Source organism: Heterodontus francisci, chromosome 27, assembly GCF_036365525.1.
Source record: "Heterodontus francisci isolate sHetFra1 chromosome 27, sHetFra1.hap1, whole genome shotgun sequence".
Lineage (NCBI taxonomy): Eukaryota > Metazoa > Chordata > Chondrichthyes > Heterodontiformes > Heterodontidae > Heterodontus > Heterodontus francisci.
The window spans coordinates 56,634,479-56,778,657 of record NC_090397.1 but is presented as its reverse complement, the minus strand read 5'-3'; the positions used below and the strand labels follow the sequence as shown (position 1 = coordinate 56,778,657).

Below are 144,179 nucleotides of genomic sequence, written 5' to 3'. Positions count from 1 at the left end.
TCACACTTTTGTGGATGGGTCTGGGCAAACCCACCAAAGTATCAGTGTCACTGGAAACAGAAAGCACAAGAACATCTTAAATCAACGAGCACGCAACACTTAAAAGATTGGTGAAGTTTGTTAAACAGGCAGATATTCATTCACCAAAATGAGGAAGCCAATGACATTCTCCGATACACAACTGTTTTATTGTCAATTCACAGTTCGGTCCAAATATCCATTCCCACTCTTCCCTTCTAGACTAACTCCCTGTCCAGAGGTAGCTCCCAGACTGGGGAAAAACCCAGCCCTTAAATGCAAGTTGCAATGAGCATCACCTGCTCTCTATTAACATGAATGAAGTCCTGTTTCATTAAAGGGACCAGCATTTTCAACATAGACAAAGTTGACTGCATTTGCTCTAAATATACAGAATATTTGAAAGCGAGTTACATACAGGGCAACAAAATTGAGAGTAGGATATATGCAGGGTAAAATCACCATTACATTAATTTACAACAGGCCATTTGGCCCATCACACACATGCTAGCTCTTTAGCTGGAACTCTCTAATCTCACGTCCTCGTCATTTCTCTCTACCTGTTAATTGTTTCTGGTCCAATAAAATCCAATTTTTGATTATGTTTTAAGATTTGAAGAAAGACTTTCTACTAACTTGCTCCTCCATTCTTTTCTGACTAATCCTCAGTTTGTGCCACTCGGCAATCGATTTTCAAACCAGTGTAAACAATCTCTTGGTCTACCCTTTCAAAACTTTGCTAAGTTTTGAAAACCTCTGTTTGATCCTCTTTAAACGTTTCTGTTCCAGTTTTAAAAAATGCCCAATTTCTCAAGCATTTCTTCATAACTATAACCTCTCATTTCCTGGTATCATTCTAACGAATCTTCACCATACCTTTTCAATGGTTCTAATATCTTCCCCATCATAGAGTCTCCTGAACCCAATACACCAACTATGGTCTGACCCAGGTCTTGTACAAATTTAATAGCACTGCCTCACTTTTGTTTTCAGCAGGCCTTTATATAAAACACAAACCCGGTTGCTATTTTTAATGTTTTTTTCTGCCTGCACTTTGTGTACTTCTGCCACTGATCTCTGTATTCTCTACCCATTTTACAATCCTATCACTTATGGTATACTCACGTTCTCCCAATCTTACAATCTCCCTAAGTTGATATCAGCATCATTCCTCTTGTACACATGTCCAAATCATTACATCAATAGAAAACGAAAGAGGAGTTACACAGGGTGATGGGCAGCGAGGAGAGAGTTACACAGGGTGACGGGCAGTAAGGAGAGAGTTACACAGGGTGACGGGCAGTAAGGAGAGAGTTACACAGGGTGAACGTCAGCGCGGAGGAGTTACACTCGGAGACAGGCTGCGGGAACACCCTCGCAAACATTTTATATTTTATTGTAATTGGCCCAGTATCATTGCTGAGTGACAAGACAAAACTTTAGCAGTATATACAGACAACAAAGATACACACAGGAGATATACACAGGTATACATATAATAGACACATGCACAGGTAACATTGCTTTCCCACTCACTTTCCCAGTGTGAATCCGATGAACTTGCATCTGCTGACTTCCAGAAAATCTTCAATGTCCTTCTCTCTGCGGAAGTGAGTAGAACAGAACTGAGAATCATGTTCGCATCGGAGGCAAAAAAGCTTTAAGTTGAGAATGTGCAGCATATCATTCCAATGGAAGCAAATCAAACATTTATAAAGAGCCACGTCATCGAGATACTTCACCATGTGTGTACGTTGAGGGGCTGTGGGTAATCACTGAATGGAGATCGAATGGAATCTTCTGTGGATATGTGCACTTGGTGGAGCGGGGGAGGGTCACTGAACAGAGATCAAGTGGGGATGCGAGTGAAGGGAAGGATGTTGATCAGATAATCACCAGGAATGCCGTGGTGCTCAGCTAGCTCCATGATCTGTGGTGACCGGGAGCAAGTTGATCTGCCCTTTTTGCTGTAGGTCACATAACTCCAGGGAACTACCAATCAGTGAGGTGAGGGATGAGGGGTGGGGTGAGGGATGAGGGGTGGGGTGAGGGATGAGGGGTGGGGTGAGGGATGAGGGGTGGGGTGAGGGATGAGGGGTGGGGTGAGGGATGAGGGGTGGGGTGAGGGATGGGGGTAAAGTCGCATGCCTTTCACAGGAAGTTACACAATCAGACGAAAAAAAAGTTAAAAATACAATGGGCTGGATTTTATGGAGTCGGTAGGGTCCCGCGCAGGGCCCAAAAGGCGAGGGGAACCCAACTTGGCCCTTTGGAGACCAGCCCGCGCCCCCCCATCCCTCGCTCTATTTAACAGTGCTCAGGCATCGGCGTTCCCGTCCCTATAATGAATCACATTAAGGAATTTAAAATCGCATGGTGATGGAAGGCGACGGGCACGTCACCCGCCACCTTCCGTCGCTATTTTATGGGGTTCCCCCCCCTCCTTCATCACCCACCCGGTGTCCCAGGGGCCCCAATAATTCAGCCCATATGTTTGACAGATGTCAATAAGTAACGCTGATTTACACAGACCTGACTTTAGTGGCCCAGGGCAGGCACCGGGGGAAGTACACTCTTTCTGAAGCCAGTTGAGTGGAAGGCAGGGCCTGGATCAGTGCCTCCCTCTCCAGTGGATCCACTTCTCCCTCAATCCCACTGTCACCATCATCTGCCTCGTCATCCTCCTCCCGAGACTCGTCCCTCTCACAGTAGATATCCAGACTGTCCTGCTTCATGAGAACCTGCCAGTGACACCAGATAGTTAACACATCCCAACTGTTTGCCAGCGCATCTCCCTGCACCCCCCCCCAACCCATAGCCTGTCCGTCAGCTCATCACCCCTTGGTTTTCTTTCAAAACTGAGATTGATAGATTTTTGTTGGGTTATGCATTAAGGGATAAGACACCGAGGCAGGTAGATGGAGTTAAGATACAGAGCAGCCATGATCTAATGGGCATAGCTGGCTTGATGGGCTCAATGGCCTTCTCCTGGTTCCCATGAATCACAGAGGGGGATGAGCAGCTCTGAAGATGGATCTTACCCTCCTGCCCCTGCGGCCTCGCTTCTGCTGCTGCTCCAGGATGTCCATGGCCGATGCTGGGGGAGAGGTGGCTCGCAGGGTTCGTGTCACCTGGATACTGTCCTCCAACAGAGCAGGGAGGCCCAGCTTCACTCGATTTTCCACTTTCAGCTCCTGGAGTTTCTCAAACCCTCCAAAACAAAACTGGCGACAAAGGAAGGTGTTTAATCAAATGACCTCATCCACCCAATAACACCAAGTATAACCTGAGCACTGAGGGAGTGGAGGGTCAATGTAACATTACACATTTATAATTAGTGATCACAAAACAGGGAAGCATGTCAAGACCTTGGTTAAAGTGCAGGGGAGATTTACTAGAATGATACCAAAGATAAGTGGCTTCAGTTATGTGGAGAGACTAGAGAAGCTGGGATTGTTTTCTTCAAAGCAGTGAAGGTTAAAGGGAGACTTGATAGAGGTGTTCAAAATAATCATGGGATTTGATTAAATAAATAAGGAGAAATTACTTCCACTGGCAGGAGGGTCAGCAATCAGATTTAAGATAATTGGCAAAAGGCACCAGTGAGGCGATGAGGAGGAATGTATTTTAGGGACCAAGTTATGATGATCTGGAATGTACTACTTGAAAGGGTGCTGGAAGCAGATTCAAAGGGAAATGGATAAATACTTGAAAAAGAAAAATCTGCAGGGCTCTGGGGAAAGGAGTAAGGGAATGGGACTAATTGGATAGCTACCAGAAAGCTGGCACAGGGATGATGGGCTGAATGGACTCCTTCTGTGCAATATAAAGTACAGAAAAAAAAACTTTTTTTCTATTCATATTATGCCGATCCAAGCGGCTGGCTCATTCATCTACATCTCTCATGAATGTTACTCCGAAAAGACACATTAATACTTAGAACTTGAATCATCAATACACTTGTCCTTAATGCGCACAAACTTTATCAAAAAATAAAGCACAATTCACCTTTAGCCATTTCTTCGCACCCAGAAGAACTCCTTTTGCCCATCCTATGTAACCAGTGACCGACGTCTGGACTGGTCACTGCAGATAGAATAGGACTTGACTTCGAGCCTTATCTGGTCAGTTTTACTGCCTATAGTGGAGTAACACCAAGGTCTGTGACACCCATCTTCAGGGTACCAGTCCAATATGGGGCTCTCTGATAAAAAATCATCATAATGTGGGTTTGGGGCAGGTGGGGGAGAGGGGTGGTAGACATCATCACTGGATCCATTCCATTTAAGAGTAGTACAATAACATGGACCCATCGGGAATTTAAGAAACTCTTATGATGAACATAGGAGTTTGTGGATACACTTTTGGTTCAATTCATAGGAATTGTGATTATTGGGCCCATTGGATTGTACTGGAAATGTTTGATGGCACCACAATGGCACTCAGACTGGCATCAAGCAGGACAGCGAAGCTTCCTCACAGGAAGGGAGGGATGAGAAGCAGCTCCCAGCTCAACAGCAGTGGGCTAATGCCCGTTCAGTCAGGTTGGGTACATGTGTCAGTGCGAGGTATATCAGCGTAAGACAATCTGCACTCTCCATGTGCAGGAAAAAGTCTCAAAGTGCTTTACACTCAGGGGAAACAATCGCGGAGAGAAAGCAGAGGGGGGTTAGATTTGTGGGGAAGGGGAAGCCACAGAAGGAGAGGGTTTCTGAAAGCAGAGGGGGAATGGCATGGAAATAGGGAGGAAGTTCTAGAGGGCAGGAACAGGGCAGCCACTAACTGATGGAGTGAAAGGTCAATGAGTGACCCAGTGCAGATGGTGCATGTGGACTCAGATAGGGTAGGGAGAGGCCTTGTGGTGATTTAAAGGAGCACTACCACTTCACATGTCTGTGATTCTGGACTCGAGACCCCAGTCTGTGCTGTCAGTCAACCTCGGCAGGGTTGGCGGCAGTGATGGACATTTGGCCTCAGTTCCTCTGCAAGGGTGAGAGAAGGTTCCCGTGCCTGATGGCTACCCTGCTGGAAGATGCCTGCAAATAGACCTCAGGCAAGAGCAAGACCAGGGCCGGACTTTGTTGCGATGCTCTCCACAGCCAAATAGCTATCTGAACCAATGAATTGAGGACAGCTACTTGGCTGAGATACCAGAGTGCTGATGTACCAGTGGCACCGTATCCCAGCGAGGAGCAACACCTACAGGAGTGGGGGAGGGGGATGGGGTGGCTGTTGGTGTGGGGGGTGGGGGGGGGGCGGGGGTGACAGTATGGGAACACCACCACACCCAAGTTTTCCCAAGTCACACATCAGCCTGAATTGGACATATAAACAGTCATTCCTTCACTGTCGCTGGGTCAAAATCCTGGAACTCCCTCTCTATCAGCACCATAGGAGCACCTTCACCATACGGACCGCAGCAGTTCAAAGTGGCTCACCACCTTCTCAAGGGCAATTAGGGATGATCAATAAATGCCAGCCTTGCCAGCAAAGCCCAGATCCTGAGAATAAACCAAAGTAAAACATAGAGGGAGTTTAAAAATAAGCACACGAGACCTACCAGAATCGTTTTCCAAAGGAGCAGCAACACCTTCTTAACAGGGCAATGTGGAGTGTATCCACTGCAGTATTTATTAACAAGAGAGAAGAGGAGAACAGCAAAGGGCTCACCATTATACACTGGGGAACCTAAGGAACGAGATGCAATTCATCAACACAAGGATTAACTGAGAAACAATCTGGATCAGTCCAGACTAAACAGTTATAGGTTCAGGAGGAATCCTTTCAGCACCAGGAGGAAGCTATTCAGCTACTTGGGCCCACAATTAGGTCATGGTTGATCAACACCTCAACTCCATTTACCATACCAATTACAAAGACCATGTGAACTATCTGAGAAACAGTCCAGGTCAGCCTGGGCTAAACCCATTCCAATTACAAACTCCAATCACATAACAACTGCAACAATAGCTCCGTGTTATCTGGAGTGGCACAAGACAGTTGGGGGTAGGGTGGAATATTTCAGAAAGAGAGAGGAGGAAATTCACACCTGATCCATCCTGATATTTGGTTCTATCCCATGTGATTGCCCAATGACAATAGAAAGACACCCTCACATGCTTTTACAAACCAGTGGCCTCAGTTTGGAGTAGGCAGCTGTACAGGTTGTAGAAATGGCCTGGGGTGGGATAGGTTTGAGGGAGATATCAACTCACCACCCTGAGACACTTGCTGGAAGAGTGGAGCACAGGAGTGAAGTCAGCCAGCAAGCACTCTGCAGTCGAATAGCTTGCCAATACACACTAAGTTCTGAATCATGCTGAGGTACAGCTCTGAGTCTGCCAGTCAAGCTCCAGCATCCCAAAATGGGCAATCTTGATGTGCGAGCCCAGACAGAGAGCAGCAGTAGACTATTCAACCACAGGGTGCATTGGAGCTAAGCCACATCTCCACCCTAACTTGATGCTCAGCAGAGGCTACTGCACAGCGAGCAGGTGATTGGCTGATTTTATCTGCCCCTAACCTGGGGAGCCCAAAACTAACCATATTTTAGTTTTAGTTTTTTTTTTAAAGTCAACTGGGGGCATTTAACAGTGCACAGAAACACACTTAAAGCTACACTGGAGCATTTACATAGAAGATACAGCACAGAAACAGGCCCTTCAGCCCAACTGGCCCTGCTGGTGTTCTCCCACCCCTCTTCATCTCACCCTATCAGCATATCCATCCATTCCTTTCACCCTCCAACGTACCAAGCTTCTCCTTAAAAGTGTCTGTGTTATTCGCCTCGACTGCTTCATGTGGTAGTAAGTTCCACATTCTAACCACTCTGAGTAAAGAAGTTTCTCCTGAATTTCTTATTAGATTTATTGGTGACCATCTTATATTTTTGGGCCCTAGTTTTGGTCTCACTGTGCCCTGGTTATGTCTTCCCAAATTCTGTATATGAATTTCTGGGTCATTACCTCAGAGAATACAACTTGCATCAGATATAAAATCCAGGACATTACTTGCTTTACAACTGATGGAACTGGACGAGATTCCTGCAATGATCACCTTGCATTTATTTTTAAACAGTTAACATAGTTTCCCATCTCGCTCTCTCTTTTTCTCCCCCAACAACCCCCAGCCCCGCAAAAAAACAAACCTCAGCTTACACAACACTTGTGGTCACACTAAAAAGACAAGGAGCAAAAACTGGAAATCTGAAATTTAAAAAAAATGTTGGCAGCAGAGATCCAGTCAGTCAGCACCTGTGTGGAGTGAAAGGGCAAACTATTAACATTTTGGATGCAGGCCCCTTCATCAGAATGCACAAGGGTTCAGATGAAGGGTCTACACCCAGATCATCAATAACCCACCCTTCCCCTCAATACTGACTGACCTCTTGCTATTTGCCGCAGTCTGTTTTTAGGTCTTGGGGGACATGTGCATAAAATTCATTGCTACTGTGCCCGCATGCAATCTTCTGCACAACTGATGTTTTTGAATGTTAACAGACAGAAAACAGGAAGTAATTTTCAGGCTGACAAGCAGTGGAGTGTCACAAGGATCCGTGCTTGGGCCTCAGCTATTTACAACCTCTATCAATGACTTAGATGAGGGGACAAAGTATTCTAAGTTTGCTGACAATATAAAGCTAGGTGGGAAAGTAAGCCATGAGGAGGAAGCAAAGAGGCTGCAAAGGGATATAGTGTGGGCATAAGGGAGGCAGATGGAGTATAATGTGGGGAAGTGTGAAATTATCCACTTTGGTAGGAAGAATGGAAAACAGAATTTATTTTTAAAAAGGTGAAAGACTGGTAAATGTTGGGATTCAGAGGGATTTGGGGATCCTTGTACATGAATCACAAAGTTCACCTGCTGGTACAGCAAGCAATTAGGAAGGCAAATGTTATGTCAGCCTTTATTACAAGGGGCTTGGTTAGTCTTGCTGCAATTACATAGGGCTTTGGTGAGACCACACCTGGAGGACTGCATTCAATTTTGGGCTCCAACTTCAGGAAGAATACACTTGCCTTAGAACAGGTGCAACGAAGGTTCACTAGATTGATTCCTGGGATGAGAGGGCTGTCCTATGAGGAGAGATTGAGTAGAATGGAGTTTAGAAGAATGAGAGGTGATCTCGTGGAAGCATATAAACATATTAGGGGGCTTAACAGGGTAAATGCTGAGAGGCTGTTTCCCCTGGCTGCTGAGTCTAGAATTAGGAGTCATAGTCTCAGGATAAGGGATTAGCTATTTAGGACTGAGGTAAGTAGGTATTTCTTCATTCAGGGCTGTGAATCTTTGGAATTCTCTACCCAAGGGCTGTGGCTTCTCAGTCATTGAGTATATTCAAGACGGAGATCTATATATTCTTGGGCACTAAGGGAATCAAAGGATATGGGGATAGGGTGGTAAAGTGGAGCCATGATCTTATTGAATTGCAGAGCATGCTGAAGGGATCATGTGACCTACTCCTGCTCCTATTTCTTATGTTATGAATAATCTTGCACTGAGCTTCTGCTGATGGTTCAGGAGGGTAGACACACTAAATGGTGAGCCAGTTCATTGCTTTCAACGGGATGCTGCTAGTGTTGGTTTGTCTATTAGTTCATAGAACCTTACAGCCCATAATGAGGCCATTCAGCTCATCATGCCTGTGCCAGCTCTTTACAACATTACAATAGTGACTACACTTCAAAAGCACTTCATTGGCCGGAAGTCACTCTGGGACATCCTGAGGTCATGAAAGGTGCTATATAAATGCAAGTTTTTCTGTCTCTATAAAAAAAAAAGCCAAAAGCTTTATAGTGGAATGAAAGTCAGGTTAGTTGATCAATTCCCACCAGGAGGGAAGGGACCATACTCACTTAATTCAGTCCGGAATCCGTCTCTCGCCGAACTCCACTCTGGTTTGTCATCCTCCACCTCCCTGCGCATGATCTCCACCATCAGGTACATAATATTGAGCAGCACCCTGGAATATCAGCCATGCCCGAGAGTCAAGATTGGCATCACATAAACACCAAATAGTGGAACGCTAACTGAGACTCTCTGGGATGGCAGGGGAAAAAAGCTCATCTCAGTGGGCAGTGCGAAAATGTAGAGTTAAAGCCCTCCCTTACTTTAATTTAAAGGGACACATCAATTAGTATGCAAGTACAGCAGCCAGACCACATCAACCAGAGCATGAAGTTTGACCACAGTCAGTTAGCTGGAATGCCACTAAAATTGGCCTCAGTGAACTGCCATCATCGAGAAAGAAGGAAAAGAAATGGAGTCAACAAACTACTCCCTCCCCACCCTGTGCTTGATTGCTGGAAACTGGGCATGTGCAGATGGATTAGGCTCGACTGGGTCAAATAGTCTGGCAACACTCATTGTCCACGGGCACACATGAAGGAAGTGGATTTGGGCAAAGTACCAGTGTGGCTGACAACACAGTGTGAGCCAATGTTTCCAAGAAAGGAAACGGACTGAAGACCAAGAACATATGCAGGTAACAGCTGGAACATGCGTCAGACATATTTTCTGATAAATGCTACCTCTTCTCGTTCAGGCACCCATGTCAATCCCCTTACCTCAGCTCAGTGCTATCTGCTAGAGAGATGGCTGGTTTTCTCAGGGAGCTGCTGCACGCCTGGGTGTTGCTGTGTATAAACAGAATTATATTTACATCCAACTGCATGCTTCCATTAACAAGGTGACGGTCATAAACTCTATAGTATGTACAATACAACTAATTCCCTCAGAGATTACCCTGTTGGCTCAGTTTGGCATGAAACACAGCAGTACAGATCAAAGGTCCCAGGTGCAAATTCGGGTCTGTTACCTGATCTCAACTGGCAATAGTTCACAAAGAAACAGCCAAATGAGGGAGGCCATTCGGCCTATCTAACACATCCCTCTATGATTCTCCCTACCAGAGAATCTAACTTCATGAATGAATCTGAAGTTTATGCTCTCACTGCTCTATCCAGAGACCACTCCAGGAACAGGTCACCTCTTTGCCTGAAGAAGTACTTCCTAACACCAACCCTGAATTGGCCTTTCACCAACTTGTTTCCACATCCCCATAACTTATATTCCTGGTTTAATTTGAAGCTATGCTCTTTTTTTAAAAAGACTCCTCCTGATCATCTCTTTTTAAAGCTGAAAACTTTTCCAACATTTCCTCACGACTCAATTCTCAGACACTAGGGATGAGCTTCATGCCCTTTCTCTGAACTGCTTCCAGGCCTTGGGTATTTCCCTTGTGCCTTAGTGACTAGAATTAAACACCTTGTTCAAGGTCTGGCCTAAGCAGAGAACTAAGAGCTTCAATCGTAAACCTCCACTGATCTGGCTCAACATCTGATTTCCTTTGTTAATGGCTGCTCTGCAATGACTAGGCATGGTCACTGTTGAGTCTACTATCACTCCTAGATCTTTTTTCCAGTCACTGCCATAACCTAGTTAGTAACCTTCATTATGTCCCTAAATTTCTGTTCCATTTAGAAGACCTTGCACTAGTTTGAATTTCCTCCATCTTGGTTCTACACACTTGTAAATGCTGCCGGGGTCTGTCTATAATTCCTTAGTTATTTTACCAAACTCTCCTACCCATATTGGTTTAATCTGTGAACTTGTGTTCTGAATTTCTAAATCAAGACCATTCATGTAGATCAGAAACAGCGGAGGCCCCAGCATCAATATACAGTCATTATATCTCCTCAGCCCAACATCACTTCCCTAACTGGTACTTGCTTTGCAATCTTTCATTCAATTCCTTATTCACCTCCAACTTTTACCTCATTGCTTTCTGGAATCTAGGTATACTATATCATTGGGTTTTTCAACATCCACTTAGGATGTCACTTCCTTAAACAACATCTTACAGCTTGAGTCAGCGCCGGCTACCATTAGCTAGATCGGGGGTTTACAACCTGCAGTTCCATTAAGGACTCATGTGCGGTTCGTGACCTTGATCCATCAAACCCATTTTGATGGTAATTAAATGGCTTGTTTCAATTTTTTAAACTTTAACATTGTACTTGTGAGAAAGTCAATTCAACTTTTTTAATAAAAATCTTTAAAATGTTATTGAAATGTGTCTCTTTCTTGTTTTTCATTATTAGTGGCATTTACATACAGCATTGCAGGCTCTTAAGATATTGCATTTTAGACTAATTTTTTAAAAAAATGCCTCTTCTTGTTAATAAGGTTGCCGACCCGAGCTAGACTATTTCCATACAGGGGCTCAACTTGGTTCCAAATGCTCAGTTCGATTACCTTGCCAGTTACTGATGAAAGACTAATGGGTCTGCAATTAGTTTAGAATTTTACTTAAAAATAGGTACCATATTGCCTTGTTTCGAATCCAGTAGCAACACCAGCTGGCACCCCACCACTGCCACCCCAGCTGTATTCAGTGACTCCATCACATTGATGTCACGACTTTGCAGAGTCCATCTCTAGGCTCATGTCTCCCTTCAGGGATATACAATCACCATCTGCGGAGTTACTGCTCGACAGCCTTTGAAACAAGGGACAAGGACAATGCACAGCAGAAGTTTCATCATCTAAACTCCCAATTATCTGCCAACCTACTGACCAATCAGAATATTTGTAGAATAAATACTTGCGCAAGTCATTTCATTGAACAGCATCTTTTATTTATAATTTCCTCGTGTATCAACTACCTCACATTCCTTTCTGTTGCTTATACTGCACTTGTTTTCATTTCTGTGTCTGGCATACTGATGTATGTTTATAATACAAGATTCACATTTGAAAAGATGCTAGTTCCCAATTGTCCACCCTAGGTGTGGGTAGTCCTCTCCATAACAATGGAGACCAGCCATTCCACTGTCAAGCACCTGTCCCAGCCTATGGTTTTACTGGACCCCAACCAACACCCCGACAACCCAAACCCCGCAGTAGCTTCCACTGGGCTCGCAAGCCTATATCTACCTCACGCTGAAAAATAATCCGCAGACAGATCATTACCGCCAACTGGTAGGTACCCTCCTTCACTCACTCGATCTCCATATTGAGGAGCTCCACCAACACCCCAAATGTGCCCATCTCATAGAGAAGGAAGACGTTGTACCGAGCCCAATGTACCACTTCGGTTTCTGTGTAACAGTCATCAAACACACCTGCAGGGAGCATCGAAACCAAGAGGTCAGGTGCAGGAGGAAGAAGGAAAAGATGTTCTATTTTAGTTGGGGTTGGTGGGGGAGGGGGGGGGGGGGGGTGGGAAAAGAGCGCAATGTCCCCTCCGATTATTTTTCATGTGTGGCTTGCCCATTACAACGTGTGGTTCCTTTAATGTTTTTTGCACGGTACCTAAAACGGGACAACTTGTGAGCGGCCTATGCAGTGCCTTCTGGATTGCTGTGTGCAGCTTATAGGGAACACTGGAAGAGGGTGTGGTTTTCTGTTCAGGAATGGAAGTTATGCCAGTGCTATAGGAATGGAATGGTCTGCAGTTCTGCTACCTAGGCTCAGTGACAACTGCTTTCACGTCACTGGCAAACCAGGTGTAAAGTTTCTGCTGCCACAAATTTTATGCTATACCAAGTGGTCTGTCTGTATTAGATTGGTAATTTATGGCACCCTGTCAGTCATACATTTTATGGTTCCAACTGCCCATTAGCAATCGGGTTGTGCCTGTTCCAAACTGGTTAATTCTATCAGATCTCCACTGGCACGGCATATGTTGAGACAATGATGATGGATTTGAAAGAGTGTTGGCTGCTTGGGAGAGAGGTGCACATCTCCACTGGAAGAATTTTATAAAGAAATTTGTAAGAGATCTCCCCAGAGACAATTAAGTAAGTGTCTGTTGATCATCTCCTAGAAAATGGAGTTTGCCTCCTCACTGCAGGCAGATAAATAGATAGCACATAAATAAACAAATCTCCATTATATATAAGGGAGATATTCCTTATCTTTATTGACCACCTAAATAGCAGCTTGGTTCAGTTCATACCACTCTTGTCTTGAAGTCAGAAGGCTGCGTGTTCGTAACCTATGCCAGGGTGTCAGTGCATAATCTAGGTTGACACTCCAATGCAGTACTGATGGAGGACTTCAGTGTTAGAGGTGCAGCTACCTAGCAATGAACAACAATGAGATAAACGACTAAAATGCAGGCCAGGACACTTGGGGAGAACTCCCTACTTTGTGACTTGTGCCATGGGATCTTCATACACTAAGCAGAAGCACCAGAACAGGAAAAGGTTGTACCTGACAGTGCAGGACTGGCATGTCGGAGTGTGGGCTTGTATGTGGGTGGTTGGGGGCAGGGGGGTGGTGGTGGTGGGGAGGGAAAGAAAAGAGGGAGATCAGGGAAAAACTTTGCAGAACCTGCCCTGAGGTAGATTCCACAACAGCATACTGTACATGACTGGTGGACAAAATTGTCTACTTGTTAGTGGTATGTAAATGATATGAAAGTTGGGGTGCTAGACATCCTTGTGGGGAGTTAAGGCTCCGTGCCTGTGTTTTACATGAGTTAGCTTTGGTTGTATCTATGCTGCTAGTTTAATTTTTCCACTAGACTTCCATAACAGAACAGAAAAGAAAGGAGTTATACTGTCACTGCTAATTACCTTGGGCCAGGTAAAGAATGGCTCTGGCAAACTTAAGTCTCTTCCCTCTGTTTATCACCTCCAATCCATCCATCAGCCTCATTAAATAGGATTTATGTTCATTCTCTTCCAGCTCGACCCATTTCTTGCCCTTCCCTGCGAGAGACAAAAGGGTATTAAATTACACTGAGCCCAACATTCACATCCCTCACCCCTCTAAACATCCAAAGGGTTGAACAAACCGCTCTGGGTCTCCATAGGTTCTCAGACCCAATTCACTCTATTCCCAAGGGGAACAACGTGACCCCTAATCTGCAGGAACTTGAGACAGACTACAAAAAAAAATAAAAAGACTGATGGGGGAGAAACTCTTCCTGTTTGAACGTATTACGCCCCTCCCCAAAAATATCACAGGTGGTTGTTATTTGGCCCATCGTTGTCTGTGCTGGCTCTTTGAAAGAGCTGTCCAACTACTCCCATTCCCCTTTGCTTTTCCTCTAGCTATGCAAATTTTTACCCTTCATATATTTATCCAATTCCCCCTCAAAAGTTATTACTGAATCTGCTTCAACCACTCTTTCAGGTAGTACATTCCAGATCACAAGAAGTCACTATGTAAAACATTTCACACCTCACCTCATCTCCAGCTCTTTTGTCAATCAACTTAAACCTCAACTTGAATGTCCTTTGCTACCAATCCTTTTGCCACTGGAAACAATTTCTCATTATCTACTCGACCAAAACCCTGCATGACATTGTGCACATCTCTTTAATCTTCCCTTAATCTGCTCTTCTCTTTGAAGGACAACCCTAGCTTCTCCAGTCTCTCCACATCACTGGGTACCATTCTAGCGATCATCGTTCATCATTAAAAGGTATTTACATATAACTCTATCTCTAGGGCCGGGCTTCTCCCCTCCAATTCTGAGATATCAGATTCCATCAAAATCCTGCTCAAACTCAAGATTTAATCTAGTGGATGAACTGTGGGTTTTTTGAGGACCCTTGCTGCTGCCTTTTGCAAACTCCCACTACCATGAATCGCGAAATCCTCTTCAAAGCAATCCCTGTTAGCAGCAAACTCGGGCTCTTCCGTGTAGCTGTACAGCTCTGCAGAAAGAGAAAAGGAAAGATCGTTCAACATTATGCAGCAGGACAGAGTCTCCTCCTTGTTGTCTGCCTCTCAGTGATGGCAGGGGATCTATCTAAAACTGGAATCTTACGTGAGGTTTGCTAATTTATACTTTGGGTTTAGCAGAATCCTACTTTAGGGAGGTTTCTGTATTAGCTTCTCAAACATGTTGTTAAATATGATTTCATTTCTTTCAATTAATTTTCAACATTTATTTTTCAAGTTTACCTCATGTTCATTTGTTTTTCAGTTGTTTCAGACCCTAGTGTTTGTCAGCTCACTATGGCCCTCCCCACTATATCCAGCTTTCTTCCAATCCTAATCATCCATTCTTCTCCACCTTACCGTAATAGTCCTCCCCTCATCTTCTTTCTTCCTGTGTGGTCTCTCTCCTCCACAGACTTTTTTTAAACCACAACCCCAAGCTCAAGTCTCACCAGAATAGGCCCATGGCATTTCTCTGTTTTGATCATCCACGATGCCCACCCACCACTGTTGTCCTGCCTCTCCCAGCAAACACTTGCCTGGGATCCATTGCGAGAAGCAACTTCACTAACCTCTGCCTTGTTCCTTTCTCAACTCTATTCTCCTCTCAGATTTACCCCTTTCAGCACAGGGCTACTACAAATTGTCCACCCGCTTGCAAATGAGTCGCCTTTCATTCACGGCCACATTGGTCACCTGGCCCTGGCTGAACCTGTGATAACACATGGCAGCTACCACGTGCCCCACCACAAGGGGGCATGGCTTTCATCCGCAGGCTCCACCTTGACCTTTCCTTTTGCTCCTCTAGCAATTCACTCTTTACCTCACCCCTTCCCCTCAAATCTAGGACTTTGCTAATGACTTCTTCACTTAAATTTCTTCCCTTGCTCAAACTTTGCACCAAGCAATACCTCGTCCTCAGTGGTTGTAACCTACACCTAACTTCCTCCTGCCCCCCTCATACAACCTCTCCACTTTACTGACTTTATTCAGCCTCATCCTGCATAACCAGTCCTCCCATTCATAACCATTCCCTCAACCCTACCCTTTGTAAGGCATATTGGTGTCTCCAACCAGCCACAGAAACGTTAATACAAATACCACCATGCAAATTTGAGAATTTCAATTCAGTTTAAAAAAAAATTGGGAAATTAAAAAATAATTTCTGTAAAAGTGACCATGAGGCTGTAAGATTGCTGTAAAAACCCAACTAGTTTATTAATGTCTTTTAGGAAGGAAACTCACCATCCTTACCCAGTGGTCTACATGTGACTCCAGTCTCACACCAACAAGTGACCAAGCAAACCATTCAGTTGCATCAAATTTCCAAAGAGATACAGCAGTTGAAGGAAAAGGAACCTTCCATGGGCAATAAATGCCAGCCTTGCCACTGACACCCACATCCTTAGAATCAATAGGTAACCCCTCCCCCACACTCCTCCAATCCACAGCCAGATAGAATCTGATGTCAGTCTATGGAATTCATGCGGCTTGTTGCTTAGCTGCCTCTGCCCTCAGTCCACATCCAGCTCCAAACTCGCACCATTCTATAGATATTCCCCCAGCTCCTGCACCTTGCACTCCCTTGACTACTTCCCTCTGCCCCCCAGCTCCTGAACACTCAACTGGCCCTCATTAGCCTAATGCTTGCGACTTCATCAACTCCTCTGGCACTGCGGCACTCTTACAAACTACCAGAATCACTCTGCTCCTTAAAAGGTCTGTAGTTGTCCTCTGCAATGACTGCCCCATCTTAAAGCTAGCCTTCTTAAGGTTCTGAAAAGTATCTTCACTCAACAACACACCCATCTTTCCTTCTTCAAATCCCTTCAATCCAGTTTCTATCCCTCTGATGACACAAAGTGACTGACAACATTGAGAGTGACCATGACTGTGGTGTGCTGTTCCCCCTTAACGTCTTGAGGCTTTTAACATGTTCCACATGCATGGCTCTGGCCTCATAGGCTTCCATTCTAACCTTGCCAATGCAGCCCGCACAACTTTTACGATGGCTTCTCCTCCCACACCTGTACGGTCACCTGTGGTTTGTTGCAAGGTTCTGCCCTTGGCCCCCTCCTATTTCCCAGACATGTGTGGCTCCTCAGTAATATTACCCACAGGCAGGGAGGCAGCCTCCATATGTATGCCAACAAACCTCTCCATCACCATGGGAGTGCTGCACCGTCAGAAGTGCTGTCTTTCAGAGGAGACATTTAACTGAGCCTCTGTCCACTTCTCAAGCAAGAATAAAAGATTTCTACTATTCTGGTGCCCTGAGCTCTGGAATTCCCTCCTAAACCTCTCACCTCTCCTTTAAGATGCTATTTACAACCTCTCTCTTTGACCAAACTTTTGGTCACCTGTCCTAATATTTCCACATATAGCTTAGTGTCAAATAATTGCTCCTGTGAAGCAGCTTGGGACAATTACTATATTAAAGGTGCTATATAAATGCAAGTTTATCTGGTCCTATTGTTGTTTGTGGGATCTTGCTGTGTGCAGATTGGCTGCCACATTTCCTGCATTATAACAGTAACTTCAAAAGTACTTCATTGACTAAAATGCTTTAGGACATCCTAAGGCATGAAAGATGCTTTTTAAATGCAATTTCTTCTTTTCTTACACAGATGCAAGTTATTGATTCTTTTTATCAAGTACGTTCATTGTCGCCAACTACATCCACCTATATCAGCAACTTCTCCAAGAGATACAGGACTCGCTACAGCTGCTGAGACAAAGGTTTATCAAAAAAAAAAAATTACATGTTCGCTGATTCAAAAAACAGGACTGTAATAAACGGAGTAATTCAGGCACAATACACCTTACCTGAAAGTTCCGCAACAATGCTGTCTGAATCTTCATATTCAAACTCTAGGTTAGGAAAATCCAGTGAACCCTAAAAATTGGCAAAGGAGGTTTCTGTTGGTTTCAACTCTATTGTCATCACCACCTTATGTCATGAAAGTATTGTAACCATAAGCAATGCCTTTACTGCAACTATAATTCAAGGAGTAAAATCCTGGTAAATTTAAACTTGCTCAAGCAGAGGTTAATTGCTGCCCACTTCCGCGATAAGGACTTAAAGTGGGAACCATGCGGCCCATCAATCCATTTGTGCCACCCGTTTGGGATTTGCACAGGAGGAATCCTTGTAATATACCAGCGGCCTGATCGTGTGTGATCCACTCTACCTAGTCCATGTCATTTCCAAAGGAAGGTTCCCAAATATTGCTTCCTGGACCCCAAGTAGGCAAGTCAAGGATTACTACAGACTTTATCTAACTTTATGTCCCACATAACAGAGCTTAAATTGCTTCTCCTGCTTAGCAATATTGGGTCAATTGAAATTGAGGAGTTGGCAGAAATCATCACCCAAGGTGGCGCGTCGGCTCGACTGTACTTGAGCAAGTACCAGTCCAGAGACTGGCAGTACCATAGAGGATAAGCTGGATCAATAGATTTTTGTTGGATAAGGGCATTAAGGAATATGGAACAAAGGCGGATAAACAGAGTTGAGGTACATATCACTCATGATCTAACTGAATGGCAAGAGAGACTCGGACTGAGTGACCTCCTCCTCTTTCTACATTATTTAAACCATGACATGCACACACAGTACACTGAGGCACTGGTGCAATTTATGGAATTACAATGAGAGTTTGGAAACAAACATGATGCAATCTTTCTTTTCTTCATGAAGTCAGTTTCCTTCTATATTCGACAACCATGCCACAATCTTCACATGAACCACATGGAGATCCTTGTTGCCCACTCCCCACATCGGGACCCTTAAAGGGACAAATGAGAAGTGACACTAATGTGACTGCCACAAACACAAACTTTTGCTCACCATCAGCGTCCTCTGCAGGAAACAAACCACAGTAATTCATCCTGAGATCATTCACTTTAACACAGCCAAATAGGCAATATACAATCATTCCATGAAATGGTGGGCAATTGCAGGCTGGCGCACAAAGGAGAGATGCCAACTGAAAACAAAGTGGATCAAAGGGAGACAAGTTCAGGCGAGACCCCTTCCCTCAACTAAATCTTCATCTTTCCCTTGTACTATGATGATTACTGAGAACAAGCAACATCTTCCCAAAGGTCAGCTGACTATCAAGTATTGAATAGGAACAGAGAGGGGTAAAATGGAAAGTGAGTAGATGAGAGAGCAGGAGAGGGGAAAATAAAGCGACAGGGTATGAAAGAATGGTGAGGTGAGATAACTATTGGGATGAAAGAGAGAGAGTTCGGGGTGGGGGCGGGAACAAGAGATCAAGAGTCAACAGGAGAGTGAGACACATAAGGGGGATGAAAGAGAGATAGAAGGGGGGAGCGAATGTGAGATGAGGGCTGACAGAAGGTGCATGAGATAATAAAGGCATACAAGAGGGAGGGATAAAGAGATATAGGGATGACAAACACAAAGAGGGAATGAAAGAGAGAGAGAGTTAGGGAGGGATATATTCCCCAGATAGGATACAATCCAGATTTCACGTCACATTAATTAGCTGGCTTGGTTTCAGCCCTATGAGCAGGTTAAACGTCTTTTACAATGACACCGTATATTTTAAATGAGGCTCTGTCAGTAGACAATCTTGAAAAGTTGGCCGAACCTGCTTTTGTTGTTTAAAACAGAAAGCTTTGGACTTCTTACACAATTTTTCTTGAGAAAGTTGTATGGATCCATGTTGACCTGTCACGTCTATTTCCATCGCCTTGTGCCACTGTTGCTGTTGTGGTGGAGCTGCTCCCGGTCACCAGTCACAGACCAGGGGCAGCTGCTCCCATCGGTTGACTGACATTGACATTACCCCCACCCAGGTTATTATTAGCCTTTCACCTGTTGATGTCACTCTGCCGGCCAAACCCGAGGTTGACACTCACCTCCGACTCCCTGCGCTGGTTTCGGAAGAGCTCCTTCGCCCGGGATGCCGAGCTACCACCACCTACACTCACCGCTTCCATCCTCACTCGGATACTAAACTCTGTTACATTCTGTAACCAAGTGCGAGCGTTCGGAACCCCGCCCATTCACTCCTCATTGGACAACTGATTTGGAGGCGGGAGCTAGAAGCTGACTCGGCCTATAATTGGATGGGTGGGACGCCAATCGGTTCCTTTGCGAGGTGCTGGGACAAACACCTTTGGGATCAGAGAATAGTTACAGCACAGGCCCGCAATCTTTTTGTTTTAAACTGACGAGCCTTTTTTTCCAAGAAAAATTGCCCAAAATAAAAACTATTGGGAGCCGCAGGACGAAAATTCGATGTTTCGAAACATAGCAAGTTAGCAAGTCTCTCTGGTAGAATGCATAATTGACATGTACAGTAAATCAAATATGTAATAAAAACAAGAAATGCTGGAAATACTCAGTAGGTCTGGCAGCATCTGTGGAGAGAGAAGCAGAGTTAATGTTTCAGGTCAGTGACCCTTCAAAGGTTCAGATTTCCAGCATCTGCAGTACTTTGCTTCTAAATAAAATACGTGTTGAATTTAAGTATCACTAGAAAAAATTGAAATTAAAATAGACCTCACTCTGAATTATCACTTTTTGACTTTTTAAACTTATAATTTTCAGTAAAGTCATCCCTAAAACAAATTAAGACAATTTTTTTCAGCTATGGATTCTCGTGATAAAACAGCTTCAATAGCACATTCAGAATAATTTATCAGCTATATTGGAAACAATAATGGTTGCAAACATAAAACCTGTTCCTCAAATCAAAGGCATTATCTATAAACATTATCCATAGCTATACCACTCAAACAGGTTTATTTAGAGAATGTTTTTTGTTTTAATAATCATTTGAAACTGTATAGCGTAATCAACCTTTTATCCCCACAATAAAAACAAGGCTCGTACTTTTCTTCATTTTGTTTAGGCATTTTTCATGTTAATGCGATCCAATTGGGAAAGGTTGGGAGCCGCAAATGAGATGTTAGAATTACAGCATAGAAGGAGGCCATTTGGCCAGTCACGTCTGTGCTAGCTCTCTGCAAGAGCAACTCAGCTAATTCCACTAAAATAAAAGCAAAATACTGCAGATGCTGGAAATCTGAAATAAAAACAAGAAATGCTGGAACCACTCAGCAGGTCTGGCAGCATCTGTGAAAAGAGAAGCAGAGTTAACGTTTCAGGTCAGTGTTCCGAAGAAGGGTCACTGACCCGAAACGTTAACTCTGCTTCTCTTTCCACAGATGCTGCCAGACCTGCTGAGTGGTTCCAGCATTTCTTGTTTTTATTTCAGCTAATTCCACTCCTTGGTCCCTTCCCCATAGCCCTGCAAATTATTTCCCCTTCAGGTGATTATCCAATTCCCTTTGAAAGCCACCATTGAATCTGCCTCCACTTCTCTGTCAGGCAGTGCAATCCAGATCGTAACGACTCATTGCGTAAAAAAGCTTTTCCTCATGGTGCCGTTCGTTCTTTTGCCCATCGCCTGAAATTGGTGACCTCTGGTTCTCAACCCTTTTGTCAATGGGAACAGTTTCTCTCTTTCTGCTCTATTGAGATATCTTATGATTTTAGGACGATAGTGAACAGAACTGGAAAATCAATGTAATAAAAGCAAAATACTGCAGATGCTGGAAATCTAAAATAAAAACAAAGTGCTGGACATACCCAGCAGGTCAGGCAACATCTGTGGAGAGAGAGCAGAGTTAACTTTTCAGGTCTGTGACCTATCATCAGAACATTGTGTTTGATTCTTTTTGCTGTCGCTGATGTGGGGTATAAATTTAACCGGACTGATCTTCCAATCAAAGCACGTTGTTTTCCCAACATTAGGAGTTTTACCAACAATTTGAGGCTGGGAGGCATTGTTGAATATTCATATAAAGAAAGCCACATTTCTTGGTTTTTGCAGTGTAGCAGCAAGCTATTCAACCACAAAAGGCATCATAGCTAAGCTCAACCCTGCTTTCACCTGATGTTCACAGCTGCACAAAAAGAAAATACTGCAGGGCTGGAAATCTGAAAATGAAAAGTTAAAAAAATGCTGGAAATACTCAGGTCAGGCAGCATCTGTGGAGAAACAGGAATCAGGATTTCAGGGCTAATGCATTGTGGACAGGTTAGTCGATCAGGTAAGACCCTTAGGTATCACGAATGCTCTGTACAGCCATTTAACTTCAGAAATCTGGGGGTGCTGAAGACAACTGTGCATAGAGTATGATGCAAATCAGCTAATTCAACACACAGACTGGCGCTCAAACTTGATACTTTGCTCATCTGTATTACTGGGCTACTCATCAGAAAAAGCTGGAGAGAGTGGAAAGCACAGAATGTGGAGGAAGCAGAGAATGAAGGATGTGGACTGGAGTGGGTAGAGAATGAAAGATGCAGAGAGTGAAGCATAAAGTGGAGCATATGGAGAGTTGTCACAATCTTAAAGTTGTAATTGGTGCACATACCTGTGTGTCACCGACCCTTAACATCTTTTCTAATTGTACAGCGCCTAGTTCATGGTAGCCTTTGAACAAATGAAATTTTACTGCAAAAGGTCTCCTGATGTGAGTGAAGTATCATAAATATTCCACCATGCCTAGAGCTGAGTTACAACTGCCTACCTTCCAAAGTTAGTCTCAACCATATACCCTCCCAAGAAGCAGTCACATAAAGGCAACCTCCCAGTAAAATGTTTTATGATAATCCGCACAGCATGCCTGATTGTAAAAGAGCTGGTTAGTTTGTTTTCCTACAGATCAGAGGTCTGCGTGTGGTAAATCTTCAGTTATCCTGATGCGGATAGTTCCACTGCACACCTGTCAACTTTTTTAAAACAAGTTTTTCTTCAAATTTATAACAAGTTTTTGTTCAAAACCGGTCCCCAATGTCTTTGGCAACCACCAGAATTATTAATTTGGATGATGCATTAAAGCAAATCTGCCCTCTCAGGTGGATGCAAAAGATCCCATTGGCACTACTGTGTAGAAAAACAGGGAAGTTCTCCCAGGTGTCCTGGCCCATAGTAATTCCTCAACCAATATCACTCAAAACAGATTATCTGGTCAATATCACACTGGTGTTTGTGGCAGCTTGCTGTGCACAAATGGATCTACTACAGTGAATACACTTCAAGAGTACTTCATTGGCTGTAAAGCGCTTTGTGATGTCCAAGAGGTCATGAAATATGCTATATAAATGCAAGTATTTTTAAATATTATTTGCGTACCAAGGTGCAAAGCCATTCACAGTGGCAGATGTCTGTGTTCAATATCTTGGCTGGTTGTCCAAACATCAGGTCTGGCACCATCAGACGGCACCACAAATACGAATATATTTATGGGGAGGTGAGACAGAGGCCTGCTACCCGACCTGGACCCGACGACGTGTCAGGTTCGGGTTGGGTCGGGCCCATCTTCAGGGTAAGACATTCGGGCACGGGTCTGGTCAGGTCAGGTCCAAGTCAAGTCGGGCCGGGCTGGGCCGGACACACACGGTAAGTGCTCCGCTGATAAGTATTGAAATTTTAAAAAACCTATCTGAGCTGGGAATCCGGGATGAATTAGAATTAGAATATTACAGCGCAGTACAGGCCCTTCGGCCCTCGATGTTGCGCCGACCTGTGAAACCATCTGACCTACACTATTCCATTTTCATCCATATGTCTATCCAATGACCACTTAAATGCCCTTAAAGTTGGCAAGTCTACTACTGTTGCAGGCAGGGCGTTCCACACCCCTACTACTCTGAGTAAAGAAACTACCTCTGACATCTGTCCTATATCTATCACCCCTCAACTTAAAGCTATGTCCCCTCGTGTTTGCCATCACCATCCGAGGAAAAAGACTCTCACTATCCACCCTATCTAACCCTCTGATTATCTTATATGTCTCTATTAAGTCACCTCTGCTCCTTCTCTCCAACGAAAACAACCTCAAGTCCCTCAGCCTTTCCTCGTAAGACCTTCCCTCCATACCAGGCAACATCCTAGTAAATCTCCTCTGCACCCTTTCCAAAGCTTCCACATCCTTCCTATAATGCGGTGACCAGAACTGCACGCAATACTCCAGGTGCGGTCTCACCAGAGTTTTGTACAGCTGCAGCATGACCTCGTGGCTCCGAAACTCGATCCCCCTACTAATAAAAGCTAACACACCATATGCCTTCTTAACAGCCCTATTAACTTGGGTAGCAACTTTCAGGGATTTATGTACCTGGACACCAAGATCTCTCTGTTCATCTACACTACCAAGAATCTTCCCATTAGCCCAGTACTCTGCATTCCTGTTACTCCTTCCAAAGTGAATCACCTCACACTTTTCCACATTAAACTCCATTTGCCATCTCTCAGCCCAGCTCTGCAGCCTATCTATGTCCCTCTGTACCCTACAACATCCTTCGGCACTATCCACAACTCCACCGACCTTAGTGTCATCCGCAAATTTACTAACCCACCCTTCTACACCCTCTTCCAGGTCATTTATAAAAATGACAAACAGCAGTGGCCCCAAAACAGATCCTTGCGGTACACCACTAGAAACTAAACTCCAGGATGAACATTTGCCATCAACCACCACCCTCTGTCTTCTTTCAGCTAGCCAATTTCTGATCCAAAGCTCTAAATCACCTTCAACCCCATACTTCCGTATTTTCTGCAATAGCCTACCGTGGGGAACCTTATCAAACGCCTTACTGAAATCCATATACACCACATCCACTGCTTTACCCTCATCCACCTGTTTGGTCACCTTCTCGAAAAACTCAATAAGGTTTGTGAGGCACGACCTACCCTTCACAAAACCGTGCTGACTATCGCTAATGAACTTATTCTTTTCAAGATGATTATAAATCCTATCTCTTATAACCTTTTCCAATATTTTACCCACAACCGAAGTAAGGCTCACAGGTCTATAATTAGCAGGGCTGTCTCTACTCCCCTTCTTGAACAAGGGGACAACATTTGCTATCCTCCAGTCTTCCGGCACTATTCCTGTCGACAATGACGACATAAAGATCAAGGACAAAGGCTCTGCAATCTCCTCCCTAGCTTCCCAGAGAATCCTAGGATAAATCCCATCTGGCCCAGGGGACTTATCTATTTTCACACTTTCCAAAATTGCTAACACCTCCTCCTTGTGAACCTCAATCCCATCTAGCCTAGTAGTCTGAATCTCAGTATTCTCCTCGACAACATTTTCTTTCTCTACTGTAAATACTGACGAAAAATATTCATTTAACACTTCCCCTATCTCCTCTGATTCCACACACAACTTCCCACTACTATCCTTGATTGGCCCTAATTTAACTCTCGTCATTCTTTTATTCCTGATATACCTATAGAAAGCCTTAGGGTTTTCCCTGATCCTATCCGCCAATGACTTCTCGTGTCCTCTCCTTGCTCTTCTTAGCTCTCCCTTTAGATCCTTCCTGGCTAGCTTGTAACTCTCAAGCGCCCTAACTGAGCCTTCACGTCTCATCCTAACATAAGCCTTCTTCTTCCTCTTGACAAGCGCTTCAACTTCTTTAGTAAACCACGGCTCCCTCACTCGACAACTTCCTCCCTGCCTGACAGGTACATACTTATCAAGGACACGCAGTAGCTGCTCCTTGAATAAGCTCCACATTTCGATTGTTCCCATCCCCTGCAGTTTCCTTCCCCATCTTATGCATCCTAAATCTTGCCTAATCGCATCATAATTTCCTTTCCCCCAGCTATAATTCTTGCCCTGCGGTATATACCTGTCCCTGCCCATCGCTAAGGTAAACCTAACCGAATTGTGATCACTATCACCAAAGTGCTCACCTACATCTAAATCTAACACCTGGCCGGGTTCATTACCTAGTACCAAATCCAATGTGGCATCGCCCCTGGTTGGCCTGTCTACATACTGTGTCAGAAAACCCTCCTGCACACACTGGACAAAAACTGACCCATCTAAAGTACTCGAACTATTGTATTTCCAGTCAATATTTGGAAAGTTAAAGTCCCCCATAACAACTACCCTGTTACTCTCGCCCCTGTCGAGAATCATCTTCGCTATCCTTTCCTCTACATCTCTGGAACTATTCGGAGGTCTATAGAAGACTCCCAACAGGGTGACCTCTCCTCTCCTGTTTCTAACCTCGGCCCATACTACCTCAGTAGACGAGTCCTCAAACGTCCTTTCTGTCGCCGTAATACTCTCCTTGATTAACAATGCCACACCCCCCCCGCTTTTACCATCTTGAAACTGAGTCTGCGCTGTGAGCGAGTGACATCATGATGACATCATCACGCATGCACCACAGCTTCGTGGAGATTCCGAGTCCAAAAGTGAGTAAAGGGATGGTCAGGTCGGGCTTGGGGCAAAATCGGAGGGACTCGGGCCAGGTCAGGCTCGGGTCCATGGTTGTTCGGTCAGGTTCTTTTTTCCTGACCTGAGCAGGCCTCTAAAGTGAGCCTCATGAATACAGCCATTGCCAAGTCATAGTCATACAGCACAGAAACAGGCCCTTCAGCTCATCCTGTCTGTGCCGGCCATCAAGCACCTACCTATTCTAATCCCATTTTCTAGCATTTGGCCCATAGCCTTGTATGCTATGGAGTTTCAAGTGCTCCTCTAAATACTTCTTAAATGCCTCTACCACCTCTTCAGGCGGTGCGTTCCAGACTCGAACCACCCTCTGGGTGAAATTTTTTTTCCTCAAAACCCCTCCAAACCTCCTGCCTCTTACCTTAAATCTATGCCCCCTGGTTATTGACCCCTCCGCTAAGGGAAAAAGTTTCTTCCTATCTAATCTATCAATGCCCCTCATAATTTTGTACACCTCAATCTCTGCTCCAAGGAAAACAACCCGAGCTTTTTCAGTCTCTCTTCATAGAGGAAACGCTCCAGCCCAGGCAACATCCTGGTGAATCTCCTCTGCACCCTCTCCAGTGCAATCACATCCTTCCTATAGTGTGGTGCCCCAGAACTGTACACAGCACTCCAGCTGTGGCCTAACAGCTCCATCATAACCTCCCTGCTTTTATATTCTATGCCTCAGCTAATAAAGGCAAGTATCCCATATGCCTTCCTAACCACCTTATCTACCTGTGCTGCTGCCTTCAGTGATCTATGGACAAGTACATCAAGGTCCCTCTGAGCTTCTGTACTTCCTAGGGTCCTACCATCCATTGTATATTCCCTTGCCTTGTTAGTCCTTATGTAGTCCTCTGTGAACGGTTTGTGATCTTGTCCTGATTCCAGCGCTGCCTAGTAGACATGCTGCGCTAGCTCACTCAGCATGGTGCTTCACCAAGAATCTTCTGGCACCATCTGGCTTCGTTCAGGTACTGCTAAGCACCAAAGGCTCTGCGACCCCTTTTCCCCCACCCGAGGCTGAACCTCAGTTATGGAATAAGCAGGCTGTCACTCATTTATCAATCCGTTTTCCCACTCAAAATACTGGGGCAGCGTCGACAATCTCTTTCAAATTCCTGGGGTCGAAGTCCCTAGGGTTTCTACTCCTGGACTACACCTCCCACTGTTAACAGTGTCCATTAACTTTGATTTGTGAGCTTAAGGCCCCCTAAAAACTATGCTGTTTGAATCACACAATCAAAAAAACTCCTATTGAATCCTTCTGCTTTCATTAGCTACAATTATACAATGAGCTGTAGCTTTTTACTAGAAGAACATCTCCCAGCCAATCTCCACAATTTGAATCAGCCAATTAGATCCTCTACTGAATTGATAGGCCAATGTTATTTTAAGTAAAAAATGTTTAAAGTTCTTGAAAGGGTTAATAAAAGACTAAGCACTTTGGGGCTGTTATTGTATTCTTAGTCCTGGGCCTCTACATCTAGAAATCAGGTGCGTCATGAGTTAACTTGTCATCTCCTGTTTCTACTTGACAGGGGTCAAAGGTAAAGATGTCACAACCTGATGGTTACTCTGAATTGGAAATTTGTGCAAGTCAGCAGTGTATACACATGGTCAGGCATTGTCAAGGAGGTAGGTTTTGAGGTAGCCTTTGGAAAGGAGAGGAGCAAAGCAGAGGGATTTAAGATCATGCAAGAATGTGGGCCAAAACGGCTAAAGACTTTGCAATGAAGGTGGAGTGGATAGGGTTGCAAAGGTAGCAGAGTTTGAACAGTAAAGGACATTCGCATTTCGGGTTGGATCATGTTGCAGACTTGGGGAGTGGCAAAGGCATCGAAAGGACAGAGATTTTGAAATAAATGCCTGGTGGGGGGAGAAATGAGGCCCCAATGAAGGTTGGTGAGGACAGAGTGAAAGGGAAGTGGGACATAATGTGGGATAGGGTGTACACACACGAGTTTTGGACATAAAAGCCAAGTGAAAATATTGGAAAGATTCAGCCTTTTGATGTCTGGTTTATATTTAAGAAATTTCCATGCCCTGTACTCAAAATCGGCTGCTAATCGTAGCTCACGAACTGAAACCTTATTGGAGTTTTAAGTCTTTAATTTACATCTCATCATCAGATTTGCTCTTGAAGCATTTAGAAAGCCTCAGGTCATTGCAGGGGATGGAGAAAGGTACCTCCTGCACTGCAAAGGCACAACCCCTGGTGGGCTGGCTAGAGATTGTACCCTGAAGGAGGTGTCAGTGAGCTGGTCTATCTCACTCTCCGAATGTGGACACAAGGAGGGATGAAGAGGAGGAAAAAGAATTGAAATAAGGTTGGAAATCAAAATATGGCTCACTGGAAAATGAATGAGATGCAAGAAAGAAAAAACCCATAGAAAACACTTTGAATTTATCAACACTTTATTTGGGTTTATGATTACAGATTCATTATTGCTCATCTACTACAATACTTGACCATTAATACAGTACTTAAAATAGTTACCTCAATTTTGAAACTCAGTATGTGCAGATAAACAGGTGATTTTGTTTTCTTTTAGAGGTTGATTTTTCTGCTCTCCTAAGCAGGTTGCTGGTGTCCTTTTTTCCTCAAACTTTTATTTGTTACATATGATGATAATAATTACATTCACTGCCACCCCTTCTCCATAATCAAAACAATTAAAAATCATAAACCAATAAAACAGGCTGGGATTCACATACAAGTATCAGTTTTGAAAAAAAAGATATGAAGCAGCTTGCAGAAACGCATAGAGTCAAGATGTTTGTTGGAGTCCTAAAATAGGTGTGGTCAAATGTTTAAAATAAAACAGCACTTGCTTAACATATATATTTCTGACAAATAATTAGACTGGTAGCCATCGATAGGGCAAGTGATTTGTCACAGTACAAAAAAGAAAAATGTAAAACGGGCAGAGGAATGATGTACTATATATAGCTCAGAGAGCTGGCACAGATGCAATGGGCTGAATAGCCTCCCTTTTGTGCTGTAAACATCTATGCTTCTAACCAGTGACAAATCCTGCAACATTTCTCCATTTACTGCCTGGACAGGAGATTTGCTGCAGTACAACTTGCATGAAAGTCCCAAAATCAATGAAAATGTCGGGCTGGCAGAGGGCAAATCACGAGTCTTAGCCATCAGCTAACAGTTTGTAACAGCTAGTACCATTTGAAGCTTCTGGGGATGGTGGGAGAGATGGAATAATAAATTAAATCAAAAACACATTGGCATCAAACACCAAAGACTATCTTTCATGGTGTTGCACGATATAAACAGACTGATAGGCAAACAAATGCAGGTTCTATTTTTAAAACAGCTGATAATTCAGCCCTTCCATTTAAGAACTGCTGCGCCAAAATGCATCTTTATTCCACTTGCATGTTGAGTCCAGTCACAGAATGAACATACAGCTCACTCTGTTTTATTAAAGAAATAAAGATGGGCGAAGGGTCTGCAGATCACCCATGCAACATCCGGTGACCCAGTCAATCCCACAGACTGTTCTGGGGTTCACAAGCTCCACCAACTCAAATCTAATGCCCCAGCTGAGGGCAGATCATGTTTGCAATAGGCGAACAGTGCCAGGGACTTGTGTCAAGAACAGCAGCACTGTAAAGAAGGAATTTTAAGTGCTATGCTACCCGACTAGTCAGACAAAACCTAGTCTGGTGGAGCCGATTTGTAGAAAAGATTCAAAAACAAAACATAAGTGACAAGTTTTAATTTTTGAGTTCTCCAGGCTCAGGCTTTGTTTTAAAATAAAACCTTTGAGGAATTCCATAATGATATTCTAAATCTGAAATATTTAACCATTTCTTTGCCTTTTACTCAACAAAATACAAATAAAAGACCAAAAAAGACTGGAATATGTGCACCTTAAAACTTTTAAAACAGCTGACGGTTTGATACTTTGTTTTCATTGCTAGGACGTTACTAATTAATTATTTTAAAACACTATAGCAATAGAAGAGAAAAAATATCATGAAGCAGAAACACTTTTTTCATCTTCCAGTGCAGTAAAAACCGTCTGCTGGGATTATACACATTCTATTTAAATAAATAAATGACCATATACCTAGACTACTTCAAGGCCAGCTCTAAATCAGAGGTTTTAATCCTGTACAGTAGTGATGAAAGGCTCTTGTTTGTTTCTCTTATTGTTTTGCATTTAATACCTAAGACAAAGAACAAAGTAAACAATGCATCAGCAATGCTTCATCAGTTACTATCTTTAATGCAATGTAGAAGAGAGGAATCAGCTCTACACAAAGTTCTTCATCCCACATTTAGGAATGATTGATTCCTTGAAGACCTTCTGGAGTTACAGATTGAATCTTTACTCATTTTTCCTCCTTTCATTTTCTCTAGTGACTTTTCCCTATACACACATGCAGTGTTGATGCTAGATTGCATTTCAGAGCACGTCGTCAGACGGTCCAGAAGTAGCTTTTTTCTGCACCAAATGCAAGCTATTTATGCCCTGGAGGTGCTTGCTGGGGTACAGCTGGAGATGCACTCTGTAAAAGATCCATGCTGTATCTGACTAGGAAGTGCTTTATAGTGTAGAGGGAATTTTAATCTCAATCTAAACTATGCTATCTATCTGGCCAAAGTGTTTGATGCTGGCTCAGGTGCAAAAATATTCCACTTCAAACCTCAATAATGAAAAAATGTCACAAACCAATTGTGAAGCCATTGTGGATATGATTTGTAATCAGAAAATGAATATGATCATCTCAAAACTGGGAACTCCATTAGGTCTGAAACGCAACTGCTTTTTTCTCTTCCAGATGTGTGCATTTTTAGCTTCTCTCAAGGATTTTATAAACAACGTGTTTCAGCCGCAGTTCTATTGAGAAGGTCCAGATAATCCCCTGCCCTGCCATTAAATTCACATCATCCACCCATCAACAGCCGAACTTATCATACCCCAAATATTGTAGTTTTAACATGCTTTTTGGCCTCTTACCGATAATAGTTTGGCTTGAAAGGCCCATTCTTGTTCAAACCCAAGTATTTTGCCTGTTCGTCCGACAGTTCTGTGAGATGTGCATCGAATGTGGGGAGGTGAAGACTTGCTACATATTCATCTGAAAAATGAGTTAACAGTACATTCAGCAGCAGCAATCCCATAAAACAAATATAATGGAACTTTTTGAAAAATAACTTTTTAAAACCAAAATAAGTTTGAAAAGTTTTAATAACTTTTAGACTGACAGTAGCTCAGTAACAGTTTAGTCCTTCACTGCCACTTGACCTGCAGGAATCAAAAACTGAATGCTTCTGATGGGCCTGTGGAAAAACACGGGTCACAAATCATCAGAGGGCAAGCTGCTGATATTGACAGTTCCCGTCTCTAGTGTGTGTGCGGGTGCCCTGTCGTGGGCGTATGTGTGTGTTGCTCTCTCTGGTGTGCCCTGTGTGTACATCTCTCTCCGCGCGTGTCTGTGTGTCCCCTTGTCCGTGCCCGTCTCCATCTGCGTGTGTGCGTGCGCTTGTTTTACAAGTGGGATCAAGCAGTTTCCAAATAAGGATAAATAAAGTAAAAGAATTACCTCAGTCTGTTCTTGTACAGCCTTGGTCCAAACATGGACAAAAGAGCTGAATTCAAGAGGTGAGGTGAGTGTGCCTACCCTTGACATTGAGTGTGGCATCAAGGATCCTTGGCAAAATTGAAGTCAATGGGAATTGGGGGAAAACTCACCACTGGTTGGAGTCATAACTAGCGCAAAGGAAAACGATCGTGGTGTTGGAGGCCAATCAACTCAGCCCCAGGAAACTGCTGCAGGAGTTCTTCAGGGTAGTGTCGTAGACCAGACCATCTTCAGCTGTTTCATCAATGACTTTCTCTCCAAAATAAGGTTAGAAGTGGGGATGCTCACCGATGATTGCAAATTGTTCAGTCCCATTCACAACTCCTCAGATACTGAAGCAGTCTGTGCCTGCATTCCGCAAGACCTGGACAATATTTAGGCTTGGGCTAATAAGGGGCAAGTAACATTCATGCTGCACAAGTGCCAGGCAATGACCATCTCCAACAAGAGAGAATCTAATCATCTCTCCTTAAATTTCAACAGTATTGCCATCGCTGAATCCCCCACCAACATCATCCTGGGGGTTACTATTGAACACAGACATGGCTGGAACAGCCATATAAATACTATGGCTACAAGAGCAGATCACAGGCTGGGAATTCTATGGCAAGTAGCTCACCCCTTAACTCTTCAAAGCCTGTCCACCATTTACTAGGCACATGTTAGGAGTATGATGGAATACTCTCCACTTGCCTGGATGGGTGCAGCTCCAACGACACTCAAGAAGCTCGACACCATCCAGGACGAAGCTCGCTTGATCGGCACCCCATCCACTATCTTAAATATTCACTCCCTCCATCACTGGCACAGTGGCAGCAGTGTGTACCATCCACAAGATGCAATGCAGCAACCTGCCAAGCTTTCTTCGACGGGATCTTCAAAACCTGCAGCCTCTACCACCTTGGGAGACAAGGGAAGCAGATGCATGGGAACACCACCACCTGCAGGTTCCGCTCCAAGCCACAGACCATCCTGACTTGGAACTATATCGCCGTTCCTTCACTGTTGCTGGGTCAAAACCCTGGAACTCCCTCCCTAACAGCACTGCGGGGATACCTACACCACATGGACTGCAGCGGTTCAAGGCGACAGTTCACCACTTTCTTGAGGGCAATTAGGGATGGGCAATAAATACTGGCCTTGCCAGCGAAGTTCACATTTCAAGGACGAATAAAGAAACAAACTGGTGTGCAGGCCCTTCCCCCCCCGCCCCCCACCAGCTGGGGCGCAAAATATGGAGAACTAAAAAGGATTTTTTTTTCCCCTTGCGGCCAATGCATGAGAACACACTATGTAGAAATTTCACAAATAACTTATTTCTTGTTTGTATGGAGTTCTCTTTTTCCTGATTCTCTTTCACCAGTTTATTTTAAATAACAAGTCATTCAATGCTGTGGATTTTTTGGATTCAATCCCTAGATCTGCTGTGCCTGGTCACCTTAAGAGCACGGAGTGCAGCAAACATGCCTGCACACATTCTGGAACTTACCCATCTTCTTAGGCAGCAAATAGACATCTTGCTTGTACCGTCCCTCTGGGGCATTGTACAGCTCTATCATTGCCAGTGCCTGAGGACAAAGGAAATGTTAATTCGTAGAGTTTGTACAAACAAACAGCGAAAATACAGGTACAACAAAAATGATGGTGCCAAAATGATCTGATCTCAACCTGAGTATTGAGAGTTCAAAAGTTAAAAGCTTGGAAGAAAAGAATCTGATTGGCATTAAACTGGGGCAGACGCTTTCATTCAACTGCCAATTAACAACCAGAAGAATTAAAGCCTTGTGGCTTCTAGCAGCTATTCCTGATACAGAACTATAGTCCTTCCTTGTATAGTCTGGGCAGAGGACTTTTAATTATTTCGTCCTTAGCACAACACACATGGGTATCAGTTACACTCAGGAAGCCCTTAACTCACATACGATGACTGCAATAACCTGCGTCTGAAGAAAATTCTCTCTTCTTCTCTTTCTCTTTGGCCTCCTTATCTCGAGAGACAATGGGTAAGCGCCTGAGGTGGTCAGTGGTGTGGAGCAGCGCCTGGAGTGGCTATAGAGGCCAATTCTAGAGTGACAGGCTCTTCCACAGGTGCTGCAGAAGGATTTGTTTGTCGGGGCTGTTACACAGCTGGCTCTCCCCTTGCGCTCCTGTCTTTTTTCCTGCCAACTGCTAAGTCTCTTCGACTCGCCACACTTTAGCCCCGCCTTTATGGCTGCCCGCCAGTTCTGGTGATCGCTGGCAACTGGCTCCCACGACTTGTGATCAATGTCACAGGACTTCATGTCGCGTTTGTAGACGTCTTTAAAGCGGCCACATGGACGGCCGGTGGGTCTGATACCAGTGGCGAGCTCGCTGTACAATGTGTCTTTGGGGATCCTGCCATCTTCCATGCGGCTCACATGGCCAAGCCAGCTCAAGCGCCGCTGACTCAGTAGTGTGTATAAGCTGGGGATGTTGGCTGCCTCAAGGACTTCTGTGTTGGAGATACATTCCTGCCACCTGATGCCAAGTATTCTCCGGAGGCAGCAAAAGATGGAATGAATTGAGACGTCGCTCTTGGCTGACATACGTTGTCCAGGCCTCGCTGCCATAGAGCAAGGTACTGAGGACACAGGCTTGATACACTCGGACTTTTGTATTTAGCCAGTATTAATCAATATTCCCCCCACCACCACCCCCCCAACTCCAATTAACAGCCCAGAACACAAGCTCTACATAAAATACTACAAATTTTATTAATGTCTTCCTCCTCCATCTACGACTGAAAATGCCAACTTGGTTCGGGTACAGTTGCCAGCCGTCCTCTTAAGGCTTCAACTGAGTAACTGCTCTTCACATGTGAGCACCAATGGCAAGAACGGATAAGATGTTTGACGGTGGAAGTGATTATAAGTAAGTCACAATTGTGTGCAATTTTCTGTAGAGGTTTACGAAAAGATTATCAGTAGTGAAAACTCTTGCTGAGATTCCTTCTCTCTAGCTCAAGGAGATCGAAGCCAATTATAGTATCTCCACCGCGATTCTAGCTGAGATCCCAGCTAAGAACTGACTGGCAATAGAACATATGCTTAATACCACAATGGACAGTGCATCTACTAAATATGCCATTGGCACAACTGCTATTTTGTGCCATGTTAGCACAATAAGGTCTGGCATCCAGGTACAATGTGTAGACACAGCATGCATCAAGCATCATACTGTGAATAGCGCAGAAATCAACAAGCGCATGGGAAAGGCTTCCACTGCTATGTCCAGACTGGCCAAGAGAGTGTGGGAAAATGACGCACTGACACGGAACACAAAAGTCCGAGTGTATCAAGCCTGTGTCCTCAGTACCTTGCTCTATGGCACATATCTCGGAGGGTTGTGGGGCTGGAGGCAATTAGAGAGATAGGGAGGGGTGAGGCCATGGAGGGATTGGAAAACAAGGATGAGAATTTTAAGATCAAGACATTGCTTAACTGGGAGCTAATGTAGGTCAGTGAGCACAGGGGTGATGGGTGAACGGGACTTGGTGCGAGTTAAGACATGGGCAGCAGAGTTTTGGATGCCCTCAAAGTTTACGGAAGGTAGAAATATGGGAGATAAGTCAGGAGGGTGTTTGAATTGTCAAACCTAGAGGTAACAAAGGCATGAACGAGAGTTTCAGCAGCAGACGAGCTGAGGCGGGGCGAAGTCAGGTGACGTTATTGAGCTAGAAATAGGCAGTCTTAGTGATGGCGCGATTATGTGGTCGGAAGATCATCTCAGGGTCAAATATGACACCAAGGTTGTGAACAGTCCGTTTTAAGTCTCAGGGTCGATAACTAGGGAATGGAGTTTGGAACATGGACCAAATACAATGGCTTTAGTCTTCCTAATGTTTAACTGGAGGAAATTTCTGCTCATCCATACTGGTTGTTGGATAAGAAACCTGATAATTTAGAAACAGTGGAGGAATCGAGAGAGGTGGTGATAAGGTAGAGCTGGATGTCGTCAGCATACCTGTGAAAACTAACGCTGTGCTTTCGGATGATGCCACCGAGGGGCAGCACGCAGACTAGGAAAAGCAGGGGGCCAAGGATAGTTCCTTCGGAGACACTGGAGGTAATGGTGTGAGAGCAGGAAGAGAAGCCATTGCAAGGGATGCGCTGGATACAATCAGTTAGTAAGAATGGAAACAGGCGAGGGCAGTCCCACCTAGCTGGACGACAGTGGTGTGGTGTTGGAGGAGGATGGTGTGGTCAAACGTGTAAAAGGCTGCAGACAGGTCGAGAAGGACGAGGAAGGAAAGTTTACCTTTGTCACAATCACATAGGATGTCATTTGTGACTCGAGAGCAGGAGGTGGGTTTCACGGATGAATTTGAAGAGGTCATGATGGGAGATAGGGAGAAACAAGAGAAAGACACAAGTTCAGGGCTAGGGCAGTGGGGGGAGCTTTAGAGCAAGTTTGGCCCAGTGGGCTAGTGGAAGGGAAGCAAGTGTCAGAGACAGCTGCTGGATAGTTTCAATCTTAGTAACAAAGAAGTCCATGTGCTCCCCATACTTATTTTTGGAGGTTAGGGTGGAGGAGACAGGGGAAAGGGGTTTAAGAAGACAGTTTGCAGTACAGAAAAGAAGCTGGAGCTTATCTATGTATTCCAGGATGAACCTGGAATACTGAGTAGTTTCAACAGACGAGAGCAGGACCTGATGGCGCTTTATGTGGTCCAGCCAGATCAGACAGTGATGGCTAAACCAGTTGTCCACAATATCCATTTAAGTCTACAGCCCTTGGACTTAAGGGACCGGAGATGAGGGTCATACCGGGGGAACAGCCAGGGTGAGAAAGAGTAATGGCTTTATTGGGGACTAGGCCATCCAAGGTAGAGGTGAGGGTGTGTTTGAGAAAATCAGTGGCTACAAATGTCATGGCGAATGTAGGGCCAAAAGCTAGAAAGTTGGTATTTTTAAAGTTCAGCCGTAAGTGAATTGGGGGATAGTTTTTTTCCAGAGGCGGATATAGAATGAGGTAGGGTTGGGACATGGAAGGGGAATGTGGATGGAGAGTGATACAAGGAAGTGGTCAGAGATGGCCTAATCTGTGATTGATATGATGGGACTAGCAAGACCATGTGAGATGGCAAGGTCAAGGGGATGGCCATGAATATAGATTGGGGAGCTTAAAGACATTATGCAACATTTACTTCAAAAAACAACCAGTTTCAAAAATATCAATTTGAGAGTTTAGCATTTTAAAATTTATAATAAGATAAATGACTCTTGAATCAGTGTAGGAATTAATATATTTGCTAAAGGTGTTCAGTGCACCCGTGTCACAGTACACACCTCCATTCCATTGTTAACAATTCAGTGCTGTAAAACACAAGCAGGATTTCCTGCCACCCCTTACCTGTGTGGTAGCAGTAATCGACAACACAAAGGTAGGGACTGTGGAACAACTCAAGTTAAGCAGTCGTCCCTAGATTTAAAAAAAAGTAGGGCAACGGGTTACTCAGCTGCAAATATTCTAGCCTGAAATAAGATTGAGCATAGGATACATCTCAGGAGCCAAGGTTCAATCTCACAGTGAGATTACTCCTATTAATTTCTCAGTTTTCATAAACAGATCATATTGCCTAAAAGCACAATTTTGGATTATGATAGGTACAGATGAAGGAAACTATTCTGCCCGCCCATGCTATCCATCTTGGAAAAATGTAGAGTTCCCCATGACTTCCCTATTAGTCACCTTTTGAGGAGGACTTGGAGGAGTGATTTCCTTGCCTCTCACCCCCCAAGCATCATCATCAATACTTGGAATCATGATGCAGTATCACATTAAAGCAAAAAGTAAGTTAATGATTCAGATTCCAACCTTTAATAAAAATAAATTTATTTTCTCTATTGCAAACTATCTTCTTAAACTCCTCACCTCTGCCTCATCCACCCTCACCTCCAACAATGTGCGAGGAGCTCATGGCCTTCTTTATCGCTAAGATTGAGACCATCCAATCAGCTGCCTCTGTTGCTTCATTCCCTTCCACTATTTCCCCAGGCCAAATTTCCTCTAGTTTCTCTCCTATCTCCCCTCATGCTATCTCTCAGCTCAACTTGTCCTTGAGACCCACCTCCTGCTCCCCAGACCCTATTCCCACTAAACTACTGACCACACAACTTCCCTTTCTGGTCCCCATGTTAACTGATAATGTTAACAGTTCTTTCTCTTCAGGTACTGTCCCTCTCTCCTTTAAATCTGCTGTCATCACCCTTTTCTTCAAAAAAACAACCCTTGACCCCACCATTCTTGTAAACCACCACCCCATCACCAACCTACTTTTCCTCTCCGAAGTCACTCAACATGTTGTCGCCTCCCAAATCATATGAACAGAAGAATTAGGCACAGAAGTAGCCCATTCGGCCCCTTTAGCCTGCTCCGCCATTCAATAAGATCATGGCTGATCTGTTTGTGTCTCAAATTCCACACTCCCATCTACCCCCGATAACCTTTGATTCCCTTGCCTAACAAGAATCTATCAACATAATAATAAAAGCAAAATACTGCGCATGCTGTAAATCTGAAACAAAAACAAGAAATGCTGGATTCACTCAGCAGGTCTGGCAGCATCTGTGGAAAGAGAAGCAGAGTTAACGTTTCGGGTCAGTGACCCTTCTTCGGAACTGACAAATATTAGAAAAGTCACAGATTATAAACAAGTGAGGTGGGGGTTGGGCAAGAGATAACAAAGGAGAAGGTGCAGATTGGACCAAGCCACATAACTGACCAAAAGGTCACGGAGCCGTGACCTTTTGGTCAGCTATGTGGCCTGGTCCAATCTGCACCTTCTCCTTTGTTATCTCTTGCCCAACCCCCACCTCACTTGTTTATAATCTGTGACTTTTTTAATATTTGTCAGTTCCGAAGAAGGGTCACTGACCCGAAACGTTAACTCTGCTTCTCTTTCCACAGATGCTGCCAGACCTGCTGAGTGAATCCAAGAATCTATCAACCTCCACCTTAAAATTATTTAATGACCCCGCCTCCACCACCTTCTGAAGCAGAGAGTTCCAAAGTCGCACAACCTCAAAGAAAAAATTTCTGCTCACCTCTGTCCTAAAAGGGTGACCCCTAATTTTAAAACAGTGCCCCCTAGTTCTGGACTTCCCCACAAGAGGAAACAGCCTTTCCACATCCACCTCGTCAAGACCGTTCAGGATCTTGTATACTTCAATCAAGTCTCCCCTCACTCTTCTAAACTCCAGTGAAAACAAGCCCAGTCTGTCCAACCTTTCCTCGTAAGACAACTCGCTCATTCCAGGTATCAATCGAGTAAACCTCCTCTGAATCGCCTCCAATGCATTCACATCCTTCCTTAAATAAAGAGACCTGCACTGGAGTGCTGACTTGGGTTGCATTAGAGTGCTACAGTGGAAGTTTGGTAACTGAGGAAGTTCGGTAAGGAGGGAGCGAGGAGCTCCTTTCATTTCCTACCTGTCCTCAGAGTGAGGGGAGCCAAGAGTTTCCAAAGAACACAGCTGACTGGGAGAAGACTCGGAGGGCGGAGTTCCGGACCGGTAAGCATAAAAAAAACTTAACTCCGGTAAAAAAGCTGAGTGACATCACAGGAAAGCTGTGATCTGATTGGCTGGTAGGGAATTTTTTTTTAAACTGAATTTGAAAATAAAACATTGATAAAAATTGATTAAAACCCTAATTAACTAATTAATAAATAGAGTAACTAAACCAGAGGGAGGAGATTACTGTATTTAGTTAGCATTTAATATTTATAGTAGGAATCTAGCACTAGGGACCATATAGTTAATTATAACAATTTAGTAAGGATTTAATAAGTATTTATTTATTTTAAATTAATTTATTAATTAGTGCTAGAAATGTCAGTTCGAGGGGTGAAGTGCTTCACCTGTGAGATGTGGGAGGTCCATGACGCTTCCAGCAATCCGGACGACTACATCTGCAGGGAGTGTACCCAGTTGCAGCTCCTCACAGACCGCATGGATCGGTTGGAGCGGCAACTGGATGCACTGAGGAGCATGCGGGTGGCAGAATGCGTCATAGACAGGAGTTTTAGAGAAGTGGTTACACCCAAGGTGCAGGCAGATAGATGGGTGACCGCTAGAAGGGGCAGGCAGTCAGTGCAGGAATCCAATGTGGCTATCCCCCTCTCTAACAAGTATACCGTTTTGGATACTGTTGGGGGGGATGGCCTATCAGGGGAAAACAGCAGCAGCAGCCAGAGCAGTGGCACCATGGCTGGCATTGTTCAGCAGGGAGGGACAAAGCACAGAAGAGCAATAGTTATAGGGGACTCTATAATCAGGGGCACAGATAGGCACTTCTGTGGACGTGAAAGAGACTCCAGGATGGTATGTTGCTTCCCTGGTGCCAGGGACAAGGATGTCTCTGAACGGACAGGGGGCATTCTGAAGGGGGAGGGTGAACAGCCAGAGGTTGTGCTACACATTGGTACCAATGACATAGGCAGGAAGAGTGACGAAATCCTGCAGGGGGAGTTTAGGGAGTTAGGTAGAAAGTTAAAAGACAGGACCTCTAGGGTTGTAATCTCAGGATTACTCCCTGTGCCATGTGCCAGTGAGGCTAGAAATAGGAAGATAGTGCAGCTAAAAACGTGGCTGAACAGTTGGTGTAGAAGGGAGGGTTTCAGATATCTGGACCATTGGGATCTCTTCAGGGACAGATGGGACCTGTACAAGAAGGACGGGTTGCATCTAAACTGGATGGCACAAATATCCTGGCTGCGAGGTTTGCTAGCGTCACTCGGGAGGGTTTAAACTGCTGTGGCAGGGGGGTGGGAACCAGAGCAGTAGGACAGCAAGTGAAATAAATGAGGGGGAACTATTAAATAAGGCCAGTAAGACTAAGAGGAAGAGCAGGCAGGGAGATGTTGCAGAGCACAGCGGGACTGGTGGTCTGAAGTGCATTTGTTTCAATGCGAGAAGTATAACAGGTAAGGCAGATGAACTTAGAGCTTGGATTAATACTTGGAACTATGATGTTGTTGCTATTAGAGACTTGGTTGAGGAAAGGACAGGATTGGCAGCTAAATGTTCCAGGATTTAGAAGCTTCAGGCGGGATAGAGGGGGATGTAAAAGGGGTGGGGGAGTTGCATTACTGGTTAAGGAGAATATCATAGCTGTACTGCGGGAGGACACCTCGGAGGGGTCGAGGCAATATGGGTGGAGCTCAGGAATAGGAAGGGTGCATGTTGGGTGTTTACTACAGGCCTCCCAACAGCCAGCGGGAGGTAGAGGAGCAGATATGTAGACAGATTTTGGAAAGATGTAAAGGTAACAGGGTTGTAGTGGTGGGTGATTTTAACTTCCCCTATATAGACTCACTTAGTGCTAGGGGCTTGGATGGGGCAGAATTTGTCAGGAGCATCCAGGAGGGCTTCTTGAAACAATATGTAGATAGTCCAACCAGGGATGGGGCCGTACTGGACCTGGTATTGGGGAATGAGCCCCGACAGGTGGTCGAAGTTTCAGTAGGGGAGCATTTCGGGAACAGTGACCATAATTCCATAAGTTTTAAGGTACTTGTGGATAAGGATAAGAGTAGTCCTCGGGTGAAGGTGCTAAATTGGGGGAAGGCGAATTATACCAATATTAGGCAGGAACTGAAGAATTTAGATTGGGGGCGGCTGTTTGAGGGTAAATCAACATCTGACATGTGGGAGTCTTTCAAACGTCAGTTGATTAGAATCCAGGGCCAGCATGTTCCAGTGAGGAAGAAGGATAAGTTTGGCAAGTTTCGGGAACCTTGGATAACGTGGGATATTGTGAGCCTAGTCAAAAAGAAAAAGGAAGCATTCGTAAGGGCTGGAAGGTTAGGAACAGACGAATCCCTTGAGGAATATAAAGACAGTAGGAAGGAACTTAAGCAAGGAGTCAGGAGGGCTAAAAGGGGTCATGAAAAGTCAGTGGCAAACAGGATTAAGGAAAATCCCAGGGCTTTTTATACGTATATAAAGAGCAAGAGGGTAACTAGGGAAAAGGTTGGCCCACTCAAGGACAGAGAAGGGAATCTATGTGTGGAGCCAGAGGAAATGGGCGAGGTACTAAATGAGTACTTTGCATCAGTATTCACCAAAGAGAAGGACTTGGTGGATGATGAGCCTAGGGAAGGGAGTGTAGATAGTCTCAGTCATCTCATTATCAAAAAGGAGGTGGTGTTGGGTGTCTTGCAAAGCATTAAAGTAGTTAAGTCCCCAGGGCCTGATGGGATCTACCCCAGAATACTGAGGGAGGCAAGGGAAGAAATTGCTGGGGCCTTGACAGAAATCTTTGTATCCTCATTGGCTACAGGTGAGGTCCCAGAGGACTGGAGAATAGCCAATGTTGTTCCTTTGTTTAAGAAGGGTAGCAAGGATAATCCAGGAAATTATAGGCCAGTGAGCCTTACGTCAGTGGTAGGGAAATTATTCGAGAGGATTCTTCGGGACAGGATTTACTCCCATTTGGAAACGAACAAACTTATTAGCGAGAGGCAGCATGGTTTTGTGAAGGGGAGGTCGTGTCTCACTAATTTAATTGAGTTTTTTGAGGAAGTGACAAAGATGATTGATGAAGGAAGGGCAGTGAAGCCTTTGACAAGGTCCCTCATGGCAGATTGGCACAAAAGGTGAAGTCACACGGGATCAGAGGTGAGCTGGCAAGATGGATACAAAACTGGCTCGGTCATAGAAGACAGAGGGTAGCAGTGGAAGGGTGCTTTTCTGAATGGAGGGATGTGACTAGTGGTGTTCCGCAGGGATCAGTGCTGGGACCTTTGCTCTTTGTAGTATATATAAATGATTTGGAGGAAAAAGTAGCTGGTCCGATTAGTAAGTTTGCAGACGACACAAAGGTTGGTGGAGTTGCGGTTAGTTATGAGGATTATCAGTGGATACAGCAGGATATAGATCGGTTGGAGACTTGGGTGGAGAAATGGCAGATGGAGTTTAATCCGGACAAATGTGAGGTAATGCATTTTGGAAGGTATAATGCAGGTGGGAAGTATACAGTAAATGGCAGAACCCTTAGGAATATTGACAGGCAGAGAGATCTGGGCGTACAGGACCACAGGTCACTGAAAGTGGCAATGCAGGTGGATAAGGTAGTCAAGAAGGCGTACGGCATGCTTGCCTTCATCGGTCGGGGCACAGAGTATAAAAATTGGCAAGTCATGCTGCAGCTGTACAGAACTTTAGTTAGGCCACACTTAGAATATTGCATGCAATTCTGGTCGCCACACTACCAGAAGGGCGTGGAGGCTTTGGAGAGGGTACAGAAGAGGTTTACCAGGATGTAGCCTGGTCTGGAGGGCATTAACTATGAGGAGAGGTTGGATAAACTGGGATTGTTTTCACTGGAACGACGAAGGTGGAGGGGCGACATGATAGAGGTTTACAAAGTTATGAGCGGCATGGACAAAGTGGATAGTCAGAAGCTTTTTCCCAGTTTGGAAGAGTCAGTTACTTGGGGACATAGGTTTAAGGTGAGACAGGCAAAGTTTAGAAAGGATGTGCGAGGAAAGTTCTTTACACAGAGGGTGGTGAGTGCCTGGAACTTGCTGCCGGGGGAGGTGGTGGAAGCAGGTACAATAGTGACGTTTAAGAGGCATCTTGACAAATACATGAATAGGATGGGAATAGAGGGATACGGTCCCCGGAAGTGCAGAAGGTTTTAGTTTAGACAGGCATCAAGATTGGTGCAGCCTTGGAGGGCCGAATGGCCTGTTCCTGTGCTGTACTGTTCTTTGTTCTTTGATCAAAACGGCTTTAGTTTTCACATGTACACGGACAACACCCACTCTACCTCACTACCACCTCTCTTAACTCCTCCACTGTTGCTAAATTATCAGACAGCTTGTCTGGCATCCAGTACTAGATGAGCAGAAATTTTCTTCAATCAAAGACTGGGAAGACCAGAGCCATTGTCTTCAATCCCCACTGGGAACTCTGGCTCCATCTGTCTCCCTGGGAACTGTCGGAGGCTAAACCAGATTGTTTGCAATCTTGGTGTAATATTTGACCCTGGGATAAGCTACTGATTCGGGATAGGAGGAGGCGAGGCCATGGAGAGACTTGAAAATAAGGAGGATAATTTTACATTTGATGCGTTGCTTGACTGGGAGCCAGTGTAGGTCAGCGAGAACAGAGGTTCTGGGTGAATGGAACTTGGCATGAGTAAGGAAACAGGCAGCAGAGTTTTGGATGACTTCAAGTTTACCGAGGGTAGAATATGGGAGGCCAGCCCGGAATGCTTTCGAATTGTCAAGGCTAGAGGTAACAAAGGCATGGGTGTGGATTTCAGCAGCAGATAAGTGGAGGCAGGGGAGGAGGCAGGCAGTGTTATGGAGGTGGAAATAGGCAGCCTTCGTGATGGCTTGGATATGTGGTCAGTAGCTCTGCTGCCTGTTGCCTTACTCATGCCAAGTCCCATTCACCCATAACCCCTGTTCTCACTGACCTACACTGGCTCCCAGTCAAGCAATGCATCAATTTTAAAATTCTCCTCCTTGTTTTCAAGTCCCTCCATGGCCTCGCCTCTTCCTATCTCGAATCTCCTCCAGCATCACAACCCTCTGAGATCTGTGTTTTTCTCATTCTGGCCTCTTGAGCTTCCCTGATTTTAAATGCTCCACCATTGATGGCTGTGCCTGCAGCTGCATAGGCTCTAAGCTGTGGAATTCCCTCCCTAAACTTCTCTGCCTCTCTACTACTTTCTTCTATAAAATGCTGCTTAAAACCTACCTCTTTAACCAAGAATTTTGTCTCTGCCTATGTGGCTTGATGTCCAATTTTGCTTCATAACGCTCCTGTTGAAGCGTCTTGAGACATTTTTTTACATTAAAAAGTGCTTTACAAATACAAGTTGTTATAGCCGTCAGAGAGTTGACACAGAAAAATAGTTGAACAGGTTTTTACAAATTATACAAACAAGCGGTAAACTGAACAGATTGTTAAAGACACAATTACCTCAGCTAGCAACACAATCCTTTTCCCATCTGGCCAAATGACGTGATCCACTTGTGACCTAACACGCTCCCATGTGAGCTCTGGAGTTCGAAGGCTCACCTGAAAGGAGAGGGGGAAAATAATGGAATTACTGAGGCAGCAATATATAGCAGCTCTTCTCACTGAAAATGTTTGTCTGTGGGGAAGTTACATCCAAACTAAATAGCCATTTGTTATGCCAGAAGGATGTTGGTATCCATAAAACTATTCACAGATGGAGTCAGGAGCACCACTGACTGGAGGGTGGGAGAATAGTTGTGGAAAAATAATAAGCATAGAGGAGGAATGTGCTCCGCAACTTACATGTTTGGGAATATTTTGGTTGGATTTATACCCAGCACAAAGGAAGATGGTTGTGGTTGTTGGAGGTCAATCATCTCAGTCCCAGGACAATGCTGCAAGAATTCCTCACGGTAGTGTCCTAGGCCCAACCATCTTCAGCTGCTTCATCAATGACCTTCCCTCCATCATAAGGTCAGAAGTGGGGATGTTCGCTGATGATTGCACGATGTTCAGCACCATTCGTGACTCCTCAGATACTGAAGCAGCCCATGTCCATATGCAGTAAGACCTGGACAACATCCAGGCTTGGGCTGATAAGTGGCAAGTAACATTTGTGCCACACAAGTGCCAGGCAATGACCATCTCAAACAAGAGAGAATCTAACCATCTCCCCTTGACGTTCAATGGCATTACCATAGCTGAATTTCCCTACTATCAACATTCTGGGGGTCACCATTGACCAGAAACTGAACTGCAGCAGCCACATAAATGCTGGGCTACAACAGCAGGTCTGAGGCTGGGAATTCTGCAGTGAGGAACTCACGTCCTGTCTCCCCAATCCTGTCCACCATCTACAAGGCATAAGTCAGGAGTACGATGGAATACTCTCCACTTGCCTGGATGGGTTCAGTTCCAGCAACATTCAAGAAGCTCGACACCATCTTGGACAAAGCAGCCCATTTGATTGGCAGCTCATCCACTACCTTCAACATTCACTGCCTCCACCAGCAACGCACAATGGCAACAGTGTGTACTATCTACAAGATGCACTACAGCAACTCACCAAAGTTCTTCGACAGCACCTTCCAAACCCACAGTCTCTACCACCTAGAAGGACAAGGGCAGCAGATGCATGGGAACACCACCACTTGCAAACTCCCCTCCAAGCCACACACCATCCTAATTTGGAACTATATTGCCGTTCTTTCATTGTTGCTGGGTCAAAATCCTGGAACTCCCTTCCTAGCAGCACTGTTTATATACTTACACTCAGAGGACTGCAGCAGTTCAAGAAGGCAGCTCACCACCAGCTTCTCAAGGGCAATTAGGGATGGGCAATAAATGCTGGCCTAACCAGCGATGCCAACATCCCCCAAACAAATAAAAAAAAGTTGTTATTTTACACTCAATGTGCATCACATAGATCTCAATATTGAAATGATTTTGTTCAGTTATTTCACACCCAGTTACATTCCAAACTGATCCTAATGTTGGAAAATTGTATGTTGAGTTACACTACACCTAGTTACATACCACATCAATCTCAGTATTGGAATGTCCCATGTTGCAGACAATACAACCATTCTTCATGCGATCCAGGTGTTCTCTGGTCACGACATTTTTGTTACCTAAAGACGAGGTAGATGCCTAGCATTAAAACTCACAAGACAGTTGCTTTATCAAGATATAGATATGTAATTGCAAATGCTTTACATTGGATGTTGAACTGAATGGTCAGAAGTCCTGAATGACTCAAAGTAGTGAGGTCTAACACAGATTGTCCTTGGGCACCTTCTGGTTATTTCAGCAGTGGAATAGGGAACAGTATCGGTAAAGCTTTGTCAAACTCTCTTTGTTTCACATTGAAGCACAGACCTATGAAATTTACTACAAATGAATTAAAATTAGATTTTCACAAATAAATATTAAGTGCTTTTTCTGAATAAACCTTAAAATTTTCTAATCCTTAACTATCTAATCCTAATGAGGATTAAAGCATTTAAAAAAAGAAATCAATCAAGCAAAAGTAGACTTTAATCAGTGGTCAACTGTAATTCCAACTTGAACTTCTGCTTGCTATATTGAATCTGTATCAACTTTAAACAAATGTGATTATTCATCCTTTACCTGTGCAAGTAATGACAACGTCCACCTGTCTAATGACTTCATTCAATTTGACAAGTCTGAATCCATCCATACTGCAAAGGAAAGGTAGAACTGCATCAATGTATGCAAAGGTTATGTCACATTGGTAAAGACAGAGTTCAGAAACAAGTCTGCCTGATTTGGTGTTTCTGCTCTTAAACATTGCCACAGTCAGTCTATTTTGAGGATGATAGAGTAGGGGGACACTATTTGCCAAACAATGAGCTGCAACTAGGGAAATGATGCATCGAAGGTCACAGGAGTGGCACACAGCAAGTAGAGCAGAGGAGAATAAGCTGTGAGCTAGATGAGTTTTTTTTTGTAGTGGGCGCAAGAGTTGCAGGTCTACTAATCTGCACCTGAACTATTTCTCTCAGTAGCTGGTGTTAGGAGGGGCACAAAAGAAGCCCAGACATTTTCACATGTCAATTTCCCCACCATGTTATTGTTGAACGTTCAACTGAAGTGCTTGCAGATGATATGGATTATACTAGCTGCTATATGGAAAATTGAGGCATACAATACAGTGCATGGGTACAGGCAAACGACGTCAGCTGATGCCACAGCTTACTACTTCTCTTCTGATGGTGATAACTCATACTAAGATATGATTCCACAGACACTTCACAGGCTAAAGTGTTGGTAGGCTATTCGACAATGGGGAACATCACAGCTGTATGATTCCATCCTCAATTAACAGCAAGGATTATTAGTCAGCATTTGGGACTTAGACTCCCAAACTGCTCACACTCTAGGCTTAACCACAAAGAATGATCACTTGGGTGATACACCAGAGGGATCATATCTCAGCAGCGTGAACACACTTGTGAAAGGAGACAGCTTACATTTCTATACATAGTGCTTTAAAGGGCGGAGGGAAACAGTAGATGCTGATTAGGAGGGTAAACAGATATCCAGCCTTCTTGGCTAAATTTTAAGAGCTTTTAAAGAGGTTTTTAAAGCAGGGAAGGTGACAAGGTGAAGGGATTTAAGGATGAAGTTCAGGAGGACAGGGTGTAGTGGCAAAAGACTGGCAACCAATGGTAAGGAGGGAACAAAGAGAAACCCGGTATTTGGTGGGGAAATAGGGATGGAGATTACTGCTGAAATACATGGAAGAATTTCAAACTGAAGATGAGATGCTTGAAGTCACTTCACTGGGAGACAGGGAATCCCTGCAGCTCAGCACGAACCAAGGGTGATGTGGGTGAGGACCCGAGCTGCAGCATCCTGAATCAATTAAATGTCTCGTATCATTCTGTTCAACTTCCATGGACCTCATCTTGAAAATTTGGAGTCCCTGGAATCTTTTATAAAATCTAAGAGAACTCCCCAAAGGACAATGCTAACCTAGTCCCTTCATAATCGCATCAAACTGATGAAAAACTGGAATGAAGAATTAGGCCAGTCTTCTATGTAAAAATGAAACATACAAATAAGTTTAAAATACAGTCGTGAAAAAAAGTGCGAATGATACATTTTGGTCGCAAGAACAAGGAGAGGTATTATAAAATAAAGGATACAATTCTAAAGGGGATGCAGGAGCAGGGGGATAAGGGGTATATGTGGACAAATCTTTGAAGGTGGCAGGGCAGGTTGAGAAAGTGTTTAATAAGGCATATGGGATCCAGAGCTTTATAAATAGAAGCATAGAGTACAAAAGCAAGGAAGTGATGAAGAACATTTATGAAGACTGGTTCAGCCTCAACTAGAATATTGTGTCCAATTATGGGCACCAGACTTTAGAAAGGATGTGAAGGCATACAGAGGGCATAGAAAGATTTGAGAATGGTTCCAGGGATGAGGGACTGCTGTTCTGTGGATTGATTGGAGAAGCTGGGGATGTTCTCCTTAAAAAGGCGGCTGAGAGGAAATTTGATAGAGGTGTTCAAAATCATGAGGGGTATGGACAGAATAGATAGAAAGAAATTGTTCCCACTAGCTGAAGGGTCAAGAACCAAAGGACACCGATTTAAGGTGAATAGCAAAAGAACCAAAGGCGACATGAGGAAAACCCTTTTTTATGCAGAAAGTGGTTAGGATCTGGAATGCACTGCCTGAGTGTGGTGGGGACAGATTCAATCATGGTTTTTAAAAGGGAATTGGTTAAGTATCTGAATAGAAAATACTTGCAGGGCTACCGGGAAAAGGCAGGGGAGTGGGACCAGCTGAGTCGTTCTTGCAGAGAGCTGGCACGGACACAATGGGCCAAATGGCCTCCTTCTGTGCTGCAACCATTCTATGATATCCTATAAGATTTAATTATCAAAAATTACTGCCTATTCGTATCCAGCAGAGAGTCAAAGAGTGTCAATTAATGTTATATTCGGGCTTATCACAACTGTAAACTAGTCAATCGTTTGTAATTAAACACTAGGACAAATTCTCCTCAAACTGCCATCCCTTCCAACAAGAACACAATCGTCTCTCATCATGTTACCAATAAAGATACTATTTGCAGTGAATGCTATTTAAGTCCTTGGTGTCAAGTTAACACTAGCTGCTATCTATATTACAGACATCCACACATATGGACTAAAGGTGACTTCACCATGACAGAATGCATTGTGCATGAAGAAATTAATGCAGTCATGAGTAAGCATATTAAACTGGATAATGTTGTATGTTCCATAACCAGTCTATAAGTTTTAAATTTCTGCAAGTCCCTGTATCTCCATTAACAAATATGTACAAACATACTCAGCATTCTAATTTTAGGTCCTTACCAGGCTTGCAGAGCACAAATTGGATCAATCTCTGTGACGTACACTATGGACCCCATTGCCTTTAAAGCAGCACAACAGCCCTTTCCAACCTGAAAAGCAACACAAGTTTGTATGGCCAATGATTTGGTCAGAATAAACATAGCCATCAATACAGCATAATTTCCAAATGAAAATTACCGTAGGTTGTCCTTGCTGATTAAGCTACATGTTGCAACCATTTTGATGGTTTCTAGATTGACACAAAGGAAAACTCCATGCTGAAAGGCCAACATTGGTAGCTTTATTTATACTGTTTGTAAACAGATCCATTATGATGCTAAATTGGATCATTAAAAGGCCATATAGTTCACCCTTTGAACCAGAAATAAGATCTTAATTTTCATCTATTCTCAAATATCAAATTCACATCCCTCTACACCCAGCGAAATAGGAACCAAACTTCACACCGTTACTACAGCTGCAGTGGAAGAATCCAGGTTTGAGTGGATGGACTTAATGTTTTTGGAGATTTTCTGAAAAGCCAGTATTTTCTCTTTCATCATAAAACACAAAAGTAACAGGACATCATTTGTTTTGCAGCTTTTACCTTACGAGACCAAATGCTGCATCCCAGGGGTCTATTCACATTAGTGGACAGCTTCATGGTTTGTTCTTTAACTATCACTTAAGTGGATTCTGTTTCTCCAAATGCTTCTGGCAGGGCACTCCATGTCCTAACAATCTCGCTTTTTGTTCTTAAATTTATGCTTTCTAGTTAACAACTCAACGACTAATGAAAATAGCTTATCCTGCATTATATTTTGAGCACCTTTATCAGAACTCCTATTTTGTACTGAAAACAGCTTAGTTTCTCCAGCACCTCCTTGTAACTAAAGCCTTGCAAGCCTGGTATCATCTTTGTGAAGCTCTTCTGAATCCTGTCCATGGTCCAGATATCCTTCCTAAAGTAAGGTGCCCTAACTGGACACAATATTCTAACTGTTGTCTAAACCAATGATGTGTTAGGTTTAGTATTACCTCTATTTATGTATTCTATACCCCTATTTATAAAATGCAAGATCACATTTGCTTTATTCACAGCTGTAACAACTTGTCCTCCCACTTAAAGAACTATACTTTTAAAAATGACCACTTAACTTTCACTTACATTATATCCTCTTGACCGCTTTGTGTTACTATCTGTACAATACACCTGTCTCTACATTATCCTGTGCTGCAGCCTGTACCACACCCCAGTATCTACATTATTCTATGTTGCAGCCTTGAAACATGCTCCCCTAATTCTACATCTAAAATGTCAATTCCTCTGTTCTCAGCACAGATGCTGCCTGACCTGCTGAATGTTTCCAGCACTTTTGGAATTCTAGTATTAGCAGTAATTTGCTTGTGTCCCCACATTTTCTGCTCCTCCTCTCCTTTTAAAGTTTTACTATTTAGTGTATATTTGCTCTCCATATTCTCCCTCCTTAAATGTATATCACCTCATATTTCTCTGCATCTGAGATCTTTCTACTTAATCTACTAACCAGTCTGTGTCCTACTGAAGTTGTTTACGGTCAGCTTCACAGTTAACCATGATCTCCACTTTTGTGTCATTTGCATATTTTGATATCAAGCCCCAAATGCAAATCCAGAATACTTGAATATTGGGTGGGTGGCAAGAGAAGGGGAATAAACAAAAACTGAAGCATCCATCTGGGCTCAGATGTGTCATCCAGATATTGTGGTTTCTGATTTAAACATCACCGGACACACTTTAAGTACACTGTTGGGCTGAATTGCAAGTAAGCAAGAATGCATCCCATTTTTGCAAAATACCATCTTAGCCCATTTTTCTTTCTGTTGGCAGTGTATATTTTTAACAGTCTATTTAAGAACTAAAGAAAGAAAAAACAACAAAACAGACAAATATCAAGATGCAATTCAAAACATCATTTTAGATGTTGATCATACTGAAAAATAAAACCAAATTTACTGTTCAATTTGTTTGCATCGGTCACATTTTCTCCAACTTGCAGGAGTTAAAATGTCTTTGGTAAAAGAACGCTATGGGCTGTTGAAAATTATCTGGGGAGCACTGGTTGATGCCAACACCCCATCATTCTGAAGTACAAACACCGTCAAGCGCACTGAATCTTTGTGGCTGCTTTCTTTTCTGAACTTGCACATAAAATCAAATGTTGATGATTGCATCAGAACTCCTGATGTTTTAATGTGGGAAGTGATTATAAAATGGTGTTCACGACTCACTGATGTTCAATTATGGTTGAGAAGCAGACTTCGCTGTGGTCTGCCAATGAACGTTAGCTAATGAATCAACTAAAAGAACACTGATGGGAAACACAACACTGACATGACAGCACAAGCTATCGGCTGCAGGTTTGAGGCTGAGAGGCAACTCTGGTTAAGAGGCTCACATGGACAACTCAGGGGGTCTCAATAGTTTAGTACAGCAGGGTGGAGACTAATTCAAGAACCCTAACCCTCTCACCCAAAAAAAGGAATATTTACCTCTCCATATCCACAGACGACAATTTGTTTTCCTCCAAACATCACATCTGTCGTCCTCTTGAGGCTTTTGTTAAAGATGTGAAATTCATACAATTAGCTCTCAAAATAACATAACACACTCAACAGAAATGTATTATCACTGTTCACTGTTACGACAATCATCCATGTTTCTTAAAGGCAAATCAATTAAGAAACACACAATTAAGTTCTTGAATAAAGACTTTTTAAGAACATGTGTCTCTGAATATTTTTTTCGCCCCCACGTCAGTGGAAAGTGATCTGACCCTCAAGCCTCTGCTGCTCCAAAATGGACAACTACTTCATATTTTTGCTCTCTTCCAGCAAAAAATACTCTGCAGCTCCCTCCAGAGCACACCATATGGTGGCAAGGGTGCAGCAGGTAAGAGTTAGGGGAGCAGAGAGGTATCACATCTCTCCCACTTGGTTCCTCTTCCAAAACTTTTGTTGAACCCAACGAATATACAGTAGTGCTCATCTGCCTGGTAGAGAGTTAAGATTGGTCAGAGAGACCAGAGATGGAGAAACACGTACAATGCGCATGCTCAGGGAAATGTCATCATCTCTGGAAATAAATAGAAAACTCAACATTAATGGTGCACCTCACACCATCAGTATATGCCAGGGTCAAAGGAAGGATTTAGTAAGCTCTCTATAAACCAAAAACATTTCTAACTTTATCCATTCAATGGGTAAAAAGTCAAAAGAAGCCATCTGCTTATAAACTGCAGGGTTCAGACTTTCTAAGGAAAGGTCAATTGCTCATTGAAGTAGTAACTTTTCACAACTTCAATTTTACTGGCATTCTTATTCATCTCCCCTTGCTCCCTCCTACTCCATAGATTTTTCTCGATAAAAAGACAAAAGGTCAGAGACTGTCCCAGACCATCAGGATATCCACCAGCGCAGCCAGATGCAGCTCTCCCAAAAGCACCACCTGGGCTCCACTTGGTATCTTCCCGCACAAGTACAGCAGAGAACAGAGAGGCACAAACAAGCTTCGTACCACTTTGTGAGGCCCAATGGTTAGTTTCCAATATCCTTATTTTTGATCAGGGTGAGGACTTGAGAGCACACATTAAAATCTCTAGATGTACACATTGCCATTTACTGGATTATTATTTCACTATCAAACGGATTTAACTAACATTTCTGTTTATCTTAATATAAAGCTGGTCTGAGGTCAGTAGACTTTGATTACATACCCATCCAATATCGACTCTCTACAGCAATAGAGATTATCAAACTTCTGCTTGGTTACAGAGTCATTTACATTCATGGCTGGAACACAGAGCTTACCAGCTTTAGACAACTGGTAAAGTCTAGAAAAATGAAGAAAAGGTAAAAATCAGAAACCTGAAGCTCCAAAATTGATTCCTAATACAACTGAGTCGGATAGTTCAGGCTGGTTGCTGAAGAAACCAAATGGAAAACTTTTAAAAAATTATCATGTTTCTGCTTTGTTCTGGTCTATAACATGAGACTGGAAGTTCTTCCAGAAATTGCCTCTCATCACTCCGACTTTGATCGAAGGTGCAGCAATGCTGCCCAATTCAGTTGTCTGCCACAGTCTTCCACAATATTAGCATTCCAGCTTGGACAAGGATTTATGGGAAATTTTTAATTCAACATCTGGATATCTCGCTCAATTGTAAGACCAGAAAACTGCAAGAGAGATACAATGGAACCAGCTAACACAACCAAGACAGAAAAGTGAATCAGGTAGTACAATGAAACCCAATAAAAAACTGGAGACTTGAGACATGAGTGTTGTGTCCTGAAGGACCTTCCACCCAAACATGAAAGCAGAAACTTTAATTTTAGCCCGAATGAATCAGGTTGAGACTCTTACATATTATCAATCCCCACTTATTTGGCAATTCTGCAAGAGTCTCTTTGCATTGAGAAGGTATATCGTGCCTCACTATCACCCCAATTACATTCTGGAATTTGTACTCAAGGCTGATACAAAATTCAGCTAATCAAAACTAATGAAAAATGTACTTTGAAACTTTTAATTGGTTAATTTCCATATGATGCCAGAAAAAACAACTTAACATAAGAACGTGGGAAAAGTTATAACAATAAGTTTAATTTTTTAAATTATTTTTCCCCTCGTCTTGCCAACATTCACCCTTCCCTTCTTTATCTGAGGTACTGACTAAGTGATGGTATCACAGGCTCCAGTTTCCCTCTGGCATTATGTCCAATCAGCCATTCTCCAACGTTTGAGCCCGGACAGTAAGCGATGGCAAACTTTATACCACAGCAGGTAGCACGAGGCCTAAACTGACGTCCAGTTCCAGCAGGGGTTATTGAGTAGTGATCAGGCGAGGAAACCCTGGCTGACCTTTCAATTCCTCACCAACGGTAGCGCCCCTACCACTGTTCTGTCCAAAATCAGCTAACTCAGCACGGACAATGAGATCCGTGCACCAATAACTGGTTGCTTCCTGGGAGGTTTGGCTCAGATACTCTCTGGATGAGTCACCTGGACAGCATTCAAAAGAACAAAGAACATTCCCTTGCATCATCATCCATTGAGAGACCTGGCAAAAAACTTCTTTGAGCCATTTGTCAATTTCACTCCACCAATGTGATGCCTTTCATTTATATTGAAAAAGTAATCATGTCATTGCATGACGATCAATAGATTGGTAGATTGGATTTTTCACCTGCCACTTTGCAACCTGACAATTGTTGGAATACGGCTGAGTAAACCATCTTGCAAAGGAGACTGGAAGCAAGCTCTGGAAGACAGACTGTTTGTACTGTTTGAAGATGCATTAATATCCAAAACATGCAGATACTTAATAAATTTAAAATGCAAATATTGCTCCCCCAGTGGACTAGGGGGCGAACTCTGAAAGGGACTTTGTAAAGTTGTATCATACAAGACATTCAGGAGAATTCATTGACAAACTTAGGGTTACAGATGTGGTTGTGCACACATTAGGAATTACCTTTTGTTTCAGAGGTGGGATAACTTGTTGGCAGTCCTAGGGCACAGCTGAATCAGGGGAATATCAAGTGGCCTGTATGCCTGCAAGGCAGGGTCACTGGTCTTTGTGGGGTAGCGGGAGGTGATTGTTTAGTTGTGGTCCTACCTTGGGTAGTGGTCTGGGTGTGTCCGAAAACTACCAGGAGCATCACATACACCAAAGTCCGAGCCACTTCACCCACATTTGTTGTGGGAAAGGGCTGAGCTTCTCGACAGCAAGGAAGTAAAAGTTAATAATTAATATGCTAGCAAACATGGTTTATTTGTGTTGGGGGGGGGGGGGGGGGTTGGTGGGGAGGGGGGTGGGGGTGGGGTAAGGGCCGTGGTGGTTGCGAGGCAGGGTGTTTGCAGCAACTGAGTAACTCAGAAAGGGGTGGTATTGACCCGTAAAGCTTGGACTTTAAAACCTTGTAGTTTGTAGGAAGAAGGAATGATCCATAACTAGCTAGAGAAGGAGATGGCACGATAAGTCTCAATTTATTTATTTTTATTTATTTATTTAGAGATACAGCACTGAAACAGGCCCTTCGGCCCACCGAGTCTGTGCCGACCATCAACCACCCACAATCCTACACTAATTCCATATTCCTACCACATCCCCACCTGTCCCTATATTTCCCTACCACCTACCTATACTAGGGGAAATTTATAATGGCCAATTTACCTATCAACGTGCAAGTCTTTGGCATGTGGGAGGATACCGGAGCACCCGGAGGAAACCCACGCAGACACAGGGAGAACTTGCAAACTCCACACAGGCAGTACCCAGCATTGAACCCGGGTCGCTGGAGCTGTGAGGCTGCGGTGCTAACCACTGTGCTGCAGTGAGGATTCAGCGAGGAGTAACAGCATGTAGAATGACACATTTCAATGTTCAGAGGAACAAGTGAACTATAGTAGCATCAATAAAACATGCAGAAGGAATGCTGGCTTTAAGCAGTTTGTATATCAGAGTAATACTCACCTGTGAACACCAGTCACACTTTCTTCCACTATGCCCTTTATCTTCTTGAACATATTAGGATACTTCTTGTAAATCCAGTGAGTGAGATCCCCACCATCATCTAGGATCTGTAACAAAACACAAATTAGCAATGCTGCCAATTTTGATAATCAGCACAATTTGTTGTAGTACCAGACCAGAGCACAATGGCACAGGTCTTCAGGAAAATCGCTGCAGATCTGGCCCAAAGCTTTAAAAGTCAAGCCTAAGAAGAAACGCACAGAAGAGGCAGTAGCCATTCCCCACCTCCTGAACACATTCATTGCACAGGCTTGTACAACCCATCCGTATGGACTGTACACAGTCTGTGTAATCTCCTCAGGGGAAATTCTACAAAGATGCTCCAGACACCATCTATATCTTTCCAAAAATAGATAAAAGGAGAGCAGTATCTACTCTGCCAGTATTATCCGCTTGCAGATACAAGACCAAAGGTTTAGTTTGCCGTTTTATAGCCTTAGCTACTTCTGCTACCACCTTTAAGGGCCCATGTATCGGTACACCAAGGTCCTTCTGTTCCTCTAAAATCTTGCTGTTTAAGGAATATTGCTGCCAGTATTCTTACTTTCCTACATTAAATTGAATCTACCGTCCCATTGTGCTAACTCTTCTATATTCTTTGCATTTTTCAGTCCTTATGAAAATTTGTCATTCCTTTCCTGCAATTTCCAATCCAACTCAATTGTGTTTATAGTAAATAAAAGCACCCTGAACACAGTGGATTTTGGCAATTTTAGTATTTTTATATCAGCAAGTTTCTTCTAGATTGCCTGAAATGAGTAGTTGAAAACTGTGGTCAGTGTGCAAGATAGGTTGGTAGACAGGCACTGGAATCTTCAGTCATGTCCACTGTGTAAATTATTCATCAAACACAATGAGTTTCAAACCCAAAAGGAAATATATTTAATTTTTAAACTGAAATCAACAACAATACACAAAAACAGAGCAAACAAAGTCCAACTGCGCTGCTGTTGAAAAGCACATATGAGCGAGCCATTATTTTTAATTTATACATGAAAACTGATCAAGCTTTGAAAGATTACATTACAGAGTAGTTCTTCATTTATCAACATTCAAGGTGGGTAAGGAGCAACAACCCGTCTTTACCATATTAGGCTGCCATCCTTCCACATTCACACAGCGATCAATGCACCACCAGAAATCATCTTCTGATTCTCCCTTCCAAGCAAAGACTGGATAACCTGCCACAGGGAAATAAGAAACAGATCATTTCAGTTACTGGATGGAAGAGCTATCCCAAATACCCTTTTGGGTTACACTTATTCAATTCTCTATATTGTGGCAGGGGCCACACATTAATAAGAACATTTACCAACAAATTTTCCTTGGAGGACCAATATCTATAGAGAACAATGGATGCCTAGGAGTGAGTTACAGGCTGGAATCTAATTGAGGAGTTTGGATGACATATATAGAAAATAATATCCAGGAACAAGCCAAAGTTCGGAATGTAACTGAAGGATACAATGTTTTGAAGCATACTCAAGAATGGTTACTCGGCACTGATCTTAGATGGACTCAGATGACATTATGAACTCAGAAGTGAAGCTCAAATGGTTTGTAATCAACATCTAAAACCCACGATTATAGCGGTGTTATATGTCCCATATTCAAGTTATTTTGGGGATTCTTAACATGGGAACTTTTGTTCTACTCAGACCTTTCTTCCTCAGAAGCAGTAACCATAACATAATGAACAGTTGGGGCTCAGAGTTCATAATGTCCTCACGGAAGGGTTAAAGAAATCTCAGTTCAATTACTGCAATTAATAATCTGCACAACTGGATCATTAGAAAACAATTGGTATACAAAGAAATGGCAAATGTAAAGTGATAAATGGCTTGAATGAGAATGGTAAATAGGTCTCCAAATTACTATATGTCTAAATTATGTGCAACAAACACCCCTATGTATAACGTCCAGGATAGTGACTTACAGAAGAAATGATCTTCAGGTGTTCAATCACAACACAGGTATTCTTTGAAAACTTGCATCTTACACTACTGGCAATGAGACAAACTCAGACTGGAAGATCCCACACAAATATTAAGGAAAAGTGTTGAAAAAAAATTCACCATCACGTAGTTTCATTCAAAAAAAACATGACGCCCCTCAGGACATCAATATGAATGCAAGTTCAGGACTTGAATGAACAAACTGCTTGAGTTTAGATTGCAGGGTTAGTGTCATTATCTGTACTCCAGATTCCATTACGGCAGTAGCTAAGAGTTATTCCTCAGACTTCATGTGGTGTAGATTGAGGTACACATTTATCAGCTATATTTGTCATTTACGTCAAAACAATTTACCAGGCAACAGAGCATCTGACAAGGAAGGCTACTTGAAACACCATGGTAAAAATACAGGCTGCAACATAAAACTTGCCACACAACTGTCATGGTAGCTAGTCACATCCAATCACTCAGTGTAGACGACGGTCAAGTGATCTGTAGGATAGGGCTCCCTCCCAATGTTTATAGTATCTGTTGGGTATTGCATCTCCAGCAGGTAAGCTTGATTCCAGAGTTTACACTGATCCTAGGTCAGCCTTGTAGCCAACAGCTCCCAATTAATAGAAAAACTGGCTCTCTACCCTGAAACTAGAATCTGTGCAGAGTCTGTGAGGTGTTCAAGGCTTTTAAAATTACCAAAATAATTTGTTATAGGGCATAACAATTAGAAAACAGCATGGACCAGCTGTAGTAGGGTCAGTGTAGGCTGGAAGTTTAGGCCAAAAATGTCTGACGTTATTCAATATAGAGAAATGCAAAGTCACAAAGCTGGGGAAATGAAGCAGTGCAAGAACGACAAACAGGGATAGTCTGCAGGATAGGACACAAGAGGATCTGGAGCTTTAGTGAAAAACACCCCTCAGCTTGCATGGCAGAGCACTAACACCACCCCCACCCACCTGCCCAGGAAGTGACAATTAGTGTGTACAAAGCATTGGTCTGTCCTTCCCTTGAAACATGTGTATGGGCTCTGGATATTACCCCACAGACGGACATCTTGGCAAGCTAATTTTCACTCATCCTACAAGTACATTCAGCAACCACATCTGTCTCACTCCAGATTGGGACCCAAGTACAATGGCTGGGGGAGCGATAGGTAGATGGTAGGGCTCAGGGCAATCAAATTTTCATCTCTCTGTTGCATCAGATGCTGCTCAGTGGTGTTCTAGCAAAATCACTACCTCGAAAGATTTAAGATTATGCACAAAACACCTCAGATTAAATATTGTTCAATATTATTTGCAGATTAAATATATTCCACCACTATCACAGAAATATACTCAGTACCTGACCAACTTAAATGCAGCAGATTTCTTTTGCGCCTCTTAAGTTTGAAAGTGGATTCACTGAAGAATATTTTTTGAACTAATACATGAGTGCACCACTGAAAGCCTCCTGATGTGAAGTGAGCCTTTCAGTTACAGCACCTTTTTTGGTCATCAGGCAACAAGACCATATTAATATATAGCACCAACATGCATTTAAGTAGCACCTTTAATACAGAAAACACCACAAGGCACTTCAAAACGCAGGAACAGAAGGTGAGTAGTGGAAAGTCACGAGATAAGCAAAAGAGAGATTTTGAGGCTTAAAGGTGGGAGAAAAGTACAGAACAAGGCCAAGACAGTTGAAGGTTCTGCTACGGATCTGAAAGCCGTTTTTTGGCTAGGTTTTTTTTTTGACAGCCTTATATTCAACTTAACCAGAAAATTACACCTCAGTACAGTGGCTTTTGACTCTGCCAAGATGTCCAAAAATGCTGCCTGCTTAGTGCAGTGCACTCTTACTTTATCCACAGCCAGCCCTGGCTCAATGTTGAAAGGAACAACACTGAATGTCATTACTTCAGTGTGATTTTTGAGTGCTGATATGCTCTGCAACTGGGCATTGGAACAATAATCTTTGTAACTGGTCTGATGTTTAGGAAGCTCAATAGAAAAATAAAACAAAACAAGATATTTTGGAAAAGCTCAAATCAAATTGGCAATTGGATTTTTTTTTTTAAATGGATTTATTTTGGTGCTAACATTTTCTGTGAAGTTTTATTTTTAAATATATAAATGGGAGGAAGTAATGGCCCATAATTTGCTGTCAAAATAACACCAAGTCCCATTAGCCTCATCATCATTTGTGTGCAAATGCTACAGTAACTTCAGGCATGGGCAGATGCCAGATTTAATGTGGAAATTCAAAAGTTACTGTCCGAGATGCACCATTCTGCTGTTAGCTTTGCAAAAATGGCATCTCGCTTTCTGGATCACCACTGAAATGAATTGAGTGTTGCCGTGCTTGCTTGTGTTAGGAAAGTGTTTTGTTAAATATATTTTTTGAGGATTCATTCTTAGAAAGATTGAAGAAATGTTAAACTTTGGGGTTTTCAAAGAGGGTCATGTAAAGGCTCCTTGACTTTGAAAAACAGGCCCTGGAAATTTTTTTTTTTTTAAAAAGGGGCAGAGAGAGGTCTTGTGTGGAAAACAAGCCTTTCCAGGAAACCACCTGATTTCCAGCTCAGTAAACGACAAAGAACTTTGGACACCGGGAGAAGTTGTTTACAAAATGACAGGTCAAGATTGATGGAGGTCAAAAAGTTGACCTTCTGTTGGTTTTGCTTTTGAATTGTTTTGAGTTAGGGTTGAACGATATAAAGGGAGATATCTTCCAAGGAGAGAAGACCACAATCCAGCTCAGCCTTCCAGCAACTCTCTAAAAGACCGTGAAGTCCATGATGTCAACTCATTTCGTCTCCTGTCTTTAAAGAATAGCCTACTAAATTAATTCTCAACGCTGCCTGTAAAGAACTGTTCTAAAAGATCCCAGTGACCTGTCTACGTGTACTCGGAGGCCAGACTGTATGCCAGTTTTGGAACACAACACATCTCATCTGCTGTTTCTTCAAGAATGAGCAAGTATTCAGCCCAAGTTTTTTTGTCTGTAATAGAGCTCTAAAAACAAAAATCCCTTTATTTTTCCGGTTAACTGGTGTATGTGTGCGTATGCGCGAGGGGCTAAGGTAAAAAGGGAACTTTAATATTTCAATCTGTGTGTTTATGCTTTACTTCATTACTGGTTAAGACTTGCTTTATAACAAACTGATAACTTTGTTGTTTATTAAAGAAACCTGGTTGGTGTGTTTTATTCTGGGATAAAAATAGAGTCTATGATGGACTGTATCAGTAAGCCGGAAAAAAATGAAATATATGTTGTGACCCGTGTAGAAGTGGAACTAAAATAAACAGTGAACTCCTCCTGCCTCGGTCGTAACACATAGTAGATCTGAACTAAACTTGCCATCGAAAATTAAATCTGGTCTGAAATGGCATAAGGAGTCTGATTTGGAGGCATTTAAAGTCTGTGCATTTTTAATTAAGTTGAATTAGCTCTCAGATTCTTTTAAGGATGTGCTAATTGTTAATTACTGCCTGTAAATCACTCCGTTACTGAAAATCAACTATTACAAATGTGGTGTCTCTTTCAGTTTTTAATTGTTGTTGGATATTTTAAAAATGTTACATTTAAAACTTTAAAGTTTTTCCTTTATGGCTCTTTTCTCTCTCACTTAATCCAATCTTTCCTTCCTTTTAACTTTATTTCTCTTTCTGTACCGGATTTGGTATTCTAACTTCAGCCACTTTAAATTACAATTCTTTTTCAGTCCACGTGCTGTTTATTTTGCAATCCTTCAATCTGAATTCATAAGGAGATACACATTTGATTGTATTGTTCACTCAAGTACCCGGTGCCAAATTCCATAGTTGTAAGTTTTTCAGTTTGCATTTCCAGCACTTGTGGCACAAAATATCGTCAAAATTTAACTAATGGTCGCTGGTGTTAGATTCACTCCCACAACAAATTATGGTCCATTGTGTACCATTCCTAAACTTCACCAATATTTCACTGGCAACATACAACCTATAATTAAAAAGGGTACATTATGTATCTACAGAACATCAGAACAACTGAGAAGGGATCAGTCATATACGGACTGTAGTTTACTCTCAGAACGGAGAAATATTGTATGACAGAGAGGAAAAGGAGAAAACACAAAAGGTAGTGAAAAAGACATTGAACAGAATGGGAAAAATTATTTAGTTACGCTGTACTGTGATTTTAACAATTTCTTCCTTACCGTTCTCAGCCAAAGCAGCAGCCACTTCATTCTGAGTGGAATAAATGTTGCAGGCAGCCCATCTGCATTGTGCTCCAAGGGCAGCAAGTGTCTCCATCAGTACCTGCAGCATCAGAAATTTAACAAGGTCGAGAGATCACAAAAAAGGGAGGGAACACCAGACATGTTTTCACTGAGTAGTTACATGTGAACAAAGAAGTAAACCTTAGGGTTCAGCATTTGTATAACCACATATTTTAAAGTTTACAATTCCTTCCTCCCCCAAATTACCCCACATAACTGCACAATCTGCCTCTGTGAAGCATCCTTCAGCACCTCACTTTACCCAGGAGAAAACTCATTTACAAGCATTTCAGTCTTGTTTAACAGATTGGAGTAAAGACAATTCAGCCATCTCATTAGCCCGGCTCAGTGATTTTTCAGTGTACTAACTGAAAATCTGCACACAATGTTAGATTTACCGTCCACTAGGTTGCTGGATAGAAAAAGTAACCCAGATAAATCACAGCAGTTTAAGGAAAAGCACCACAGTTTGTATTAGCGGCTCGTTGTACAAGAACTGTGATTACACTAATCATACTAGCTAATTATACTGGTAAATCATTTTAAATGACAAAGATCAAGTTACTGGTGAAACTATAATTTTACCAGTAAAATACAAATAACCACTAGAGATACCAGTAAAATAGGCTCACACAAGATCCCAATTCCTATCTAGTGATTCCTGCTGGAATGAAATGTGTGTGTGAACGTCCAGGACAGAGTCTGGCTTGGCTGTCTCATCCCTGCAGGTGTCTAGGGTCAAACATGAAGAATAGCCACTTGGGTGAGCTTACAAAGGGCCACTGAAACCCCACCGTCTCACCCCAGCATGTTAGAAATACACTCAGCATAAATTATCAGCTTGAGAAAATGATAAGATAAAGAAAAGAGTCACAGAGTTGGTGACAGTTTAAGAGCATAAGCTAGTCTATTATTGAGGACAATCATACAGTGATTAACTAATTTTATACAATCTGCTGTAATAATGAGAGGCTATGCAAGTACCACTAACCCAAATGCAGGAAAACAGGAAAAAATATGATCCTCTATGAAATAAATGGAATTGTGGATGTACCAGATAATGCAATGTCTGCTGGTGGTGCTGTTTCTCATAGCTCAGCAGTGCCACCTGCAGGAACATGTATGATACTGCTGTTTGCTACACAGCCATTGAAATTAACAAAGTGGAATAGCTGCAAGTGTAAAACACCAAACTATAAAACTGACGTTTTGAAGATGAAAGCAATCTGATTAAAAACACATGGCTTCATAGATATCACATGGCACACCTTCACAGCGTGGGGTAAATGGCGCAACATTCATTTTATCAAGTTAAGGTGCTTTGGGTGAATGCAATACTACAGATGGCACATGAACCTGGTGATGAACAAAGTATTGGCAATTGTTTAATGTGCTGCTAGTTCTTGCCTTCCCTTCATCTCCCTATTTCTGGCTCTAGACGCACAGATTTCAGTATAGGAAAGATTTAATAGTTAAAGGAGCAAAAATAAAGTTTTATAACTAAGTATGAGGAAAATTAGATTTAAAAGTGCTGAGAGATAATCTACAATCACGATGGAAAAGGGCATCAGTATGGAGGAAGGATTGTTCTTTTCTCTACTAGTACACTGCATCACGAGATGAGGTACAGAAGATGGTTGAAGCTCTATGGACAATGCCCTTCAATTCTAACCTCAGAAGAACATCCTCTGTTGCACTAGTGTTCCGCAGGGATCAGTGCTAGGACCTTTGCTATCTGTAGTATATATAAATGATTTGGTGGAAAATGTAGCTGGTCTGATTAGTAAGTTTGCGGATGACACAAAGGTTGGTGGAGTTGCGGATAGTGATGAGGATTGTCAGAGGATACAGCAGGATATAGATCGGTTGGAGACTTGGGCGAAGAAATGGCAGATGGAGTTTAATCCTGACAAATGTGAGGTAATGCATTTTGGAAGATCTAATACAGGTGGGAAGTATACAGTAAATGGCAGAACCCTTAGGAGTATTGACAGGCAGAGAGATCTGGGCGTACAGGTCCACAGGTCACTGAAAGTGGCAACGCAGGTGGATAAGGTAGTCAAGAAGGCATACGGCATGCTTGCCTTCATCGGTCGGGGCATAGAGTATAAAAATTGGCAAGTCATGCTGCAGCTGTACAGAACTTTAGTTAGGCCACACTTAGAATATTGCGTGCAATTCTGGTCGCCACACTACCAGAAGGACGTGGAAGCTTTGCAGAGGGTACAGAAGAGGTTTACCAGGTTGTTGCCTGGTCTGGAGGGCATTAGCTATGAGGAGAGGTTGGATAAACTGGGATTGTTTTCACTGGAACGACAGAGGTGGAGGGGCGACATGATAGAGGTTTACAAAGTTATGAGTGGCATGGACAGAGTGGATAGTCAGAAGCTTTTTCCCAGTGCGGAAGAGTCAGTTACTAGGGGACATAGGTTTAAGGTGCGAGGGGCAAAGTTTAGAGGGGATGTGCGAGGCAAGTTCTTTACACAGAGGGTGGTGAGTGCCTGGAACTTGCTGCCGGGGGAGGTGGCGGAAGCAGGTACGATAGCGACGTTTAAGAGGCATCTTGACAAATACGTGAATAGGATGGGAATAGAGGGATACGGTCCCCAGAAGTGCAGAAGGTTTTAGTTTAGACAGGCATCAAGATTGGTGCAGGCTTGGAGGGCCGAATGGCCTGTTCCTGTGCTGTACTGTTCATTGTTCTTTAGTGTTATTTTCCACTTGCATCTAGGAGTTGGGTGCAGAAAACAAAAACTCATTTCACACAGTAACCTACAGAAAGAACTTTAATTTCATCAGGCTGGGCTGGATTGTAACAGGGTTCTGGAAAGCGTGCTAATTAAGCAACTCACCATGTACCCCCTTGATTTTAATAATTAGAAATTTAAGTTTGGACACTCACCGCAGTCTGGGCTGTAATGTGAGTGCAGCCGACTATCTTGGCTCCAGCCAATGGCTTTTCTCCCTGGGCTCGTTTCCGTAGAGCCATGAGTGCTGGCATCTCTGCACCAAAACAACAGTAAGCACAGAATGAGCAATGAAGACCTTTATTGCAGCAGATGGCTGCTTGGTTAACATTATGACTTTACTGTGGGAACTCCAAGTTGCTCTGTTTTAATCTACAGCTGACAACAAAATGAAACACTAATGAAAATAACATTTAAAAATGTTAAAGGTAGAAAACATTCGGATTTTTAACATCCTACTGGATAGCACCAACCATGGAGAGAGCATCACACAATACTGAGAAAACCACATCACATTCTCTTCTGCCATAACTGAACAAAAGGGAACATTTTCTATATCTAGCAAGAATCATGTATGCAGGTTTCCAGTTTCAAGTTAAAATTACCTAATCCTAACATATGGAAAGGATGAGCAGGAAAAGACTGGCTGGTCTATCAAGCTTGCCTCACACTCCTGTTGCCTGGAGCATCATGGCTAGACTGTTCTTACCCTGAGAAGGCATTTAATGTCCAGGGAGAAGCAAAAGGGAAAAAAAAGGGAGAAAAAATCCAGGGTCAATAAGGGACAATACCTTTCAAAAATTCGTCTCCAATACCCCCATGCAATTGAACCCAGTCCAGGAGATCACACTGACCATGTGTATGTTATCTGTTAATCCACTTACCTTCTACACGATGTGATCTCTGCCCCAGTTAAGAACCAGTCGAGCTCCCTCTTGAAGGCATAGAGAGTCAGCACCCACCGCACCAGTCAGCAATGCATTCCAGAGGCTCACTACTCTCTGGGAAAAGAAGAACCATCTAACATCCAGTCTATTCCTACTTTTGCTTAATTTAAATGCATGTCCCCTGCTCCTCCTCAATCTGTTAAATTTGAGTAATCAATCTATCAATAGGCACACAATCCAGTCCTTTCATTATTTTATATACTTGAATACGATACCTAATACTTTGCTCCATTGCAGTCCCAGGCTTCTGTTTCAGCTAACATCCTGCCAGTTGTTGCTTGCCTCAGTTTGGAAGACTGCTGACAAGCAGTGAACCCCAATAAACAGCTTCATGCAGTGGTTAGTATGGTTTGGCCAGCAGTTCATTCCATAGTAATCAATGTATGGCAAGGGACATGTTTCAGGTGACAGTCACTCATTACACAGAGAATACTATCTGTGGGCCATGCTACTTCCAAACAACAGCATTCATTATCTTGTTTAAGTCAGAACTCCTGATGGCCACAAAGCAAGATTTTTTTTTTTAAATTGAATCCTCTGGTGAAAACATTTACATGTATATTTTATGAAGCTGTTGTACCTTTTGATTGCATGGTGCTTTGTACGAGGAGTGTGTTGATACAACTAGGTTTCTTGGCAAACCCTGTTGAGCAGACTGAACCAAAGGGCTGTGGCAATCTTTTTGGTCTTAGTTTCTGGGATTAGTTGGGTCTGGGATGAAGAGGGATGATAGTACTTGCTGGTTGGGGTCATTGGTCTTCATGGCAAATGGTGGGTCACTGTACTGGGAAGGGCAGAGCAGTTTATGCTTACTGGGCTTCCAGGAATGGGTCCCAGACTACTTAGTATTTCTCAGTTTTCAGGTCGAGACTGGAAATTACTTGTTCTGGTTAGGGTAGAATAATAACTGGCTCTTACATAGAAACAGGCCAACTTATCTGTGCTGGTATCTATGCTCCACGTGAACCTCTAAACAGAGAGCACAAGTACATAATTAGTGAGCCTCATTTTAAAAAGTATCCACAGCCTTGCCCCATGTCTTTGCAAATTTCTCCAGTCTTGCACCCACTACCACACTATTTGGTCCTCTGACTCTGGCCCCTTCCTTCACCCCAGTATTAGCAGCACAGTCTTCAGATGCCTCAGTCCAATACACTGGAACACCTTCTATAAATTTCTACACCTCTCCACTTCTCTTGCCTCCTTTTTAAACCATCTCAAAAACCTATCCTTCCAACTAAACTTGGAGTCACCCTTCCTAATCCCACCCTCCATGGTTCAGCTCGTTTTTTTCCTATCTCTATTTGTGAAAAACCTTGAGACATTGAAGGTTCTAATATAAATTCAAGACTTTGCTATACTTGTGTCTTATTCACATTGTAGTCTTGCAGTCATTAGATGGCTCAGTGAATGGGATGAATACATGTTAATGAAGCCACCAGTTTAACCACAGCCCTTAAGTCCCTACTTAACAAAAAAAAAGCAAGCTTCCTATCTCAGTCAGGTCAATAGAGGAAAAGCTCTTCATTAGACACAACAGAAGCTAGTAGGAAGACTTCAGGTAGCCTGCTTATTGCAGGGAACCCTTGCTTGTCAATGATGGTCAGTATGTTTTGGCATGAACCCACTGTTCTTTCAAGAAACCAGTTCAGAGTGCTGCAAAATAGATAAAACACATCAGAATTGATGACTCTATAGAATCATCTCTCACCTTGTTCTGCAATTTCAATCTCCCTTCGCCCAAAGTCTGCCTGCTTGATGTTCTTGATGCAAAAGTCACTGCTGGCCTTCGAATTTTTCTGCTGCTTGTCACGTGGTGATGTTTCATCATCTGAGCTATCTGTGTAGGATGCCGCTAGGGGCAAATGAGAAACAGTGAACAATCAATGCAACAGACAAATATTAACACTTTCATCTAACACCTGCCCTATTTAATGTTAAGCTGGGTATGCAGACAGGTAGGCCATGAACCCCTCCACAACTTTATCAACGAGGCTGTTCAGAAACATTACAAAAAAACTAAATTCTAAGAACACTTTGAATGGTACAAACTGTGTGAGCAGTTAGTCCTGATTAGGCAATGGTGCATGGACAGACTGCATGTTTGAGTGTCCACTATTTTGACCTTCTGGTTAATAACACTGACTCACATCCGAGACCCTGTCAATTAATGTGGGCACAGGTCATGAAGTGTTGTGTTGAGCACCGACTGATTTGCAAATATATTTGAATCAGTTGGTAATTCATGACGCCGACTTCTTAAAATCCCTCACAGCACTTCAAATTTAATACAATTTTACAAATGAATAATCTTTAGCCAAAGCTCAAGTTACATTTTTGTTGAAAGAAGTAAACTGGCTAAAGTTTAGGTGAAAGATTAAAGGGAATGTGCACTCTTAGCAGTATCTCTCAGTCACCTTTCGTTACCGTATTTTGGGAGGACTAACGAGACAAGGGAATATACAATGGATGGTAGGACCCTAGAAAGTACAGAGGGTCAGAAGGACCTTGCTGTACATGTCCACAGATCACTGAAGGCAGCAGCACAGGTAGATAAGGTGGTTAGGAAGGCATATGGGATACTTGAAATAAAAACAAGAAATGCTGGAAATACTCAGCAGGTCTGGCAGCATTTGTGGAGAGAGAAGCAGAGTTAACGTTTCAGATCAGCGACCCTTCTTCAGAACTGAAGAACAGTTCTGAAGAAGGGCCACTGACCTGAAACGTTAACTCTGCTTCTATCTCCACAGAGGCTGCAGACCTGCTGAATATTTCCAGCATTTCTTGTTTTTTATTTCAGATTTCCAGCATCTGCAGTATTTTGCTTTTATTATATGGGATACTTGCCTTTATTAGCCAATGGCATAGAATATAAGAGCAGGAAGGTTATGATGGAGCTGTATAAAACGCTAGTTAGGCCACAGCTGGAGTACTGTGTACAGTTCTGGGCACCACACTACAGGAAGGATGTGATTGCACTGGAGAGCGTGCAGAGGAGATTCACCAGGACGTTGCCTGGGCTGGCGCATTTCAGCTATGAAGAGACTCTGAAAAGGCTAGGGTTGTTTTCCTTAGAGCAGAGAAGGCTGAAGGGAGACCTGATTGAGGCATACAAAATTATGAGGGGCATTGATAGATTAGATAGGAAGAAACTTTTTCCCTTAGCGGAAGGGTCAATAACCAGGGGGCATAGATTTAAGATAAGGGAGGTTTAGAGGGGTTTTGAGGAAAGATTTTTTCACCCAGAGCGTGGTTGGTATCTGGAATGCACTGCCTGAAGAGGTGGTAGAGGCAGGAACCATCACAACATTTAAGAAGTATTTAGATGAGCACTTGAAACGCCATAGCCTACAAGGCTACAGGCCAAGTGCTGGAAAATGGGATCAGAATAGGTAGGTGCTTGATGGCCGGCACAGACACGAAGGGCCGAAGGGCCTGTTTCTGTGCTGTATAACTCTATGACTCTATAACAGAAACCTCATATGCTGGCTTTATACTCGGAGTCAGAAAGGTCTCTGTGGGCATGCAAGGCTCATCCTCCAATATAAAGATCTACAGAGAGCTTACAGGTGTGATTGGTTCCCCACATCCATTATAGAACTGGCTCCCTTATCCAGACAGAAGTATCGAGGGCCCAGAATGCCTTTAGACTCTGGAACCTTTTTTTTTAAAAAAAGGATGGAATGCAACAGGGAGACTGACATCTGCACTCCAACAGTGTAGAAGCACCTATAGTCAGATTAGGTTGTGTTATTAGCAGTACTGCAAATAATGCCAGGTGCTTAAGTTGTGTCTTGAAACATACAGGGCCAATTCCACACAATTTACAAAGCCCCAAACACCAATAAAGATCATAAATGTTTCAGAACCTGTAATTTCAAAACCATCACTGGATGGTGTGTTGTGCTGCGTTTAAAGGTGCTTATTTTTTTTGTACATTTATTACCCATCCCTAATTGCCCTAAGGTGGTGGCCCTTCTCCTTGAATTGCTGCAGTTACACCATTCTGACTTGGAACTATATTGCCATTCCTTCATTGTCGCTGGGTCAAAATTCTGGAACTACCTCTCTCAACAGCACTGTGGATGTACCTACACCACAGGGACTGCAGCAGTTCAAGAAGGTGGCTCACCACCAGCATCTCGAGGGCAATTGGGGATGGGCAACAAATGCTGGCCTTGCCAGCAACGTTCATATCCCACGAATGATTTTCTTTTTAAAAAGTCCTTGTGGTGACATTACTCTCATGATGATGCTAGGTAGGGAATTCCAGGATATTGATCAAGCAGCGATGAAGGCACAGCAAAATGACCAAGTTAAAATGGTGCTTGGCTTGGAAGGGAACTTAGAGGTGATGGTGTTCCTACAACATTGCTGCTCTTATCCTTCTCTATGGTGGAGATGTGTTGTCCAAGTAACCTTGATGTGTACATCATGCATACTACAGCCACAGTGGTGGATATTGAGTCTAGTGGCAGGGACACTGATCAAAAAACTGCTTGTATCCAGGATAGAGGCAAGTATCCCATTAAAGTGCTGTAGATAGCCTCGTAGACAGTAAAGAATTTTTAAGGTGTCAGGAGTTGTGCCACTCATTGCTGAATATGCAGTCTCTGCTCTGTTCCTGTAGCCATGGTGTTGATATAGCTGGTGCAGTTAAGCATCTGTTCAATGGTGAACCCCAAGATGTTGATGGTGAGGAACTCAGCATTGGTGTTGCCACTGGAGGTCAAGGGGAGGTTTGAAATGGTCATTAACTGGCACTTATGTGGCACAACTGTTACTTGCCATTTGTCAGCCCAAACCTGGATATCATCCAGGTTCTGCTGACACTTCAATGGGGTGCTTCATTTTCAGAGAAATCTCAGAATGGAATTTAATCCTGAGAAATGTGAGGTGATGCATTTTGCGAGCACTAACAAGGCAAGGGAACATACAATGGATGGTAGGACCCCAGGAAGTACAGAGGGTCAGAGGGACCTTGCTGTACTTGTCCATAGATCACTGAAGGTAGATAAGGTGGTTAGGAAGGCATATGGGATACTTGCCTTTATTAGTCAAGGCCTAGAATATAAGAGCAGGGAGGTTATGACGGAGCTGTATAAAATGCTAGTTAGGCCACAGCTGAAGTACTGTGTACAGTTCTGGGCACCACACTATAGGAAGGATGTGATTGCACTGGAGAGGGTGCGGAGAAGATTCACCAGGATGTTGCCTGGGCTGGAGCATTTCAGCTATGAAGAGAGACTGGATAGGCTAGGGTTGTTTTCCTTAGAGCAGAGAAGGCTGAGGGGAGACCTGATTGAGGTATACACAATTATGAGGGGCATTGATAGGAAGAAATTTTTTCCCTTAGCGGAGGGGTCAATAACCAGGGGGCATAGATTTAAGGTAAAGGACAGGAGGTTTAGAGGGGAGTTGAGGAAAAAAAATTTCACCCAGAGAGTGGTTGGAATCTGGAACATACTGCCTGAAGGGGTGATAGAGGCAGGAACCCTCACAACATTTAAGTAGTATTTAGATAAGCACTTGAAATGCCATAGCATACAAGGCTACAGGCCAAGTGCTGGAAAATGGGATTAGGATAGGTGTTTGATGGCCGGCACAGACATGATGGGCCGAAGGACCTGTTTCTGTGCTGTATAACTCTATGACTCTGATTGTGAATAGAACAGAACATTGGAATTGTTCGCAAACAGTCCCAATCTTGCCATACTGATGGGGGAAAGTTCATTGATGCAGCAGCTGAAGATGGTTGGACTGGGACATTTCCCTAAAGAATTCCAGCAGTGATCTCTTGGCCTCCAACAACCACAACTATCTTCTTTTATGTCAAGGACAACTCCTGTGCCCCGAAGAGTTTTCTCTTTGGCTGCCATTGACGTCAGTATTTCCAGGGCTCCATATTTGGTCAAATGTTGCCTGGATTTCATTCCAATCATGAAGTTCTGTAGTTACATTATTAGTATCTTTCAAAGTTGAAGTTATCACTGCTCCTTCATTTCACAAACATGGAAACAGCCAATGTAAATTATATACGTGGCTTTGAAATGCAAACTTCTGTTCATGGGTTGCCTGTATTAGCGAACAAAAAATATCATGGTTATGTAGATGGATGTCTCCTGAAATCAGTTCTGACAATTACTAACAGTACTGAAACACCATAAAATCTACCTTTGTGCAGACACAGTGGGTGGAGAAAGAAAAGTAAGAGGACAATAAGCAAACAGTCTTCCCGTCATCTCATGCCTGCTCCAAATATCCAGGCGTTAGTAACTGTATGCCATCTTCCAAATAAAAGGACATTTGCAGGGATGACAATTGCCAGAGAGAATGTCCCACAGGCAGAGCAACAAATTTAAAGAAAAAAAGAAAAAAAAAACACCAAAATTTGAAGATTATGATATGCTGGTATTTCAAAACATGTTAGAGGCTCTTTTAGAAATATGACACATTGAAACTTTTACTGTCTTTGAATGTTATGTAGAGAAAACTATATTGGGAGCAGTTACAAGTGGGATATCTCAAAGGGGTCATAGAGTCGTACAGCATAGAAACAGGCCCTTCGGCCCACCACGTCCATGCTGACCATAATGCCTATCTATACTAATCCCACCTGCCTGCATTAATTCTATATCCCTCTATGCCTTGCTCATTCAAGTACCTGTCCAGATGCCTCTTAAATGTTGCTACTGTTCCTGCCTCCACCACCTCCTCTGGCAGCTCATTCCAGGTACCCACTATCCTTTGTGTGAAAATTTACCCCTTTGATCCCCTTTAAACCTCCTCCCTCTCACCGTAAATCTATGCCCTCTAAATTTAGTCACCCATACCATGGGAAACAGACTCCAGTTATCTACCCTATCCCCATTCTTGGCAACACTTGTCCTTGCCCTATTCTATGCCCAAGGTAGGTCACTCTCATTTTTGCAAATTCTCTTTTGGCCAGGATTACTACTAAATCAGCTGCTTGTATTTTTTTTAAACAGGAGTTTCTAACTGTTTCAAGTGTTCCTTCCAAGTGTTACTGTATACCAGCACGTCATCAAGATAAACTAAAGTTAGAAACGCTGGCTACCAATTCATTTGTCTCTGAAAAGTTGCTGGGGCATATTTTAGCCTGAAAGGCATCACTCGGTACTGGTAAAGATTGCATAGTGTGACAAAAGCTGATTTTTTTTTAAAAGGAACTTGCCAGTATCCCTTTAACAAATCTATCTTTGTAAGAAAGATGGCACTGCCCACTCTGTCATACAGTCTTCCAAGCGAAGAATTGGTTGGAAGTCTGCCTTTGTTCCTGCATTAACTTCTCTGTAGTGTATGCAAAGTCTGGTTGACCCATCAGGTTCAGGCACTAACACTATTGGTGAGCTCCAGCTGCTTTGACTAGGTTCAATTAAGTTATTTTCCAGCATGAATTCTGCTTTTACCTGGGCCTGTTTGTCTGGACTTAAGCAGTAAGGATGCTGCTTTATAGGAACAGATTCTCCTATATCCACATCATATGTGGCTAAGGATGTACATTCTGGCTTATTCCTACAGACTCTTAAATGCTGTGAGGAGTCCTGTTAGGTCTTCTCATTGTTCTGCATCTAAATACGAAAGCATGGTGTTCAATCTTCCTAGCAATTCTGTATTAGCTAACTGTAGGAGGTTCAATCTGAGAATTGTCTAGGCCTCCTTCTGCCTCATCCTCACTATCCCTTTCATTCTTCATGGTCCCCATTACCTGACATACCTGTACTTGCTTATCCTGCTCCCTGTAATAATATTGCTTTAACATATTGACATGACACAGTCAACTCTTTTTCCGGAGATCTGGGGTGTCAAGCAAAAAATTTACCTTACCAATTCTTTTGACCATTTTACACAGATCACTGAACCGTGCTTTTAATGGTTTACCCTGTAAAGGTAATAATACTAATAATTCATCCCCTGGTTGAAATGTTCGGGTCTTTGCATGCTTGTCTGGCCATTTTTTCATAGTGGTTTGGGATGCTTTAAGGTGTTCATGAGCCACACTGTAAGCTTTCATGAGTCATTCCCAGAACACGGATACACAGTATAGTATAGAAGATTCATTCACCAGTTCTAAAAATCTTTCTTTAATTAGTTTTAGAGGACCTCTTATTTCATGTCCGTAAACTAATTCAAAAGGACTAAAACCTGTATACTCATTCGGTGAATCTCTAGTGGCAAATAAAACAAAAAGGCTAACCCTTTATCCCAATCATGGGGATATTCATGACAGTATGCCCCCTGATCATTGTTTTGAGGGTCTGATGGTACCTTTCTAAAGCTCCCTGTGTCTGTGGGTAGTATACTGAAGACTTTAACTGTGTGATACCCAAATTACCCACAACTTTTTGAAATATTTTAGACATAAAATTGGAACCTTGATCTGAATGAACCTCAATTGGTAATCCACATTTACTAAAGAATTGGGTTAACATCTCCCACTATATTAGCAGTAATTGTCCTCAAGGGAATGGCCTCTGGGAATCGAGTAACCATATCCATGATAGTGAGTATACATTGGTGTCCCGCTTTTCTTTTCGGTAAGGGTCCTACGCAGTCTATCAATACCCTAGTAAATGGCTCCCCAATAACTGATATGGAAATTAGAGTGCCAGTTTTATGGCAGGTTGTGGTTTTCCCACAATCTGGCAAGTATGGCATGTTTTACAAAACTACACCACGTCCTTGGTAAGACCTGGCCAGTAATACCGTTGACTTATGTGTGATTTGGTCTTCTCGATCCCCATATGTCTTGCTATAGGAATTTCATGCGTTAATCTTAATAATTCCCAGCGATACTTAGGTGGTACCACTACCTGTCGAACAGCCATCTGTTCTTCGTCCACTGGTCTGTGAGGTGGTCTCCATTTCCTCATCAGAGCCATATCTTTAACATAATAGCCTTCTGGAACTCCTTTTGCCTCAGCTTCTGTCAGAGCTGAATGTGCCACTTTATTTAACTCTGGATCAGCTTGTTGTGCTGTGGTCAGAGATGATTTATTAAACATTTCATTTGAATTATCTAAATCCTCAAAGAACATTCCAGATATTCCGCTATCAGTCTGTGATGCCAATTTTACCGAAAATGGAACTTGTTTAGCCATTGCTCGAGTTACTACACATGAAGGAAAAACGCCTGAAACTTTTTCCTGCAATTGTTCTGTCTCTTTAACTTCACTTGCTTCCTCTGTGACTACAGGAGAAGCTAATACTTTTGCTCAGGCCAAATCATTCCCCAGGAGTAGGTCAATTCCATCTACCGGCAAACTATTGTCAACTCCTACAGTTACCATCCCAGACATTAGGTCACACGCTAGGTGCACTCGATACAAAGGTACAGGTATATACTCCCCACCAATACTGTTCACTAAAACTTCAGCATTCAGTGTGCTCTCTGGTGGAAATGTTATGTCTTTTCCCTGCAAAAAAGATTTTGGGTTGCTCCTGTATCCCCAAGTATAACTATAGGTTTGCCTGCCTCACTTGAGGGATAAAGAGTTACTTTTCCTTTTGACAAGAATTCCCTGTAACTCTCAGGTATCTTATTCGTAACCCCTACACTCACATTGGTTTTTGTATTTGGTTTTATAGCTGCCGTCAAAGCTACTGCCTGATCTGCTGTACTCTCAGTCAGAGCCCCTTTCTTTGCATTAACCCCAACAAGTCCCATAGATTTACCTCGCAATTTCCAGAATTCCGAACAAAGATGTCCCACCTTGTGACAATGATAACACTTCGGCTTGTGGATCTCACTTCCACCCTCAGCACCTTCTTTTCTGGCCTGAGGGGGGATCCTGGGGCATTCCCAGCTGTCCGTCTTGTCCCCAGCTACTTACCTTCCTTTCACTCTCCCACCTTCTATCCTTTTTGGGTTTGTAGAGGTGAAGGACAAAGGTTTTGGGCTTATACACAAGCTCAAAGGGGAGCCCGTTGACGTACTGTCCTTGGATTTCCAGAAGACATTTGACAAGATGCCACATAAAAGGTTATTGTGCAAAGTAGGAGCTCATGGTCTAGGGGGTAACATATTAGTATGGATAGAAGATTGGCTGGCTGGCAGAAAACAGAGTATGCATAAATGGGTCCTTTTCTGATTGGCAGGATGTGATGAGTGGAGTCCCGCAGGGGTCTGTACTGGGGCCTCAACTTTTTAGAACTTACATCAATGACTTAGATGAGGGGAGCGATGACATGGTAGCTAAATTGGCAGATGTCACAAAGATAGGTTGGAAAGTATGTTGTGAAGAGGACACAGGAGGTTGCAGACCGAGTGAATGAGCAAATATCTGGCAGATGGAGTATAATGTAGGAAAATGTGAAGGTGTTCACTTTGGCAGGAAGAATAAAAAAAGCAGAGTATTACTTAAATGGAGAACGACTGCAGAATTCTGAGGTGCAGAGGGAACTAGGTGATCTAGTGCAGGGGTCACAAAATGTTAGTATATAGGTACAACAAGTAATAAAGAAGGCTAATAGAACGCTATCCTTTCTTACAGGAGGAATTGAAAATAAAAGGATGTTACGCTTCAGTTATACCGGGCATTGGTGAGACCACATCTCAAAAACTGTGTGCAGTTTTGGTGTCCTTATTTAAGGAAGGATGTAAATGTGTAGAAGGCGGTTCAGAGGAGGTTTACTAGATTGATACCTGGAATGAGCGGGTTGGACAGGCTGGGCTTGTTTTCACTGGAGTTTAGAAGAGTGAGGGGAGACTTGATTGAAGTACATAAGATCCTGAATGATCATAACAAGGTGGATGTGGAAAGGATGTTTCCTCTTGTGGGTGAGTCCAGAACTAGGGGGCACTGTTTTAAAATTAGGGGTTGCCATTTAGGACAGAGATGAGAACTTTTTTCTGAGAGTTTTGTGACTTTGGAACTCTTTGCCTCAGAAGGTGGTGGAAGCGAGGTCATTAAATATTCTTAAGGCGGAGGTAGATAGATTCTTGTTGGGCAAGGGAATCAAGAGTTATCAGGGGTATGTGGGAGTTTGAAATTCGAAACAGAACAGCCATGATCTTATTGAATGGCGAAGCAGGCTCGAGGGGCCAAATGGCCTACTTCTGCTCCTAATTCGTATGTTCATTATGTATATTCAGAATCATCAGCAATGTCCACTGCTTCTCTGGACCTTGAAACCTTTTGGTTCTCTACATGAGTTCTCACTACTAGAGGGAGCGAATTATTATATTCTTCCAGGAGAACCAATTTTCTAAGGTTCTCATACGTGGCTTCCATCTATAATGCCTGTATCCAATTGCTCAAAATTAATTTGCTTTATGCTCTCATATTCTATACAAGTCTGCCCAGCCAATCTCCGGAGGTTCCGAAACTTCTGTCGGTAAGCTCAGTGACTCATACACAGCGAGATAGCCTTTTTTGCCTTCTCATAATCTGCAGAAGCCTCTTCAGAAAGCATGGCATAAATTTCATAAGCTCTGCCCATCAACCTACTTTACGTAAACAGCGTCCAACTTTCCTTTGGCCATTCCATCTGTCTGGCTATCTTTTCAAAATAAATGAAAAATGCCTCTACGTCCCTTTCCTCAAACTTAGGGGGAGCTTGTATCAATTTAAACAGCTTTTCGCAGGGTCCTGAGCTGGATTCAGATTCTTCCTGTCCAGAATGTTCCCTGGAGTCAAGAGCACCCTTTTGGTTTAGTTCCATCTGTCTTAATTTGAATTCCCTTGCTTCTTTTTCACGATCTCTTTGAAATTCAAGCCTACGTCTTTCCAATTCTATTTCTTTTCCTTGGTGAAGCTTAAGTTTTTCCAATTCTATTGCTGTTTCTTTTTCTGTTGTCTGTTGAAGCCTATGTTTTTCCATTTCTTGTTCCTGCTCAAGTTGTTTCAGTTGCAACTAAATTTTAGCTAATTCAACTGCATTACCCTCGATTTACTGTCTTCTTCCAATTCCAAATGTTGGGCTATTACTTCAATTATGTCTGCTTTTTTAGCTCCGGATTTCAATTCTAATGCCAATTGTGCTACCAAATCCTTTAGTTTAACCTTAGTTAAGGTTTGCAAATCATTGAGGGATACATTCTCCTTCCCCAGAAAAGTCACAGCAACTGATAAAGCCATTCCGGTGGTGTAGACGTTACCCAGTACACAAGAAACCTGGTTCTTTTAATTTCCTTTTTCAATTATTATTACTTCACTTACAATTAAACGTGATTGGCATTGGGTTTAATCCCGACAACAGCCCCCAAGTAATGTGTTATGACTGAGGCAGGAAGAGTGCACTGTCAATTCAGTCCAACTTCTCCACAGGTCACAACACATCAATAAATTTCCCACTTACCGAAATAGCCAATTAGATACTCTATTTGTCCTGAGAATAAAGCACACCAACTAGGTTTCTTTAATAAACAAAATTATCCATTTACTATAAACCAAGTCATAACTGATAATGAAATAAATATATACGCGAATTGAAATATTAACGCCCCGTATTTTTTATATCCCAGCCCTCTCTCACACACATACATCCAAAAAAAAAAAACGGGGAACAAAAGGATTTTGGTTTATAGCTGTTACAAAGGAATAGAAGGAATGAGAAAAAAAACTTAGACTGCAATGATCTGGAAGGAAGTCCTTTGGTTTGGCAAGGTGTCCCAAAGTCAAATAGTTGGCTGCCAATAGGAATTTTTCCAGGCAAGATTGATGAATAGTCTGCTTGGAGTAGGCATTCAAAGAAATTCAACTACAAAGGCTTCACATAGGTCTTACAGCAGGTGAGCTGCAACAGAGGTTTTAGTCCTCTCACATTTGACGCAAAGTCCTTTTTTTTTATAAAAGATGCAAGGTTTCGGCAACCATTCAGGATGTCTTTCAAATTACAGGATGTAACAGTACCACTTCATACAAGACTTTGCTTTTCAAGAGCAGGGATTCTTCAAAGAGAAGTAATAGCTTTCTTCTGAATTCCTGGCAGGTCGATCTCAAATTCCAATTGCCTGCTTTAGTCCAAACCCACTGGCTTTTAACAGTTCAAAATGAAACTACTTTTCCAAGCAAGTCTCATACTAATCATAAATTCTCTCTTGTCACAACAAAGGATAGCTCTAAGGTCAACACCCCCTGCCCCCCTCCCCTCCCGCTGTAGTGCTTACTTGAAATCACTCGTTTTCCGGTATTTGTTTACTGGTCAGAACCAGGAACCTCTTGTTGACCTTTCTCTTTATTTTTTTTTTAAAAAGCATCCTTAAAGTTCAGCTGCCTCCAGCTGTTTCAATGTCCATGAAACCCTTTTTTTAAAAAAAAGTTTAAAAAAATATAGATTCCCAAGTTTAACCACAAAAAAATGGAAATTCCGTAACAACACAAAGACAGGGTCATCATTAAATTTCCAACAGATCACCTGATCATAACACCAGGGCTTAGATTTAACCTCAAAAAATCCAAAGCATAAATCACTGGGGTCACTCATTACTAACAAGAGGCAAACAGATTTAACTGGAACACCATGCTGTTTGGGACAGGTGAGCAAGAGAGAGAAGGAGGGAAGACAGCAAAGCCTCAGGAGATTGCCAAGTTTATATGTATTAAACAAAAATAATCAACTAATTTTGTACTTAAATGCCAGGATATGATTTGTAATCCGTGGATCAACTTTCTTAGCTTTTCAGAACTTGTGTAAAAAGGTTCGAGTCCAAGCCTCCTGGGTCCTTCCAATCCTGAGGAATAATTTAACAAGCTTGAAAGGTTCTTGCATTGAGAAACCTTCACCAAGCTTGGATTTTAAAAGACTGCAGATTGTAGTAAAAATAAGAATGAGGAAAGTAAAGAGTTCCACATCTTTGAGGTATAGGGGTGGGGTGGGGAAGAGATAAATAAGAGCAGGGTTGATGCAATGAATCTGGTTTTTAACATAGTGAAGACAAAGGGTTAAGGAAGCACGTGCTGGACCCACCTGGAGCATATATGAGAAAATTTAGCCCTGGATAGTGCATTTTGCCCCAAGGATCAATTTAAATGGTTACAAAAAAAATCACGCACAGAATACCCACAAGTTCTTGATATACAGTCCTGTATCTCCAACACAGAAGTCCTCGAGGCGGCCAACATCCCTAGCTTATACACACTACTGAGTCAGCGGCGCTTGAGATGGCTTGGCCATGTGAGCCGCATGGAAGATGGCAGGATCCCCAAAGACACATTGTACAGCGAGCTCGCCACTGGTATCAGACCCATCGGCCGTCCATGTCTCCGCTTTAAAGACGTCTGCAAACGCGACATGAAATCCTGTGACATTGATCACAAGTCGTGGGAGTCAGTTGCCAGCGTTCGCCAGAGCTGGCGGACAGCCATAAAGGCGGGGCTAAAGTGTGGCGAGTCGAAGAGACTTAGCAGTTGGCAGGAAAAAAGACAGAGGCGCAAGGGAAGAGCCAACTGTGTAACAGCCCCGACAATCAAATTTTTCTGCAGCACCTGTGGAAGAGTCTGTCACTCTAGAATTGGCCTTTATAGCCACTCCAGGCGCTGCTCCACACACCACTGACCACCACCAGGCGCTTACCCATTGTCTCTCGAGATAAGGAGGCCAAAGATGGTGGCAAACTCCCAGCCAGAATAACAAGATCAAAAGATTTGCCTCATATCTCCCTCTTTAGGTATGGTGCACAAAGCCCAAGTGTAAGACTGAAGCTCCCAGAGATCAATCTACGTAGAACAGACTGAGGATCAAATCAGAGGCATCCTGGTGTGCATGACTCAGCAACACACAACATGGTGCATTTAAGCACTGAAACATCAATAGAATGTAACTTTTGGACAGTTTTGAAGCCAAAACTAAAATTGTAATTGTTTTTCTTGGGGGGGGGGGGGGGGTTTGCGGGGGAGCAGAAAAGAACTGCAGTGAAAAATATAAAAGTCAGGATGAGAGGAGAGTACTTTCATTTCTATAACAACTCCTGGTTATTAATATTTCAACTCTGCACATATGCATCCCCAGGCCACTGGGAGGGGGTGAAAGAGCGCAAGCATCCAACTCATAGCCTCGCCTACTACTGTTATCAAGCTGGACAAATAGGAGATACGCAATGGAAAATTCACAATAGTGCAATAGATGATGCTGTTCCGAAGTTGGAGTTAAGGCGTATTATCTGTACTGTACCCAACCTGGGAATAAGTGAAGCCTAAATTCCATTCACCAGCACTAGCATCCCTTATACTCTTCATAGTAAAACTCAAGAGCACCACTGTCATACCTTACAAAGCATTTCATCTGGAATCGGTCAGGTCCCCAAGGATGGCAAACCCCAAGGTGACCAGTCTCAGAGTTACTGTCTTGCTTTACTCAAGCCTAAAAACAAAGCAACTTTTCAGGCTACAACGAACATTAGTATATTCTCTGTTTAATCCCAGTACTTCAGAGTTTGCCTTCTCAGTGTGGGTTGTTATTGCCTCCCCCATTCTGCACCAATAGGTAGCCTTTTATTCCCTTTAAAAGTCACAAGATCCTGGTTACGGTACAAGTGAGCTCTGGTAAGTGAATGATTACTTTAAACAAGCTCAAATGGTGTGCTTTCAGATATACAATAGTAGTCACAGATACAGATGCTTCTACTGTCCTTGCAGTGTGAGATTAACATGTACAGTTTGTAATGCCATTTGACTTCCGATACATATTTGTCAATCAAATTAATGAAAGCTTGGATGCAGGTGTTGGGGGCTGTGGTGGGAGGAACAGAAAGAGCGACAAGAAGGTTTCACAATTTTGAGATTACATCTATAATTATCCAAATTGATATTACGTGCTAAGGCAAAGGAGAGATTACTGATTATAAAAGTATGGCTTATTGTATAATGCTGTCATCCTTCACCTAAATAAACAATTCTTGCCTGACTACCTTAGCAATAACTTTAGAGATTAGAAGTTTAGGTAAAATAAAACTAAATCAGCTTCTTTAAGGAGTGACTTTCCTTGATTTCAAGAGCCTTACATTGTATATATGTATATAATTATACACATAAGCAATGATCTCCCTTCTCAATTATTTCTGATGGCTTTGTATCTCAGCAAATTATACGCCTGTTCCATGCAGTCTAACAATTTAATGCTCACAACAGTTTCTTGTCTTACAAAGTGCTGCTTGAGGTAATTAAACATTTTAATGCTTTATTACTACATACATTAACCAGGTCAGTTTACTCAAAGTAAGCATATTTAAAAATAAATTTTGTTTTTCCTCGAGTGACCTTCTCAGCAAATTTACCCTTCTACGTTCCACACAAAGAGATTGCTTGAACTGCAATCTTCAAAGGGTTTACTTTGAAAAACAAGCAGTCAGGAAAGTACCACAGCAAGGCTGTGTGGAAAAACACAATTTTTAAAATGCCAAAAGGAGATAGAAGTTGGAATAATTTAAGTAAAAAGTTTCTCTTTTTGCCTTCATGGAAACAAGAAAATTAGCTATTGGCCAGATTAGGACTGGTGAGTATGCAAAAATAGGCTATTTGGCATTAACTGATCCAGGGTCAAACTCATCAGCTGATGTGATTTACCATAAGAGAAGGTAACTCCAGGGATTCAGTTCATGCAGGATAAGTGTCTATCATGATCAGTCCCAACTCACTGCTTCAGGATATACTTTGAAGACATGAGATCTCACGCAACTGTCTCTAAGATCTTCTCTATTATAACCATTACGAGTGGACATTAGTCTAAGGTGTCCCAATAGCTTTCCACATTTTCCTTGTTGAATACAACATTCATGTGAAGTAGCTAATAATCTAGTAGTTAGCATAGAATTTCATACCCTCTCCCAGCCCATAAAGTTAATAAAAGGTATGTTTTAGCGTGGTGGTGAGCAATACAAAACTATAAGTAGCAGGATCTTTGCTGAGTTAACTGATATCAGTCAGGCAGTGGTAGAAGCCCTATAATTGGCCTTAGTTCTTAGATTTTGGGGAGGGGAGAAGAGAAAGATTGAGTAATTCTCAAGCCTGATCACTATCTAATGGCTCCTGCAGCAAAATGTATCGATGACAGCACCAGATTTGACTGTGAAGCTCCAGTCTCCCCAGGTCGAACAGTCTGATAATACTCACTGTCTGAGTTCACACATGACAAACGGTCATTAGGTGAGATATTGAAAGGCTGCTACTGCCCAATGAATTATAGACTAGCGTTGTCAACATCTTCTGGAGAAAAAAACTGAAGGGAAAATACCCCAAAAAATATGGATTTGGAAATTTTTGTTGGTGATATTCAGTGAACAAACACTTAATGCACTCGTAAGATATTCATAGCTCTGCTATACAATTGCAATTAGCCTGTTAATTTAAAATAGGTTAACCCCTCCACTAAAAAAAAAGTGTCATGTAGATGTGTTTATCCAGTAACATTGTTGTCAGTAATTTTCAGTTTTATTCACAGCACCTCCTTGCTTCCAAAAGGGGACACAAAATCAAGTTCACTGTAAAGGACACTATCTCAAGGTGGTTTATCTTCCCAGCTGCAAAATGGCTTCCTCGTCTGTCCTTTTTGAGGTGAGATGCAATTGCCGCAGGTGAGTTTACACTGGGACAAGTGATCGCTTTCTCATACCTGTCACTACGAACAGCTTCATTTTTTCCAAACTATTTCTACCATCTGCTTACCATTATTTTGATTAGACATACCCATCAGTTCTGGAGAGAAGAAAAAAAAAGAAGCTGGTTAGTGGCTTGTTCCATCATTATATATAGAACGATGGCAAGATGCAGGCAGATTTGAAGCAAACAGCAAGCGATCACTTGGAGGTTAATGCAGTTCTGTGCAAGGCCATGATCAGATTCCAGTAATAATTGCAGCGTGATAAATCCTTAATAACTCAAGAATAAAGCTGTTAATTGTGTAGGCAGGAGTAGTTATACCTAACTTTCCTCTCAACAGTACAGCAATAATACAAAGCACTGAGCTCTTTAGATTAATCCTTTGCACAGGCAACACACAGTACTGAACATTTTTCAGATTTGTGCATTTATAACTATGTTTAATTTGAAGGGTAAAATTAAAAAGGCGAAAGTTGAGGTAATTAGAAAAAAAAAATCAGAACAACACTGGAAGTGATTTACTTCAACTTGAAGCCACACTACAGAGTTACACCACAACCTGCAGCAGTCCCAAGACGGGTAACTGTCATGGATGAAAACAGCAAGTAACTATGGTATTTAGAAGAAGAAACACTCTTGCCAGGCTTATGAACATTTATATAGCAGCTGCAATGTAAAAAGTCTCCCAAGGCGCTTCACAAACAGAAATCAGAAAATGGATGCCTAGCCATGGAGCATGACCAAAGGTTTGTCAAAAAGATGCATTGTGAACAAATTTTTGAAAAGGTGGAGAGAAGTGCTTGGGATGGCAATAAAAAAAAGTTTGGATGAGGGCTGGGACAGATGGAACAGGCTGATCTGTGAAATCAAAAAGGTGACACCCATCCATTCAAGATAAATGTGAAAGCAGATTGAAGGGGGACTCAAGATGTTGATTTTTGACTTCCTGCCCTCTCCATCTGTCTCTGCAGGTCCTTATTTGTGTACCTAGAGACCTCCCTGGGTTCCAATTCGAGCTACTTGGATTGGTATGACATTCCATTCTCATGACGAATAGAACAGAATTATATCAATGAGCACTAGTGAACCAATGAACACCTATGCCTGTTATCCCAATTGCACCATGTGCCTTGTTGTCGACTGACACAACAGAATAAACTGAATAGTGCTAATGACTGGCATCTTGTGCATTTTATGTTGGTACTGTCCCTATATTGACCTATTTTCTACTCATGCCCCTGGACAACATACCGATTACTGAACAAACAGGCAACCTACAATCAGGGCTCCAGCAATGCTGGCACAAAAATGACTCTTCCTCTGATTTTTCCTTACCTCTGTCAGGAAACCCATGACCTCCATTCAGCATCTCCCCCCAGCAAAGTAGAGAGACCATAAACTCAAAAAGGGTGAGGCAACTGAACCTGCACTGCATCATGTACTGATCCCCAGCATGCTGGGCCACTAATATACTTTCACCATCTGAAAACCACACAGCAAACTCAATTAAATTTTGAATCAAACACACAACTACTTTGCCACTGTTATACTCTGATCAGTATTTTTATTAACTCCAGGTTAGAAAAAACAGCTCACAAAAGACTTTGCATTTTTGCCACTATCGATCTTTGATTCAATCTAAAAAATGTAATGCTTTATACAGAAATAATTCAATTACTCAAATGTTCTACCTATGAAATCTTTACACAAACAAACCTGTGTGTATATTTTTATGTCTTTTAAATACAGGGGAGTGAACAGTACATCGCCTTTCTTGCACAAGCACTGGCAGGCAGTACAAATCAAAGAGGTTGCAATGTTACTTTACAAAGTACTGGGAAACTCCATCTGGAGTACTGCGCGCAGTTCTGGTTACCAAGTTACAGGACGGTGATTATTGCTCAAAAGGATACATAGGTGAGCAATTACGATAACTTCCGGCATGACGAATGAGGAATGTGATTTGGGGAACTGAAGTTGGGGATTTGATGAGAAGCTGGAAGGTGGTGTTGATCCATGAAGAAGGGATGAGCTTACTGGGATGAGTGGCCTTTTCCTGGCCTAAACATTTTTGTGTTTTCATGTGCATATATACAGGCCATCTTACTGAAGTCCTGGAAGCGCCTACCTGAGCTGTAGCTGTCCGTTGAGGATTGGGAGATCGATCGAGAGAGCGAACGACGACCTATTTTTGTTGGACGTTTGTTGAACTCTTGCTTCTGGTCAGCAAACTGGATCTGCTATTCGCAAGAAAAATGAAAAGGGTATTTACTGTAGATTGGTTTCAAGAATCTGGGATCAGCACGTTTAGTGGCATTTATAAACAACTTAACTGGGTAGTGTATTGGCTCAACCAATACACAATGACATGTGGTGGGTGAATGTGGGATCCAGCTAGTACTTCCCCAACAAGGTAAGTTCACACCATTGCTGTTACCATTAAGGGGTGAGGTGATTGGGGAAGGTTATGGGTGGAGGGCATTCTGTTATAAGGGAGGGTAATTTTTTAAAAAAATATTATCTGGGCACTAATTCCCTTCTGCTTTTCTTTTTTTAATACCTATCCAGTGGTTACAAAGCTGCAGGAACATTTTTTCTGCCTTCCTTAACCAGTAAATAAAACAAAAAAAATTTCAGAAGCAGTCAGTGCTGGTGCTGAATCACGCTCAATCCATGACATATTACCAAGTTAAAACAAAGATACATTTACAGGAATGCTGACCTTCCAGAGTAACAGTACAAATACTGAAATTTGCAATCATTTTTTAAAAATGATTTTCAGATTTAAGTCATTTCACAAGTACCCATTCTTAATCCCCAGCCTTGGGTAATATGCATGGTTGTACTCCTCTCCTCGCACAGACACCCATCACCTGCACAAAAGAGCATTCCCTAGATGACGAGAAGGGGGAAAAAATGAGATTCCACCTTTTGTGTCAAGAAATGGTGCTAAATCCATCACAACTGCTGTTCAGATACAATAGATTGAACTAGTCAGTCAGTGAAATAATACAACCATCCCCAGCATCCCCAACTCCTAAAACAATTCAGCAGCCAATCATCTCGTGATTGCTAAACTAAAACTCTGTGGTGAACAGATCCTAATCAGTGTAAAAACAGCACAGTGCTCCTTGTGTAACAACAGCACATTACAAGGAAGGGAGGCAGACTGCAAGTAGGAAATAATGAATTTAGGAGGGAGGTCAAAAGCAAAATGCTACTGGAAGAGAGTCCTGCAGAACGGGAGATGATCAATAATCTGCAGCCAGAGGAACAGAGGGTGTGGTGTGTGATGTGCAGCAGAAAAACTGATTTCCCATTTATAGTGAGGTGAGACCTCGGAGAGGTCTGAAAACAAGAAAGATCTTGAAGCTAATTTGGCAGGGCACACGGAGTAAATCAGAGGAGCTTGGTGAGGAATTGGTCTGGAGCAGGGGGGAGGCGTTGTGAAGACGATTCAGGCAGCAGAGCCCTAGATTATCCAAAATATGTGAAAAATAGAGAAGGGGAGGCCAAAATGGATAGGATTACTGAAATCACTCCTTGAGGTGATGGTGAAGACAAGTGCTTCAGTCATGGAAGGAGTAAGAAAGGAGAACCAGTGATTAATGCTCTGGAATTCCAACAAAGCTCCTATGACAATGGGACAGCTCAGGGTTAAACAATGTGATGAGGCTGCATATCACCATGCTCAGCGCGAATGGGCTGGCAGTAAGCTTAACGAGCTTGGCATCAGAATACTGATGCAATTCCATCAGAATGGCTTCAATTCTGTCAACATTGCACTCTAGGATTTGGAGGCTTACTGAGGGCTTGATGTGAAGACCAGCAATCAGATAGTATAGCAACAGTCCTGGAGTTAACAGTCCAAGATTGGAAGTTGGTCACTGCTACATTGGATTACTAGTAAATTGTATCTGCCATTAGAGGGATTCAGCAAAATAGTGAAAAGATTATGCAACTGATGCAACCACATTAAAATATACATCAAATCACAAGCAGACCAGTTACTTAGAGCTCAAAATTATGAGTATATTTCACAGCAGGCCAGTGAAGGAGTTTACTGAGTCTAATGGAGCAGTGATAATTTTAACACGCTCAACACTGTGCTCCCACATGCAGAAAGTTGCTTGTGCAGACTTTTCACACACTATTTCCAACCAAGCTTGTGTGACATATACATTTACTATCAGAACACATAATTTCACTGTTATACAATATTTTCAGCACGGCATATTAATCCTGATTTAAATGTATCTACACAATACACAAAAGAAAAATCATCACATCACAATGGTAATAAAACCAAGTCTTAAATGTACCATTGTGTCTTCTGAGGCAACACCATTGCCCTAGTTGTGTTGATGTGGACTGGTTTCAGGTGTACACCAATGCGAAAAGTAACAGGATAACTTGGGTATGTGTAGCAGCTTGGCTCAGTTCACAGCACTGTCACCCAAATCAGAAAGCTATAGGTTCAAGCCTCACTCCACAGCTTGAGCACATAATGCAGGCTGACATTCCAGTGCAGAACTGAGGGGATACTGCACTGTCAGAGGCACCATTCTTCAACAATGTCGAACCACATAAATAAGCTGACCAAATGAGGAAAGATGACATTAAACAAAGAAAAATTTGCAAAATACAGAAATAAAAATGAATAAATTGATCTGTCCAAGCCCTTGTGGCCAAAACAAAAACATGGATATTGAAGACAGACTCCAGGCTGGTATAGTAACATGGATACAGACCGATGTTCTGCCTGGTACAGACCCACACAGCAAAACAAAAAACCATTCTGCTGCTTCTCCTGCTTTGTATTATGTTAATTGAAAAACAGTGTAGTATTAAGTCCGCTAACGTAAGGATGATGTATTGTGACTAAAACTAAATTTAGGATCCAATTCTTATGAAAATTAAAAATAGAATAAAACTGAAAAAGCACAACAATAGAGGCATGTAACTAGACTAAAATAATTTCCAGGACTGAAACACTAGTTAGTAGTCTGCAACCTTTTGGAACAGATATTGATACAGGTGGATAAAGTCTCAATTACCATTCCAACATAGCTTTAATAATTTGTATTTTTTGTGACAAAATCCTGAAAACACTATAACAAAAATCAAAAGCAAAAAGTACATGCTCTGACTAAAATATTTTCCAGAACTAAAAGAATTTAAATTTGGGAACAAAAAGTGTTTAAAACTGAATGTCTCATGAATGCTATAAATATACCAAGAATAAAACTCAATATCCAGATTATTCAAAAACAATAATTAAAATGGTTTCTTGGACTAAAACAGCATTCTTGTAAACCACAAGGAGTTAGAAAACTCAGCAGAAAAAACCTTTTCAGATACTGCTATATTTCTAGACTACACATCACAACTATGAACATGGTCCAAAAAGACCACCATAAAATCATTGCTCAGCCAACCCAGCGTGGTTTCGCCCGCCGTACCTGCTTGGGAATAGGGTTAGAGGAGCTTGTGATGTTCTTTCCTTTGTTGTTTAACGCCTTGCTGTTGAACATTGTTGGATAAATAGCAGCTCAGTCACCTGTGCTCTGCCTACCAATAATCAGTGCCATGCACACACTTGCGCTCCTGTTCTATCCAGTCCTTACTCAGCCACGAATGCACTTTTAAAACTTGCCAACGTTGTTTTTAGGACTTGAATTAGAACAGTTTTTTTCAGAAAGTGAACTCCCAGACCAATTAACAATGCTTATCTGCAAAGAATTAATGAGGCAATTGTTTAGCTGTTAAATGGTTTTCAGTCTAAACAACTAATGACATTGTTCCATCAGCATCCATGAAAACTTAATTGGAGGGAAACTTGCATGATGATCAGCTGCACTGCCAAAACCAGAAATCATTTTTGGTACAATTTTATTAGCTTTCATCAGATTGATTTTAAAACAGGCATGTATTGTCAAAACACATCAAACAAGTAGCTTTAAAAACAATAATAAAGGTTTGTATACCAAGTAATTCCTCTCTCAAATACAAAAACAACGTTCTAATTAAATAGCCTTGTTAACAATCTTAGGGACTGCAAGCCAAGGGACTACACAGGAAGACAGTAGTCCCCAAGAGTTTAGACACCTTTAAACAATGTTGTAACGATGTTTAGGCAAGTGAGAGTTGGAAGTTAATCGACTTTAGAATTCGAACCAGCATCATGTGGTTAACCAGATCAGTTTTCTCTACTTTTCTCCAAAACAGAAGGAAGTTACTTTAAGCAACAGTATCCATATCTGTGATCTTGTATGTGGGGCAGTGGTACAGTAATACATAGACCACAGCCTGGCCATTTCAAGGTAAGCATGGGTCATCCACATAAATGATCATCAAACTACATATTGTATGAGGTAAAAACTATTTAATTGCAGTGTCATTTTCTATCAACAGAGGTCAACCGTGTACTCTGGAACTGAACTTGTGCAAGGGACTCTATGAACACAAAAACTAAAGGGGAAAAATGTAAATGTAACAAGTAGCACACAAATACAGGAATGTTCTTTTGATTAGAAAACCAAACCATCTATTGCAAAAATATTGGAGTAGCGGTCATCATGCCAAGACTGGGAAAACAACAATACTGGCTCTGCCAGCAGGAGGAAGGCAGTGATCAAACTAGGTATTATCCATAGAAAAGAGATTTACTATCAGGATGACAATTAGACACCCACATAAGAATCTGGTTACCAATGTGTAAAAAAAAATGATTCAGTGATAATTGGCAATAAATTTTTGTCCTCAAAATATAATTTCTGTCTTCATACTTCATCAAGGAGTTTAATACTTGGGAGAAATTCCAATCATAGATTAGGCTCTCACCAGCAAAAACATATTGAACTGAAAACTGAATCCCACTGATCCCAAGAACACATTGCAACCTTTGTAAATTACAGAGGATTATATTCCTGTAATTACACTGCATTTTACAATAAATAAATGGCAGGGACACTGGGGATGCAAGTGAATAAAACCCACAGCCATTATCCCTTCCCTCCTGAAGGTGCAGATTCTTGCAGGGATACAGCCCTACAGGTATTAACAGCCTCCTTTCCCTCTTCTGTTCAGAATTTTGTATGTTTCAATGAGATCACTCTTAACTCAAGACAGTATAGCCCCAATTTACTCAGTTTCTCATTCCAGGAACCAATCTAGTGAACCTTCGTTGTACCACCTCCAATGCAAGTATATCTTTCTCTAGACACGGAGACCAAACTGCGCACAGTATTCCAGTGTGGTCTCACCAATGTCCTGTACAATTGTAGCAAGACTTCCTTATTCTCGTACTCCAATCCTTGTAATAAAGGCCAACATGTCATTTGCCTTCCTAATTGCTTGCTGTACCTGCATGCTAACGTTGTGTTCCTTGTACAAGTACACCCAAGTCTTTCTGCTCAACATTTAAAAGTTTCATGACTTTTGAAAAATACTGCTTCTCTATTCTTACTACAAAAGTGAATAACCTCACACTTCCCCACATTATACTCCATCTGCCACCTTGTTGCCCACTCACTTAGCCTGTCTATATCTCTCTGCAGCCTCTTTGTGTCCTCCTCACAGCTTACATTCCTGCCTAATTTTGCATCGCCAGCAAACCTAGATACATTACTCTTGGTCTCTTCATCTAAGTCATCAATACAGATTGTAAATAGCTGAGGTCCCAGCAATGATCCTTGCAGCACTCCACTAGTTACAGCTTGCTCACTTAAAAATGCCACGTTTATCCCTACACTCTGCTTCCTGTCCATTAACCAATCCTCCACCCAAACTAGTATCTTAGCCCAAACTCCATGAGCCCTTATCTTGCGTATTAATCTTCTGTGTGGCACCTTATCAAATGCCTTTGGAAAATCTAAGTCTACCACATCCAGCGGTTCACCTTTATCTACCCTACTGGTTACATCCTCAAAAAACTCTAAAAATTTGTCAAACATCATTTCCATTTTGGAAAACCATGTGACTTTGCCCAATCATACTATGATTTTCTAAGTGCATTGTTAACATTTCCTTAACAATAGATTCCAGCATTTTTCCTGATGACTGATGTCAACTAACTGGTCTGCAGTTCAGTGTTTTCTCTCTCCCTCCTTTCTTGAATAGCAGTGTTACATTAGCTAACTCCTGATCCAAGGAACTTTGGAATTTTTAAAAATTTATTTTAAGATACAGCACTGAAACAGGCCCTTCGGCCCACCGAGTCTGTGCCAACCATCAAACACCAATTTATACTAATCCTACACTAAGCCCATATTCCTAACACATTGCCACCTGTCCCTATATTCCCCTACCACCTACCTATACCTTCTCATTTAAAGCTTCTTCGCAAAAATGCACATTTGTTGTTTTTATTAGTAAGATAAATTTTTTATGCCTTTATCTTTTTGAAATTTGCTCACCGGCTCTCTGGGCCAAGCAAAAATTGTAATGCAGCTCTCCGCCTGAAAAGGTTGGACAACCCTGATTTAAAAGACCAGTTTCAAATGTTCAACAAAAATACATTCCATTAAGAAACAAACTGAGCAAGAAAAATTCATCTGTGGCTTCCTTGGGAAGTTGAGGGTATTTGTATAATAAGCCTCTTCTTTTAATCTAAGAAAAGTAGTAAACCTGAGGATTCGAAGCCAGCAAAGGGCAACCAATAAGTTGATTAGAAAGGGAAAAAGATAGAATAAAAGAGTAAAGTAGCCAGGAATATAAAACCGATTGTAAGAGCTTTTACAAGTATATAAAAAGGAAAGTAACTAAAGTAAACATTGGTCCCTTCGAGGCAGAGTAGAAGACACAACCTAAATACCAGAAATAGAGGGTAAGCAAGGGGCTAATAGGAGTGAGAAACCTAAGGTAATTAATATCAGCAGAGAAAAAGTATTGGAGAAACTAAGGGACTAAAGCTGACAAATCCCCAGGACCTGATGGCCAACATCCTAGGATTCTGAAAGAGGGAGCTGCAGATATAGTGGATGCACTGTTTATAATTTGGGGCAGCGCAGTGGTTAGCACTGCAGCCTCACAGCTCCAGCGACCCGAGTTCGCTTCTGGGTACTGCCTGTGCAGAGTTTGCAAGTTCTGCCTGTGACTGCGTGGGTTTCCGCCGGGTGCTCCAGTTTCCTCCCACAGCCAAAGACTTGCAGGTTGATAGGTAAATTGGCCATTGTAAATTGCCCCTAGTGTAGGTAGGTGGTAGGAGAATTGAGGGAAGGTGGGGATGTGGTAGGAAATATGGGATTAATGTAGGATTAGTATAAATGGGTGGTTGATGGTCGGCACAGACTCGGTGGGCCGAAGGGTCTGTTTCAGTGCTGTATCTCTCTATGACCCCATGATATGGGATAGGAAGCTCCACTCAGAATCAAATAGGATGCCAAGGCTGCTCTCAGTCTGGTCCAGCCTGAGCGTGTGGCCGAGGAGAGCACAGACTCAATTGAAAAGGATTATAGTAGAAGCCAAATACCTTGGCTGGCCTTCACAATATTTGGCCAGAAGAAATTGCCATTCAGCCAAAACTAGATGTCAGACAAGCAGTTTGACAGCATGGGATAGTGGGATGGTTGAGAGAGGTACAGCTGGGTATCAACATAAATGTGGAAATTGACTTCATGTCTGCCTGTAATGTTGCCAAGGGGCAGCACACAGATGAGGAATAGGAGGCGCCACCTCAAGGCAAAGAGATTCCACTTATGCCAAAGGATGACTGTCACTAAATAGTCACCAAGTGCAGATTATCATCACTCATCAAATCTGTAAATGGTTGGTTATCTCACACCAAAATGCAAGAGTGAATGCACTGTGCAGCAGCAATAGTTGCATGCTTTTTAATGATATGCACAATTTTAAAAAAAGTGACAATACATGGCACAAACAGAAATTAGGTGCCTCACTTCTGAAACATTTTCCTTTTCCCCATGGTGTCCAATTAGTGTCATCCATGTGTGAGGACAGAAGGCACTATGCAGTTGTTGTCTATTAATGTTCTAAATAGGCTTCATGACAACAGAAAAAGTTCAACCAATATACTTTAATAATTTACATCTTCTGTAATGTCCTTGATTCAGCACATCAGACTGCTCTCACCCGAGAGGTGAAAGATCATAACCATTTGAACTAAAGTCTATTGCTGTATAGTTTAAAATGCTCTCTCAGACCCAACCCAAAATCTACAATTGTACTGCTGGGTGATATTCACAGTACAAGTGAATATAGTATGAAGATTTCAAGATTTCACCAACCACACAGAAATTCTAGTAAGACTGCAAAGTTTGGTTGTTCACCATTTGTTATCCTCTAGGTAGGTTATCCATTCATATCACAGAATAAAATTTGTACAGTACAAAACTTTACATCACTCACCTTCCAGTGAGGGACTACAAAAACTGCTTAGGTTGATTCCCAATCCTCCATCTCTCATATTTAGCTCAGGTACAGAATTAACGCTTCAAAACGGTGAAAACTAATCTATCAAGATCAAATTTGCAAGGTTTGTTAAAATAAAATTAAGAAGACCTTCTCTCACAAAATGTCAGGCCATTTAAAGCTGGATTTTAGGATTCTGCTAAGTTTACAAGTCTGTTTCTACAACTACAGCAGGCAGCTCTAGGAAGATTGGTGCACTTTCAGAGCTACTTAGAAACACAAGTTTGAGCAAGTAACAAAGAAACTAATTCATTGTAGAGAAAAGCCAAATACTACCCATGGTTGGCAATGGCCAGTTTACAACAAAAACGATCTGTCCTCAGCTTACTGAAGCAGGATTAGCCAGCTCTCTGTAATAGAATTGTTTTACTCCAACATCAAAACTTTCTTCAAGTTCTTTTGTAAAAATCAGATAGGCACAAATAAAAATATTTCATATGTATTCAACCTCCCTCTCCCTAACCACAAAGGTTCTTATTGAAAGTATCAAGGATAAATATTTTGAAGCAGTAACTTCCAGCAGGCACCTCCTTCCCCCCAACCAAATGTCGCAGCCAAGATCAGACATCAGTCAAGTTCAGCAACGTATATAGGGCAATTCACAGAAACGCCAGTAATAACTGGAATTCTGAAGTGTCATCAACTTGAAATGTTAACTCTGTTTCTTTCTCCACAGATACTGCCAGACCTGCTGAGTATTTACAGCATTTTCTGTTTTTATTTCAGTAACAAATGGATTTAGTAAAACTGCAGAGTTTTGCCTTGCCATTGCAAACCATGGGCAATGCCTGAGAGCACTTTTTTTTTTCCAAAATATACTTTATTCATAAAAATCTGTAAAAAATACATTACAAAACAATTCAAAACAGCACCAAGTCGACAATACAAAGAATGCTAAGGAGATCAGTTTCCTTCAATACAGGAGTGAGCTGCCTCACAACCCTTCCATTTCATTTTACGTGCCATGTACATTTTGCAGCAAACACATATTTTCTGGATACAGCCCGAGGGGTCTTCCATGGATCCAGCCCCTCAGTTCATCTTGGTGGGGGGGACCTTACACAGTGGTCTTTCCCCATTGAGCCTTTTCTGCGGCTGCCCCAAGCTTTAGTGCGTCCCTCAGCACATAGTCCTGGACATTATAATGTGCCAGTCTGCAACACTCGGTCGTGGACAACTCTTTGCGCTGGAAGACCAGCAAGTTTTGGGCAGACCAAAGAGCGTCTTTCACCGAATTGATGGGTCCTCCAGCAGCAGTTGATGTTTATCTCGGTGTGCATCCCTGGGAAAAGCCCGTAGAGCACAGACCCCTGTGTTACAGAGCTGCTTGGGATGACCCTCGACAAAAACCACTGCATCTCTTTCCACAACTGCTTTGCAAAGACACATTCCAGAAGGAAGTGGGCAACGGTCTCTTCCCCACCACAGCCACCTCGAGGGCATTGTGGGGAGCGGGTGAGACTCCAGGCGTGCAGGAAGGAACTGACAGGGAGGGCTATTCTCACCACCAGCCAAGCTACATCTTGATGCTTGTTTGAAAGTTCTGGTGATGAAGCATTCTGCCAAATGATTTTGGCAATCTGCTCGGGGAACCATCCGACAGGATCCACCATCTCCTTTTCCTGTCAGGCCTTGAGGACATTCCGTGCAGACCACTGCCTGATGGATTGGTGGTCAAAGGTGTTTTTCCGCAGAAACTTTCTCACGAAGGATAGGTGGTATGGCGCGTTCCGCGGCAATGTGACCAGGCCCATCCTTCGCAACACCGGGGACAGATAGAACCACAGCACGTAGTGACACTTGGAGTTTGCGTACTAGGGCTCTACGCACAGCTTGATGCAGCCGCACACAAAGGTGGTCATCAGGATGAGGGCCACGTTGGGTACATTTTTCCTGCCCGTATCCAGAGCTTTGACCATCTTGTCCCTCCGGACCCGGTCCATTTTGGATCCCCAGATGAAGTGGAAAGTGGCTCGGGTGACCGCCACGGTGTAGGAGTGAGGTATGGGCCAGACCTGTGCCACGTACAGCAACGTGAGCACCTTGCACCTGATAACCAAGTTTTTATCCACAATGGAGAGAGATCGCTGTTCCCACTTGCTCAGCTTATGGCGTACCCTGGCTACTCACTCCCTCCAGGTTTTGGTTCCCCTTCCGAACCATATCCCCAGCACCTTCAGGTAGTGTAACCTGACAGTGAAGGGGACAAAGGATCGGTCAGCCCAGTTCCCAAAGAGCATGGCCTCGTTCTTGCCGTGGTTAACTTTGGCTCCAGAGGCCAGTTTGAACTGGTCACAGATGCTCATCGGTCTGCAAACGGACCGCGGATCAGAGCAGAAGACGGCAATGTCGTCCATGTACAGGGAGGTTTTAACCAGAGCGCCTCCGCTGCCTGGGATTGTCACCCCTCTTATGCCCGCATCCTTCCTAATAGACTCAGCAAAGGGTTCAATACAGCAAACAAAAGAGACAGAGGAGAGAGGACAGCCCAGTCTGACTCCAGATTGGATCGAGAAACTGTCTGATTCCCCCCCACTGATTGAGACTGTGCTACTGAGGTTTGTGTAGAGCAGTTTGATCCAATTGCAGATTCCCTCCCCAAACCCCATTTTGGAAAGCAAGTCCATCATGTAGGTGTGCGATATCCTGTCAAAAGCCTTCTCCTGGTCCAGACTGATGAGACAGGTGTCCACCCTCCTGTCCCGCACGTAGGCGATCGTATCCCTGAGTAGCGCGAGACTATCAGAGATCTTCCTGCCGGGTACAGTGCAGGTCTGGTCAGGGTGAATCACCAACTCCAAAGAAGGGTCACTGACCCGAAACGTTAACTCTGCTTCTCTTTTCACAGATGCTGCCAGACTTGCTGAGTGGTTCCAGCATTTCTTGTTTTTATTCCAGAGCAGACTTGACTCGACTGGCAATGACTTTGGACAGAATCTTGTAGTCTACATTAAGCAGGGAGATGGGCCGCCAATTTCTGATTTCCGCCCTCTCCCCCTTCCGCTTTTAGATGAGGGTGATGATGCCTTTCCTCATGGATTCCGACATGCTGCCGGTCAGGAGCATACTCTCGTAAACTTCCAGCAGCTCTGGGCCGACCCAGTCCCACAGGGCCGAACACAACTCAACCGGTAAGCCGTCACTTCCGGGAGTTTTACTTGCCTCGAAGGACTTGACGGCCTTTGTCAGCTCGTCCAGAGTTGGCGGCTTGTCCAGTCTTTCCCTCCTGCTGTCATCTAAAACCTCTGTGATAGATGACAGGTAAGACTGGGAGGCTCTGCTTTCTGCGGGCTTCACGTCGTACAGCCCAGCATAAAAGGATTTGTTGATCCTTAGTATGTCGGACTGCGAAGACGTTACTGAGCCATCCTCTTCCTTCAGGCTGCTGATCACAGAGCTCTCTTTGTGTACCTTTTGGAAGTAGTAACGCGAGCACGTATCATCCTACTCAATGGAGTGGACTCTGGACCGGAAGATGATCTTGGAGGCCTCCGTGGCAAAGAGTGAGGCCTGCTGGCTCTTCACCCCATGGAGGTCCTCCTTGACCTCGACCCCCATCAACTGCAGCCAGAGCAGATTTTGCACTGGCAGGGGGACATGGAACACCTTTGAAGATAAAGAACCTCTTGATGTTCTCCTTAATTGCCTCCCAGTGAACTGGAGGGGTTGCACTGTTCTCCAACCTTTGTAATCCCTTGAGTTCCTCAACGTTCTCTGGGGTTTGCAGTGTAGCATTGAGCTTCCATGTCCCCCTGCCAACATGCTGGTCATCCTGCAAGTGACAGCCAGCAAGAGGCAATGGTCGGAGAAGAACACCGGCTTGACGTCGGTGATCTGACCGTAACTTCACGGGACACCAACAGGAAGTCAATCCTGGAAAGGGCAGACCCGTCCAATCTTGACCAGGTGTATCTACTCTGCACTCCATCTGCAGGTTTGCTGAAGACGTCGTGCAGCTTGGCATCTTTTACTGTTTCCATTAGGAAGCTGGACGTGGTGTCCAGTATGCTGTCGTCACTGCCGGATCGTCCAGCTGCACAATGATGCAGCTGAAGTCACCGCCTAGAATGACCGGCCTGGACGTCGCCAGCAGCAGTGGGAGCTGCTGGAAGACGGTCAGCTGCTCGCTGCATTAAACTGGGGCGTACACATTGATCAACCAGAGCACAACAATGTTATACATTACATCTGCTACGAGGAGGCTTAACTTCGGAGATGGTGAAGTTACCTCCCCTCAGCAGAATACCCAGGCCGGAGGAACGGGAATCATTACCCCCCCGACCAGATCGATGGCCCATGGGACCACCATTGCAACCATTGCCTGTAGGTGCTGAGGTGTGGTTTTCTACACTCCTGCAGAAACAGTAGGTCGGCTTTGACCTTGGCGAGGTAGTCCAAGGTTGAAACACATTGCATAGTGGATTTAATGCTACGCACTTTAATTGAAGCAATCTTTATACCCATTTTTAAGTTAGTTGTTGCTTCCCACACCATTTGTCCTTGCTAGTCCCAGTCCTTCGGTATGTTTCTACATACCCATAGTGTGCACAAGCTGTTTCACGTTCACTGGGCTTGGAAACCCCTCCTGGTTTCTCATGCAAGCTTTGTTCCGCTGGGGTGACATCGGGGAGGTCTTGTAGGCAGCAAGGATTGGGCTGTCCTCCGCTGTTGGTATCTTTCCCCTCTGTTCCTCCTCGAAAACATCACTGCTCCCGGCCTCCCGGAGATAGAGGGCGCCTGACACTTCTTTGTGCTCGGTTTCCCGGAGCTGGGATGCACTGGGCACATCGCTAGGTTCGGTGCTTTGGGTTTGGGGCGCGCTGGGCCCATCACAGCTTCCAATGCCCGGGGGCTGGGAGGCTTTATCTTCCAGCTCCTTTGAGATCTGCCGCTTCTTTTGCAGGTGCCGTCGTTCCGACACTTCCTCGTCCAGTGAGGAGAAGCTGCTGTAGTCTGTCTCAGACGGTAGCCTCCTCTTACCACTAGTTTGGGTGGTGGCCTGTTCTGTTTTTGGAGGTTTTTTCTTTGTGGTTTTCCTTTGTACCACTTGCCTCTGGCCTGTTTGTCCATCTGCTGCCTCTCCTCCTCCATTGATTCTATCTGTGGAGGAGGGGCTTCCGGGCACAGGGTAGGTGTTGGGTCACTGGTTTCAGCTGCCTCCCCCTTCTTCTCCTCCTCCTTCTCAGGTAGACTTTCCTTGCTGCAGAGAGGGTTGCTTGTCTCCTTCTCAGCACCAGATGCATTCGTCGTTCCTTTTCCTGGCCTTTCCTTGGACCCTGCCACCTGAGCATAACTGAGGCAGCGTTTGGGGCAGATTTTGTAGAGGTGGCCTGCCCCACCGCACAGGTTGCAGAACTTACTCTGCTTACAGTCCTTGGTCTGATGGCCTTCCTTCTTGCAGTTCTTGCAGACGACTATGCTGCAGTTAGCTGCCACGTGACCAGATTTGCCACAGGTGCGACAAACTCTGGGTTGCCCTGCATAGACCAAGAAGCCTCAACTTCCCCCAATTGCGAAGCTGAAGGATGTATGGATGATGGCTCCATTGGCATCGACCTTCAAGGTCACCTTGACCTGCCGCTTGCAGGTCCAAATCCCAAATGGGTCCTTGACATCAGTGCTGCTGCCGGCCACCTCGACGTACCTGGCGAGAAAGGGGAGTACATCCACGACAGGAACATGGGGGTTGTACAGGCGAACTGTCACCACCCGGTCACGTTGTGACGGCAGCGTGAAGAGTGGCTCCACTGTAAGGATGGACAACGGTGCCTGGTTTCCCTTCTCCTTGAACACCTTCAGGAACTTGATGCATCCCGCCACATTCCTGAACGTCACGTCGAAATATCCACGGCTGGGGAAGTCCTGCAGGCAGATGATGTCCGTAACTTGAAATCCACAGCAATCAATGAGGATTTTCTTGAAGAAGGAGGTACGGTCAAACGGTGTATCTCCTTCCTTGTCGTTCACCATCACCCGAACAGTGTTATGCACTCCCTGGCCTGAAGCTCTAGAATTGGTTACAGCCATTTTACTCAAAACCTACCTGGGACAGGATGAAAGGCCACTAATCATGGTCTCTTTTTTTTGATCACTGTTTCTCCCCTGCCTGAGAGCACAGCAGAACAGCAAATCATTTGATCTATCAGTGCCACCTTGCAATCACAAGCAGTTATGCAAGGAACCACAGACTGACTGCCCTTCTAGGAAAACGGCTTCGCCTGCATTTCTGTAAATGCAAAAAACTGCGTAAGCTTAAGTTTACAATCAACTTCTGAAAGATGAAGGGGTTGATAAACGAATAATATTGTACTGTGATATTGTGATATAGCCTTCTATGTCCCATCTGCATTTTACCTGGGCCTACAACTGCTGCTTGTGCATATATGCAGTGATTTTGAGTTCCAAATCAATGTCCAAGAAGCAGTATAACTGTGCGCACTAAGAAACAAAGCCCCCAAATCCCACCCAGGAGTTCCCAAAGCATATAGTTTCAATCCAGCCAAAACTTAATTTACTCAAATCATAGCACAGAAAAAGTACAACTGACCCTAGTGAAAAACCTAGGCTGCAGGCCAGTATGTGCTTGAATAGCTCACACACAAGTATGACAAACACAGTGGTATTAAGTATTAATCAATGGCTTGATCTTACAAGAATATTTCATGAATCTGGACAGCAGAGAGGGCAACAGCTCCAATTTGCTGTATCTCAAGCTCTGATTTGGTGGGGATTGGATTGTGTATTCTGAACATTTGCTCCCGGTCCACAAGGCTAACCTTTACCTTGCCTATGTTATGCTTGGTAAGAAAGTAAAAGGGGGAACAAACCATAATGGTCAGTAGCTGGAATGTTTTTTTGACAATATCTATATAAACTGAAGCTTGGTGCAGACATGGATTGAAGATACATTTTCACATGTTGAGAGGTTAAAAAAAATAATTCGAGTACTACTGATGTTGAGGCACAAAAGGCAAATGGAGACAAGCACAGGTTGAGAGAATTAGCAAAAGCAACCACTGGTTCAGAAAAGAATCAGAACTTAATAACCAAGGACCAGGTCGTATTTCATACTTCAGAGGCACTGTAAAGTGAGTAAAACCTTTATTGACTCTGAAAATCCATTGCTAGGTGGGGATGGGGCAGGAGGTGAAGACAGCATCCCGGCACAGGTGCCTAGACACTCTGACCAAGGCAAAGTTTGGCTGTGGCAGGTTTCTATGGCATGAGGGATGCAGCTAGGACACTTACTGAAGAGGACAGAAAGTCTGGCCAAAGACTGGCTAGTTGAGAGGAAAGAGAAGGGGGTTACAAGTCCCTCTAGAAGCAACTAAAAGCTGCCCAGAAACCCAATTAGCGAGGGGGCAGCAAGTTTATATTTACGAAAAGAAAGATCTGGATTCTATTTTGGGGTCCAGGTCACAATCCCAGCCTGAACCCACAGGCCTCCAATTATGCCATTTGGCAGTCTGGTATGTTAACTGCCAATCTGCCCCCCACTCCACAAAAGGCATGTGGGCAATAAGTTGATTGTAGACAACTGAAAAAATATTCTGGTGAATAATGTAATTCCATCAATACACACAGAAACTTATCCACACTGAGGATTGTTAATTACACACACACTGCACTTTTTGCTGTTTAGGGAGTGTAGGTTTCTCACCAATATGGTACTTTATCAATGAAAGTCAATTAAAAGCTAAGGATTTAATCAACCAATAAAAACATGGTGTACAGCATAAACTGGTATCACAGCATACTTTGCAAAATACACTGCTGAGTAAAAAGTGTTTTTCTGAATATGGTTTTCTTTTCCAACACTAATTCGCACAGTTACATTTCCAGTCTTAATTTAATTATCCAGAGTTAGGACAAGACATCTTCTCTACATATATAGTCATCTGCTTTAACTTTTACATTTGTCTTATATAGAGGAGAGAGATGAAGGTGTATATAAAAACACACATTTTTCTTACAAGGAAAACAGATCCTTTCTCTACTCATTCTTCTACCACAACCATTTTCCCACCAAGAGATTGGGATTATTTGATCTACACCCTTGCCCATTAGCATCTTGAATACTAGGCAATTTAAACCTTACAAATGAAAGATGGCCAGTATCAGCTTTCCCTCCTCTGGCACACAAAAATGGACCACTTTCTGAGCTTTATAAGTAGAGACATTGACTACAAAAGCTAGGAAGTTATGCTAAACCCATATAGTACATTTTTTCAGCCCCAACTGGAGTAGTGCATCCAATTCTGGGCACCACACTTTAGGAAGGACATGAAGGCTTTGGAGAGGATACAGAAATGATTTATGAGATTGGTTCCAGGGATGAGGGAATACTGTATGTTGATAGATTGGAGAAGTTGGGGTTGTTCTCCATAGAGCAGAGAATGCTAAGAGAAGATCTGAAAGAGGTGTTTAAAATCATGAAGGATTTAAAGAGTAAGGAGTAACTGTTTCCTGTTACTGAAGGGTTGATAACCAGAAGGCAGATTTAAGATGACTGGCAAAATAACCAGAGGTGACATGGGGAAAAACTTTTTTATGCAACGAAAGGCTAGGATTTGGAATGTGCTGCCTGATAAGGTAGTGGATACATATACAATAGTAGCCTTCAAAAGGGAATTGGATAAATAGTTAAAGTAGAAAAAATTGCAAGAATATGGGGAAAGCGAGGGTGAGTGGGATTAACTGGATTGTTCTTGGGCCGAATAGCCTCCTTCCGTGCTGTATTATTCTATGATTCTAAACCACAGCTGCATATGAAGAACAGACAAAAGTCATGCCAGGTGAGTGCATTTGGGTGTTATGCTGCCACTGGAGCTCATCAGGACCTTATAGCCAGGAATAAGGACTTCATCTCAGAACTACTTAGGCATTTCAGCATCTCAAAAGTCTCATGAAACTAGTCTATACAACTCTGCCAAAAGTAATGCAATGCATGTTCTGCTTCAGTTACAAACTTAAGAGCATACTCAGCCATTGCTGGATTTTATTTAAGCAGGAACTCCCCTACATTCAAACTGCTTTAGAAAGAATAATCACAATGGACATTGCAGCAAGAGCATCAAGCTTCCTACATCTCACATTATTTATTCCAAGCTAGCTTTGACCAGTTCAAATGAACAAAATACTGATTCAAAACAGTATTAAAAATAGTTTGAAATACCCAAATTTAATGTAATTTGTTAATTTCAAGTATTTTTCGCAGGTAGGAGAAAGGAGAAACGGGTTACACAATTACCATACATTATTTTAGATCATAATTTTATCTTATTTAAATAAGCCCTACAACTCCAACAAATTTATATTCACCTCAATTAATTGTCTTGGCTACAAATACCTGCTCAATGAAGTATTGCCCATGCATTGATGGGCCAAAGAAGGAGCGAACCTTCCTCATCCTTCTTACTGCACACAACTAGAGATGGACTGTTCAGATGCAGTGATATCAGGATACTGGAAAAGAATGCAAATACTCCACCTCTCTGCAAATAGGTGCACCACCTTAACACAAGAGCAACGGTTTAAATCACGAACTCAACACGGTTTAAACAGTGCAGAAGCTCTGAAGCATCTAATTTTTTTAATTAGATCATTCGATTTTCTTTGCTATTTGTTCATGAAACAGCACATCAATATAATGATGGTTGTTTAAAAAAAAGCACTGAATGTGACTCACCTTTCCAATGAACAGATTATCCTGTAAATGTTTACTTTCCAAAGATACCAAGAAGTCAAACTTGTGAAAAAGGTCTTTAAAAATCAAACTGACCTCAAAGAACACTAAATTTAATGACTTAGGATGTGTTGGCCAAGGTGCATCACTTAGCCCCAGCTCAAAAGTCTAAATAAGTCATTATTTTGTGCATTATAAAAATAACATTTAAGTTTTGAAGCACTGCTGTAGGTTCATAATTGGAATATGGATAAAAATTCCTAAACGTTTTTCCAAAAATGTCAATGTCACTTAAGATAAATTGTTTTACTGTGGGTAGCAGGGAAGAGAAAGAAACGTTCAATGCAAGTATTTATTTCTAATGCATCAAGGAAGCTCAGTTCAGTTGACTGTCTTCTGGAGTACTGTGCACAGTATTGGTCTCCTTATTTAAGGAAGGATGTAAATGCATTGGAAGCAGTTCAGAGAAGGTTTACTAGACTAATACCTGGAATAGGTGGGTTGTCTTATGAGGAAAGGTTGGACAGGTTAGGCTTATATCCGCTAGAGTTTAGAAGATTAAGAGGCGACTTGATTGGAACCTATAAGATCCTGAGGGGTCTTGGACAGGGTACATGAGGAAAGGATGTTTTCTCTTGTGGGAGAATCTAGAACTAGGAGTCACTATTTAAAAATAAGGGGTCACCCATTTAAGACAGAGATGAGAATTTTTTTTCTCAGAGTGTCATAAGTCTTTGGAACTCTCTTCCTCAATAGGCGGTGGAAGCAGAGTTTTTGAATATTTTTAAAGCAGAGGGAGACAGATTCTTGATAAGCAAGGTTGGGATTATCAGGGGTAGCAGGAATGTGGAGTAATTAGTTCAGCCATGAACTTATTGAATGGCGGAACAGGCTTGAAGGGCCGAGTGACCTACTCCTGCTCCTAATTTGTGTCTGTGTATGCAGAAGTGTGCTCGTGTGTGTGCGCGCTCGTGTGTCTTCAATTTCTGAAAGCTTTAATCTGTGAAAACTCTATGCAGCAGTAAATCCAAAACCCAAACACATTAAGAGTGTAGCACATCATCCCTGAGTTACTCCATGCAACTCAGGCTGACTGACAGAGTTCTTGCAGGAGAATAGGGGAGGTTAAAAAAAGTGTTTTCTGAAATTTTCACACTTGTTCCCCTTGATGGCTCAGTAAGTTTATCTAGTGACTAGCTGAATTATACAGTCCAAGAATTGCAGGTTATACCCTCCTGTACTAAGTTAGTTGATTTCAGCCAAAAGTGAGAGGAGTGTTAAATTGGTCTCAGTGCCCATGGATTAGAGAAAGGAAAGGTAACGGGCGGACGGATGGGTAGGCAGGGAAATCAATCATAGTCACCACTTACTGGTCACTGTACAGTGAACCTGGTTAGAAGCGTGTACGTTGGACATCAGGTCAGACTCATTCAACCCACCTTCACAAAGTCTGTTAACAGTCACTGCCAGACTGTAATATGATGAGCATGTGGACAAGGTTCTGGAGAGACCAGGTGCCCATGAAAGCACATCCTAGCAAAGGATCGTCACCTTCAGGGTAGATGCGGAGAGAAAAATTAGCAAAACACCTTTTTGGCAGAGTATTTTAAAAAGATGTATTCTTGGGATGTGGGTGTTACTGGCCAGGCCAGCATTTATTTCTCATCTCCAGTTACCTTGAGGGTGATGGTGGACCTTCTTGAACCACTACATTGTGTGTGGGAAAAGTACTCCCACAATGCATCGTTACTCTTAGCAGTGGTTTGATACAATCGACTGAGTGGCTTGCTGTCACCTCAAAGGGCAGTTAAGAGTCAACCACTTTGGTGTGTGAACTGGAGTCGTATTTAGGCCAGAGTGGGTAAGGACAGCAGGTTTCCTTTCTCAAGGATATTAATGAACCAGTTTAGATTTTGTGCAATCCAACAACTTCATGGTCACTTCTCTGAAAACCAGATTTTTACTTCCAGATTTCCTGAACTGAATTCAAATTCTCAAATTGCAATGGTGGGATTTGAACTCGCAGTCAATGATTAATCCAGGCCTCTGGATTACTAACTCAGTAACATAACCACTGTACTACTTCATTAAGCATTAATTTCACAATTAAAATTGGCATCTAGACTAGATCCAAGAATGGAAACGATACACAGATTCATTCACCCTAGCTGATATTGGTTTTGAAACACCAACTCTCAAAGGTGTCTGCTTGGAGCAGCTGGACTTTGTCACAATTTAGACTTTCTTTCAGACACATTTTTCTTGTTTACAGCTACATGAAAATACCCATCAACTGAGCGAGTGTCTTGTGAATCAAACCTGCATCTTTATTCTTTGATGATAGGTAAACAAAGACTACTGGTTGCCAATTTAAGCATAAATTGCAGTAAATTACTTACTTGAGAATACAGGATGCTACTGAGCATTGAGAATACTACTTACACCGTTAACATCACTAGGCAGTAATATCACAATAGGCTATATATATATGCTAAAACTATTTGTCTAGATTTATCAGCAACAGAAAAAAAATACAAAATACCACAATGGTGGCACAGTGGTGCAGTGGTTAGCACCGCAGCCTCACAGCTCCAGCGACCCGGGTTCGATTCTGGGTACTGCCTGTGTGGAGTTTGCAAGTTCTCCCTATGTCTGCGTGGGTTTCCTCCGGGTGCTCCGGTTTCCTCCCACATGCCAAAGACTTGCTGGTTGATAGGTTAATTGGTCATTATAAATTGTCCCTAGTATAGTTAGGTGGTAGGGAAATTTAGGGACAGGTGGGGATGTGGTAGGAATATGGAATTAGTGTAGGATTAGTATAAATGGGTGGTTGATGGTCAGCACAGACTCGGTGGGCCGAAGGGCCTGTTTCAGTGCTGTATCTCTAAACTAAATAAAACAATCAAAAAAAAAAATTCCACAGGTTTCTCTCTAACAAGAGGGATGCACATCCTGTCCACAAACATTACTTCCTGGTGTCACAATTCTCGACAATGCTTTTGCATCAATATTTCGCATTAATATTTCAGTCAAAAGTCACACAACAGTTTCAGACTTTCCACAGTTGGTGGCTTCTATCACCCAGCTACACGAGCCGATAGCAACAGGAGTCTTCGGATCTGGTGCAGCCACTGCTTTAGTAATTAACTCAAGGTGGCTCTGATATCAATTTTAATTTTCCCTACCTGCTTATTTCCCTCCAAGACTTGCTTACACATCCTGCTTACATTTCTGTCCGACTGCTGGCCTTTGTACTTCAACTACCACTTGGATTTTGTTTCTTTTCCCCTAATCATACCCTCCAGTCAACTTTGCAGACTCTCCCGGCTCTTTCCGTGGTCTTCACGTTTTATTATAAATGTATTTTTCTAAAGGTTATTTTATATACTCCCTGGCCCATCGGTAGCCTCCTTTAATCTTTAGTACTTTGTTGCTCCTGCATGCATTTGCAGCTGCTCACACCACTTCCCCACCCATCCCTGCTCCACAACAACTACTGGTACCTCTAACTGGTGAGTGGTACATAGTATTCAGAGAGTAAGGCTGCAATACTTGAGTGCTTGCTTGGCAGTCGGGAAGATGGTGGTGGCATTGTAAGCCTTTGCCATCAGAGTTGGTGGTTATTCTTCTCAGTTAAAGTGGCCTCAATTCCTCAAGCCTGTTTTTATTTTCTTCACTTTAAAACACTTCCGCCTTGAACTCCAAAACAGCCTCTATTATTTGCTATTTTAAAGTTGTAAATATTAAGATTCTTTGAAATGTACAAATGTTTGAAAATACTGGAATTGTTAGGAATGCCATTAGTTTTTCTTTGCCGAAATCATGATTTTTTTTTACATGGCTGCATTTGTTGTAATCCTGAGATTGGGACCTAACGGATTATTTGCATTGCTAGAAATATTGGAAATGGAAGGATTCTTTATACCGCAGGAATTTTAAATTTTTATTATTCATTCATGGGATGTGGACATCGCTATATAGCCCATCCCTAGTTGCCTTTCTTGAACTGCTGCAGTCTGTGTGAAAGTACTATCAGAGTGCTGTTAGGATTCCAGGATTTTAACCCAGTGTCGACAAGGGTGACATATTTCGAAGTCAGGATGGTGTGTGACGGAGAGCAATTTGGAGGTGATGGTGTTCCCATGCACCAGCTGCCCTTGTCCTCTAGGTGGTAGAGGTCACATATCTGGGAGGTGCAGTCGAAGAAGCCTTGGCGAGTTGCTACAGTGCATCTTGAAAATGATACACGCTGTAACAAGTGTGCTGGTGTTGAAAGGGGTGGATATTTGTGGTGGTGGAGGATGGGGTGCCAATTAAGAGGGATGTTTTGTTCTAGATAATGTTGAGCTTCTTATGTTATACTCCTCCTGGCAAGTGAACAATATTCCATCGCACTCTTGACTTGTTCCTTGTAGTAGGTGGAAATGCTTTGGGGAGTCTGGAGGTGAGTCACATACCACAGAATATCACATGTCTGACCTGTTCTTGCAGCCACAGCATTTATATGGCTGGTTCAGTTAAGTTTCTCGTCAATGGTAAACCCCAGGATGTTGAAAGTGGAGGATTTGACAATGGTCAGGCTACTGAATGTCAAGGGGAAGTGGTTAGACTCAGTCCAGTTGGAGATGGTCTTGCTGCATACGGACATGAACTGCTTCATTATCTTGAAGAGTTGCAAATGGAATTGAACACTGTCATCATCAGTGCACATTCCCACTTCTGACCTTATGGATGGAGGGAAGGTCATGGATGAAGGGAAGGTCATTGATGAAGCAGCTGAAGATGATTGGGCCTAGGACACTACCCTGAGGAACTCCTGCAGTGATGTCTTGGGGCTAGGAAGATTGGCGTCCAAAAACCACCTTCCTTTGTGCCAGGTGCGACTCCAGCCAGTGGAAAGTTTCCCCCTGCCACCAACCTCCAATTCCAATTTTACTAGGGCTCTGTAAAGCCACACTCAGTCAATTGCTGCCTTAATGTCAAGGGCAGTCACTGTCACCTCACCTCTAGAAATGGGCTCTTTTGGCTATGTTTAGACATGTTGGGAATTCAAGACTTTTTTAAAAAAAAACAACAGTGGATTTGTTGGGAATTGATGGATTATTTATATTGTTAGAAAATAAAGAATCATTAGCATTGGAATTCTTTCCATTTGCAGAATCACTGGCAATGAAGTGTTCTTTGGAAAGATGGAACTGCTGGAAATTACAGGGATCTTTCTGATTGTTTGGAATAGTGAAGGTTTACAAACAATTTTGCTAGCTGCAAAGGCAATCTGTCAGGCCAGAACAGTCAGGAGCAGCATGGTCTAACGTACAGCAATTGCTTATTCAAAGTGTCATTAAATGGAAACAGCAAAATGACTTGTGCTCAATAGCTTTTTACAACAGATCAGTAAACAATGTAAATTTTTCCAAGACTGAAGTTTATGCAATATATTCAAATCAACGTGCAAAATCATGGCAGTTACAGCAGCTTTAAAATGAGCTTTAAGTAGTATGAAATGAACAAGTTATTTCAGATTACTTGACCAAAATAACAATTTTGCCACCAAACAAAATCTATTCAAACTTATACCATACTTTGCAGATTACAAAAATACTTTCTGGTATTTTTCCAAGGACAACAATTTACTCTTCACAAAAAATATCTAACACAAGCTGACTGGATATTGGCCAGAATTGAAATACTGAGACAGAGTGAAGAGAAATTAGGTGCTATGGGAAATTTCCCCATTCTCAACAACTCAGCATGAAGACATCTTTTGTAAATCGTTAATTTGGCTCTTTGTTTTAAAGTTCCACATTGTGATTGGGATGCCAAACACAAAACTCATTGTGGATTCAAACGAGGCCGAGAGAAACAGAACACGTTGTAATAAAGACAGAACAGTAAACTGACTTTAAATTCACCACCTCAACCGAGCTTTTCATTCCAGTCTCCCATCATTAGCCAATATTCTGCAAGCTATCACATAGTATTTTTTAAAAATAGTTTTAGAAACATGAATAACGTATCCACAACAGGAAGGTTCAAGGTCTATAATGCACTTGCTGCTCTCAACCAAGAAGCTGCTAATGGCTTCAGCATCCTTGTGCTAAGGGGCAGAAGGCAAAATAAAATCCACCAATCTTCCCACTCATCATTATCCAGTGACTCCTGTAGAAAATGAACATGTATGGATATGGGGCGAAAGCACTATTGAGCTCAATTGTGATGCCTCATGGTTGAGTCACCTGCCAATATTCACCATCAATCCACACTAGCAAAGAACAGCAACTTGCACAAGGTACTGACGCACATGAAACCATCCAGCATAAACAATCCAATGGGACTTCCTGTGATTCATTTCAGCATTTTGCAGATTTTTTAACCCCATATATCTGTGGGGATTTATAGGTTTTGAACTCTCTAAGCTTGTCTATGGCATGCATTCAGGCAAACTCAAAGTCATTATGTTTAGTTGTACTTCCTATGATCAAGTGTTAGCTTGTAACATTTGGCCTGTGTCATGATTTTGTGGGTTTACATTCCAAAGCTTGACATAATCTGGGCTACCACCTCAGTGCAGTTCTGAGACAGTGCAACATTGTTCAATCAGACAATCAACTTGTTCAAGTTTTTACAAAAGATCCCAAGGCATTATTTGAAGAATAGCAGGGAGTTCCAGTGTCCTAACCAACATTTCACCCTTGAACACCACTACCAACCCTGGACTTGTTGTATAATCTGCTTTTTGATGGTAATCCTTGATTGCTGTCAGGTAAATTATAAATTAATCAGTCACAAATGAACTGGCTGCATTCTGCTGACCCTTTGCTAGATCACAAGGCTTGTCTGCCATTTGCTGCTATTTCCATTGGCATAGTAAAAGTTTTAAAGTTATTATGCAATAAATTAAGCGAGCGGGAAACAGCAAGAGCAGAGCCGGAGCACAAAGAGACCGGGAGAGAGAGCAAGAGTTCACTCAGCGAGCGGGAAACAGCGAGAGCACAGCCAGAGCATAAAGAGACTGGGAGATAGAGAGAGCGTTCACTCAGCGAGCGGGAAACAGCGAGAGCGGAGCTGGGGCACAAAGAGACCGGGAGAGAGAGCAAGAGTTCACTCAGACAGCACCGGAGGTTTGAAAAATAAGTCAACAGTGACATCGCAGGAAAGCTGCAAGGTGATTGGTTGGTGAGTAACTGCTGTTAAGGAATAACTCTAAATAGCTGGGTTCGTAACTAAAGTAAACAGAAAGGTCTACAGTTCTTTTTTAATATAGTAGGTAGTGGTTTTTTTTGGGTGGGGGGGGGGGGGGAAATCAAGGTTCCTAGTGTAAATAAACTAGTTTTTGGGTAACTTGAGAGAGTAAAAACAGAGTGGAAAAAAAAGTGACATCACAGGAAATCCGCAAGTTCATTGATTGGTAAGTAACTGCTAATTTGAATTACCTATTCTAAGTTGATTTCAGATTAAAGGTGAATAGGAGAAATATTTTACAGATTAAAAACTAAAGACCAGTCAGAAATTTAAAAAACAAATTAAAATCTAATTAAATAGAGATGCAGGGCCAGGCAATGCGTTGTACCTGCATGATGTGGGAGCTGGTGGACCCCATTGTGGTTCCAGGTGAACAGATTTGTAGCAATCGTTGGCTGCTCGAGGACCCTCTGGCTGGAGTCTGAGCTTGGGACACTGCGACACATCAGGGAGGGGGAGAGTTACCTGGACGCTGTGTTTCAGGAGGTAGTCACACCTCTTAGATTAACTACCTTAAATTCGGCCAGTGGTCAGGGACAGGATGGTGTGACGATGAGTGAGGCAGGTAGAGGGATCCAGGAGGTAGTGCTGCAGGAGTCTCAGCCATTGTCCTTGTCCAACATGTTCGAGATTCTTGCTCCCTGCGTGGACGAGAGCAGGGACTGTAGGGAAGATGAGCAAAATGACCACAGCACCGTGGTACAGGGAGCCATTCAAGTGGGGGCAGAAAAAGAGAAATGTAGTTGTCGTCGGGGATAGTATAGTTAAGGGCATAGACACTGTTCTCTGTAGCCAGGATCAAGAGTCCCGAAGGCTTTGTTGCTACCTGATGCCAGGGTTCAGGATATCTCATCTGGGCTGCAGAGGAACTTGGAGTGGGAGGGGAAAAATCCAGTTGTCGTGGTCTACGTAGGTACCAACGATATAGGTAGAATGAGGTTAGAGGTTCTGCTGAGGGAATATGAGTAGCTAGGGGCTAAATTAAAAAGCAGAACTAAAAAGGTAATAATCTCCGGATTACTATCTGAGCCACGAGCAAATTGGCAAAGGGTCAATATGATTAAAGAGGTAAATGCGTGGCTCAAAGATTGGTGTGGGAGAAATGGGTTCGCATTCGTGGGACATTGACACCAGTACTGGGGAAGGAGGGAGCTGTTCCTATGGGATGGGCTCCACCTGAATCATGCTGGGACCAGAGTCCTGGTGAATCGCATAACTAGGGCTGTAGATAGGGCTTTAAACTAAATAGTGGGGAGGAGGGTTCAGTTGCATGGAAAAACAGGAAGTTAAAAGGAGAAGGTAGGAGTGCAGGTTAGTGGTGAGGCTGACTGTTACCAAACTGCAAGTAGTATACTGGTTAAACCAGAAGAGAGAAATAATAAACAGGCGAATAAAGCATCAGTGCTGAGGGACAGGTTAGGGGGCATAGCCCAAATAAGAGTTCTATATACAAATGCACTGAGTGTCAGGAATAAACTAGATGAGCTGCAGGCACAAATTCAAATGGAAGATTATGATGTGGTGGCCATTGCAGAGATGTGACTGCAGGATGGTCGGGACTGGGAACTAAATATACCTGGTTATAAAGAATACAGGAGGGACAGGGAAAATGGTAGAGGGGGTAGAGTAGCCTTACTGATTAGAAATATCACCTCATTGGTGAGGGAGGATATAATGAGGGGAAACCATCCAACTTATGGGTGGAATTGAGGAACAGAAAAGGATCTAAAACTGTAATAGGTGTTGTGTATAGACCCCCTGGTAGCAGTTCTGAGGTGTTAGATTGTATAAATGCACAAATTAGGCAAGTGTGTAACAAAAGCAGAGTAGCATTAATGGGGGATTTTAACTTACACATAGATTGGGAGAGGCAAACTAGCACCTGTCAGAAAGGTAGTGAATTTCTGGAATGTGTCCGGGATAGTTTCCTACAGCAATATGTCCTAGATGTATCAAGGGGATAGGCAATATTAGATTTAGTTATGAGTAATGAGCCAAATTTAATTAGTAGCCTAACTGTGCGTGAACATTTATCAAATAGTGATCACAACATGATCGAATTCAAGGTAGCGTTTGAAAGTGAAAAGTACGAATCAGCTACTAGAATTTTAGACTTGGGTAAGGCTGACTTTACCGGGATGAGACAGAGTCTGTCCAAGATAAACTGGGCAGATCTGTTAATGGGTCAAACGACCGAAGAACAGTGGAGAATATTTAAAGAAACATTTAACAAAATACAGAGCGAGTATAAACCTGAGAGGAAAAAGCTCCACTTCACAAAAAAACAGCCATGGACAACTAAAGAGATTAGGCATAGCATAAAACAGAAAGAAAGGGCTTACAAAAATGCAAAACGCAGCACAGATCCAGCTGAATGGGATCGATACAAAGACCAGCAAAGGGTCACAAAGCAGCTTATAAGAGCTACTAAAAGAGATTATGAAAGGAAACTTGCAAGGGACATCAAAATCAATAAGAAATGTTATAGTTACATAAAGGGAAAGCGGGTGGTCAAGAGCAATGTAGGCCACTAAAAGCTGAAAATGGAGATATCATTGATAATGGGGAAATGGCAGACATGTTGAACAATTACTTTGCCTCAGTATTTACAGTTGAAAAGGAGGATTACTTGCCGGAAGTCCCGAAAAAATTAATAACCGATAGGAGACAGGGACTTAACACAATTAACATAAATAAAACTTCAGGAAACAAGGAAATTAATGGAACTAAAGAGTGAGAAATCCCCAGGACCTGACGGTTTCCAGCCGAGGGTGTTAAAGGAAGTAGGGGAGCACATTGTAGATGCTCTAACTATAGTCTTTCAGAGTTCCCTAGATTCAGAGTGGTCCCTCTGGATTGGAAAATTGCACTTGTCACTCCACTTTTTAAGAAGGGTGAAAGGGGGAACCAAGGAAATTCCAGACCAGTTAGCCTGACATCTGTGATCGGCAAGTTGCTGGAGTCTATAATCAAGGATAGGGTGACTGAACACCTAGAAAAATTTTCAGTTAATCAGGGACAGCCAGCATGGATACATGACGGGAAGGTCATGCCTGAAATCTCGCTGAATCTTTTGAAAAGGTGACTAAGGTAGTGGACAGGGGAATGTCTATGGATGTTATTTATATGGACTTCCAGAAGGCATTTGATAAAGTCCCACGAGAGACTGTTAACTAAGGTAGAAGCCCATGGAGTTGACAGCAAATTACTGACATGGTTAGGAAGCTGGTTGAGTGGTAGGCGACAGAGAGTGGGGATAATGGGTAAGTACTCCGATTGGCAGGATGTGACTAGTGGTGTGCCGCAGGGATCTGTGTTGGGGCCTCAATTATTCACATTATTCATTAACGACATGGATGATGGCATAGTAAGTCATATATCCAAATTTGCCGATGATACAAAGTTAGGCGGCATTGTAGACAGTCTAGATGATAGCATAAAATTGCAAAGAGATATTGACAGACTAGGTGAGTGGGCAAAACTGCAGCAGATGGATTTCAATGCAGGCACGTGAGAGATTATCCATTTTGGACCAAAAAAGGATACAGCAAAGTACTTTCTAAATGGGAAGAGGTTCAGTACGGTGGATGTCCAGAGACTTGGGGGTTCAGGTGCATAGATCTTTAAAATGCCACGAGCAAGTGCAGAAAATAATCAAGAAGGCTATGGAATGCTAGCCTTTATAACTAGAGGATTGGAGTATAAAGACACAGAGGTTATGCTGCAGCTGTACAAAACCCTGGTTAGACCCCCCCCCTTGGAGTACTGTGAGCAGTTCTGGGCACCACACCTTAGGAAGGATATATTGGCCTTGGAGGGAGTGCAACGTAGGTTTACAAGAATGATACCTGGACTACAGGGGTTAAGTTATGAGGAGAGATTACACAAATTAGGCCTGTTTTCGCTAGAATTTAGAAGGTTAAGGGGTAATCTGATCGAAGTCTTCAAGATATTAACAGGAAAAGACAGGCTAGATAAAGATAAACTATTTCCACTGGTTAGAGATTCTAAAGCTAAGGGGCATAGTCTAAAAATTAGGACCAGACCGTTCAGGAGAGATGTTAGGAAGCACTTCTTCACGCAAAGGGTGGTAGAGATTTGGAACTCTCTCCCACAAACAGCAGTTGAAGCTAGAACAGTTGCTAAATTTAAATCTGAGATAGATAGATTTTTGTTAAGCAAAGATATTAAGGGATATGGGCTAAATATGGAGTTAGGCCACAGATCAGCCATGATCTCATTGAATGGCGGAATAGGCTCGAGGGGCTGAATGGCCTACTCCTGTTCCTTATCTTCCTATGTTCCTATATGTGGTACCCTATATGATTGAGTAATACAAGTAAGAGTGACATGGAATCTGAAGGTGTATATAGCTGTAGTAGTTAGGGGTTTCGGTTCATGTGCTGCTAAAATATGGAACAGAAACATCTTCCTGGCCCACATTTTGAGGAAGAGGTAAGAATAGAGGAAAATTGGGTGTGTCCTTTTAAAAGGAAAGGTAAAAATAATGAAATGAAGAGGACTGAAAAGTTATTCATTGGTCACCAAATCCATTGGAGCATCAGTGCTAAACTGGTCAACGATCAAGCTCACAATTTTCAACCCTCAACCGGTAACCCAGCAAACAACAAAATCCTGACTCTTTTCAATCTTACACCAACAAAGAGCAGTATCGGTAAGAGGCTGATCAGACCTTCCCCTCCTTCCATTATGTTAGGGAGGCCCTGGGGTAACAAATTGGATAAAAGGATGGTGAACTGGACCAAGAAGCTGTTGGAATTCACTTTTCTTTTAGACAGCAGCATTGTCATTAAGATTGAAATTCTAATGTTCAATCTCAGTGATTTTAGAAAGCATCCTTCGGACCACTTGTGAAAATGTGGCAACATTCTGACAAGCCTGTCTGACATAGTTAAAATTTACAGGATGGAGGAATTCAACACTCACATCAAGCAATACTTCTGCAAAAGTGTTCATTGCAATTGTTAACTTCTGTAAAAGTGATTTACTATTGAAAAGTCAATTAAGATTTATTGAAATGGCAAAATTGTTTGACTTTTTCCTTTTGTACTACTTGCACATTTATATGAGAAATTTCAAGAGTTATTTTGCACTGTATTGTGGTGTAGGATGTGGGTTCATGTTACAGTGAGTTCTTGTTCTCAGCTATGACATTAAAGGGTACACCATGTAATTGGACATAACGAAAGATTGAAAACCAAATCACTCTGTCACACAATTGGATGAAGGGACCCAGAATATGCAAATAGCTTGCTTGTTTGCATTCCGGCCTGTAAATAACGTTTGTGGCACCAAGCACCACTTAAAAATGGTTGGGGGAAGGGGTGGAATTCATGATCATTTTAAGTAACTGGAGTTAAAATTTTTTTCAAAATTATAGCTAAGCATTAGATTTTGAGGCTATCTTCTGAAACAGACTACAACAGCGCCTCTTCACTGGACGGGGAAATGCTGGAATGACAGCCCCTTCAAAAGAGGCGGCAGAACTCCAAGGAGATGGAAGATAAAGCATCCCAGCCCCTGGGCACTGGAAGCTGTGATGGGCCCGGCGTGCTCCAACCCCAAAGCGCCACACGTAACGACGTGGCCAACGCATCTCAGCTCCGGGACACCGGGAGCAAAGACACGTCTAGCGCACCTCAGCTCCGGGAAGCCGGGAGCAGTGATGTTTTCGAGGAGGAACAGAGGGAAGCAGCAGAGGACAACCCAATCCTTGCTGCCGACAAGATCCCCCCGATGTCACCCCAGCGGAACAAACCCTGCATGAAAAACCAAGAGGGGTTTTTGAGCCCAACCAACGTGAAACTGCTTGCGCACACAATGGGTATGCAGAAACATCCCGAAGGACTGGGACTAGCAAGGACAAATGGTATGGGAAGCAACAACTAACTTTAAAAAATGGGTGTAAGGATTGCTTCCATTAATGTGCGTAGCATTAAATCTACTACGCGATGTGTTTCAACCTTGGATTACCTCGCCAAGGTCAAAGCTGACCTACTGTTTCTGCAGGAGTGTGGAATACCACACCTCAGCACCTACAGGCAGTGGTCGCAATGGTGGTCCCACGGGCCATCAATCTGGTCGGGGGGTAATGATTGCCGTTCCTCCGGCCTGGGTATTACCATCTCCGAAGTTAAGGAGGTGGTGGGCGGTCGCCTCCTCGTAGCAGACGTGATGTACAACAACGCTCCACTCCAGTTGATCAACGTGTACGCCCCGGTACAACGCAGCGAGCGGCTGACCGTCTTCCAGCAGCTCCCACTGCTGCTGGCGATGTCCAGGCCAGTCATCCTAGGCGGTGACTTCAACTGCATCATCGATGCGGCTGGACGATCCGGCAGTGACGACAGCAAACTGGACGCTATGTCCAGATTCCTAATAGAACCAGTTAAAGATGCCAAACTGCATGATGTCTTCAGCAAACCTGCAGACGGAGCGCAGCGCAGATACACATGGTCAAGATTGGATGGGTCTGCCCGTTCCAGGATTGACTTCCTGTTTGTGTCCCGTGCTGTCACGGTCGGATCCACCGACGTCAAGCCGGTGTTCTTCTCCGACGACTGCCTCTTACTGTCCGACTGTCACTTACAGGACGACCAGCGGGTTGGCAGAGGGACGTGGAAGCTCAATGCTACACTGCTGACTCCTAGAACGTTGAGGAACTCAAAAGGGATTACAAAGGTTGGAGGACCGTGAAATCCCTCTTTGAGTCTCCAGTTCACTGGTGGGAAGCAATTAAGGAGATCAAGAGGTTCTTCATTCACAAAGGTGTTCAGAAGGCAAGAGAGAGACAGAGGGAAATGTTCCGACTCCATAAAAGTATGCAAAATCTGCTCCGGTTGCAGTCAATGGGGGTCGAGGTCAAGGAGGACCTCCAAGAGGTGAAAAGCCAGCAGGCCACGCTCCTTGCCAAGGAGGCCTCCAAGATCATCTTCCGGTCCAGAGTCCGCTCCATCGAACAGGATGAGACGTGCTCACGTTACTTCTTCCAAAAGGTAGACAGAGAGAGCTCTGTTATCAGCAGCCTGAAGGAAGAAGATGGCTCGGTAACGTCTTCGCAGTCCGACATACTAAGGATCAGCAAATCCTTTTATGCTGGGCTGTATGACGCGAAGCCCACAGACAGCAGAGCCTCCAAGTCCTTCCTGTCATCTATCACAGAGGTCTTAGATGACAGCAGAAGGGAGAGACTGGACAAGCCGCTAACTCTGGACGAGCTGACAAAGGCCGTCGAGTCTTTCGAGACGAGTAAAACTCCCGGAAGCGATGGCTTACCGGTCGAGTTGTACTTGGCCCTGTGGGACTGGGTCGGCCCGGACCTGCTGGAAGTATACGAGAGTATGCTCCTGGCCGGCAGCATGTCAGAATCCATGAGGAAAGGCATCATCACCCTCATTTACAAGCGGAAGGGGGAGAGGGCAGAAATCAGAAATTGGCGGCCCATCTCACTGCTTAATGTTGACTACAAGATTCTGTCCAAAGTCATAGCCAGTCGAGTCAAGTCTGCTCTGGAGTTAGTGATCCACCCCGATCAGACCTGTACTGTACCCGGCAGGAAGATCTCTGATAGTCTCGCGCTACTCAGGGATACGATCGCCTACGTGCGGGACAGGAGGGTGGACACCTGCCTCATCAGCCTGGACCAGGAGAAGGCTTTTGACAGGATATCGCACACCTACATGATGGAAGTGCTTTCCAAAATGGGGTTTGGGGAGGGAATCTGCAATTGGATCAAACTGCTCTACACAAACATCAGTAGCGCAGTCTCAATCAATGGGTGGGAATCGGAAAGTTTCCCGATCCAATCTGGAGTCAGACAGGGCTGTCCTCTCTCCCCGGTCTTGTTTGTTTGCTGTATTGAACCCTTTGCTGAGTCTATTAGGAAGGATGCGGTCATAAGAGGGGTGACAATCCCAGGCAGCGGAGGCACTCAGGTTAAAACCTCCCTGTACATGGATGACGTCGCCTTCAGTTCAGATCTGCTGTCTGTGCGCAGACTGATGAACATCTGCGACCAGTTCGAACTGGCCTCGGGAGCCAAAATTAACCATGGCAAGAGCGAGGCCATGATCTTTGGGAACTGGGCTGACCGATCCTTTGTCCCCTTCACCGTCAGGTCAGATTACCTGAAGGTGCTGAGGATATGGTAGGGAAGGGCCGAGGCGTGCACCAAAACCTGGGAGGAGCGAGTAGCCAAGGTACAACAAAAGTTGAGCATGTGGGGGCAGCGATCTCTCTCCATTGTGGGTAAGAACCTGGTCATCAGGTGCGAGGCGCTCACGTTGTTGCTGTACGTGGCGCAAGGTCTGGCCCATACTCCACTCCTGCGCTGTGGCGGTCATCCGAGCCATTTTCCGCTTCATCTGGGGATCTAAAATGGACCGGGTCCGGAGTGACACGATGTTCAAATCTCTGGATAAGGGCGGGAAAAATGTACCCAACGTGGCCCTCATCCTGATTACCTTCGTGTGCGGCTGCATCAAGCTGTGTGTAGACCTCCAGTACGCAAACTCCAAGTGTCACTACGTGCTGAGGTTCTATCTGTCCCCGGTGTTGCGAAGGATGGGTCTGGTCATATTGCCGCGGAACGCTCCATGCAGTTGGACCGTGCCGTACCACCTATCCTTCGTGGAGCAGTTTCTGCGGGAAAATACCTTTGACCACCGGTCCATCAGGCAGTGGTCTGCACGGAATGTCCTCAAGGCCCTACGGGAAAAGGAGACAGGGGATCCTGTCGGATGGTTCCCCAAGCAGACTGCCAGTCATTTAGCAGAATGCCTCATCACCAGAACTTTCAAACAAGCACCAAGATGTAGCTTGGCTGGTGGTGAGAAGGGCCCTCCCCGTCAGATCCTTCCTGCACGCCCGAAGTCTCGCCCCCTCCACACAATGCCCCCGCGGTGGCTGTGGTGGGAATGTGTCTCCTGGAATGTGTCTTTGCAAAGCAGGTGTGGAAAGAGATACAGTGGTTTTTGTCGAGGTTCATCCCAAGCAGCTCTGTAACACAGGAGTCTGTGCTCTACGGGCTGTTCCCAGGGACGCACACGGAGACAAACATCAACTGCTGCTGGAGGACTATCAATTCGGTGAAAGACGCCCTTTGGTCTGCCCAAAACTTGCTGGTCTTCCAGCGCAAAGAGTTGTCCACGACCGAATGTTGCAGACTGGCACATTCCAAAGTCCAGGACTACGTGCTGAGGGACGCACTAAAGCTTGGGGCAGCCGCAGCAAAGGCTCAATGGGGAAAGACCACAGTGTAAGGCCCCCCCACCAAGCTGAACTGAGGGGCTGGACCCATGGGAAACCCCTCGAACTGTATCGGGAAAATTTTGTGTACTGTAAAATGTAAAAATGTACATGGCATGACAAATGAAATGGAAGGGTTGAGGCAACTCAGGATTGTATTGTAGGAACCTTTGTACTGTTGTAATTTTTGACCTGGTGCTTTTTGAAACTGGTCATGTAATTTTTTCCGAACAAAGAATATTTTGGAAAAAAAAAATTAGATTTTTTTCAATAGCTCTGGGGGAAGACTAGGAGATTGTGGTCAAAACTGGAAAATTTCACAATCAATAATGCTTTAATTTCTGCAATCTATAGAATTATTCAATTGGTAATCTGTATCTCCTTAAATCTTTGTATTCAGCAGTACTGCCTGTGTTGTTTTTGAAGAGTGGGGTGACAGTGGGGAATTGTTTTTCAAAGCTGTACCTGCCCTCTATTTTTCCAAGTGATTACTACTGTTGTAATTTTCAGTTTTAGATATTGAAATTTAGATATAGGACTTCCTCAAATCTCAGCTCATTTAAAATTGGCACTGGCTGAAGGATCTGTATTGAATGCTGTATGTTAACATTTGTTGTAATTACTTCCATGCTCCCCTGATGGTTAGCTGGATAAAGTGAGTAGCTAAGTCATTCAGACCAGGAATGTCTCTGATATCTGCAGATTTAGCCTATCTCAGTGGACGCAGCAATAAAGTGGCACAACTGTCCTCTGTGACCATCAGATAGGACCAAGGAGGTCAGGAGCTGAATGGTTCTGGCAGAACCCAAGCTGAGCATCAGTCAGCAGGTATATAAAAGCAAAATACTGCAGATGCTGGAAATCTGAAATAAAAACAAAAATTGCTGGAAATACTCAGCAGGTCAAGCAGCATCTGTGGAGAGAGAAGCAGAGTTACCGTTTCAGGTCTGTGACCTTTCATCAGAACTGGGCTGTGATTTTAGAAAGCATCCCTCGGACCACTTGTGAAAGCGTTCTGACATTCTGACAAGTGTGTCTGAAATAGTTAAAATTTAAAGGATGGAGGAATTCAACACTCACATCAATCAATACTTCTGTCCATTGCAATAGTTCTGATGAAAGGTCACTGACCTGAAACGTTAACTCTGCTTCTCTCTCCAGAGATGCTGCCAGACCTGAGTATTTTCAGCACTTTGTTTTTATATTAGTCGGCAAGTTATTGGTGACTAAGTGCCACTTGATAGCACTGTCGACGGCACTTCCATCACTTTGCTGATGATTGAGAGTAGACTGCTGGGAAATTGGACAGATTGTCCTGGTTTTTGTGGACAGGATATACCTGGGCAATTTTCCACTTTGTTGGGTAGATGTCAGCGTTGCAGCTGTACTGGAACTTTCCTTATGTGGCTTGGTGTCAAATTTTGTTTCATCTGATGAAAGGTCACAGACCTGAAACATTAACTCTGTTTCTCTCTCCACACTTATTTAAAGGACTTGCATGAAATTTTGCCAGGGCTGATTGATATACTGAACATTTATGTGACTCATGATGAGAAAACTTTCGTCATCCCTTCAGCTGAAAGGTAAACCTACAGGTTCAGCAACATGCCTGTTGAGTACTTCATCGCACAACACCTCCCTGCTCTTCCTGGAATGGGATTAGGATCGGTGGCTCCTGCTGGGAACACTGATGCCGTTTCAGGTGTAACCCTCCACTGCCCGTCTACTCTTTGCACAATCGCTGGGTGTTTCAGGTTTTTATCCTGTTTACCAGCCTATCTGTGCTGTAATATCGTTGACATGCTGCCTAGTGTGCGACATTTATGCCATTGGCTTACACAGGGATGCTCGAGGCCTTGTGTGACAAGTGGGCAGTGCAGGTAGTCAGTGGAAGCAATTTTGTTTAATTTGCTAAGTTTCCTTTTGCATAATCTGGCTGTTTATTAGTTGTGCTCCTCTAAAAAGGAGCCACTTTTGTTCATTTTGTTTGGGTTGATAACGCTGTGGCAACCCAGTGTCTTCTTATGGGTAAATTAAATGCAGCACACTGGTCAGATGTGGACCAGTGCAGGATGGCAGCCCATGCTGCGAATCCCACAATGTTCCTGATCTGAAGAGGGATTATCAACATAATTTGTTTTTCAAGTTTTGAAAATAGCCAGAGTACCTCATGAGCAGCTTGGGTAGAAACCTGTAAAAGGCAAAATCCTCATTTTACAAGTTAGTTGCCCATGCCATATTCTTCCCAAATAAGAGGGATGGACAGGGGAACTGTTTCAAGACTTTAGCCAATACGGCTGATGCTTACAGGTATAACGTACACCTGGGGTGCAATCCAATAAAAGCTTTCCTCTTGAGCGTCTCTCCTCAAAAAAAATTACAGGCTCTCAGCAAATATTTTATCATAGAGTCATAGAGTTATACAGCACAGAAACAGTCCCTTCAGCCCATCGTGTCTGTGCCGGCCATCAAGCAGCTAACTTTTCTAATCCCATTTTCCAGCACTTGGCCTGTAGCCTTGTATGCTATGGCGTTTCAAGTGCTCATCTAAATACTTCTTAAATGTTGTGAGGGTTCCTGCCTCCACCACCTCTTCAGGCAGCACGCTCCAGATTCCAACCGCCCTCTGAGTGAAATTGTTTTTCCTCAAATCCCCTCTAAACATCCTGCCCCTTAACATAAATCTATGCCCCCAATTATTGACTCCCCAGCTAAGGGAAAAAGTTTCTTCCCATCTAACCTATCAATGCCCCTCATAATTTTGTATACCTCAATCATGTCTCCCCTCAGCCTTCTCTGCTCTAAGGAATACAACCCTAGCCTTTTCAGTCTCTCTTCATAACTGAAATGTACCAGCCCAGGCAACATCCTGATGAATCTCCTCTGCACCCCTCCAGGGCAATCACATCCTTCCTATAGTGTGGTGCCCAGAACTGTACACAGTACTCCAGCTGTGGCCTAACTAGTGTTTTACACAGCTCCATCATAACCTCCCTGCTTTTATATTCTACGCCTCAGCTAATAAAGGCAAGTATCCCATATGCCTTCCTAACCACCTTATCTACCTGTGCTGCTGCCTTCAGTGATCTATGGACAAGTACACCAAGGTCCCTCTGGCCCTCTGTACTTCCTAGGGTCCTACCATCCATTGTATATTCCCTTGCCTTGTTAGACCTCCCAAAATGCATCACCTCACACTTCTCAGGATTAAATTCCATTTTCCACTGCTCCGCCCATCTTACCAGCCCATCTCTATCGTCCTGTAATTTAAGGCTTTCCTCCTCACTATTTACGACACCACCAATTTACATGCCATCTGCGAACTTACTGATCATACCTCCTATATTCATGTCTAAATCATTAATGTACACTACAAACAGCAAGGGTCCCAGCACCGATCCCTGTGGTACACCACTGGTCACAGGCTTCCACCTGCAAAAACAACCCTCGACCAGCACCCTCTGCCTCCTGCCACTAAGCCAATTTTGGATCCAATTTGCCAAATTTCCCTGGATCCCATGGGCTCTTACCTTCTTAACCAATCTCCCATGTGGGACCTTATCAAAGGCCTTACTGAAGTCCATGTAGGCTATATCAACTGCTTTACCCTCATCTACACATCTAGTCACTGCCTCGAAAAGTTCAATCATGTTAGTTAGACACAATCTCCCCGGACAAAGCCATGCTGACTATCCCTGATTAATTCCTGCCTCTCCAAGTGGAGATTAATCCTGTCCCAATAGTTTCCCAAACACTGATGTTAGACTCACCTGCCTGTAATTACCTGGTTTATCCCTGCTACCCTTCTTGAATAATGGTACCACATTCGCTGTCCTCCAATCCTCTGGTACCTCTCCTGTGGCCACAGAGGATTTGAAAATTTGTGTCAGAGCCCCTGCTATCGCCTCCCGTGCCTCACATAACAGGCTGGGATACATCTCATCTGGGCCTGGGGATTTATCCACTTTTATGCCTGCTAAAACAGCTAATACTTCCTCCCTTTCAATGTTAATATGTTCAAGTACATCACAATCCCTTCCCTGATCTCTACACCTACAGCGTCCTTCTACATAGTGAACACAGATGAAAAGTAATCATTTAAAACCCCACCTACGTCCTCCAGCTCCACACACAGATTGCCACTTTGGTCCCTAATGGGCCTACTCTTTCCCTGGTTATCCTCTTGCCCTTAATATACTTATAAAACGCCTTAGGATTTTCCTTTATCTTGCCCACCAGTGTTTTTTCATGTCCCCTCTTCGCTATCCTAATTACTTTTTTTTTTAAGTACACCCCCTATACTTTCTATACTCCTCTAGTGCCTCTGCTGTTTTCAGCGCTCTGAATCTGCCATAAGCCTCCTTTTTTTCCTGATCCAATCCTCTATATTGTCATGGTCCTGTCGTTTTTTCGGGAATATGCAGTTTGCCTTTAAGGCTTGCAAGGGATCAGTATTGCTTTAAGAACCAGCAAGCCTTAAGAGTTATAGGAAGGTGCACTTTTGTTGCCTTAGAAACAGGCATTTGGAGACTGCAATTCAAAGGGTGTGTTCTCGTTACCATAGATATAGCCACTGGAGTGAGCCTGATGCGATACATTTGTTGCAATTCAGTTTTGAACAGGCTTATGAGTTGAAGACAGTTTGTTCTAACAGACAGAGGACATAGCTGTGATGAGCACACCTGAAAAAGAGCTCTCAACCATTTAAACTGAAGGAAGAGGATTTTAGTCTGTTTAATTATTATCTCTCAAAATTCTAAAACATCAAGCCAAGACAGAGATCTCTGGTAATTTAAATTGAAGAAAGGGAAGTTAGACTATGACAATCTTTTATCCCTCAAAATCTCTAAAGTCAGATTGATTCTGTTGAAAGTCTAAGTTGTTAATTGTTGAAATTCGCTGGAGAAGGAAAGCAACATGCTGTGAGGACTTCGAGCAACATTGGACTGCAGATTTGCAAGGACTTTAATTTTTTCTATTTTAAATGTTGTTTACATCTTCATAGTGTTTAAGAATTTAGTTCTTCTCATTAAAGAATTAATTTGTTGATTTAAAGACACCTGGTTTGGTTAGCCTCATTCGGGAGTTAACAGATGGTACAATTTGGTTGGGTCTCTCTTTAATTTGGAAAGTTTTAAATGATATGTTAGCCGATATGTGGAACGACAGGATTGAATTAACAGTACATTGGTCCCACCACAATCAGAATCGTATACTTTCATTGGAGGCTTTGACAGGAGTGGTCGTTCGTAACAATATCCCTTGGCATCCAGGGTTCCCTGGATTTGTTGGTCCTACCCTTCACCTTAACAGGTACATGTTGTCTCTGAACTCTCACTATTTCCTCTTTGAATGACTCTAATGTCATTGGTCTGATGTAGACTTTCCTACAAGTAGCTGCTCCCAGTCCACTTTGGCCAGATCCTGTTTTATCATATTGAAATCAGCCTTCCTCCTAATCAGTACCTTTATTTCCGGTCCTTTTGTCCTTTTCCACAACTACCTTTTTCTTTTTTTTTCTTTTGGGCCTCCTTATCTCGAGAGACAATGGATACGCGCCTGGAGGTGGTCAGTGGTTTGTGAAGCAGCGCCTGGAGTGGCTATAAAGGCTAATTCTAGAGTGACAGGCTCTTCCACAGGTGCTGCAGAGAAATTTGTTTGTCGGGGCTGTTGCACAGTTGGCTCTCCCCTTGCTCCTCTGTCTTTTTGCCTGCCAACTACTAAGTCTCTTCGACTCGCCACATTTTAGCCCTGTGTTTATGGCTGTCCGCCAGCTCTGGTGAACGCTGGCAACTGACTCCCACGACTTGTGATCAATGTCACAGGATTTCATGTCGCGTTTGCAGATGTCTTTAAAGCGGAGACATGGACGGCCAGTGGGTCTGATACCAGTGGCGAGCTCGCTGTACAATGTGTCTTTGGGGATCCTGCCATCTTCCATGCCTTAAATCTTAGAGTTATGGTCACTATCCCCCAAATGCTCCCCCACTGACATTTCTACCACTTGTCTGGCTTCATTCACTAGGATTAGGTCCAGTACTGCCCCTTCTCTTGTAGGACTTTCTACATACTGGCTCAAAAAGCTCTCCTGTATGCATTTTAAGAATTCCACCCCCTTTAAGCCTTTTGCACCAAGACTATCCCAGCTGATATTGGAGAAGTTGAAATCCCCTATTATTACCCGATTATTTTTACACCTCGAGATTTGCCTACATATCTGCTCCTCTGTCTCTCCCTGACTATGGAGGCCTGTAGTACACTCCCAGCCAAGTGATTGCCCCCTTTTTGTTTTTAAGTTCTACCCATATGGCCTCATTTGAGGAACCTTATATCATCCCTCCTTACTGCAGTAATTGACTCCTTGATCAACAGTGCTATGCCACCTCCTCTTTTATTCCCTCCCTTGTGACGCCTTAAGTTTCTATACCCTGGCATATTAAGCTGCCAGTCCTGCCCCTCCCTCAACTATGTCTCTGCGATAGCAATATCATAATCCCATATGCTAATCAACGCCCTCAATTCATCTGCCTTACTGGTAAGACTCCTTGCATTAAAATAGATGCAATCCAGCCTTGCATTTTTCACTTGTGCCTTAACAGGTCTATATTTGCTCTGCCTTCCAGACTGACTCAGTTTCTCTTCTATATTTGACTGTGCATCACCCCTTACTGTACCTCCACTCTGCATCCCATCCCCCTGCCAAATTAGTTTAAACCCTCCCATCCCCGAACAGCACTAGCAAACCTCCCAGCAAGGATGTTGGTCCCGTTCCGGTTCAGTTGCAACCCATCCAACTTGTACAGGTCCCACCTTTGCCAGAAACAGACCCAGTGATCCAGGAAACTAAAGCCCTCCCTCCTGCACCATCTCCTCAGTCACGCATTCATCTGCTCTATCCTTCTATTCCTATACTCACTAGCACATAGCACCGGGGGTAATCCAGAGATTACAACCTTAGAGGTCCTGCTTTTTAATCTGCTACCTAGCTCCCTAAATTCTTGTTGCAGGACCTCATCCCTCTTTCTACCTATGTCATTGGTACCAATGTGTACCACGACCTCTGACCGTTCACCCTCCCCCTTCAGAATGTCCTGCAGCCGCTCCGTGACATCCTTGACCCTAGCACCAGGGAGGCAACATACCATCCTGGAGTCACGTTTGCGACCACAGAAATGCCTATCTGTACCTCTTACGATAGAATCCCCTATCACTATAGCTCTTCCACTCCTTTTCCTCCCCTCCTGTGCAGCTGAGCCACAGGTGGTGCCACAGACTCAGCTTCTCAGGGGAATGCAGCAAGAGCCATCTCCCCCAACTGTGTCCAAAGTGGAAAATCTATTAGATAGGGAGAGGGACCCAGTGGACTCCTGCAAACCTGCCTAGTTCTTCTACTCTGCCTAGTTGTCACCCATTCCCTTTCTGCCTGAGCAGTCTTTACCTGCAGTGTGACCACCTCCCTGTACGTGCTATCCACGAAGATCTCAGCCTCACGGATGCTCCACTGTGTCTCCAGCCACTGCTCCAGATCCTAAACATGGATTTAGAGTAGCTGTAGCTGGAGACACTTCCCACACACATGTTCGCCCTGGACACTGGCAGTGTCCCTGACTTCCCACATTGCACAGGAGGAGCACTCCACGTTGCTGAGCTGCCCTGCCATGACTTATCCTTAATTTATTCCTTTAAATTACCCAAAAATTTGATTATTTACACTAGAGACCTTGATTCCTTAAAAAAACTCTACTTACTATATTAAAAAACTGTAGACCTTTCCCTTTACTTTTAGTTACTTACCCAGCTATTCAGAGTTATTCCCTAACAGCAGTTACTCACCAATCACCTTGCAGCTTTCCTGTGACATCACTGCTCACTTTGTTTTCAAACTCCGGCGCACCTGGACTGCTCTCCGCTGCTCTCCTGGAAGGCAAGTTGCTGAAAAAAAATTTCAAGAACCCTTCACCTAAACACAATCACATCCTGCTATTCTGTGCTGGCCAGGAAGAGCATTGGAACAGTCCAGTGTACAAAGGCAACAGAAGCACGGTTTAATGTCTGGAATTCCCTCCCTTAACCTCCCCGCCGCCCTTTCCTTCTTTAAGAGGCTCCTTAAAATCTGCATCTTCATCTAAGCCTTTGGTCAGAGGATTTGGGGTCGGAAGCTCAGCTCAGGATCAAATAGAACACCAAGCATGTAAAAGTTCTGAATCAACCTCAGGCAGTGGCCAGGGAGGATACTGTTGGCAGCTTGGGAACAGAATTTGTGGTGGGGACCAAAGACAATGGCTTCCATCTTCCCAATATATAGTCAGAGAAAATTTCTTATGATAAAGGGACGGCAGTAAGCATGGGTGATTTTAATCTACATATGAACTGGAAAAACCGGATTGCAGCCTGGATGAGGAGTTCCTAGAATGCTCGCGTTAGTTTCTTAGAGCAGCACTTTCTGGAACCAACCAGAGAACAGGTTATATTAGACTTGGTAATGTGTAATGTGACAGGACTAATTAATGACCTCAGAGTAAAGACACCTCTAGGTAGCAGCGGACAATATATGATTAAATTTTACATCCAGTTTGAAAGAGAGAGAAGAATGAGTCCAAGACTAATATTTTAAACTTAAATAAGGGCAACTATGTGGGCATGAAAGCTAAGCTAGCTGAAGTGAACTGGAATACTAGGCTAGGAGATGGATCAATAGAGAAGCAGTGGCAGACATTCAAGGGGATATTTCAGAATACGCAGGATAAACATATTCCCACTATAAAGAAAAATTCTAAAGGGAACGAACCACCATCCGTGGTTAACTAAAGAAGTTAAAGAAAGCATCAAACTTAAGGAAAAGGCATATAATTGCGCAAAGATGAGTGGCAGGTCAGATGATTGATCAGAATATAAAGAACAGCAGAGAATGACTAAAAGGTTAATCGGGGAAAGAAATTAGAATACGAGAGTAAGCTAGCTAGAAATGTAAAAAACAGATAGCAAGAGTTTCTCCAGGTATTTAAAAAGGAAAAGAGTAAGTAAAGTGAGTGTTGGTCCTCAAGAGAGTGAGAATGGGGAGCTAATAGATAATAAGGAAATGGCAAATGAAATGAATATTTTGCTTCTGTCTTCACTACAGAGGATACAAAAACATTCCAGTAACAGCTATAAAGCAGGAGGTGGAAGGAAGAGAGGAACTTGGTGAAATTACAATCACCAAGGAAGCGGTACTGAGCAAACTGATGGAGCTGCAGGCTGACAAGCCCGCAGGTTCTGATGGGCTTGTCCTAGGGTCTTAAAAGAGGTGGCGAATGAGGTAGTATATGCATTGGTGTTAATATTTCAAAATTCGCTAGATTCTGGAAAGGTTCCATCAGACTGGAAAATAGCAAATATAACTCCTCTACTGAAGAAGTGGGGGAAGGCAGAAAACAGGTAACTATAAGCCAGTTAGCTTGACGTCTGTTGTGGGGACGTGTTAGAATCAGTCATTAAGGAGGCTATAGCTGGGCACTTAGAAAAACTCAAGGTAATCAGGAATAGTCAGCATGGCTTTGTGAAAGGGAGATCATGTTTAACCAATTTATTGGAGTTCTTTGAAGGAGTAACATGTGCCGTGGATAAAGGGGAGCCCGTTGGCATACTGTACTTGGATTTCCAGAAGACATTTGACAAGATGCCACATAAAAGGTTATTGCACAATGTAGGAGCTCATGGTGTAGGGGGTAACATATTAGCATGGATATAAGATTGGCTGGCTGGCAGAAGACAGACAGTATGCATAAGTGGGTCCTTTTCTGATTGGCAGGATGTGACAAGTGCAGTCCCGCAGGGGTCTGTGCTGGGGCCTCAACTTTTTACAATTTATATCAATGACTTAGATGAGGGGAGCGATGGCGTGGTAGCTAAATTTGCAGATGACACAAAGATAGGTAGGAAAGTATGTTGTGAAGAGGACATAAGGAGGTTGCAGACCGATATAGATAGGTTGAGTGAGTGGGCAAAAATCTGGCAGATGGAGTATAATGTGGGAAAATGTGAAATTGTTCATTTTGGCAGGAAGAATAAAAAAGCAGAGTATTACTTAAACGGAGAACGACTGCAGAATTCCGTAGTGCAGGGGGATCTACGTGTTCTAGTGCATGAGTTACAAAAGGTTAGTATGCAGGTACAGCAAGTAATAAAGAAGGCTAATGGAATGCTCTCCTTTATTATGAGAGGCATTGAAAATAAAAGTAAGGATGTTATGCTTCAGTTTTACAGGGCACTGGTGAGACCACATCTCGAATACTGTGTGCAGTTTTGGTTTCCTTATTTAAGGAAGCATGTGAATGCATTAGAGGCGGTTTACTAGATGGATACCTGGAATGAGCGGGTTGTCTTATGAGGAAAGGTTGGACAGACTGGGCTTGTTTTCACTGGAGCTTAGAAGAGTGAGGTGAGACTTGATTAATTATATCAGGTCCTAAACGATCTTGACAAGGTGGATGTGGAAAGGATGTTTCCTCTTGTGGGTGGGTCCGGAACTAGGGGGCACTGTTTTAAAATTAAGGGTTGCCCTTTTAGAACAGAGATGAGGAGAATTTTTTTCTCTGAGGTTGTGCGACTTTGGAACTCTGCCTCAGAAGATGGTGGAGGCAGGTTCATTGAATAATTTTAAGGCAGATTCTTGTTAGGCAAGGGAATCAAAGGTTATCGAGGTAGATGGGAGTTTGGAATTCGAGACACAAACAGATCAGCCATGATCTTATTGAATGGCGGAGCAAGCTAGAGGAGCCGAATGGCCTACTTCTGTTTCTAATTCATATTGTTCTGCTCATCCAATGCTGGATGCCAGACACGCGTGACAAAACAGAGGCAGTGGAAGGGTCCAGAGAGGTGGGTGTTGTCACTCAACATGTGGAACTTGACGTGTTTTTGGACGATATTGCCGTGGACAGCAGGTAAATGAGAAAAAGGAAGGGGTTAAGGATAGCTCCTTGGGGTACTTCAGAAGCTAACTGTGCGGGAGCGGGAAGAGGAGCCACTGAAGGCAATTCTCTGGCTACGACTGGATAGACAGGAATGGAACAAGAGGAGGGCAGTCCCACCCAGCTGGACAAATAACACAATGTTCTATCCACATACCATTAATTCAGCTTCTGCTCAACATAAAACACTTGACGGAACAAGTTTCTAAAAAATTTCTAAATGTGCTTTGCCACTGTCATCAGTTTCTGGAGCCACCTGATAGAACCAACTGAATCAGCAATAAATCAAACTCCAGTAGGAAGTTATGGTGTTATGGTACAGTACAATTTCATTGCGTTTACAAGTAATTGGACTAAGCGCTTTCATTAAACATCCCAAGTTGAATAATACAGAATGATCTAGAAACAACAACATCACATTCTCATTCTGGTTGAAAACAAATTCTCTGTAGGTTCCCCAATGGTTTAGCAGAGTTACAAACCATGCAGCTGAGCTCGACAGAACAGGGAGAGATTTGAGCCCTGGTCAAAGCTGAGTTGGTTGGTATCAGCTGAGGTAGAGTATGGCACTATAACTGGGCTTGTGAGGGAAAATCCACAAGGCTACCAATCCTGATCACTCCCCAGCAACCTCTGCTGTCAGCATCCATGTGTGGATGTTGGGGGGAGGATAGGATCAGGCTTAGCTGATTGGAGCAGTTTTAATAATTTGACTTTCTTTATCCAAAACAAATTCTCTCATTAAGTTACTTTTCTGCCTTCTCTTTGGTCTCCTTTCATTACCTCAGAGATGAGAAAGTCTCCACGAAAAGGAACCATTTGCTCCATCGTGCTGCATCCAACAACTCAACGTCCAGGTTTCCCAGTAAAAATAATACTTAAGGGTCATTATCTTGCAAGTGAGCACAATGAGAACCAGGGCTTCCACACTCAACAAATCTACAAAAAATGTAAAGACAAATCACCAGCAGAGTAAATTAAAAATTGATTTGTTCACAGAAAGACACTCCAGGGAAACCGTATGAATTTAATAATTTTTTAGGCTAGTTTCTAGAAGACAGGTCAAAGTGCCCATTGAAAAGGTATTCGGCGACTGAGGAGTAGATCAGTCTGTTGCTATGTGTTTTGGTAGGTGACTGAATGCTATTTTTCCCTTTGATTAGATACCAGTTCCTTAGAAACAGAATGGCTGGTTCTAAAGCATTTGAAACAACCTGAGTGGACTACTAGAGAAGCAAATGTGCCCAAAGTTCTCTAAACACTAAATTTCTGATCTAAACCATGCTGCATTGAATTGTTCTCCTTCCCCCACCCACCACCCCCCCACCCCAGGACAGGGGAGAAGAATCACTGCAAAATCCTCATGGGCATCCTTTGACAGTTTCAGAGCAACATCCAAGGTCTGGAAACAGCTCAACAACCTGTCCAGGTGCAGATACCACCTGGCAACTTAACTGTAGTACAGGGAGGTAAATCTAAAATATGCATCGCGCCTCAGAATTTCTTTAAAGTAAAAGGTATGAGGTTTTTGCTTCAACAGGGCAAGGCAGTCTGTAAGTCTGGAGCAATTCCCACTAATGTTGGTAAGCTATTTTATAATAGTTAGAAATAAAAACATTCACTGATTAGTGTTTTATGTTTAATGGAAGCAGAGCAATTCTGTTTGACACAAAAAGTTCCCAGAATATTAAATTATTGAAGACACAAGCGATTATCTGCATCAATTCTATTATTGCATGAATATTCAAAACATGGGGTAAATAAAATGTTGCCAGGCAGTGTCAGTATAGCAGAATATTGAGAATTGTGGCATTAATCCATATGACCAAACCAGAACAGAGCACAAGTCTTAGAACACTTTTCAATGATTGGACATGAACGCATATTGCAGTCTCACCAAATGACAACAATGTAAATAACAAATTATATTGAACTGAAGGTATTTGATACTGTTTGAGGATCAATACAATAGAATACTGCCTAATTGACAATATGGCATGAGAAAGAAATGTTTCTGTCCTGAAGCAAAAATTCTTGAGAGAGCTCTATACCTATTGCAACACAATGTTCTGAATGATGTGTCCCACCTGGATCTCAAGGAAGTCTGCCTGCTACTGAATCAGAGTTTCCCTGCAGGCAGAACGAGGTCACCACCTATACTGTAATGTCGCACTGTATTACAGCCAATGTAGCAGCATGCAGCTGAGATTGCAAAAGAAGTACTGAAATTTATCCTAAGAACATAAGAAGTAGGAGCAGCAGCAGGTCATTTGGCCCCTCAAGCCTGCTTTGCCATTCAATAAGATCATGGCTCATCTGATCTTGGCCTCAACTCCACTTTCCTGCCTGCACCCCATAACCCTTGACCCCTATTGTTCAAAACTCTGAATACATTCAAGGCTGAGATGGACAATGACCCAGTCTCCACAGCTCTCTGGGGTAGAGAGTTCCAAAGATTAACAACCCTCAGAGAAGATATTCCTCTTCATCTCCATCTTAAATGGGCAACCCCTTATTCTGAAACTATGCCCCCCTTGTTCTAGATTCCTCCACAAGGGAAAATATCCTCTACCTTGTCAAGACCCCACAGAATCTTGTGTTTCGATAAGATCATCTCTCATTCTTCTAAACTCCAATGAGTATAGGCCAAGCTGCTGAACCTTTCCTCATAAGACAACGCTTTCATCCCAGGAATCAACCTAGCAAACGTTCTCTGAATTGCCTCCAATGCAAGTATATCCTCCCTTAAATAAGGAGACCAAAACTGTATGCAGTAATCTAGGTGTGGTCTCACCGTCTTGTACGGTTGTAGGAAGACTTCCCTACTTTTATACTCCATCCCTAATTTAAATCAATATCAAGTTGATCAGAGCAGCAATGTACTGATTGTTTTTAAATAAACAACTCCCAATCTGTATATTCTGAACAAGCTAATGATTTAAGTAGAACTGCACATCCCCAGGCACCCTGATCCAGTTACGAAATGCATCGGTAAGCAAGTGCTTTCTTGCCTACACCACAAAAAAGCTTTTCACATGTAGCCATGTTAAAACCTATTTCAATGAACAAGTCCTGACCACCTTTAGCATATGTCAGCTTAAGAAAGTTTTGCTTAAAGTGCCAGACCAGACATTCTTGGTTGGCCCATGTGAACTTTTTAAACAGGTTCAACTCCAACTGTAACCTTGGTATTCTCATGAAATGACCACCAGGCAGCTGCACCATTTCTTCAGCATGCCTCCAAGACAGTCATACACAATTCTTCTGTTCATACTGTGATATTTTACATGCCTTTGGGCCTCCACGCAGCACGAATCTCAAAAGTTGGTCAATTTGTTGACACTACATGTGGAAATAAGTTTTAACGACTACAAAACACAAATATTGCAGACATTTAACTCAATCCCATCTTCAAAATTCAAAACAATAATTTAAGCAAAATCAACTGGTATCAATGTTTAGCTTAATGACCCAATAGATAATTTAGAAAACAATTTAAAGCTGTTGTTGCTGTACAGAAAGATGTTCTTGGAGTTTCAGTTAAATTCAGCACATGGTGATACTATCCAAAAAAACCTTAATCCCAAAGGCAATGGAGGAAGTGCCTATTTCAGTTATTACCACACAAGACATTTTTCACATTGCACCTAACACTGGCTTGTCACATCCAGAATGTTATTCAGTGGAGAAAGAGTGGTAAACCATGGCATGCTGGATTTATACAACACAGGTCCTAAAGCCATATCATGATTGTAGATTCAGCATTCTTGGTTTCTCTTTTCCAATTCGGCCTTCCAAGACTTCATAAAGCAATAAAATTGGTCATGCTCCATATTATAAACACTTTTTTGCCCTGATTACTCTCAACGGAAGAAAATTCTGCAAGAGGCAATGTTTGTGTCTGATTTTTTTGTTGGACACTTATGACAATGTACAAATACTACTGTTCAAGGCATTTTTTGAAGTACATCTTTTGCATCTGCTTCACTCAGTCACACAGCTTGTATTCCGCACTCCATCACAAAACTCTGACAATACACATTAGCACACTGGATATGAAAGCAAACTGCATTTCAACTCAGCAGTTTTAGTTTAAAATGCCATCCCACATCTTTGACCAACAGCTGCAATTAGCTCATTCCCACATTGATTTTTACAGCACGAGAATGACACGCGAGCAATAGATAACAAATCAAACATTTTTGACTTCAGAACAAAATAATATTTATTACAACAGTGTGCTCAAATGAGCTAATGTTGCAAAACACGAAGGCAGACTTGTGCTCTTTACGGAAAAATAGCCTGATGGTAAATAAGCTTTGAAATCAAGTGCAGTGCCGGCTCATTCAGCACAATCATTTTCAAGCACAAACTACTAGCCAATGATTAGCCAGGGATGCAGTGTGACCGGTCAAGATAGTATGACCAAAAATACTTGAAATGTCATTTTTGGACAGACAGTTGATCATTCCTAAGGGAGGGCTAAAATAATAAATAAAAATAAAACAAAATTCCATGTCTGAAAAACTTTCTTACCAGACATCCCCTGAAAAAAAAATTACACTCATCAAAGGCGGCCATTTGGCTCAGTTTGCCTGTCTCGGCTCTTTGAAAGAGCTAGCCAATTCGTCCCACTTCCCTGATCTTTCCACATAACCCTGCACATTTTTCCTTATCAAGTATTCATCCAATTCCGTTTTGAAAGTTTTCAACCAAATCCACTTCTACCATCCTTTCAAATAATGTATTCCAGATTGTAGCAACTCACTGCGTAGAAGTAAAATGCCTCAGCTCCCCCACCCCAGTTCAGTTACCAATTATAAAATTTAAAGTACCCTGCTTACTGTCCCTCTGGTCACTGGATACCACCAAGCTGCTTAAGTCAGTGAGGCCAGAGCTCTATGATGTCAGTGAATTGGTTGAAAATGGACAGCAGGGCAACTAATTCATGGGGATCTATGCCCACGTGTGTGGGAGGTAGAAATGTTGTGGCCTAGATTTATTAAGCTAAGAATTAAGCAGACTGAATGATAAGCTTTCAAAAGAGAATACTTGGAATGGGATTTGTTCTGCAAGGCTATGGGGAAAGTGAGTAATCAAGTAACTCTTTCACACAGCTGTCAAAGGCACGATGGGCAGAACGGCTCTCCTGCCTATATCATTCTAGTGGAGGGAGATGAAGGGCTGAACTTAAAAGGGGAGGCGGATTGATACGTGTGATTTCATCACCACGTACACACACCCGAAGCTCCGCCCTCTTCGGCAAGCACTCATTTAATTCAAGCAGATTGGGCGGTTAACCTTCCGCCACGGACGCAGGAGCCTTCCCGACAATAGTCAACCACCACATCCCCACAAACATATTCACCCCCCCCCCCCCTCCTTCCGGTTGTTGTAGATACCGAAGCCCAAAGCCGGAAAATGTGAGGTGTGAGTGATTGATTGCCGGTCAAGCTCAGTTCCTCTCACCTTCTTCACGGTTCGTGGCGCTTCCATGACAGTGCCGTCCGCGTTGAAAGTATCTCCGTTCTGTGCAGTTTCAATGCATTTCATCGCCGACTTGGAGTCCTTTGGTGTGGTGTTGAGCAGGGGCAGGTGATGCTGTTTGACTTCTTCCGCTACGCTTGTCGCCGTGGGCTCCCCGTCTTTTGTCTGAACAATGTTGTCCTCAGCGTTCACCTTATCTAAGGCCACCACCGCCTCCTTCAGTTCCACCTCGGCCATCTTTGCTGTGACTACCTGAAGCGACATTTTTTATTTGACTTTTCCCCCCGCGCCTTCTCGCTCTCTCTAAATACACCCGTTTCTCCCAAACTCCAGCTTGCTTCTCTCCACACACTCGCCGCACCAGCAGACCTCTGTGCGCATGCCCCGCCCCTCCACCGTAATGCCTTCCCCACACTGACGGGCCTTGTAGTTTCTTTCCGGCTCCATTCCCGCCGATTACACAGTTGGAACCGGCCTGAGAAACTATATTTCCCACAGTACACTTGTTCGCAGCGCGCCAACGCCGCAAAGACTCTCGGTTAGTGCAGTTCTTTTCACATCCAAGCTTGTAAAAGCACGAGCGCAAAAACTGCATATCCCAGAATTCCTTTCGGGTACTTCTACGCATGCGCATTGTCTCGCTTTGGACACACTGGGAATTGTAGTCTTTTCTATTGTTCCACCACCCCACCCCCTCCAACAGAATGTTGGTCTCTAGGGTTTGCCACTTGGTTGCTTTATGGTTATCCAAGGTGGTGTGAGCTATCCGCAATCTCCCTGTACAATGAAAGGCTGAAGAAGGGGCATGCTCTTATTTGAGAAAAATAAAAGTAATACGAGATTAATTGTTACCCTTTAAATGTAATGGGCTCCTGGAAATAATTATAAAGAGCTTGTGTGTGTATATATATATATATATATATGGCTTGGCCATGTGAGCCGCATGGAAGATGGCAGGATCCCCAAAGACACATTTTACAGCGAGCTCGCCACTGGTATCAGACCCACCGGCCGTCCATGTCTCCGTTATAAAGACGTCTGCAAACGCGACATGAAATCGTGTGACATTGATCACAAGTCGTGGGAGTCAGTTGCCAGCATTCGCCAGAGCTGGCGGGCAGCCATAAAGACAGGGCTAAATTGTGGCGAGTCGAAGAGACTTAGTAGTTGGCAGGAAAAAAGACAGAGGCGCAAGGGGAGAGCCAACTGTGCAACAGCCCCGACAAACAAATTTCTCTGCAGCACCTGTGGAAGAGCCTGTCACTCCAGAATTGGCCTTTATAGCCACTCCAGGCGCTGCTTCACAAACCACTGACCACCTCCAGGCGCGTATCCATTGTCTCTCGAGATAAGGAGGCCCAAAAGAAAGAATATATATGTACACACACACAGATAGAGAGAGAGAGCTATTATGGGCTCAGGGCCTCTGAAAGCACCTTGCAGCCAATTAAGTATCTCTGAAGTGCGAGCCGTTATAATGCAGATAGATGCGACAGCCAATTTGTGCACACCAAGGTCCTACAAACAGCAATTTTTTTTTATTCGTACATGGGATGTGAGCACTGCTGGCAAGGCCAGCATTCGTTGTCCATCCCGAATTACCCATGAGAAAGTGCTGGTGAGCCACCTTCTTGAACCGCTGCAGTTCATCTGGTGTAGGTACACCAACAGTGCTGTTAGCAAGGGAGTTCCAGGATTTTGACCCAGAGACGATGGAGGAATGGCAATATATTTCTAAGTCAGGATGGTGTGTGACTTGGGGAATTTGCAGGTGGTGGCGTTTGTATGCATCTGCTGCCCTTGTTCTTCTTGGTGGAGGTTTGGAAGATACTGTCGAACATAAATAAATGACTAGATAATTTTTTTATTGATGTTGGTTGAGGGATAAATATTGGGCGGCATAACTCTGCTGCTCTTTGAATAGTACAATAGGGTCTTTACATCCACCGAAAAGGGCATTAGTTTACCACAGCAAACAAAAGATGGCACCTCACAACAGTGGTAGCACTCTCTCAGTTCTGCACAGGAGTAACAACTTGAATAATATGCTCAAGTCTCTGGTGTAAGGCTTGAATCCTCTACCTTCTGATTCAAGACGAGAGTGCTATCCGCTGAGCCAAGGCTGATACAGCCCAGCTTACCTCATCAAGAGATTCTGATGGTAATAAAGCCCAAGAGCAAAACATATGAGTGGTTTTGAACGATCATCGGAAACCTGAGGAAAGATGACAGCCTTCAAACTACTCCCCTGTGTGCATTTGTTTTTCTTTTGTTACAATTTTCTCTGCCCCGCACACTATTTTCATCTACTCAGCTTGGCCTTAGATTCAAACAATATGTCACAGGATCTCCAGGCAGAGGGGAGGTGTGTTCACATTTGTAGTCAACCTTTATCAGAACACAGTGCTGTTGAGGTCCAATTTCTCTGGTGTTGGTCTATTTATATTTAGTGCAAATTCTTTTCTCTTAATGCCTCACTCCATTACCTCACTGATTATTCCTTAGATCATCTAACAGTTTTCTATTATGCAGGTTGCAGATTTTTCACTACACTCTCTCTTCATTGTCTCTCCCCAGTTTCTCCCAGTTTTTATCCAACCATATCAAAATGTCCATCCTGTGTCAGTCTTCAGTTCAGATGAAGCGTCACACACCCGAAATGTCTCAATCTGTCCTTTCTCCTGCTGACCGACAACGTTGTTTACTTCCAGCATTTTCTATTTTTACTGCATAATTGTTACTAGTTTAAAAGCCACTTTGGACAGTTTTCACTTGCACTCATGGGGAAAAAAAAGGACAGATAACTGCCAAAATTCATTTTATCAGAAAGAAAGAGCCTGTTTTTATATAGTCTTTTACAACCTCAGGGCACCCTAAGTACGTCACGCCCAAAGAAGTGCATTTGAAGTGCAGCCACTGTTGTAATGTAAGAAATGTGGCAGCCAATTTGCACATAGCTGTCAGAGTGTCTGGTGCCGGCTGTCAGCTTTAACATTTAGAATCTTACTTCTAATTTGTTCTTGGACCAGACAAAAAGAATTCAGACAAGGAGACACCTAATGTGATGTCAGGATGATTTATTAAGGCTGTTAGCAATACTTAACAAATCCAAGGCAGTCAATATCCTAGTCCATATGCCCTTTGCTCTCCACCGGCTCTAGTGGCACAGATGGCTCATGACTCCTCTTCTTTTGTCTCTTCCTTTGTCATCTTCAAATCTGTGCACCAAACCTCTCCAGGTCTGTTCTTTTATTCTTTGTAGCCAGTGGCTCCACACGTGCACTGATTGGTTGGTTCATACATATCACTGTTTCGATTGGTCCTGCCACCTCGTTTGTCAGTACTTCCATTTGTACATTAATCATGATCACCAAAACAATGTGTACAAGCAATCCATTATAACCTTGAGACCCATTAGATTGTACATTTCCAGCAAGAGACACCCTGATTTTCTGTTGCATTTTGATCATAACGTGTTAAATAGTTTTAAATATCTGTTCTTTTCTTTCCCTTTAACTGTTCATGTTATTAGGTCATACATTTCCAGCAAGACTCATCTTGCTTTTCTGTTACATTTTGATCACAACTTATTACATAGTTTTCAATATCCATTCTTTCCCTTTATCTGTTTGTTATTAGTGTGTATCACAAAGTAATTCTTGTTTACTCAAACTGTATAGGCAGCATTTTTTTCAGTAAGATACACAGCTAAAGTTAACTCTTCATTTACCAAAAGTATACACAACATATATATGAAAGTACATAAATTTCATAGTACAAAAAAAATTAAAAAGCCAGTAAAAATGACAAAATCCACATTTCTTACAGACTGTCTTGTTTTCTGCTAGAGATCAGGTTTTTCCAGTTGAAGTTTTTGTACAAATTAAAATGACAATTTATGGAACAGTAGGCAATTACAATATGTGATGTGGCACTGAGCAATCCAGACCTGGTAGATTCCAGATTCAGTCGTTGTGCAATACCTTTAAACTCCAAGACTCAGGAAGAACCCTTCAAGACTTGGAAAATTGTTTTGTTCTCTATTTCTCCTTTCCTGAAGACAACAAATGTTGCGAGGAGACATTCCATGGGCAGCAGTAGCCCTCTGACACATCACCAAAGTTACTGTTGTCATGCAGGCACCCTCCTGCCAAGAATGAGGCACATTAATTTTGTCACATGGACATTAAACTTCAAATTGTTGCTGGGAAGAAAAGAGGGCCTACTACAAGGAATTGCCAGGCCCCTAGCTGGTTAGTCACATGACTAACTGGCTGTTGCAGAGTTTTGAACTGAGTTTTAAATTGGAGAAAACAGTGTTTGAAGTCAGAAAGCTCCTGGATTGAAAACATCTCTCTCCTGTCTGCTCCCATCTCTTTCTCACCAACTTCGGAATCCATTGAAGGCACATAAACCCCAAGAGAGAAAAGTCTCCTACAGTGAACAAGGTTTAAGAAGAATACTGGGCCCCAACAAAAACCAAGAACTACCTACAAGCAAGGACTCTACAGTGAGCTCAAAGAACTGTAACAACAACTCTTCAGATATTGCCTCAAACCTTTCCACTTTTAATTTTCTTCTCTTTTCTGTGCCTATCTGTATGTGTGTGTCGTGTATCCGTAGGCGTTAACCGAATTAGAGTTTTTAGTTTAAGTTTTAATAAATTTCACCTTTCTTCTTTAAACCTGCCTGTTTGTGCTCATTTCTTTATCTTATAATTGGAAAGCGCTGAACAAGGATTCACCAAGGGGGAGCTCAAAACACGGTGTGTTTAAAATTAAATCCTGTTACAGTAAGACGAGGTGAAGGCTGAAAGGGACCCCTAGACACCTTTCTCACCTGGTTGTAACACCGTTCTTCATGTGTGAGCACAGTGAATGTCATGTGGAGTCTCACAGCCCCAGCATCATACATACACGTGCACACTTCCAATGGGAGTCATTAAAGCATGAGATCTCATTGTGGGCCAGACCATTGAGCAGCTGAAGTACAGGCGCTTGCAAAGTGATAAACATGTAAATAACATAAACTTCTGCCAAAGTTACAGCAGCCGACCAGAAATTTTTGGTGGGCACATTTTCTAACAGAAGAGGGAGCCATCAGTGTGCGGTTTAATTCACCAGCTGATATTGGCCCGGATTCTGCTGCAGTAATGACTGCAAAACTGTCAGCGCTCACCATCATTGCTCCACTGAAACTGACAGCAACTTTGTGAGTCCACATATGTGCAGAGTAATGCGGAAATTAAAAAGTTGCTGTCAATGAGTCTAGGATCCATCACAGGGTGCACTGTAGTGGTTCTCAGACTGCAATCTCAATTGCAATCATGATTTGACAAAAATTTCCACTTCTACATTTAGCCTCCCTGTAAAAACTATTGAAAAAGTGACTTATACCTTGCTGAATGGGGTGTAACTGGGTTTTTAATAGTGTTCTAACTTCATAATTACTGCTAAACATACTCACTGCCCCTGAAAAGTTAATTTTATATTTGTGGAATGTCATATTTCTCCATAATATAAAAATCTGCATATTTTAAATATTAATTTTTTTTTAAAGGTTTGTTTATCTTAAGTTTAACGTCTATCCATTGTAATTCAATCATGGTCTTTTATTTTGCTAGCTGAAAATTTAAATTAAAAGCAGAGATTCCATGGTTTTAACTCCTGGTTTGCTGTGTGTGAATACTTCAATGTGATTGGTTCCTTACCTGCTTGCTGACATCACTACTGCTGCACACTAAAATGTCCCCTTGACTTGGCACCAGCTTTAAACTTCCTTCGGGAGAGGGGTAAACCATGACAAGGAGATTATTAGATCTTTATGGGCAGATTTCTTCAAGGTCAGTGGCAAACACCCTTGCTTCGCCATTGACTGCAAAATCCAGACCAAATTTCCGATGAAGACAACACCTTTTAATACCACAAAAGCACAATAGTGTGTATGCTGGAAATCGGAAATAAAAACAGAAAATGCTGCTAGCACTCAGCATTGGTAGAGAGAAAAAAAGTTAATATTAACTGTAATACCAGACTTTATGCTGCTTTTGGGAGCCAGATTTTTATCCACTTTAGCAAATCACCTCTGAAGCAGTATCACCATAAGGCCTCGCTAGTGGACTTTGTCAGAGGGCTTTGACGTGTTTGGTATTGTATTACTGGATCAGACAGTTCCTTTCTAACCAGTATTGTGAGCATATTAGCAGCATTTAAAACTCTCAGCATCAAGACTGATTTTTCAGTTGGTAAGTTGTGACTCTCTCAGTCCTGGATATTTCAGTCAGCACTTATTATGTTTTTCTTATTTAAAGGTGGAGCATACTTTAGTTTTTAAATGCTTATGTTTTTCTCTTCCCATTTTGTTCCTTCCCTCTGTAAGGCAGTGACTTCTGACTGACGTCTGATTTTGTAGATAACATGACTATTCTTAATGTGTCAGCCTCCATACACACAAACAAACACACATAAGTAAGAACCCTGGCTGATTTTTTCCTCCCTATACCTACTGAAAAAGAAAGACTTACATTTATAGAGCATCTTTCACAACTTGATGATGTTCTAAAGTTTTATAGTCAATTAAAAACTTTTGAAATATAGTCATTGATGTAATGTAGGAAATGCGGCAGCTAATTTGTACATAACCAAGGACTCGCAACAGAAATGCAATAATGACTAGATAATCTGTTTTTAGTGATGCTGGTTGACACTGAGGCTAATTATGCAGCTTGTCTCAGTTAGTCGTGCCCTTATCCCTGAATTAGAAGGTTTGGGTTCAAGCCTCACTTCAGGTCTTGAGCACTGAATCTACATTAACACTTCAGGAGTCCTGCAATATTGTAGGCAAAGATCCCTTTAAAATTTCTTTATTGTGTGCGGCTAGTGTTTTCAATTTGTGCTCCCTTTAGCGGTTGCACATGCACGGTATGTATCACAGGACAACATCTGTGTAGTACATTCCAGGCTGCTGCGAGGCCATGCACACATGTAGCATAACAACAACAACTTGTATTTATATAGCACCTTTAGCATTATAACACGTCCCAATACACTTCACAGGAGCATGATAAGACAAAGTATGATACTAAGCCATAAAAGGAAGTATTAGGTCAAAGCTTGGTCAAAGAGGTAAGTTTTAAAGTGTGTCTTAAAGGAGGAAAGCAAGGTGGAGAGGCAGAGGGAGGTTATTTCAGAGCTTGGGGCCTAGGCAATGGGAGCATTGATTGTAGACACCAGCCTTCAGGTGAAATGTTAAACTAAAGCTCTGTTTGCCTGTTTTGGTAGTTGTTATAGACACTGAGTTCCTCAGGTTTCCAGGCCAACGTTCCTCCTCGGCTAACACCACCAAAAAAGCTGGTCATTCATCTCGTTATGGGACATTACTGCTGTGGGTTAGGCAATCACATGTATTAGGTTGCAGCTACTTTGCACCAAACACAATTAGCTTGCATTCATATAGTGCCCTTCAATCAAAAGGCTTCAAAACAATATTTCCTGAAAATGAAATTTGCAGGGCTTTAGGGTAAGGGGGCAGGGAGAAGTCATCTCCTCTGTGCTGTACAATTCTATATATTGTTACGACTGACCGCTCCTGTCAAAGCCCCCCAATCAAAATGTACGTTTCTGATTGTAGTGGGACCA

The 144,179-nt window shown here is 43.0% G+C and overlaps 2 protein-coding genes across 9 annotated transcripts in view; both read right to left on the bottom strand.

The window, feature by feature from the left end:
* LOC137384951 (striatin-interacting protein 2-like) overlaps positions 1–19,734 on the bottom strand; it is a 32,970-nt gene extending 13,236 nt beyond the window's left edge. Inside the window, exons 1-12 of the mRNA XM_068059662.1 lie at positions 19,588–19,734; positions 17,524–17,593; positions 14,616–14,690; positions 13,602–13,736; positions 12,023–12,143; positions 9,585–9,653; positions 8,874–8,980; positions 5,579–5,706; positions 3,060–3,242; positions 2,551–2,759; positions 1,555–1,620; positions 1–50 (exon numbers count right to left, since the gene is read on the bottom strand). The exon at positions 1–50 is cut by the window's left edge and continues 14 nt beyond it. Coding sequence (XP_067915763.1) covers positions 1–50; positions 1,555–1,620; positions 2,551–2,759; positions 3,060–3,242; positions 5,579–5,706; positions 8,874–8,980; positions 9,585–9,653; positions 12,023–12,143; positions 13,602–13,736; positions 14,616–14,690; positions 17,524–17,593; positions 19,588–19,734 — 1,360 coding nt within the window. The remainder of the gene's footprint in view (positions 51–1,554; positions 1,621–2,550; positions 2,760–3,059; positions 3,243–5,578; positions 5,707–8,873; positions 8,981–9,584; positions 9,654–12,022; positions 12,144–13,601; positions 13,737–14,615; positions 14,691–17,523; positions 17,594–19,587) is intronic.
* An 8,652-nt stretch (positions 19,735–28,386) lies between these two features.
* LOC137384844 (putative adenosylhomocysteinase 3) lies at positions 28,387–136,924 on the bottom strand. Of its 8 annotated transcripts, none has more exons than XM_068059407.1 (18): positions 136,525–136,924; positions 85,607–85,718; positions 83,545–83,574; positions 67,632–67,775; positions 65,129–65,229; positions 62,164–62,266; positions 57,112–57,206; positions 55,966–56,072; positions 53,206–53,322; positions 51,983–52,046; positions 49,472–49,560; positions 46,728–46,798; positions 46,134–46,228; positions 44,559–44,657; positions 36,973–37,041; positions 33,089–33,167; positions 30,975–31,095; positions 28,387–30,180 (listed from the first exon to the last, which is right to left on the bottom strand). In XM_068059407.1, the coding sequence occupies exons 1-18, from the start codon at positions 136,804–136,806 to the stop codon at positions 30,174–30,176; spliced, it is 1,785 nt and encodes a 594-aa protein (XP_067915508.1). In that variant the 5' UTR covers positions 136,807–136,924; the 3' UTR covers positions 28,387–30,173. The 8 variants fall into 8 exon arrangements, with proteins under 8 accessions (XP_067915508.1, XP_067915512.1, XP_067915509.1 ...); XM_068059411.1 differs by having other exon boundaries at positions 67,632–67,760; XM_068059408.1 differs by having other exon boundaries at positions 85,607–85,715.
* Between the last annotated feature and the right edge of the window lie 7,255 nt (positions 136,925–144,179).

Coding starts and splice junctions, on each gene's coding strand:
- LOC137384844 (XM_068059407.1), bottom strand. CDS start 136,806: ATGTCGCTTCAGGTAGTCACAGCAAAGATGGCCGAGGTGGAACTGAAG. Junction 67,776..83,544: donor TATGTCTAATCAAAATAATG/GTAAGCAGATGG, acceptor ATTTGCCCCTAG/CGGCATCCTACACAGATAGC. Junction 56,073..57,111: donor AAGGATGGCAGCCTAATATG/GTAAAGACGGGT, acceptor GTTTTGTTACAG/ATCCTAGATGATGGTGGGGA.